Genomic DNA, 132,776 nt, shown 5'->3' with positions numbered 1-132,776 from the left:
GTGGGTGGGGGGGAGTAGGAAGAGAAGAAGTTTGGCTTTGGGGAGAATGATCCCCTTTTGGCCCAGGAGGAAGGATGTGGCGGCTTTGCAGCGTGGCGTTGCCCCACCAACAAAGCACAGCGTCCTCTCCCCTTCTCAAGACAAAGAACCAGCCACCCGTTTTGCTGATCTGTTCAATTGCTTCACAGGGATAACTTGAAAAGAGATCCAATTCTGAAAGCACTGATTTTGCCGGGGGGGGGCATCTTCAGGGTGGAACACCTGGGGTGATCTTGAATTCAGTGCCCCTGCATCTGCTGCCCTTCAGATATCTTGGACCGTAACCACTTTCCCCAGCGGGTGTTTGCTGTTCTCCTTGATTTGATCAATCTGGGCCTTTTCTGTCTGTCTCCTGGGTGCTTGGTGGAACATACCAAATTTAGAGGAAACAGCAATGAAGGATGACATCCCATCGAAGCAATAATGGGGGCATTCATCATAATGACCGGAAGGAGTCTGGTAGCATCTTTTCAGACGAAGAAATTTTATTAAAAAGCAGACACCTTGACTGATGCACTGTAACCCAACGTATCTGGGGAAGGCTGTATTATTAATACTAATTTTAATATAGTGCAATTAAAATGTTCTATTTCCTATACCATAATCGTATCAAAAACGTAATTTTTATTATTTAAACAGGCTTCTGATTTGGGAATCAAGAAGGGACAGAGAATAATAAAAGTTTTGGAAGCCCTTACGTTAACTCAGTCGTTCTCAGGACCCTGTGGATTCTTTGAGGGTTTTTTGATTCATGAATAGGGACACCATGGATTTAATAGTGGCCTGGGCCATATTCCCTTTGGCAACCAGCATGGCATGGGGGCATAGGGGCATAGCTGTACCTATATGTTTGGGGCTGGTTAGGCTCCATATTTTAATCAGAAGGAGAGATGGAAAAGCAGGAATATGGTCACCAACTTGAAAGAGGCTCTTGGTCTTTAACCCCTTCTCTTCTAGCAGGTAATCATAACACTATATTTGACTTTAATGTCTGCTACTAGAGCTTGCTCTTTTCCTCTGCCCTCCTCATCCCATTATCCTTTAATGTCGTATCAAGTTATACTTGCAGTCATGTGTGACCTTATTCTTACTGATTCTTTCTAAGTTATTCTGAGAGTCTTTTCAGCTGGAGAATGGGATGGAAATGCTTTAAATAACTTCTACACGCTTGTGAGGATAAAAGGCAGGGGAAGAAAAGAACTCAGTCTGCTGCTCTGGTCTCGGAGGAAGGGTGGGAGGTAACTGAAATAAATCCTGGAGAAATTTATTGGAAAACAAGTCTACTGAGGACTCTTTACCTTGGGGACCCAGTGCTACCTCAGGCTGGGGCCAGCTGCCCTTCAAGTCCCACTTGGGGAGATAATGGCAGAAAAGGTAGAACTCTGTCTACTTTTCTGAATATTCTCCAAACACGTAGCAACCTGCAAGGGACTTTGTAATCTGGGGCTTTGTGATACCTATAACAGATGGGACTTGGAAGTACTTCAGGTGGGAGACAGGAGAAATCCTAGTAAACTTTCTTGAAAAGCTGCTGGGGGTGGGGAGATAGACAGACAGACAGACAGACAGACAGATAATCACAAAGTGCTTGAAAACATACAAGCTCCGATTCCAGAAATGCAGTCTTTTCATTTCCATTGTATTAAAGCCGGAAAATTAAGAAAAATTAAGTAGTCCTCACTTAACAACCATTTGTTTAGTGGCCGTTCAAAGTTACAACGGTGCTGAGCAAAGAGACTTACAACCAGTACTCGCACTTACAACCGTCACAGCACCCCCACAGTCACCTGATCGCGATCCAGGCACTTGGCATCCAGCTCGCACTTACAACAGTTGCAGCATCCTGAGGTCACATGAGTGCCATTCGCGACCTTCCCAGCCAGCAAAATCAATGGGGAACTGCATGATTCGCTTAACGACCACGTGATTCACTTAGCAGCTGCCGTAATTCGCTTAATGACACTGCAAAAAAGATCGTAAAATTGGGTGCGACTTGCTTAACAACCACCCCACTTAGCAACAAATGTTCCAGTCCCTATTGTGGTCATTAAGCAAGGACTATCTGGACAAAGGTTGAGAACTCCAGCTGAAATAGAGGTGCTAAGTTTTCCCCATTTACCTTCTTCTGGCACATGTTCCTACACTGAATGGCTAGTCATGGAGCCCCAAGGGGGGACTCAATCCAGTTGATCTATGTTAAATGCGAGCCAAAAGACTGGAGTTTTCCTGCAAGGCTCCCCAAAAAAACTAACCATCGCCGTCAAGCCGTCTCTCCGCCCTTACAAGAACTGTGATTGCGAGATCTGTGGTTGGAGAGCAGGCGTGCACAGAGAGGGCGTTTGCACCGGTTGAAGCATTCTCTGCACAAGAACGCAGTTCTCCACGAGGGGCAGAGACTGGGGAGGTGGGAATGGGGGAAAGCGTGAGAGAGGTACAACAAGGTAAGGAAGCAGAAGCTGGAGGGCCAGGAGAGGTGGGAAGAAAATGATGTTCTTTGTTGCAGGCGCTGTTCTCCGAGAACGGGCGTAGGAGGCCCTTCTGGAAAACAGTGACAGCTTCAGCCGTCAGCTTGTCTCCGTGGCTGATCGGGGGAGACACAGCTTGCATCTTAAAAAGGCTCCAGACACCGCCTCTTGCCTCTCTGGGTCTTCACCTCCTTTTTCGCTCTTTCTCGAGCTGGATAGACCTTCTGTCCTCTAGGACAGGGTTCCTCAACCTTGGCAACTTTGAGACGGGTGGACTTCAACTCCCAGAATTCCCCAGCCAGCAAGGAGTTTCAGCTGGAGTTCTCAACCTTTGTCCAGATAGTCCTTGTTTAATGACCACAATAGGGACTGGAACATTTGTTGCTAAGTGGGGTGGTTGTTAAGCAAGTCGTGCCCAATTTTATGACCTTTTTTGCAGTGGTCATTAAGCGAATTACGGCAGCCGTTAAGCGAATCACAAGGCTGGCTGGAGAATTCTGGGAGTTGAAGTCCACCCGTTGCCAGGGTTGAAGAACCTTGCTCTAGGACTCCTGGATCCCAGATCTGGGCTGCAGGAATCTTGATGGCCACTAGATGTTAGTGGCGAGTCTTCTGTGCCTCTCGGTGTCTCTCCCACCAAACCCGGGAGCCGTCCTACCACCCCAATCATCCTCCGCATCAAAATCCAATTGAATTCGGCTCCCAGAAGGGTTCGAACTAGAAAAGGGCCGAAGGAGTGGAAGCACAGCACCCCCGGCCATGTGCAGAGAGCTTCCCTGCCTCTCCCGTGAAGCAGAAAGAGCATCTCTTGCTCCTAATCTCCAGATGTTCCCCAAAGTGCACCTAAGTGGGAGGCCAACCCCGTTCCTCCTTCCCAAGGCCATTTTGGGGAAATGGTTGAAATACGATCGAGGTTACTCCTCCTTCCACTCATTTCTTATCTCACCCTCCCTCCCTCCCTCCCTCCCTCCTTGATCGCCATGCCCGCCGCTTTCATATGGCCAAAACCCTGGCCCGTGATAAGGACGGTGCAATGTAGTAGAAAATGGCTTTAATTGAAAATAAGGGCACAACCAGCTGCAGTCAGGCGTTCCCTCTCAATTTTTCCAAAGGGCTCGAGGAGACCCCTCCTTAACCTCTCAATTATTCCAGAATCTGAACCCATTCTCTCTTCCGAATGAAAGTGCTCTTGAAGAGCTGCTGAAGCGAGGCATAGCAAAGCTGCTTTGTCTGGTTCCTTGGCGGGTCTTGAAAGCTCAATTAAATCATCATCATCATCATCATTATCACCCAAGGATAGTGGTTGGAGTAAGCTCCACGTTCCGCTCCAAAGTCTTAAAAAGGAGAAATCTAGCATAGCAGCGGGATTGGGGGGGATTTGGCTATTCACCACGTCTGAAGGACGGAAAGGTTTGGTTTTCGAGGTTCTTTAGAAGGATGAGCTGGTTAAAAAACTATTCAAAGATAACTGAACACAGCCCGTTGCTCCCGGCTGCTGTCTCTGCCGATGCGCCAAACGTAGAAAACAGCGTTGCCTTGCCGAAGTCTTTATAAAACAGTTGCTTAAAAGAAAAGTATGACCATGAAGCACGAATAAGCAAATGAAAATAGGTGTTTCAAAGCAGCAATTACCTGCTTGAATCCGGCCCACTGAAGGATGTCTGTACAGCAGTGTTTCTCAGCCTTAGCAACTTTAAGTGGAGTGGACTTCAACTCCCAGAATTCCCCAGCCAGCATGGCTGGCTGGGGAATTCTGGGAGTTGAAGTCCACACATCTTCAAGCTGCCAAGGTTGAAGAACGCTGCTGTAAATGCTCTTGGGAAACGTGAAGTTCAGAGCTCAAAATTCCCATTCTGCAGGAAGCCGAGGCTCCCTTCTTTCTCCCCGTCAAAGCGAAGGGCACATCGTTTATGCCAGCGGGAAGCGTTGGGGTGGGATGGACCCTAGGGTGCCAGTCCATGGCTTGAAGCAAGGCCTCTTCGAGGTGAGATTCGCCATTGCGTGGATTTCAGAGCATTTCAAAGAGGCGAGCGGCTGCAAAGAGGCACCACAAAGTAGGTCATTTCCACGGTTATAGGAAAAGAGCAGAACGGCAAAAGCGTCCTGCACCGGCCTTGCTGGTTTGACGGTGGGCAGCGCCGTGTTTTTTCCCTAGCCGGAGCCTTGGCAAAAATTTAAAAACTCTTTAAAAGGAAGGCGAGCCTTTGGGTTGCGACAGAGGAGAAGAAACGCTGATCGAGAAGAAAACCCTGAGTCTCTTTTGGCCCCGCGTGTAAGAACAGATTTAAAAGCTGAAGTTGAACATTACGGCGGGCCCTGCCTCCGTCACCCCCCCACCAATAGTCATCTCACAAGAATGCAATGATTTTTTTGGGGGGGGGTGAGGGAGATTTATCAGGCAGATGAGGAGGTGCGCACTTCTTTCCATCTTGGCCCAATTCCAAATCCTCCAGGAGTATCTTAAACCGCCTTCTACGGTGGGATCTTTTTTCACACGCGCCCCCCCCCAAAGGTCCTCCTAATAATTCAGTGTTGTGCAAAAAGTGAAGCTTGATAAGTGATGCATCAAAGCAGATTAGAGAGTTGAGCCTCAGAGGAGCAACTTGTCACACGCTCGGAGGGTCCGGAGGGGTGGCGGCGGCCGCTGTCCTGCAGTGCGTTCGGGGACGGGAGAAGCAAGAGATGGTTGTCTTTCCTTGGAGAAACTTCTGGGGTCTTCAGAAGGCTGCACGTTCATAGCACTGAAAGGTCGTTGCAGGATTTGGATCTTTGCTTGAAGAAGCGTCCGTTGCGGGGCACCAGGCTGGAGAGGAACCGCTTAGCTTTTTTAGTGATGCTTTCGCGACGGCCGACGGCTCCCTCCCGGCTCAAGGGATCCCCCTCGCGCCGACAGCGGCGCAGGCGGATCTGGCGCACGACCCCTTCGAACAGCTCCTCCGTGTTGTGATGCAAGGCTGCTGAGGTCTCAATGTGTTTGCAGTTCATCATCACCGCCAGGCTGCGGCCTTCTGGGGTGGGGGAAGGAGGAGGAGGAGGAGAAAGAAGAGGAGGAAGAGGAGGAGGAGGAGAAAGAAGGAAGAAGGAAGAAGGAGGAGGAGGGAAAGGAGGAGGAGGAGGAGAAAGAAGGAAAAAGGAAGAAGGAAGGAGAAGGAGAAGGAGAAGGAGGAGGAGGAGGAAGAAGGAAGAAGGAAGGAGGAGGAGGAGGAGGGGAGGAGGAGGAGGAGGAGAAAGAAGGAAAAAGGAAGAAGGAAGATGGAGAAGGAGAAGGAGGAGGAGGAGAAAGAAGGAAGAAAGAAGAAGGAAGATGGAGAAGGAGAAGGAGGAGGAAGAGGAGGAGGAGGAGAAAGAAGGAAAAAGGAAGAAGGAAGAAGGAGGAGGAGGAGAAAGGAGGAAGAAGGAAGAAGGAGGAGAAGGAGAAGGAGGAGGAAGGAGGGAGGAGGAGGAGGAGGAGGAGGAGGAGGAGGAGGAGGAAGCAATTTAGCAATCTGGGTTTTTGGCCTTTTTTTTTTTTTTGACCCCTCAAGATTGTAAATCGGTTTCTACCCCTGGTTTCTAAAAATGGTCTTTATTGGTTTAGTTCGTTATTGGATTTCTATCCATCTGCAATCTCACAGCTCCCGGAGGTGCCTAAGGTAGGCTAAGATCCATGATAAGATTCCAACAAAAATGGACAAAGTAAGAAGGCTATAACATGAACACACCGCATGGACCATCACAATAGCAAATAAACATGTAAAAGGTGCACAGTAGGTGAGCATCGCTGGAATGCTCTCCTGAAACTGTCAGTTTTTAGCTACCTTCTGAAGGCCATCAAAAAGAAGACTAGCTCAACTTCCACGGGGAAGCTATTTAAAAGCACGGTGCTGCTGTTGAGAACCAGCACCTTCTAATTTCAGCTCTGCTTCTTCCAGGGGGCCGTGTGGTTGATCTCCACAACCTTCCCCCCAAAGAGAGGTTAGAGACTGGCCGAGAGTTATCTAGGACTGCAGGACCCAGAGGTGGCCTCTTCAGGAAGGGGAGGTGACGGAGGTCTCCTTCAGGATTGTGGCAGTCCCTTCTCATGTAGAGAGATGTTAACTACCTCATGGATCCAGCAGTCCCTTCTCTACCTGCTCCTTGCAAGAGCCAGGATGGGCAGAGGGCCAAACTGCATGTGGCACAGGACACTCTGGACAGCACTCAATTTACTTCCTCGGACATCACAGGTCAAAAGGAGTCCCAGAGAACATAGCTAGTCACCACCAAAGACTCTGCCTGTGAGGAATCCAGATTTTGGCACATCAGAATCCAATCTGCTCTCCAGACTGAACACCACAGCCAGGCAGGATCTCTATAATGACTCTTCCCTAAACTGAAGTTGGCCACCCTAAACAAGGACTCAGGACAACAGCTCATACAGGCCACAAGGGAGAAGTCAACCACTTTGCTTCCCTTATCAGCCAGGGGTAGGCTCAACCATGACCATGCAATCAAGGGCAGTTGGATTTGTTTCTCATCTTCCTTCACTAGTGCTCCAGGCCTCGGTTCTAGTATGATTTCCTAGAGGGTCTCAGTACACAAGGTGCCAACCAGGAACAGACCCCTCCAGATACAGGGTACTTGGGACAATACCGCCCAGCATCCAGTTTGCTTCAGCGACTCACCAGGCATCGAACAGATTTGTCTGCCAGACAGCTGGGAAATTACCAAGAGAGGAGAATATCCGTAGCTCAGGGTTGGACTGTGGAGTCCTTGGTGTTCTCTGAGCTTGGTTGTTTGCTTGCAGACATTTTGTTACCTGGCTAAGTCGTCTGCAAGAAAACAACCAAGCTCAGAGAACACCAAGGACTCCATAGCTGGGAAGTTCCCCAAGCACTCTCTGGAAATCAGTGGGATCCATTGGAGATCACAGATGGCTCTCAGTTGCAACCAGTTAAGGTTTGATCTGATCATGGTGGTGGTGGTAGACTCCAGCCTTGGTGCAGGTCCTGAGCAGGTCATGGTGATGGAATCAGGGTGGTGGAAGGTCATGGTGGTGGAATCATGCTGGGGGAATTCTGAGCATGGTAGACTCCAGCCTTGGTGCAGGTCTTGTGGAGATGCCTGGAGCACAGTCCTGTGCTGTTATCTAGGAATGGTTTGAACCTGTTGGGCCTGAGGAAGTGGGCAGGGTCCTCATGACTATGATCTCAGCCACCTGCCCTTTAGACCCATATCCCTCCTGGTTGGCCAAGGCTGCCTGGGGGATGACATGTGGGTGGGTTCTAGCGGTGGTGAATTCATCCTTGAGAGAGAGTGTTGCCCCTTCGCCACTTAAGGAGGCACTGGTCTGCCCCTCCTCAAGAAGCCATCGCTGGATCCCATCATACTGGACCACTTTCAACCGTGTCCAACCTCCCTTAAAGTTCCCAAGGGTGAGAAACACTGCCCTAGGGCACAGTTCCTGCGTATCTCCATCAAGGTCATCTTTCTCTCCACCGTGGCAAACACAACAGGCACGAGGGTGCTGTAGTCCCATGCATGGCTGCCTCCGGACAACCTGCTCCCACCGTACAAACGTTGGGCAACTCACCTTCCCTGGAGACTTCCCGGGAACGGGCCAAGTCGCTCTTGTTCCCCACCAGGATAATGGGGGGATCGGTCCGAGGGCTTCCTGCCCGCAGGCGCAAGAGGGTTGGGGGCACCCTGGTGAAACTGCGCCGGTCAGTCACCGAGAACACCACCAGGAAGGCATCGCCCGTCTGGAGACAGGATTCTTGCATCCATTCTCCAGGATCTGCCTGCCAAGGAAAGCGGGGCGGGGAAAGAAAGCATTAAAGGCTGAGGAGGTGAGCTGTGGAGGGGGAACAGCCGAAAGCGGATCCTGATTCCTGCGGAGGATTTTTCTCGCTGGTGTCGCAGGGCGAAGGGAAGCCTTGAGCCGATGAATCATAACAGCTAAGGAATCGCAGCTTTCTAGTATCAGGCCGAGGTCTCCTCTTCCTGCATTTTACCAGGGTTTTATCCTTTTTATTGCTATTAGAATAGAGGCCCCTCCATGCGTATCCCCACCTCTGATTTTTCTCCATAAGAACGACCCTGCAGGGTAGGTTGGGCTGACCGGCCTCTGATGATCCAGGGTTGGGAGTGGACTTGAACCTTGATCCTAACCCAACACCTTACCCGCTATGCGACACTGCCTATCTGTCTGCCCGTTTGCACCTGTGGGCCTCAAAGGAGGGCAAAATAAGGGCCCCGACTCCAGGTCGACATGTAGTTCCTCTTTCTTGGGTTTGGGGTAGTGGAACATGGTCGTAGGATAGTTATTTTGGATCTCAGGTTTGGCGTTTTGAAAGCCTCCCTGCTATAATCTCTTACTATGGTGGAGTTGATCCAAGGAAGACCTTTATGGACAGACCCTCCTTTCATTAAAGGCATTGGCTTTCCTGAAACTATAGTGGTGGTGATGATGATGATGATGATCATCATCATAATTTTTTTTTGACTCCCTGCCTGGCTTTTGGGGCTTCCTGGTGGTCCTCCATCCAAATGCTCACTAGAGCTAACCCAGTTTACTTTCTGTCCAGACTGCTGCCACTTGCTGAGATTCTGGGCGGTTCCCTGCATCTGCGGGCCTATGCCTCCAAAAATATTTGAAATAAACTATTTTTGCCTATAAAAATATTTGAAACCAACATTTTCAACGGTAAGCACCCCGTTGAAAAAAACAAGGCATCCTTTCGAGTGGCTGAAACTTGGAGAGAAGACGATATTTCGAATGGAAAAATCTGTGCCCGTGGACGGCTCATGTAAGCAATTGTGGGGAAGCGAGTTCAAATCTTTAAAAAGCTGTTCCGTGCACTCGGAGTTTGGATACTTAGTCAAACGTGCCAGCTCTTTAACGACAGGAATGCAGATGGATAAAACAAGCCCTATTGTTATCTTATGACGATGCAATAAAATGTAACGTAGCCTGTAAGGATAGAAATCCTTCCCTTAAAAATGAAAATCAAACCATGAAATTTAAATTAAGCCAGCTTTGAAACACCGGGTCTCCACGATGGAACGATTAGGCGGATTTGGAAAGACACACTGACTTATTCGAGAAAGAATGAATGTGTTTGCAGAAAATGGGGACGAAATGGCCTCTGAAGATGCCCTAGTGCGGGAACGCGTTTTGCATATATTTGCATAACGCAGAATGCTGCCATTCTATCTGGAGGGAACCCTGGCGGCATTTGCATATCGATTTGCATATCTGTGCACTGTAGTACTCTATTAACACTCGTGGTTTCCAAGCAGATGTGCAATTTGCATAGGTTGATATGCAGCGTCTTCCTCCATTTAAGGGATCTTGTGAAATGATGTCATCTCTTTCTCTACAACTACATCTTTAAACTTAAAAGCCGCTCGGCGACATCATTTGGAGGGTTCAGTGTTGTCGGTCATCTCTGCGTTAATCTCAGATAACACCGGACCTTCGTGCACATCTGCATAATCGTGCCAAATCTGTAGCAAGATTCACTCCAAGTCTGCTGCTTATCCCTCAGATTCCTTTTCGGAATATTTACCCCAAACGTTAGTCATTCCCCACATTTCCCTTAACAACCGTTCAGTCTTCTTTGTTACCTTTTCCCTCTGCCGCGGAAACTAAACTCAGAGCTCGCGCTTGTGCAAATTTTAAACATTTGCTGCTTAAAGGTGCCTTCAATGAATAGGTGAAATATACTTCCTTGCTGCACCCCAGCTGAGAGTGGGCTAGAAATGAAAATGCAATTATGAACCCATAAGAAACCTCACGGAAGCATATTTACCCCAAACTCTCCGAAAAACTCACAAGGAAAAATTCACAGAATCGCTCAGGACTAGAAACTTGACTCACTCAATGCAGACTGCCAGAATCTCTGAATTCCTGATTTCTGGGCATGCAGTTTGAGATGGCATCGTTTGGAAATCAGAAATTCAGGCCAAGGAGGGTAACTTCAGGCATTGTTAACATCCTCCTGTATTGCACACAAATCTAGTTAGTGTGGAAGGTCAATCAGCTAAAGAAAAGAATTGTACTTTTATGCTTTGTTTTTTGGGGGGGGTTATATGGTGTGTTTTAATTAGGCCGATAATCTGATTTGCTCGGGGGCAATTAATGCAGAAATTTAGATCAGCCTTTCTTTAGCCGCGCAATTCCGGTCCAAATCCTCCCACTGTGGGTTAAGATGGGAAAAGAAACTCAAATTTGAATGTCGGCGTCGTCTTTACTCTGCTTAGCTGAAAAGACATTTGCACGTGAACGGGGCTGAAGGCAACAGGGTATTTATAGAGCGTTCAGGTTTACGGACCAGCAGCATCTTAGACGAAGCCTGTTTCCTGGCATGGATGAAACGTAGACATCTCCTAAAGAGGTGTTCCTACTTCTGCTTAAAGATAAATAAATAAAATGTTGAATTATACCGCACGATTTATTGGGCCGGAAGGTTTCAAATCAGTTATTGGACCCAACGAACCAAGCGTCTAATCTTCTGTTCAGAATTAAATGCCACTTGCTGCATTCACACATGAATTGTTGACCGAAAATGACATTTGGGTCCATGTCATGCATTAAATCAGTGTTTCTCAACCTTGGCAACTTTAAGAGGCGTGGACTTCAACTCCCAGAATTCCCCAGCCAGCATGGCTGGCTGGGGAATTCTGGGAGTTGAAGTCCACGCCTCTTAAAGTTGCCAAGGTTGAGAAACACTGCCTTAAATCACCAATGAACAAACTTTAGTCACTTTACACGTGGGCTGAATCAACCACAGATTATCAGGAAGATTATAATATCAAGAGTATAGGATTGTAAACTTTGATTGGGTTGGATCTTTCTCCTTTTAGATTGAATGGCATATTTTTCCTTCTCCTGGCTGATGAAAAGAGAAAGGGAGAGAGGAATTACCTGATCCCAGATGTCGTACAACGTAAGGGTGACTTCTTCGTCATCTACGTAGAACCTCCTTTCATAGGAATCTTCTGGTGGGAAAAAAAGAAAAGAGCCTCTGAGCAGAACAGTGGAATCGTAGGAAAAAATCCTGTTTCTACAGGGTCTTTTTAAAGATGGTGGGGGTCTTTGAAATGATTTGACAGATCAGTATTTTCTGGCCAGGTGGCCGGATTTCAGTTTCCCCACTGACGAGGGGTCTATTGTGTTCAGTGAGAAAAGAGAGATGCAGGAAGAAAAAAAACCATTGTTTTAAGTTGCAGAAGAAAGTGAGTGTTTGAGAATGCTGAAATTAATATTCTATCCTATACTATCAGGTTTTTAAGGGTCTTCAAAAGACCCCATATTTCTGGTGGCAGTTTTGGCAATGAAGGCACTTGGGGTGCTCCAGGAAACCCCGATTCACAGAAGAGATTCCGTTGCCGTCTCAGATTAACCTGGTTTGCAAAGCACAGTCAAGCCATGTTCTTCTGAGCTCTGGTTTCTTGGGACAAGCCAGAACGGAGGTCTGTTTGAGCGCTCCCACCTTTTTATGGGGAGCAAGAGGGATTAAAGGAGGCCTCCACTCTGTTCAGCCAGGTCAAGGCAGCAGATCTGCCGAAGGGTTAAACAAACTGCAAACGATTAGACTCAGCATTCATTCCGGGATCTTTTCTTGCATGTTTTATAGAGAAGCCAAGAACAAAACGAAACTGGGGTTCAGACTATCCGTGGTTTGAAAAAAGAGGTTAGAGTGATGTGCCAGGCACAATATTCCAGGAAGCAGCTGCGTCTATGGAAAGGATTGGGGCAGGATTAACGCTGAATTAAAATTAAATTAAAATTAATTCTCTGGTTATTCCTCATTTTATCCCCCTGCCTTTATCCCGCCTGAAACAAACTGCAGGATGCCTTCCTTACTGATTTCACTGCTGTGATTGCTGGGAGGAGGATGGTTAGATCCTGATTTACCAGAATGCAGAACCATTCCGAGATATTTATTATTTATTACAAGTACAAACCTTTCCAAAGTAGTCGGTGGTTAAGGGATATGCCAACCAGCTCCCTCGTTTGTGCTCAATTTAATTATAAGTATCTACTAGTCTGAAATATGTTCATTTTTCATTTTATCTAGCATCCTTGGGAGAAATTAGGTAAATTAAAGTATTTTTAGGAGCACTGCAAAACGGTCTAATTGTTACAGCAAGGCTTCACCCTTCACGCACAGCGGAACAATTTTGCTGTAATGGAAAAGGCACCCTGTGTCTACACAATTCTTTCCTCGATAATTTAAACATCTAGATCAGTGTTCCTCAACCTCAGCAACTTTAAGAAGGGTGGACTTCAACTCCCAGAATTCCCCAGCCAGCCATGCTGGCTGGGGAATTCTGGGAGTTGAAGTCCACCCTTCTTAAAGCTGCTGAGGTTGAGAAACACTGATCTAGATCCTTAACACCTCTACACCATTCCAAATCTGCAACTTTGCACTAACACGTTCAACCCCAAAGTCTGATGTGTATCTTGGGGCTGAGATGCGAGTTTTCTTCTTTTTCTTTGAAAGCAAGATTCCCATAATTTTCATGCAGTTCTTTAGCAGGTAGGAATTCAACAGGAGTTGTTTCCCCCTCCCTATCTCTGTGATGGGAAAAACAGCCTTACGGTGGAACTTTTTAAAGTTCTTTAGATGGACGGGGAGTGCCAGATGGAAAAACCATGATAGAACCTCTCCGTGATAGAATATGGATAAATATTTATTTTCTCATTAGGCCGCCAAGTACGAATAAGTGAAACAAAAATGTATTCTTGTTGTGTTTGCTGGATGTGCTTTGTTGACCTCTAATAAGCCACAAATAGATGGTTATCGCTTGCTTTGGTGATCCCACATCAATGGCACCGTAAACACCGTTCCGATCCTTCTGTTGAATAAATCTTTTGATCGGTCCAATGCTTTCAGCTGATCATAGATCAGTGCATTTTCCTATATCCCTGAGTGAATAAAAAGTTAAACCTTCTGACCTCTGTCAGAAGCTGGAAGTTTTCTTGCGAGGATCTGCGGGGAAATAAAACAGCAAATGGTTCATCAAACCTCAGGGGGTCGTCGTAATGATATTTACAGTGATCGTTGCTCTATCTCCCTGCACATTCATTCATACTTTTCATTACTTGCAAATGAGAAGAAAATGACCCCTTAAATAAAATTCAGAACACCTGCAATTTGCAGGCGTTCCAAATCTCTTCTTAAAAACGTCTTAAACTGAAATCAAACTGCGATGCGGCGCATCGTCTGTGCCACCGAGCTGTGCCAGGGGAACGGTCTATTGGTGCTCCCTGCTTGCACGTGCTTCGTTCTCCCCACCTGGCGAAGCGAAGAGCGAATCCAGGGTACATCCTGGGCAATTCTGGGCCTCCTTACCTGTATGGTCCTCCTCGTGCTGGGCAGCTCCTTTTAGGCCCCCGAAGATGGCAGCCAACGCCGTCTTGCCCACGCCGCTCTCGCCAAGCAACATGACTTTGTACGGGCCTCGGCCCCCCGCCGGACTCGCTCCGCCGTGGCTGCTCACCTCTGGGGAACTGGGGGGAGAGTCCAGCTCGTCCACCGCTGAGGCTCTCACCAGCTGGTGTTTGATGGGCAGGGGCATGCTGCCGCGCCGAGGTCCGGCCCCTGCCAACGCTGGGGGCAACGTCATGGCTGACCGGGAGCTGTAGGAACATGGGGAGGTGCTCAAGGGGGGAGACAGAGGGCAGGTTCATTGCGAAGGAGGCTTTCCGACAGGACCAGGGTTTAGGGAGGGCAGCCACACCGGCCCGATCTCATTTTTGTCTGGAAGCCGAGCGGAGCCAGGACTTGGATGGGAGACCACAAGGAAATCCCACAGCTGTAGGGAAGTCGAATGAACATCCGAAAAAAAGCAGTGCCAAAATATAGAAGTCACCAGATGGTTTCCTGTTCCTTTTGGCAATGGAAGACAGCTGGTAGAGGCTCAGGACAGGGAAGACATGGGTGGGGAAAGTCTACATTTGTGTCCTGATGGCTTTCCTGCAGCCCTCCAAACCCCTCGAATCAGGGCCCGGAATTGGAGCCGCAATTTCCCACCATTCTGAAACAGGAAATACTTCCAAGAGATGAAGATTAGGTCTGGGCTTACAGTGAACATACCTCCTTTGTTATAAAGGACAGTTCTTTATTTCAGAAAGCTGTCCTTCAGATTTATTCATTTCATTTTTTAAAAATTTTCTTGGTTTCGCTTTTGAAGTTTCTTTTGTAAAGCAAAGTTATAAACCTTGATTTTTTTTTTTCAGATTCGTCCTTTATTTTTTCCTAGAAAATACGGTCACTGCATCTAAGGGTGGATTTGAAAAATCCCACATCTGAGGGTGTCCCTGCGGACAGAAGTGTGGGTCACGAGCTCCCCGGGAAATGCTGCTGGGCGTTATTTTGTTCAACTGGCTTGCTTACGATTGCTCCGAAAAGCTAAGCTGTCATCTGAGACACGGAAGGAGGTGAGTCGTGTTATTCTCGGCTAGCAAGAAACCAGAAGGCGTCTGCCTTTTAAATAAAATCGACGGGTGGGAAAAGGTGCTACCAGACACTTTTGGATTATTTCCCATCTTTTGGAGGTATTTCACTCTTTCAGGGCAGCTTGTGAACTGGTAAAACTGTTAGACACACACACACACACACAAAACTTCTGAAAACAATAGAATAGCAGCCACAATAGTATGGAATATTAAAAAATAGTGGCCAAGTAGGTGGCTAGGCTCAAGCATCTTGAACAAGCATCTTGAAACAGTGGCTAGGTTCAAGCAACTTTCTAAACCGTGTCCTGATTTGCTTCAGTCGGGGCCTGAATGTCAGGTGAACTCCAGCCAATGTGGTCTGCAAGCAATCAGCAGACGATACGTGGTTTGCTTCACTGGCATTTGCTGAAGAAGTTCCATTGGGTGGCATCGATGGTAAACCATGGTTTGTAGATCCATAATTTACAAACGGTAAACGATGGCTTAGAAGCAGGAATCACAGGGCTGGAATCACCCAACCTGCTTAGCCAAAATCCAGCCAACCAGGGCGCATTTTATTTATTTAATTTATGGATCGATTCAACTTTGATGCCGCCCAAGTGCCACCGACAACTTGCTTCCTACGTGAAGTAGGAAAACAGCGTCTAATGACTGTCATAAACCATGGTTAGGCAAACTAGGAGGTGTGAGCCCAGTTAAGAACCATAAAACAATTTAAAAAGCCACTGAAATAAAAGTATTTTAAGACTCTCCTGAAATCAAAAAAAGAGGATGCCTCTTGGAAATTGGGAGGCCATTTCAGAGAAGGGATATATCATTTTATAAGGTTGTTTTATCGAAAGTATTCATGGGTCTAACCTGCCCTGCGTGACTCTGGACAAGATAAAAAAAAAAATCAATCAAATAAATATCTCATTGGTTATTTTAACTGACTAGCTACAACATCATACAAAATCAAAGTCTATAAAGTAAATGGGCGCCATTAATTGCACTGTGAAGTGTAGAGATTGTCTCTGTCCCAAGCCAGAATCAGAAAAAAAGATGATGGATTTTTTCCCCTTATATTCTATATATTTTGCAGCAAGTGCTAAGTTGCCTTGAGATCTTCAGACACCTTAGAGATGCAACAAACTCAGGAAAGTTCAGAGGTTGGGTTCACACAACCTCCTCAATTCCCTGGCTTCCGATACCTGGAATCGCTCCTTGACCAAATGGGTTGTGTTCATCCAGAGCACGATGCCACAGAAAAGTACAATAAATAAAAACTGAGTATGTTGTGTGAACCCAGCCTGTGAAGATTATCTATGGGAGAACTGGAGACATTTTAAGGACACCTTTTCCAGCCCCCGTATGACCCGTGGCTTGTCCGTGAGGTCTGGTTAACCACAGACGGCCTGTCTCCATCTTCCCTGCCTTTGCAGCAGTGCCCAACCGGGTCAGCAAAAACCCTGCATTTACAACAACATGCGAAGCTGGCTTACTCCTGACTGGTTTGGGTGGAAGTCTGAACCTCGCCCCACTTGCTGTGTTTAGGATCCAGGGCATGGCAGAATCCCACTAGAACGGGTTCCTTTGTTAACCGGAGTAAGAGGGCGTGTGTGTGAATGCAGTCGCTGTGGTTGATAGATACACCAGGGGAGATGAACCAGCCAGTATTGGATGTGTGCAAGAGACAGATTCTCTATATGGCACAACACATTTGCTGTCTTTTTTTAAAAAAAAAAGATCATGCCTGCATTCGCGCTTCTGAGCTAGACAGCAGGCAAAAAAGCATGCAATGTTTTGGCTCATTAATCCCGTTTCAGCGTCGCAAAGCCGCACAATTACACACACAGAGATGTCCAGGGTCATCTGCCTAGTTCATTCATTCATTCATTCATTCTGCACTGCTGGACAAAGGTATTTGTGGAAAATAGTTGGGTGGGGGGGAAAAAACCTGCATTACTTCGTCCGGGTGATCATGATCAGAAATGAGATAATATTTTCAGCCTCCCCCTTCCCCAAAACATGGCTGATTCTTGTAGGGTTTAAGGCAGAGAGAGCTGACTTATTATTTATGAAAAGGGTTTTCACACCTTTAATCTGATTAAAGCATTTAAAAAAAAAATCCAAAACACGATAAACACCAAACCCACAGATATTAGGAGGAATTATTGACTGGGAAGGGCCAACCTAAAATGGTGATGGTGAAAACACCCCACAGTGTCTGAGAATTGCAGTGGATGGCGATTCCTAGCCAGCCTTGCTTGATCTCAGAAAGCTAAGCAGGCTTGCATCTGGTTAGTACTTGGATGGGAGACCACCTGAAAACCCCAGGGCTGGAGGTGGAAATAGGAAAAGCACCCAGGAGGATGACAGACCACTTCTGCATCGTGGCAAGAAGATCATACGTCTCATCCATACGGTCACCAAGACACTAACTTGACTTGGGGAAAAGTTACCTTTTCTAATCTTTTATAGCTTGGCTCACTTTCTTGAGCTACCTGCTTTTGCTCTGCCCTTGAGACTTGCCGTGAGATTTACTCAGATATAAAGGAGGAAGGAGAACCTGAGGAAATAAAGATGCCTCCTTTTTTCCAGTCTTTTTTTCCTAACAGAATGCCCATCTCCTCTCCAGCTGCCAAAGCCAAGTCTTTCCCCACAGTGGGGAATGCTTCACCAGTTGAATTTTTGCCCGAGGCACATTTTTGGCAAGGCATAGGAGCCCGCCCAGAAACGGGCAGCAGGTGAACGCATTCGTAGAGGAAACCAAGGAGCACGAAGCGGGTACAACAAAAATTCCCAGCTTTGAAATTCTAAGCAGATTCGACAAAACGCACACACAATCGCCCCCCCCAACCACCACCATGCATTACACACACACACACACACACACACACACACACTAATAGTCAGTGAATGCATATAAAGTGCCTTTTTCTCGTTCCTTTCAGCATTTCCAGAAGCATCGTCTTGTGAAATAAGAGGAATACGTCCAGGACGGACACACCCACACAGAAGCACCGCTACCCCGCTAACATCGTTTCCACTTTGTGGGAGCTACACAGCCACACCGGCTTGCACACACGGAGCAGTGCAGGAGAGCCGATACCCAATGCGTGGTCCTTGCATTGTTTGCAAGGAAGCAGGACGCATCGCTGCTTCCACCGGGGCTCAACTTTAATCTGCCTCAAAACCAGCTGTTCCGACTCGCAGAACCGACCGATCTGCTCTGTTCCCATGAATCGGCGTGTCCGGGGTGATGCACGCCCGCCGATCTGCGTTCAGACACAATGCAAGTGCCGACCCATCTTTTGCATGGACGCTGGGTGTTGCACACCCACCCAATACCGAGACACGGAAAGACGACAACGTTTTCCAGGCTTTGGGTTTACACGCACAAGCAGAGCGAAAGCGTAAATAAATGCACGATCAAAACGCCCAATTCCGTGAGGATGTTGAACATCCCCGTGTGCAGAAGAGGCACGAAGCATCGCCATCCACGATGCTCAAAGGGTAAATCTTTGCAAAAATCTCCCACAATTTCTCCAGGACGCTGTCACCCAAATCTTTTGCCCGACCCCCCGGATGCCATCCACACAGCCATCTCTCGTACCTGCTTCCGGCAATTGCTTCTGAGAGACTCGCCGAGACATTCAGCGTGTGCCTCCCCTCAGACATCGCCACGAGCCCAGATGCGCACAAATTTGCCTACTTGTGGCTGTCACAGTTACGAGGGGTTTGACTCCGACAGAGACGGCAGCCTCTCTAACTACACACCAGGAGCAGCTTAAAAAAATTCAGCGAAGGCGAAACAGTGCCGGTACCGAAATGCGCTTCTACGGGGAGCCCCAAAGGCTTCAGGCGCCGTGAAGGCGCATGAAACGAGGATGGGTCGTCCTGGTGGAATCAATCGCCTGAAGTTGACGTCTGGCCCGTTGGCAAATCTTGCTGAATCCTTCCAGAGCTGGGAGTTTCCAGGGCTCCCTTTCGCTACGCTTTCTGCAGCTGGAAATGTGTGTGTGCATCGCAAAGGCGCACGATCTGCTGGCAGCCCCTGGCGTCGCTTCCTGCAAAATCCCAGCCGCTTCAGTCCGCGGCCACACGAAGTTTCCGAAAAAGAAGTGTCCGGCGCGACGGCTCCGTTGGCGTGGGGGTTTAAGTGCTCAGAAGAAGCCACCACCTTTCATGGCCGAGCGCCACCTGAACACTCTGTTTCGATTGCAAGGCTGAAGAACACTGCCCTCTTCCATGCATACTGCCTCTTCCATGTTTGTCACCCACGATCTGCCATGTTCTCCTCGTACCCACGCCGGCTGGCACATTGATGCCACATAAGGCAGCCGGCTCCTCTTTCCCCGTCTCCCCCCAAGGTCTCTGCTGGGGACATATTGTTGAACGAGAAAGCCCTACTACCCACCCAAAAGTGAACCGTTGGACCCTCTCTTTCTTTCCCCAACCCTCGCAAGAGATGGGGGGGGGGGTCCTCTCACCTTTGTCGCCACCTACCCCCACCCACCGTCTAGCAGAACAAGGGAAAATGGGGGACACGCTGCCCCACGCTTCGCCAGATCTGCTTCCAGCACTCTGTCCTTAAGGGATTGCCAGCCGCCCCCCTTCCTAAAAGATTTTCCTCTCTTCCCCCACCTCAGCAAAAGGGGGGGCCGAGACAAAACCAGAGGGATCCCACATGCCTGCAAATTGGGAAGCCGTTGAGGCTGCCTTGCCCACATGGTCTCCCCAAACCCACCTGTTTTCAGCACACCCTCCCCCGGATCTTGCACGCGGCTGTGAAATGCTGGAGGGGATCCAGGTGGTGCCCGCGGTTCCCTGCAGCCCTAACGGAAGGAAGGAGGGGAGGAAGGGAGGAAGGGAGGAAGGGAGGAAGGGAGGAAGGAAGGAAGGAAGGAAGGAAGGAAGGAAGGAAGGAAGGAAGGAAGGAAGGAAGGAAGGAAGGAAGGAAGGAAGGAAGGAAGGAAGGAATTAGCAAGAAGGATGTGTGGAAAAGGCAGGCAGGTAGACCCAGGCGAGGGGGTGTGTTTCTGGCGAGGCCCCAGCCTGGAGGGAGCCAGAGGGACTGGGAGTGATTGGCGGAGGGCTGGGAGGAGGGGGAAGAGGAAGGGAGCATCGCCAGATGGAAGGATGAATGAGTAGATGGCTAACGAGGGGAGGCATAAAGGGATTTCGAGAGCCCTCTGTGCAGCAGGTCGGCAATCAGCGAAATGGAGCATCTGCCCCAGGAAGGATCAATCAACGGATTAATTGGGGTGTGTGAGAAGGGGGTGGCGGGGGAGACAACAGGCCAGCAGAGGGGAAGAGAGGAGATCTTCCAGCGCGGGGCGGCGGGGGGGGGGGTGTCCCCAAGCTAAGCTGCAATTCAATTTGCTTGGTTCCAGCTTAGCAGCCGGTTGTGAATCTGGCCCTTGGGGCCTGTTAGCCCTGGGGTGCCGTGTGAACCCAGCCAATTCTGGCTGACAATACACCACAGTTAAAACATGGCTTCCTGGGGGGGTGGCCATCTGGCGAGGGATGTGGAAAGAGCCATAAAAAAGTCAGATTGGCAACGGTTTGTCTGGCCTTCCCTATCTGCTGGAGAGCTTGCACAATCGGTGGAAATAAAGTATTCCAAGGAGATAGAAAGCGCCCCATGAATGGAAATCCCTGGAGGCAACTCAAAAAAGTGAGCCAAGTTGCATCCCAGAAACCCAGTCTGGAAGATTTAATGTAAGAATCATGGAATACAGAAAAACACAATTGTGCTGTGACTGGAATTGCTTACCGTATTAGATTATGTTTGATTTAATTTGTGTCGAGTCTGTTGTGATCCCTACTGTTGTGGTTTCTATAAAGTCTGAACACAATCTGAGTGAGATCAGTGGGTACATACAGAGGAGCAAAGAAGATGGAGACCAGGATGAGAAACGGATGGATGGATCGATGGAAGGAGACAGAGACATTGCAGACCAGGTTTATCCAGGGTTTAAACCAGGTTTAAGCAGTATAATTTTCTGAAAAGCAAAAAGTGGGAGAAAAGAAGGGGTGGAAGAAAAGATGGATGGGCAGAAAGAGGGCTAAAATACAGTATTGAGGAAAGACTGGGAACGGATAGGGCTACTTTTACAACAAGAGTGCAAACGCACGATTGCTCAACTGACTGCCCAAACAGGGTGCCAGGAAGAAACTGTAAACTCAGGTTCTTTCACGGGGAACGAAGTGGCAGCGAGTCAACGCGTGCAGGGACTGCCTCCTTCATGGATACTTTTGCACAAGCCGGGATGGGCTGCCAGGAACGGCAGCAGCAGCATGTGCCGGAGAAATCCCTCTCTTTAAAGATGCTGATTTAGCGGCTCCATCTAATTAGGCAATGGGGGAGAATTATACCGTTAGTCATGGGTGGGAGGATGCTAATGAGGCATAATTAATGCCTGCCAGAAAGCGAGGAAGGCCCCCCCCAGCTCAGCCCGAGACACAGCAGATCAGGGTGAAGCGGGGCTGTGGATCACGCCGCAACGTGTGAACGGGGGCACCGACCCGGGTTTGCACCCTGCTTGGATTCCTTTTGTGCCCCTGGATTCGAGGGAGGGGAAAACAACCCCCTGGATGCGTTGCTTGGCTCTGCTGGAGAGATCTGGCCTCCCCTCCCACCCTGATCCTCCCTGGATCCACCCAGGGCTGGTCCCTGCCAGATTTCTGATCCCTGGGCAGGGCAACAGGCTGGATCTAGTCCAGGGGAGAGGCTGCATGTCTGTATCCGCAGGTTTAAGCCACCAGTGGATTAATCCGGAGTGGTTGTGTCTCTTTTCAAATGCCATCGCAGCCTTGCGGTTCTCATGGGTGAAACCCACGTGGACCAGGGCCTCCCGGAAAGGCTTTGGGGCAGTGTTTCTCAACCTTGGCGACTTTAAGATGGGTGGACTGCAACTCCCAGAATTCCCCAGCCAGCATGGCTGGCTGGGGAATTCTGGGAGTTGAAGTCCACCCATCTTAAAGTCGCCAAGGTTGAGAAACACTGCTTTGCGGTTTTAACTACAGGCATTTAGCTTTACTTCTCTCCGGCCCTCAAAATCAGGGTCTTTATTGATAGGGTGAATTTGTCCCCAATTAAATGACCGGGTTTCTGGTTTCAGCAGCAGCCATGACAATTAAAAGGGGGGGAAGCCCCTATCAATAAATGGGACTTCTGTCCGCTGTGAGTTAACGGGAACAGAGGCAAAATCCCATCTCACCCACAGGCATGACAGGATAGCGCATCTGGGGTAGTGGGTGATAAGAATTGAGAGGGTAACATAAGGTCATCCAGTCTGACCCCATGTCTGATGGTCTCCCCTTCATTGGCTCCTTCAGAACCAGGGCAGGTCTGCTCACAAGATGCTTCTGCTTTTGATACATACCCGGTCAAGAGAGGTCACTTTCCACAACCATGTTCCACTTCCAAATGGGGAAACTTCACCCAGGTGCCGTGTGGCCCCACCCACTTCAGACCAAAGCCCCCGCGCCCCCCACCATGATCAATCCTGGGTGCAGGTTCTGACCATTAAAGTATTAACCCCGGTGGCCTACGACTGTTCCCCAAAATAAAACAATGAATAATATTCACCGGGTTTTGATTCACCAAACCAGCGAACCTGTTTGCCGATGGGCAAGAAGGAAGGCTCGTCTCCCAACATCTCGAGAGGCAGCTCTTGATTAAACAAGGAATTAAAAAAAAAAGCAGACGAGAGGACAGGAAGATTTGCTTTACTATAACAGTTCCAAACGTCCTTTTTCAAAAAAGCTCTTAGCAAAATTGTAAAGGCAACAGAAGGTGAAATTACACACCAAACAGCCCTCGGTTAGTGGTCACAGCTCAAGAACAAAAAATACACAGTGCAAATATGTTACCCGCACTCCATTTCAGAGACAAAACGGCCCGACGATGTTGCCGCGGATTCAGTGATTTCTTAACTACCTCTGCCAGAAAGTATAGATAGCATATATAGATGAATTTACATGTTCACACACACACAGAGGAATAATTTGGCGCACTGCTGAGCAAAATCGAGAGACCCACTTGATCATAAATTCAGTTTTCAGACGCCCTCCTGGACACCTGAAGGTCTACTTTTCGAGGCAATTTCTCACCGCGATGAGCCAAAATCCGGAGCACCTCGAGAGATGCTCCACTCATCAGCTCCAATATCTTCTTCCAACTCAAGTTTCATGCATATCAATCCAGGAAGCCACCCTGAGCATTGATATCCACTTTGTTTCTTTCAAGTAAAACTTCTAGGTCAGTGTTTCTCAACCGTGGGCACTTGAAGACGTGTAGACTTCAACTCCCAGAATTCCCCAGCCAGCATTGCTGGCTGGGGAATTCTGGGAGTTGAAGTCCACACGTCTTCAAGTGGCCAAGGTTGAGCAGCACTGTTCTAGGTTGTGGATGCAAAAGGCACCCGTTTTGCTACTACGGGGAAGAAGCATTCTTCCCTCTGCTGTAAAAAATCAGCGAGGTTCATTTCAGCTCGGAGCGTATTTGGTTAAACCGGCTCCATCTCTTCCCCTTGGGAATAGTCATTGGAGCACTAATTTTTTCCAACCTGGTTGCTAATTCTGAGAGCTCAAACCCCCTTGGAGATCATCAGGTCTATGGCGTTGGAGGGACAGCCAAAAAGAATATGAATTTCTCAACCGAGAAACGCATCAGGAAGAAAACAGATTGCAATACTTCTGCCTATTCCGGTGAGAAGCAAAATGGCTCATTGATTCAGCAATGGCCTGCATCTTTCTCAAACATTTCTACCCACCTCGGAGAAATTAGAATGAACAACTTCCTTTTCAAGTTTATTTTGCAATGTTCCGCTTGATTTGCATTCTGTGGGCTTTGCAAAAACAGGTAAATAAATGACCGGGCAGAGATTCAACAAAGATTTTATGCCTTTCCTTTTTTTCCCCCCCTCTTGCCTAAAATATGATTAAAATCGAGGCACCGCTTTTTAAAAAAAAAATCAGACGGTATTCAGAAAGATGGAGCTGAATCTAGTCAGTGTTAGGGTAAACAAAGCTGAGATTTGTTTAAAAAAAATGCTGAATTTGTTAACGTGGATTTCAGTGGATTTAATCTAAGTCAAGATGCAAATGTAGGATATCTTTCTGCAACAGACCACTTCAACCCCATTTAGTCCTACAGGGGAATTTTTTTTTGCTTTTGGGAATTCTGAAATTGAAATCCAGATCCACCTGCTTGAAAAAAGCCAGTTGCCACTTCACTGGCGTGAAATAACCTCATTTAAGAACACTTTAAGAACTTGATTGAAGCCTTTTAACTTTGATTTAAGCCTTTCCTTTTCACAACAGCCTAAATCACATTTATTTCACTGTAGTCGGGTGTATATTTGCCTCCTGTTTGTCACTGTGAAGGAAATAATCAGCAATTACTACTACTAAATTTATAACTGATCTCCGCCCTTAAAAGATTCCTTTTATCCTTCATACAAAATGTTGCTTATTTACAACTGATTGGACATTCCATGTGCAAAATTTCTTTTTTTTTCTATTGGCTGTGCTTTTAAAAAATAATTTACTTACAAAAGATTTATCAACAGAAGATTCAAAGCATTTTCTACCTTCCTCCTTTCCCCAACACTGCAACGCTATAGATTTTTTAAAATCTAGGATTCACTCCCACTGAACGCAAACAGAACGATTTGTTAGGAAAAGATTGCACTGTAAAACGTGATCGCAAAAATAGTTCCAGTGGAATTACTAGATTTTCAGCTTTCCCCCTTTCCATAAATTCACAAAAATAAACATTTCGTTCCCACGTGAGATAGACAATTTGGAGGTCAATCACTGCTGCCACTGCCTTTAGGAAAAAGAAAATTATTGCCCTTTAGAGAAGCTGCCACGTCTCTAAAGGTTATTCTAGATGGTTGCACAGGTATCTTCGCTTCCTTCATTTTTAGTCAAGCAAATAACTGTAGTGTTTCTCCAAAGAACATTTTTCGTTTCCATCCCCTCCTCCTCATTTTCTAAGAACAATTTTTAAAATGTCAAGTGCATGTACTTTTATCGCTTTCAAGGCAAGCCCCCATCTCAGTGCCAAAACCTCTCTAAAGAATTGTGTAAGTTCTTGCTTGAGATCAAAAATTGCAATTTCAGAAGAGAATCATCCCTTCTAAAAATCAGGATTTAAGAGGCCAGAAAACAACTGCTCTGGTGAGCCAAAGAGATTTCTGCAATCCTCCGGACATCAGCAAGGGAAGCGGACTTCAAGGGCCAAATCAGACCATTCTGACGGTCAAATGCCAAGAAGAGGAAATCATTTTTAAAGATTTGTTTTTCTAAATGGCCAAGGATTTCTTTCATTTCTCACATGCCAAAAAAAAAAAAAGACTTGTGGAAGGAAGGGGATCTGCAGGAAAAAAAAGTATGCCTGACTCTCTGTCGTCTATCACTGGTTACACGTTTCATAAAGGCAATGTCCAGCAACATTTCTCAAGTCAGAAGGGGCTCATCGTCAGCATCCCAGCTTGTGGTGGCGTGAAGGCTCTGGAGTTGCGGGTCGGTGAGAGGAACGAGGAGCACATCATCTTCGTCATCAAGAGATGGAGACGTGTTCAGGGGGTCCTCCCCAGCTTCGGCAGAGCAGGTGGGCGTGGGGGAGAAGAGCCGAACTCGGAGGCTGTGCATCACCCCTGAAAACCGTGGAGCAGGACGTGGGACTTGAGCCTCCGGTGTGGATTCTGCAGGAGTTGGTGGGACCTTCTGCGGAAGAGGCAGGGGCTGGTCTTCTGGAAGATGGGAAGAAGCATCTTCATTCCCACAAGACGCCAGGTCATCAGGAGCAGAAGGCGAAGACGAGCCAGGGGTGGTCATGGCAGCCGCCGTGGAAGACGAGGCAGGGTTGGCTGGGCGAGGGAGGAGCCCCAACCGGCGCATTCGCCTCGTTAAACGTCGTAAGAAGCGGCTGTGATGAGAGCGACGGCCCCCACCAGCACCAGGACGGCTGGCGGGGTCCCGCCGCAACAAATGCAGCAGACCACGCAAATTTCCCAGGACCGAATTCTGAAACGAGAGGAAGGCAAATGTGAGCACAGATTCAAGTCAGATCTTCAGCTTCTCAAACGCCAAGTATACACGTCCCCACAGGTTGAGGGAGGCTGAAGTTGAGAATTCTCCATTGAACTAGTCCTATTTCTCCCTGGCAGAAACTTCAGAGGTGATGACTTTGGTTTGGTGTCCCTTATGGTTAAAAGAAACACTTTTAAAAGGGCCTATAGAAGACCATGAAAAGAAGGAGGATTTTATTCAGGTTTGGGGGCCTCATGAGAGGGACCCAAAATGTCTGATGACCTCTTAAGAACACCAGCAAGTGAAGAACGTCACAAAAATTGACCAATTGGCCCTCAAGAAGATGAATGCTTATTGGGAGTTGTGTTGTTACGCATCACTCAAGCATTCTTGTCTTCCGTTGCCCCACAAACCTCTTGAGATGTTGCTCCTCAATCTCCACCTTTTGGTCTTTCTTTCACTTAATTAAAGGGTCACTTTCCAGGCACTTTTCTGATTGGTCAAATCATATAGAAGCTTCCTGACCATGGCTCTGGAATCCCCACAGCCATTTTGTTTTTCAGAATAAGATACATCCTGCTCTTCAGACATAATTTCATGGAAGGACTTGACCCACAAAAAGATGTTAGAGCTTCTTTAGGAACCACAGGAAATGTGGATAGGAAATTAAGGAAGGAAGATGGGGAGGGAACCAACGCTTTTCTGAGATTGGTCTTGAGGAGAATAAGTAAGTGTAGAGTGTTGGAATTACTTACTTGACTCGGATGCTCAACTGGGAAGCCTTCTACTGGAGGAATAACACCACGAGCAATGAGCTGCCCATAAGATGGTGGAGCCTGGCGCTGAACAAATTGCGCTTCCATCCGTGACATGGGTGCTAAGACCCTAAAGGGGGAAGATTCAGAGAATTACAGACCTTGCCCCACTCTTTCCTAAGTAACCCTGACTCAGCATCATTTATCTTCCTGTTCTCCCAGCAAGTTTTTACCAACTGAGCATCCTTCAGTGGTGTGGACTTCAACTCCCAGAACTCCACAGCCAGCACAGCCATTGCTGAGGAGCATGTTCACCTTCCTGGAGAACAGCTGAGTTGGGGAGGGCTAGTCTCCTTAAAAGGAGATATTTTTCATTTCCCCAGTTTCTCTCATTATGAGGAGAAACCTTTATAGGCCCTGTGGTCCTTCCTTTCATTCCCACTGGTTTGGTATGTTCAAATTTCTATATCCTGAAGACTCTAGAGCAGTGTTTCTCAACCTCAGCAACTTTAAGCCGTGCGAACTTCAACTCCCAGAAATCCCCAGCCAGCTGGCTGGCTGAGGAATTCTGGGAGTTGAAGTCCACACGCTGCAAAGTTGCTGAAGTTGAGAAACACTGCTCTAGAGCACTGTTTCCCACCTCAGCAACTTTAAGAGGCATGGACTTCAACTCCCAGGATTCCCCAGTATGCTTGGGGGGATGAAGAATTCTGGGAGTTGAAGCCCACACATCTTAAAGTTACCAAAGTTGGGACACAGCCCTGGGGGTCAGCCATCATCCCCTGGGCACAGCTCCATTGGTTCAACTCCCTCCCCAATCAGTCCATTCAACTTGGGCCCGAGCTCTCAATCCTGGCCCCTCTAGCGCATCAACTCTATCCCCGCCCCCCTTCTCAGCCACCATGCCTCTAAAGTCCCCCCCACCCCGGTTCCTTCATTCCCCAACTGGCTTCTCACCCAAATTCATGGCTTCGGAGTGCATACAGACGGCACGTGCAGCCGAGCGCTATGACCAGAAGAAGACCGCACACCAGGCTGCCGATGACGGCTGCCGTCACCACCTTGCGCGGCAGGATGTAGGAGCAATCCGCCTCATCGGAAGTGTCGACGCAGTCCGCCTGCCCGTCGCACACCCAGCTCTCGTAGATGCAGCGCCCGTCACGGCAGCGGAAGTTGCCAGGTTGGCAGGTGTAGCAGTGGCGCTCGTCCGCAGCGTCGGCACAAAACGTCTGGTAGTTGCAGCGGTCGGCGGGCCCGTAGCAGATGGTGCCCCCGATGCCTCGTCCTCCGCAGGCGTATTGCCCTGGCGGGCAGCCGTGACAGCTGTCCTCATCGGCACCATTGGCGCAGTCCCAGTTTCCATCGCAGCGCTCAGCAGCGCTGTAGCACGTAGCCCCCTCCCCGCTTTCTCCACCGCAGGGGAAATCCCACGGCACGCAGAAACCTTGCACGTGGTATGTGGCGTTGAAGCCGCGGCCTTCTGTTCCTGGCGCCGCCTGGTAGGTGACCCAGGCCCGGCTGGAGGGGGAGTCCACAGACACGACCTTATTGTTGCTGGTGTAATCCAAGTTGCGCAGCAGGTGAGGGTGGGGCGGGGCCCCAGGAGCCCCATCGTACACCCGGAGGGAGTCCCCGATATCTAAGTTGAGGACTGTGAAACGAATGGTGAGGGGACGGCTGTCGTGGGCATCAAGGACCCACTGGCAATGCGCAGCTCCCAGGTATGAGTCTGAGCCAAAGGCCGGTGAGTAAATTACCCCGTAGAAGTTTTCCAAGGTGCGGTTACATGAGACAGCAGGCTGTGTTTTAGATTCTGAAGCAGAGAAAAATAAAAAAGAAAGAAAACAAAAATGAGGCCGTTTTATTATGTAGCAAGAGACCCAGGCAACAACCTCCTTCTGGGCCACCTTTGTCTAGAATTCCTCTCTAGAGGAGCTAGCAGGATCCTAAATTTTAGATACAGCTCGTCCTTGTTTAGCAACCACAACTGGGACCAGCAACTCGGCTGTTAAGCAAAGCAGTCGCTAAGTGAACCCCCAACTGTGTTTATGATCTTCCTTCAGCTTTCCTTTGCTTTACACACCAGTGATGGTTGAAAATGCGAGGATTGGTTGCAAGGTTACTTTTTCATCACTGTGTCATAACTGTGAATGGTCACTAAATGAGTCAGTCCCTAAAAAAGGACAACTTGTAATGGTTTATGTTTCACTCTGTAAGGCGTCTGGTCTGTGCTATATTCTTCATTTGTCATTGTCTCGATTCTGGCTTTTCTGAGCTTATTTTTTATTTATTTATTTATTTATTTATTTATTTAATAGACTTGTCCCCGCCCATCTCCCCACAACGGGGGACTCTGGGCGGCTTACAACAAATTTAAGGTTCTCTTGATTTTATGCACTTTTAGCAGCTCTTTTGGATTGTTATTACACTGATAGAATAAAGAATAAAAGTATTCTTTTCAAAGGATGCTTCTTGGAAGCCCAGAAGATATATTTTAAATCAAATCAAATCAAATCAAATCCAGGCACTGTAATAAGAAATGTGGACTTTAACTGGCAGATCTGTCCAAGTGCTGGACTGCTTAACTGGCAGGATCAATGTTGATCAGGAACTGCACGTATGCGATTGATAAACCAGCTCAAAAAATGGAGGTGAAGGGGAGAAATAATGTCAGAACAGCCACCGTGAGAAAATGAAAAGCTAATTGGTTGAGTGGATAACTTGGTGACTTATACAGAAAATTGGAAGGGCTGAGGAGGATAATGGCATGGAAGGAAAACTTCCCTTCCTATAATCTTGTCTCTGGGGCTCAGAGTTGGGGCCCCACAACCTGGTCCTACCTTTTTCATATTTCAGCTGAAATCCATTTCTTGCCCAAAACTTCCAGCTGTAAGTCACGGTCACGTTGCCTCCCTTTATTCGAAGGGGCTCTGGGATTTTATAACCGCAGATTTTCCTGGACGGCTGAGAGGGCGAGCGGATTATCAGCATCTCTGAGCCACAGGGAAGATAGAAGCGCTGGAACCTGGGGGAGAAGCGAAAAGACCAGAGACCCAAATCAGATTTGTCTTTCTATGGGGAAACCCAGGAGAGGCATTCATGAAGACACTGGGGGGCTGAGAAGGAATGTGTCTATTGGTACACTTGGCATGAAACCCTCCCCAGATAAGTCATTCTTTTGGATCTCATCAGAGAGACAATCTTCCCTGTGCAAAGTAGTCTTGGAGGAATATTAGGGCAAAGTCCAACTTTTGCAAGCCCTGGGTGTTCCACTGGTGACACAGGGACTTGAGGAACTGCCCAGTGGGGACAAGTTGAAGGAACTTGGGTTGCTCAGTACGGAGAAAAGAAGACTTAGAAGAGACATGATAGCCATGATCAAGTACCTACAGGGAAATCCAAGAAGTATTTTTCATGGTCAAAGAAAACAGAACCAGATATAATCTAGACTTGGTTGAAATATGAGGAGAAACAGTCTTCCTAATGGAGGTTGGGTTTTTCCATCTCTGAAGGTCTATTCAGAAAAGGCTGAATAGCCATCTCTCTTAGATGCCTACAAAGTTTTAGGCCAGTGTTTTTCAAACTTGGCAACTTTAAGAGGTGTGGACTTCAACTCCCAGAATTCCCCAGCCAGCCTGGGGGCTGGCTGGGGAATTCTGGGAGTTGAAGACCACACCTCTTAAAGTTGTCAAGTTTGAAAAACACTCCTTTAGATCCTGTAATGTCATTGTAGACTCCGTTAAAGCAAATTCATACGTTTGACTGAGAGTTTCCTGTTCTCATTTTAGAGTCTGCTGAGATTTTGGGAGGGGGGGGAGGGCTTAAAACTTTTCAGCAGGGCCTTGGGTACTACACTTATGAGCCATCAGGTTTTGGGGTAAGTGGGTAAGCTGTGTCTCGATACGGCTTTATATCTGCAACAGAAACCAGGGTCATTTTTTTTCAACAGTACATTCGCTCTTACCCAATGTAGATGACATCGTCAGGCCCACCCACGATCACCCAAGTACAGCTGCTGGAAGTCACCCCTCGGGACAGGGGGCTATGGATTTGGCCTTGCGATTCTCTCCGGACATCGGGGTAGCCTGGACAAACAGCTGCCGAGAGGGAGGAAGAAAGTCAGGACAACGATGGGCCCTCTGTGTGTTTCTAGCTCTTTGCCCACTCCCAGACTCTTCTCATTTTTCACACTTTTGTCCCAAGAGAACATGGTAGAGCAGTGTTGCTCAACCTCAGCGACTCTAAGATGAGCGGACTTCAACTCCCAGAATTCCCCAGCCAGCCATGCTGGCTGGGGAATTCTGGGAGTTGAAGTCCGCTCATCTTAGAGTTCCTAAGCTTGAGAAATGCTGGGATAGACAATTCATTTGGGGACAGGCATGAGCAAAAGAGCTTAGCATCAGGTCTAAATAATTACATCTTGGCATGATCTGGGTTCCTTTGATTAAACAATGTCTTCTATGGGGACCCTGGAAACGCACCTTCTCTGTGGCAGTGCCTGCCCTCTGGAATGGGGTTCCCCCAACATCTGGATGGCCCCCCTCTGCTGATGTTGAACAGCGATGAAGACCCGGCTCTCCACCCAGGCCTTTGGCGCGGGAGAACAAGACCCCGCGCGTCATGGCGCTTGCCAGCTTTTACCTTTAATAGATTTTATTGTAATTTTTTTGTTTGATCGATGCGAGCCTCCCAGGGTCGCTGAGAGGTGGCGTACAAGTTTAATAAATTATTTATTATTATGATGATTCCCTTGACATCCTTCCTGGGCCCCACTCCTTCTACGGTCTCACTCACCCGCACGCGAGGGGTTACTTTCAGCTGCCTGAATGATACCTAAGAAAAGAGAAAGCAAAATGAATTAAATTCTAGACCAGGCTGGCTGGGGAATTCTGGGAGTTGAAGTCCACGCAACATAAAATTGCTGAGGCTGAGAAACCCTAATCTAGCCTCATCTGATTTTCTCCTGCCTCCCACGTGGGCTCTTAGGAGCGTTGAGGTCAATCAACCCTCTTTCAAGGCAAGCTTGTGATCTGAGACCACAGCCCCACAATCTTCTTTCCGGTCCTGCCAAGACGGTCGGTCATTTCCTTCACCTCGGATTTCTTTCCAACTTCCCAGCCTAGCTTCCCATCATGAGACTTCTCGGGGGTCTCCCCCCCAAGTAGTTTCTGGTGGTTGGAAATCCGAGGGCTAGCCCTGCGTCGCTTTCCTGAAACCGGCTGGGGGGGGGGGGGTGTCACGTAAGTCGAATAAAGGGAAAATCTTCCAGTTTTGCCCGGCTCCTGTTAGTTCGACGGTCAGATCCCTCTACCGTTGCTATCAACCAAAGGATTCCCATCCTTCTTCAGGGTTAGTATTGCCAACTTCCCAGTCCAGCCTGTCCGTTCAGATTTTTTCGGTGACATTTAATGTCACGTTTCTCTTAGCGAAGGGCGTTGCACTGCTGGGGAAAAGCGCTCTGTCGGTGCAGAAGATCTGTAGCAGTGTTTCTCAACGTGGCCGCTTTAAGATGGGTGGACTACCACTCCCAGAATTCCCCAGCCAGCACGGCTGGCTGGGGAATTCTGGGAGTGGTAGTCCACCCATCTTAAAGCGGCCACGTTGAGAAACACTGATCCGAGGGCTGGAGTTAGGCCGGCGGAGCTGAAGCCTTGCCACGCTAACTCGCCACCCAAAACAAACAAAACCACCGGAAGCCGCTCGCTACGAAGGCGGCCGGCCCTTTTCCCAACCCCGCCTCCCGACCTTCGCTGCTCCAAGACCCGGGGAAGCGGAGGGGGGCTGTATTTTCCCTGCCACGCCGCCCCGATCGAGGGGGGCGGGCAAAGGAAGCCGAGTCGCCTGCCCGCCCCAGGCTGGGAAGCCTGGGAGCTGGAGTCCGGGGGAGGCCCCGATTCCGCGCTCACCCAGCAGCAGCCCCACCAGAACGACGCGGCGGGCGCCCCTCGCCCTCGCCCGCAGGGGCTGCTCGGCGCCCATCGCCCGCCCGGGAGGGTCGCTCTCCGCCGCCGCCGGCCTCCGAGGGTCGCTGCCGGGCAGGAGCGCGGCCGGAGCGCTTATCGCCCGCGCGGGGAGCGGGGCATCGGCCCGCGGGCCTCTTCGGGTCTTCCTCCGGACGGCCGGCCGCACGGCCGCTCACTCGCCCATCCCGCCCGCGATCGCCTCCGCCGCTGGGATTCCCCGGGCGCGACGGGGCCCGGCCGCGCGCCCCCGCCCCACTCGTCGGAAACTTTGTTTCCTTCTCGCGCTTCCGGGCTCGGCAACTTTGTCGCCGGGGAAGACACGTGACGCCGCCTCTTCCTCCCCGGCCCATCCCGCGCTGCGTTCACACGCTCCGGCGGAGACGCCTCCCCCGATCCGGCCACTGCGGCGGCGGCGGCGGCGGCTCCCCTCCGTCCAGCCGGGCTTCTGCCCCCGGGGAGGCTGCGCCCCCCACCCCCAGTGGCGCTGGGCCGGCTGGGGGTCCCGCGTCTCGTGGGAACGGTCGCGGGCTGCGCGGCTTGGGCTGGGAGAGGGGTGGTCGCTGCAGGCTCCCAAGGCGGGGGGCCCTGCAAAGCGGGGCAGCCGCGGGCGTGGAACCGGAGGGGCCCCGGCGCTGGGCACGGACAGGAATGGTCAGGATGGCAGTTTCCGATCTCGGCGCCCCGCCGAAGCCCTCGCCCTTTCCGCCCGTGCCCACCGCGGGAGGGAAGGGGGGCCTGGCCCCTTAAAAGAGTGGCCTCGGGATCCCCCCGACTGTAGGACTGAGTTTTGGGGCAGCGCCCGGCGCCACTTTCCGGCCCCCACGAAGTCCTGCAGTTGAGCTCCCCGAGGCTCGCTTTCAAGGGCGGCTATAAATAAATTGCTGTAAAAGAGGTTTTCCCGAACTTGGCGACTTTTAAGATGCGTGGACTGCAACTCCCAGAATTCCCCAGCCAGCCATTCCCCTGGCTAGGGAATTCCCCTGGCTAGGGAATTCTGGGAGTTGCAGTCCACGCATCTTAAAAGTCGCCAAGTTTGAAAATCGCTGCTGCAAAATGAGCTCGGCTTTCCTCCATCACCTGGCTGCCCCCTAGCGGCCGCCCGAGGCACTGCGGCGCAGAGCCCGGCGTCCTGAAATTTTCCCTCGGCGGACTGACGTCATCTCCTGCAATGTCCACGAAAACTGGTACGAGTTGATCAATAGGCTATTCGCGGTTCTGCGCTGTTTTATTGATTAGATGTGTTACAGCTCACGATCTGGCTGCCCTTAGCAGCTTGCAAGCTGAGCCAGCCCATTCAAACGTCCACAGTATTATAACATTAATAGTCACATAAAAATAAAACTTGAGCAATGCACCTATGCAGAAACTATATATATATGCAGAAATATATATATATATTATGCAAAAGTAACATTTCCCAGCAACTCTCCTTTCAAGGAGCATAGCTTGGACCTGGCCCACTCCATCTCACAACAATCCTGCAAGGTAGATTCTGTTGACTCAAATCCACATTCATGATCAACCATGGTTCCCATTTCTTGTTTACTCCCATCCACATTGATCATTCCTGGTTTTACTGCCTCTGTATGTTTCATTGCATCCCTCCACATACAAAGTTTTGTGAAAAATCCCAGGATCTTGCAGGAATGTCCAGAGGGGTCAAAAAAATCAAGATGGAGCCGCAACGATGCACGCATCCGTTTTACATATGTCACGACGTGTGTTAAAAAGGGGCGGAGCTTTAGCACTGCAGCGATGGCCGCCATGTTGACTTTTTTGACCCATCCACCCTGCGCAACTGCGCTTAGGTGTTGGGAGATCGTCTGGAACTCCAGTCAAAATGAAATCCGACCATGTGACACTCCTTTAAAAAGTGTTGAAAATTCAGTCTATGGCTGTGTTTGTGCAACACGCAGAAACCACCTCCAAGATGCCTTGGTTGGATCTACAATGCCTGGCTAGTGTAAAAATGGTTTGTAGCTCAGCATATGGGATCAAACCAGAAATGGGTTAATTCGGTGAGAATAATATTTCTCAACTTCAGCAACTTTAAGATGCGTGGACTTCAACTCCCAGAATTCCCCCAGCCAGCATGCTGGCTGGGGGAATTCTGGGAGTTGAAGTCCACGCATCTTAAAGTTGCTGAAGTTGAGAAACACAGGCTTAGAAGAGCCTTTGAGTTGTGATGGTTGCCAGATATCCATCCACAGGGAGAGGCGGAGCTCACACAAACAATGGGCGGAGCAACACCCAAACTGGCCGGGGCTCTCCTCTCTGTTTCTGATTTCAACTTTTTTTTTCATTTACATTTTTATTTATTTCTCCATTGTTACCTGCCTCAACCCCTGAGCTAACTAGGCTATTTTTTCTTGCTCTCTTCTCCGCCAGCAGGGCCATCCCTGGCTTGCTTGCTTGCTGGTGGAGGGCTTTTAAAATTTAGCCCGAGGGCCAGGTGTGGCTTGAAGGCCGCCAGTTGCAGACCCCTGTGGTACAGGAATGGGCTTCCATTCCCCGCAATCCGCTCCTGAGCATTTCAGGATAATTTAAAGGCATTCTTTTTGTGTTGAGTCAAGACTCTCTAAATTGCAAATTCCCTTTAGCACGCACCATCAGGAAGCTGTTCCAAACTGAGTTTCCAGGGGCTAATCCTTTGCTTTTTCCTACTCACAGTATTCTTCTCGACCCAGCTGGAGGGTTGAAGGAGGAGAATCAAGAGCAAGTAAACTTTAAAATCTTCCTCACCCTGAGAAAGATACTTCCGGAAATTCTAAGATTATCAAGTCTGTACAAAGCCACAAGACCTGGAGTTGTTTATCTGGAATCAGAAGTTTTTCTTCTTCCTTCTCCCCCCCCCCCCTTTTCATTCCAGGCATCTTGGTTTTTATTTTTTTCTTGCTCTCTGGCTCCAGACGTGGTTCCTGGCATTTACATTTTGCTGATTCCAGATTTTTTTAAGGTTTCCCACGTCCGCTTTCTCCATACCTCCTTCTCTTCTTTTCCTTTACTTTTTTTTGGGAGTGCATGGATTCCAGGAAGAATGTTCTAGGGATCACACAGATTTTTAGTTACCTGGGAAAAAGGAGATATTCGGGCGGTGGGGGAGCAGGGAAGGGGTGGCAGAGAAGTCTTGGGGGGATGGTGGTGGAATCATTCATTAAGTAATAATGAATTGGAGCTTTCCTTTCTGCTGCTGGGCCCTGAAATGCTCACCAGGAGGGGTCCTGTGGTTTTCAGAAGGAAGAGGGAAGCCCCTCTTAAGACAAAGCCATTGCCAGTTTCTGTCTGCGCCACTGTCGGGGAAGACGCCGAGTAAATAGGAGATGGAGGTTTCTAACTCAGCAAAATTGGACGGCTGAGTCAACTGTGCAACCCAGTATCCCCAGCTGGATGGCTGTGGGTGGGGGACAGGCAGGGATCAAAAAGGCAGCGATGGGGGGAGAGAGGACAGATGGGGGAAAAGAATCTGCTGAGAGGAAAAAAGACACCCTTCCTTTTAGAGAACAGCATCTGCTTTGGGCTTTAGAGTCTTTTGTAGAACTTTGATTTCCTTCCTATGCGACCCTTGTCTCAGCCTCTGAGAGCTCCAGTTTCTGAAACGGTGATTCAAGGTGGCGCAGATATCGGTCAATCAGGACAGCGTCAACTCAGAGGAAGTCTGCCACCAACTCTGGCATTGGGTGACTTTGGGCCAATGCCTCTCTCTTTCTGCCTTGTGCTACCTCGCAGGCTTGTGGTGGGGATAGCAATTGGCAGGGCCTGGAGTTAGGAGGAAAAGTGGGATAGAAATCTCCCTAGATAAGTCTCCCTAGATAAATAATAAGCAATGCATACACAGTGAGGAGCTTAAGGACTTAAGGAGGACTGCTAAATTGACAGCGAGATATACAGAAGGAGGACAGTAGAGAAGAAGAGTCTCAAAGACCAGCTCTGTGTCTTGAGGGACCTTCTGGACTCACTGCTCCTGCTGGAGGAGCAGGTGGGGGCTATGGCAGGGTGGGCCAATGATGGTCCTTCATGGGCCAGGAGGGCCTGGTGGCCGTGGCTCCCTTCCCATCTTCATACTTTTGGATTACGGTACCATGGTCTACATGGAGCTACTCGAAGACATCTCTGAAGCTATAGTGGGCCCAAAATGCCACAGCCTGGCTGCTAATGGACATAAGCCATTTTAGCAGATCCCCCAGCCTGTTTGTGTGAACCAGTTTCGACCAGATCAGAATTAAACCAGATTGGTCCATGGCCAGAACAAGAAACAGTTGGAACCTGTCCTCCCTGTCTTCCTCTGAGCGGTTTCAAGCCCATTACACAGCACACGTGGGAGCAGGAGGTACAAGGATTTGAACCATTTTCATTATAAATAGGGCTTGCATTTCATACACAGCAGCTGCAAGAATTCTTTCAGAATGGCTTCAGTTTCCACCCCCCCCCAATAAACCCACACATCAGTGTTGTCTAGCATTGATAATTGAAGCCTGACAATGTCACTGCACAGCTTGTCAGTTGTTTTCCAAGCCAAAACTCCTACTTTTGTTCCAGACAACCCCATGTGGCTTGGATATCCCAATCCGTTGGGATTGTCTGCTCTAAATTGATTGGACCAAACCAATGTGGTCACTGAGGGAGGGATGTTCATAAAAAAGAGGTGGGACTTGTGTCATTCCATCATGGTTACTATCTTGACATTTCTGACTCCCTTTGAGGTCGGTGGGAGCAACTATTGTGGCTGGTGGTTCTTTTAAGGATCTTTTTGAGATTGAAGTTGGAGCAGATTTTATCGGAGGCAGCTTCTTGATTATCGTTATATTGGTTTTGATATTTAACAGCGGACGTTCCTATGTTTTAGTACTGAAAACCACCTTAAGTCTAGGGAGATGGCGGCATGTGCATCACTGCAATAAATAAATAAAATACCCAGACAGGGAACGCGTTCTTTGCTGCCCTTGAATCAGAAAGAGCTCAGACGCACCTTTTTTAGGCTAGCAAATTTTATTAAAGGGTAGACGCTTTCGTGATCAGCTGCAGCTCACTTCATCGGATCACCGCAGCGTATGCCTTTTAATAAAATGTCCCGGGCTCCTTTTGATTTTTGGCTACTGTCAGCTAACGCAGCTCTCCTCCTACAGTGAGAATTCTCCGCCTTTGTTCACAGGGCGAAAGCAAGCTAATTCCTCTGGAATGTATTTCCTTCAGGTAGGGGAATTCTAAACCAACAAGGCTGTGTCGATCCCCTTTGCAAGAAGCTGGTTCTTGGCCTTCTCTTTTAACCACACCCATCTGGCACCACTTACCTTTAGCCTCACCTTTCTTTAAAAAGCAGCTATAACACTAGTCGTGCATACCCATCAGCTTTACGAGGTAGACCGGACCGGAAACACAATCAGATGAGCTAATTCTAGTTTATTGTAAAGCTACATTAACAGAATCTTGCAAATCTCACAGTCAGTTCTCCCGCCACCTCCTTTACAGCCTGAGAAACTAGGGAGGGTCCCTTCTGAGCCTCTTTCCTGACCCACTATGCAGCTGCGGGCTAAGCTGTCTCTTATCTGACCGTTCCCTTGGCAGCGTCTCTTCGCTCCGTCTCCCAAGGTCTTTCCCACATACCGTTACAATACCCATGGGTGCATCAATATATATATATATATATATATATCACTGTAGAGATGCAAACGAGCTGCTCCAGAGACTGGAGTAGAATATTTCCCAACCTGGAGAGGTGCAGACTTCAACTCCCAGAGTCCCCCAGCCAGCTGGGCCACTGCTGAGAACTCTGGGAATTGAAATCCAGACGTTGTCCAGTGGGGGCAGACTGTTCAAATGAAAGAGTGCCATAGAGAGAGAATCTCTATCGTTATTCAATTAAAGATGGAGATCTCCATCCAAGGCGATCGACTGAGGCCTCTTTCCTTCTTTTTGAACTTCTTCAACTTCAGCTTTTGAGGCTGATGTCTTCCTCGTCAAGAGTCCGTGTAAAATGCTCGATGTCATTCCTATAACATGGTAAACACGATTTTCCTACTGTGGATTTGTTAGTACTTGTTCCTTTTGAGTCATGGGCTAAAGGCCCTTCTGTGAACGGAGCATTCCTTTTTAAGCATTATTTGTGAGTGTGAAAGGTGTTGCCAAAGTGCAAAGAAAATGCAGTGGAGAAAACACTTCCTTTCCCAAACAAGAGTTGCACACACACGCATTTCACTAGAAAAGATTATTCTTTCTCATCCCCTTTTCGGTGCACGGAAAGGTGGGTGAACTAGTTACTCTTCATCTGCACCAAAGTCACCCGGCCTGGTTACTACCTTACTGCTATTTGCTCGTGCCAAAAAAACTGAGGCACTGAACTTCCACCTGCAGTTAACCAAAATTACCTGTTAATGCCCACCTCATCAGCAAGGTAGTTCCTAACACACTCAACTTTCTGGGAAGAGCCGTCTGCAGGTTGGTCGTAAAATGTTTGGGGTGGCTGCAAATTGGACGGTTTTGGTTTAGGGTTAGGAAGCAGATTGGTAGGAAGGCAAGCTCAGGTGTGAGGTTTTGTGAACCTCAAGGGAAGGGCTGTTGTCTTTTTCTGGAATGGCCAAGAAATGTAGTTCTTACAACTACCAGCCTGCAGTCAGAAAAAGAGGGACATTATTAAATATGTGGAGAGGAATCCTATTTATTGACCTGATTTCATACACACACAGAATCAGCATTAGGGTTCTGTTGAAGTTCAATCAAATGGATTTCCTTCAGGATCCTACCTGTTCTTTGATCTGGCTCCACCAACATTTTAGCTGTTGAGCTTTGGTTTAGCAACAAGCGTGACATCAGCCCTTTTATCACATCCCACAACTGTCCTTGCATTTAACCCCTTGGGCAACAGACTTGTCCCTCCCAACTGGGTCCACGCAACTATGTTCAACTCTGCATGTTCTGCTAACCCACCACTTCTCATACTTCTAGCCTCTGTGGAGTAGTATCCCAGCCTGGTCCTGTGGTAACAGTTGCTTGATGGCTCATCTGTGCCCCCCCAGTTAAAAACGGAGGGGAAAAAAGCTTAAAATTACCCTCCCAGTTCCTGAATGCTTCAATTCTTCCTCTTCTTCTTGTTGACCACCAACCCTGATGGGTGAATGACGACGAAATACGGCTTACAAGCTAAAATTCACAGCAGAGCAGGGGGTTGGGGGGGGGGAACCAGGGGGAAAATGTGCATTTATCTTCAGGTCTCAGTAGGCTTTGAGGTGTAAGTCTGCCAAGGCCAGCCAATTTACTTCCACGCAAATGCTGGTGTGGAGTTGAGGAAGGACTGTGACTTCCTTCCTTCCTTCCTTCCTTCCTTCCTTCCTTCCTTCCTTCCTTCCTTCCTTCCTTCCTCTTTCTTTCTTTCTTTCTTTCTCTCTCTCTCTCTCTCTTTCTCCCTTCCTCCCTCCCCTCCCCTTTCCTTTCCTTCCTTCCTTCTCTCTCTCTCTCTCTCCCTCCCTCCTTCCTTCTCCTCTTTCTTTCTTTCTTTCTTTCTTTCTTTCTTTCTTTCTTTCTTTCTTTCTTTCTTTCTTTCTCTCTCTCTCTCTCTCTCTCCCCCTCCCTCTCCCTCCCTCTCTCCTTCCTTCCTTCTCCTCCTCTTTCTTTCTTTCTTTCTTTCTTTCTTTCTTTCTTTCTTTCTTTCTTTCGTTCTTTCTTTCTTTTTCTTTCCCTCCCTCCCTCCCTCCCTCTCCCTGCCTCCTTCCTTCCTTCCTTCTCCTCTTTCTTTCTTTCTTTCTTTCTTTCTTTCTTTCTTTCTTTCTTTCTTTCTTTCTTTCTTTCTTTCTTTCTTTCTTTCTCTCTCTCTCTCCCTCCCTCCCTCCCTCCCTCCCTCCTTCCTTCCTTCCTTCTCCTCTTTCTTTCTTTCTTTCTTTCTTTCTTTCTTTCTTTCTTTCTTTCTTCTTTCTTCTTTCTTTCTTTCTTTCTTTCTTTCTTTCTTTCTTTCTTTCTTTCTTTCTTTCTCTCTCTCTCTCTCTCTCTCCCCCCTCCCCCTCCCTCCCTCCCTCCCTCCCTCCCTCCTTCCTTCCTTCCTTCCTTCCTTCCTTCCTTCCTTCCTTCCTTCCTTCCTTCCTTCCTCCCTCCCTCCCTCCCTCCCTCCCTCCCTCCCTCCTTCCTTCCTTCCTTCCTTCCTTCCTTCCTTCCTTCCTTCCTTCCTTCCTTCCTTCCTTCCTTCCTTCCTTCCTTCCTCTCCCGCTGGCTCGCCGACTCCTTCTTCTCCCTCCCTCCTTCCTTCCTCCCTTCCTCCCCTCCGGGCCGGCCTCGCCTTCCCTCCTCCTCCCCGCCGCCCTCCTCCTCCTCTCCTCCCCCCCTCCGAGGGGAGCCTCTCTGCCCGCCCTCTAATTGGAGCCAGAGCCCGGGGCGATCCCGTCTCCAGAACGGCCGCCTCAGCGATCCGGGCAAGGCGGGAGCGGCGGGGCCGGGAGGCGGCGCGGGCGGACCTTTTCCAGCGGCGCCAGCGGCAGCGGGCAGCGGGCAGCGGGCAACGGCAGCGGAGCGCCAGCGGCAGCGGCAGCGCCAGCCACGCCAGCGCCTCTCTCCCTCCGCGGGGCCAGGGCGAAGCCGACCGAAAGCACGATGCGGCCGCGGCCCGCGCTCCTCCGGCTGCTGCTCCTGCTCGCCTGGGCGCCGGGCGCGCTGCCCGCCGTGCCCACCCCGCCGTTCAGCCCCGAGGTGAGTGAGGGCAGCGCTTCGCTCTGCAAGCCCCCGTGCCTCGCTGGCTCCGGCTGCGCTCCTCCGCGCCCTCGCGGCCCCTTTCCTTCCCCGGCAGCCTTCGTAGCCCAACGGGCGGCTTTGCGTGGGGGGGGTGGGGGTGGGGGTGGGGGTGTCGTCTTTAAATCCGTTCGCTGCTGGCATTTCCTCTCCGTCCGTTTCGGTGCCCTCTGCACGCTCGCGCCCCTTCGTGCCTGCCCCTGCACGTCTCTCTCGGCCCCCGGCTCATTTTGGACCCCCTCCGAGCGCCCTCTCTCCCTCCCTGCCTCCCTCCGTCGCTCCTGACTTGGCCTCCCCCCGCCCGTTCCCTTAAGGCAGTCGGGCCCAAATTCTGCGTGCCTCTCCCCCCTCCCCATTTTCCGGCATCTTCTTTCTGCCAAGCTTCCCATCACCTTTCCTCCTCTTCTTCTCTCTGCATCTGCTCTGCTGGTTTCCTCCTCCCTTCTCCTTTTTTACTATCCTTTGTTCCTCCCCCTCCCTTTTCTTGGACGAGTTCTGCAGCTGGATGGAGCAGGGCGGTTTTCTAGGCCAAGGCGCGCGGGTTCCTCCTTCCATTGCCAGCCTCATCTGCACGGGGGCTCCAGCTTTGAATTCACATCTCCTTAATGTCTTTCCTTTCCTTTCCTTTCCTTTCCTTTCCTTTCCTTTCCTTTCCTTTCCTTTCCTTTCCTTTCCTTTCCTTTCCTTTCCTTTCCTTCCCTTCCCTTCCCTTCCCTTCCCTTCCCTTCCCTTCCCTTCCCTTCCCTTCCCTTTATATATTGTTTTTGAACAAATTATATTTGTTCCTTTGTGTTTGTGGGTTTAATTTATTCTACCAGGCTCTTAATGCAAAGGGCTCCCAGTCTTCCTCTTTGCTCCATCTCAGGTGATGCTCCGCACCGCCATCCATTCCTCCTTTGTGGCCTTGCCCCACTCCTGCACAGCGTGTGCTTGAGATTTGTGACAGGTTCCCCAACTAGCAGGGCCACTAAATGGGTCTGCCTAAGAATGATGGGAAGTGGAGTCCCACTCTCCTGGACTGCAGGAAAAGGCTAAGTGGGCTTTTTCCTTTCTTTTCTCTCCTTTCTCCAACACTCTGAGTACTTTTTCTTGTTCTTATTAATCCTGTCTTGGGATCTGTCTTGGTTTCATGGCCGTTGGAAAGGAAGATCCCATTTTGGGACGGCCACTCTGTGAGACGAAAGATGAAAGGTCCCTGGAGTCAGGCCTCTTTCAACCCCTTTTCCAACAGACACCTTCTGCTTCTTCTCCGTCTCCCATTTCTCCCCTCAGAGCACCTTTCTAGCCTACAACCGAGTGGACCCAAATGGTTTCTTTGAGTTCAGTTTAGCGGGTTGTGTGAACTAGTCATTGTGGTTTGTCAGCTTCAGTGGATGACAGAGAGAGGCAACCAGATTTTTTTTTATGTGGTGGGAAGGAGTTGGAATTGCTGGGATTGTTTTGCCTTTTTTCGGGGGGGTGGGGGGAATCTTTCCATTTAACAGTTTTAGAGTTTAAACCATAGGGGTCTGTCTGCTTGTTATATCCATGTATTTAATTTGATGATTTGTGCCTCAAAATACCGGCAAGCCGGGCTTCTGATGCGGAGTCAAAAGGGGTTCCCGTGAACAACGTATTCCTAAAACGCATCATAAAGCCCCCAAGTGAGCCCTGGATGGTGGCTTGGCATTATGTATGAATCTATCCATGGTGGCTTATTGAATAAACCAAGGTTAATGGATAAAGGCCGGGTATGAAGTCATCCTTTGTTGTCCTAACTGTAGGTTTTGAAATTTTTCTGCTTATATTGCTTCTCTGCGTTGTTTTTAATGCGCTGTTAGATGCCCCAAGTCTCATTTGCGAGATGGGCGGCTGTGTAAATTGTTCTAATAAGTAAATAAGTAAATAAATAATAAGTATCTTCACTGAGCTATAATGATTCCCTCCGTCCTTTTCTCTCTTCTGATCCTGTTCCTCTTGATTACACAACAGTTCCTTGAAAGACTAAAACCATCTTGGGTCCCTTCCCATTTATTGTTTTTGTTATTTTATTTTCTTTGGCTGTGGGCAGTAGGGAGCCTGCTATTGTTCACCATTTCTCTCTCCTACTTCTCTTTCTCTCTTTTTTTTTCTGCCCTGGTCCTGTCCCAAAATTTCATCTTTGGCTACCAGGGAAAGTTTTGCTGCAGGGATGAAGCAGCAGCTCAAAAGAGTTAGAAAGTGGCTGGGGCCTTTTTTCCTTTTTTTAGGGGTGGGGGTTGAAGGAAAGGCAGACCCCCCTGTTGGCAGGTCTTAGAGGAACAAAGACAGTTGAAGCTAACTGGGGGGGGGGGGCTTTGCGGAGATCAAAGGCGTGAAACTTGGTTGCCCCCTTCTTAGCGCTGGGAGGGCTTTAGAAGAAAGAACGGATGCCGGTTTAGAAATGCAGGGTGGGGGCCTGGAAGGAGGAATCCAGCCAGGAAAAGGGCAATTTTTTGTAGGGGTGTTGCCAGTGAATTTTACAACTGGGGAGGGGGAGAAGAAAAGGAGAGGACGGGAAGTGGTCCCAGCCTCGAGGAAGAGGCCGTGTCCAACGGAAAGGGGGCTCGGGGTTGTGACCTGGAGTCATTCCTCGAAGAATGACCACATGAGTCTGGGTTTCAGCGAATGCCAGGAATGAGAATTTGGGAGCGAAGAGACAAAGCAGGGCCTTGTCCAAGGCTCTTGGGAGAAGGTACAAACTCAGAGACGGTTGAGAATTTGCCCTGGAGAAGCTGAGTTGGCCCGAAACCAAGGGCTCGAGAGCTCCGCGCCCTGGCTGCTGTGTGGGCGAGGGGTTGTTTGCGTCTTGTTCCTTTCCCGAGGATATTTTGGGGATTTGGGGGATGACACACGGCAACCTTTTTTAGGGTTTGCGCCATCTCCGGCAAGAGCAGGGACCCGGGTGGGTGGCTGGGTGGGGGGCCAAGAGGCTTTTTTTATACCCGACGTTGGCGAAATGGCTGGAGCGGAAAACGGAAGGAGGATAAAAGGGATGAAATCACTAGCACCCCCCCAAGCCTTCAGACCCCTTGGCCTGTTTGAATTCTTCCTTTCCTCTTTCTCTTAGGGGGCACCAAAGGGATGGGGAGATTGCTCTGAAAATCTTTTTGCAATTTACAAGTCAATAGATGCCATCAAACGCAACAGGGCTTCCTTTGGAACGATGCTGCGCAGAATTGTTCCGTGCCAAATGTTAAGACGTTTCTGTTGATTTGGAAAATCTGCCTTTTATTTTTATGCCGGACCTGAAAACGGGAAGAGAAGGACCGTGCAGAGGTCCGTTTCTCCTAAGAACAAAAGATACCTCTGCTTTTAGTAAATCCCATGTACTTATGGCTTACTATCTTCAATATCTTAAAAAAATAAGTTGACCTTTTGATAAGTTGACCTTTTGTCTAGCAAAACAAACCCTGCCTATCTACTTAGAAGTAACACCCCCCGCCCCCCAATCTAGACCTGGCCAAAAATAAGCTGATGGGCTTGTTTAAAATTCAGATAATGACAAATAAATCTCGTAAATATGTGGTGTCAGAAAAGCCAGAAATCCGAGAGTTTTGCCAGTGGCCTTTAGCCATGGAAGGAATCTAACAAGAATTGGCCAGGATTAGACCAAAAGCTTATCTCATCTAGCGCCTGGCTCCCTTGCAGAGCCATGGAAGGACAGAAAGGCTGCATTTGCTTTGAAATTCAGAAGTGTACAGGCCTGGAAGCTGGAGGCTCTATTTATTGCACGCTTTTGTAACTTGGCACCACCCACGCATGCTAGAAATGCTGCTGGCTAGGAATTCTTGGCGCTGGACTCCAGTGCATTTCCCAGTGCCAATCAGGGAACCCGGGGAGCCGCTGATTCATCTGGATGAGATCTGTTTTTGTACGTAGGACCCTCTTTTAATCGGATTACCAGATCTCAGGTGCAGTTTCCAAGTGACCATGAGTTGGCAGGAGAGAGAGACAGACAGCCGATGGTAACTCTGTGCCGCCATCTAGCCATCATTTGGAACTTTGCAGTCTGAGATGCCTTAGTTTTAAGGACTTCACACAATAGCCACAACTGCATCGTGTTGTGAAGTCAGTGTAAATTGCACCAAGTTTAAAGGAAAGCACAATTCCCCCCTGCCCCCTGAAGGTGCTGCCAGTCAGGGCTGTAAGGTGGTCCTTGAACTGAAAGGCCGGGAGAGCGAGAGAGAGAGAAAAAAATGCTCTTTTCTGCATTAATCAGAACCTCCATCAGCAGTGGCAGTGTACCTTTGAGGCAGGGAGAAAAAAGCAGCATCTCGCTGCCCAGGTGGGCGAGCGGAAGGCTTTTTGACAGTGAAATGTGCAGATCCCAGGGTCGTGAGAGATTAATTTTTATCCTCTGCAGTTCCTTCTCCCTCTGCCTTTTAATCCACTGCTGTTTACTTCCTGGATTCCAGCCTCTGAATAACAGCCCCTTTGCATCACCTGACATTACGCAAGGGGAGGCTGATTGTCAGCCAGAAGGAGAGACTTAGACTCAGAGCTACGGCCATCCAATCCAGAATGCAGCGTTGTTGTTGTTTTTTGCAGTTTCTAGCTTCTCCTTTGTATTTCTTCAGCCTCCTTGGACTGTCCCAACAAAAGCTGTCGCAGGCCCCCCCAGTTCTGACCTCTGGCCCCCAGGCTGGTGGAGGAGCTTTGCCCTGGCCCCTCCCTGGAGTTACCAGGTCCGTAAAGGGTTGCCAAGAATGTGAATCACTGTTGAGGTTAAGAAAAGGGGGAAAACGAGAGGTGACTTGGCGGGGATGATGCATTATCAGGGATGGAGAATCACCGGAGTGCGTGGAAGGGAGCAGTTTCGAGACCCAGGTGGAGGTGGAAGTGAGTCTGCAAAGAGCTGGCTAGATCAGACAGTGGATTAATGTCAGGCTGAACATCAAAAGAGGACAGAATAAGATCTGTCTGTCTGTCTTGGAGTGGTGGCGTCTAGCTGGCCTTGCCTGAGCTTGGAGGTTAAGCACGGGCAGACCTGATGGGTATTTGGGTGGGAGACCACCCAGAGATCCTTGGGTGGAGGCTACTGTGAATTCAAGAAGAAACATCCTGGGAAAATGCTTCTGGGTGATTGCAAGAAACCGACATGGAGGTCCCCACAAAGTCATGAGGAGTTAAGCTCCCATTGAAGGACACTTGGCATTTTATTTATTTATTTATTTGTCATATTTATATAGCCGCCCGTCTCACACAAAGTGACTCTGGGCTATGCATATGTGGAGGGGATGGGATGGGGCGGTGTGTCTGTTGAAGGCTCTGAGCGGCGTGATCAGTTGCTTCCTTATTCGTAGCCTGTGATCTACGAAAGCTCACGTGGGGAGAGAGATTCTTGCTGATCCTCCAAACGTTTGCGTAACAGGGCAGGAAGCAGGGTTTGAGTTGTCCCTTCCAGACCCTGCCACGCTCATGTTGCGTCCATAACTCGGTGGTGGGATTCACCCATCTTCTGGGGTCGCGCAGCTGGCTGGACCACAAGCTGAGCAGGCGGGCTGCGTCTGCCCAAACGTGCCAAGCGGCAGCAAGCCATTTCGTTGACCGAGTGAGGTTGGAGATGTCTCTTCCACCACGTCTTCCGTCGCTCCACCTTGCCATAGGTTCTGGCCACTTCCCACATCTCTTTGCTTCTTTCCCAGCCGGGCATCGTTTGGGAAGGAAAAGCAAAACAAAAAAGACAGATGTTTTGCAGGATCCTTGCTTAGCTTAGGGTGTTTTTAGAACCCTGTCACTCTTTGACTTGCATCTCATGGAGTTATTTGAACCCGACTCTGATCCACAGGGCTGCCACAAGAGGTCAGCAGCATTGGGCAGCTGGTGAGGTCCCCTGACATCAAGGGGGGCCATCCGCCAACTTTACTGACCCTCCTCCTTAGTAAAATGATCCGTGCACAATTCAGCGTCAACCGTGGGGACAGGCAGAACCTCTTGCTGGTGGATGGTGGCAACTCATAGCTGACCTTGACTGATCTCTAAAGCACCTCGTTAGCTCTTGGATGGGAGACCACTAGGAGACCTCAGGGGCGTAGGCTAGACTGGGAAGTTGATGAAACATCTTAGAAGATGGCAGGGACAAACCACCTTCCTTCTGGTGCCAAGAAAACAACAGGGACTTGTCCATGAAGTCCACCAGAAATTGATTCTGTGCCATCAAGTCAATGCTGACTCTTAGCGAGCACATAAACAGATTTTATCCATGACGGTCTGCCCCTAACCTGGTCTTTCAAGTCTTCTTCCAATGGTGCCCTGATTGCCACTGTAACTGAGTCCTTACCCCTTGCTGCTGGTCCTCTCCTTCCCTTTCCTTCCACCTTTCCAAGCCTTCTCCAGAGAGTTGGGTCTTTCAATAATGCAGTGTCTCTCAACCTTGGTAGCTTGAAGATGGGTGGACTTCAACTCCCAGAATTCCCCAGCCAGCCTGGCTGGCTGGGGAATTCTGGGAGTTGAAATCCACCCATCTTCAAGCTACCAAGGTTGAGAGACACTGCCATAATGTGACCTCCATTGATTTTATATGGTGGCTTGCTGGCATATTTGAGAATGAAATACAGGGTAATTCCTATTCCTGACCAAGAATGAGTTGTCTGCTAAAGAAGCTCATGATCGTGGATGGGTGTGCATGTGGAAAAACAGTGGAGACCGGTTTGTTGATGACAGGGGCACCATGATTGGGAACCCCAAAAGCAACTCCTTGAGTCAGATGGCCTGTAACTGGAATGAATGACTTCCCAAAAAAAGAAATAAATAAACTTCTTCATACAAGCATGACTGTAACTCTCCGTCACTGAGATATTACCGGTCTTTTGCTGCTACGTTTCTGTGTGAAGTTTTCTATAATTGTGGTTGTTATTTTAAGGGCAATCAAATCAGTTTCAGGCCCTAGACCCTGAAGAAATAGGATCCAGATTTGAACAAGACCAAAACCTGTGCAGAAATGGGTGAGGGGTGGGAGTGGGAGAGAAGGATTTAAATAATTTCAATTCTTTTTAGAAGTTCCTCATCAGAGTAAACGAATTTGGGAGCAATCACTGGTTAGATGAAAGAGGGATTAAGATGTGGCATTGTTCGTAGACAGACAGACTTTTTAATCTGGCACTTTAACTACACCAAACTGGTTTTCATTCTTATATTGCTTTGCAATGTTCAGTTTTGATATCCTTGGGGGTGTCTGGAACCTAGTCAAAATCTACCATTTGGTTGATTGATCGATGGGGTCCTTGGGTTTGAGTTTCTATTTTTCACGTTCCTATTTTGATTCTCTCACCAGGCCTGGCTGCAACAATATGGGTATTTGCCCCCGGGCGACCTTCGCACGCACACCCAGCGGTCTCCCCAGTCAGTCTCTGCTGCCATCGCTGCCATGCAGCGTTTCTACGGACTTCGGGTGACGGGCACGGCCGACCCCGAGACTTTGAAGTGAGTGACCTTGCTCTTCTCTCGTGCGCCGACCCCTGCATCTTTCCCCACCTCCTTTTCTTAAAACGAGCAGTAACGCTTGCATCGGTTGAACCCGGTGCCTCTGTAGCAGGTTTTCCTTCAGAGGGGGCACGGCTTTTGTTCTTTAAACTCTGAAAAAAACCGTGAATAGGGATATTGTTACTGACTGCTTGCCCGGGGATGGTGGAGGGGGGAACCCCGACACGTTGCATGACTCGGTTGACGTGGCTCCAAGTTGGACCGAAGTCAGAATAACTATTGCTCTGTTGTTGAATGCAAATTCTTTTCCTTGGTGCCTTGAGTGCAGAGAGAAAAACCTATCTGGAGTTGTCAAGAGGGGGGCTCTCCTTTATTGGAACTGGCAACGAAGGCCACTGGCTTTAAGTCGGGTGGCCAAGCGTGAGTTTGGATGGTCTGCTTTTGTGGTGGGTGGGAGACCCAAGAGAGAGAAGAAGAGCGATGCTGGTTTGGAGGGGTGTGAGCAACGGAGAGCAACAGATCCACGGGGGCTTAAATCTGATCGGGAGAAATGTCCTTTTTGGAAAGCGGGACGTGCCCAGAGACTTCAGAAATCAACTGCTCTGTGAGGCTTCCCACAAGCCTGGCAGCGAGGAGAAGACATTATGAAACCGCCTCAAATGATGTAACTTGGGGAAAGAACAAGCCTGTGGTCGTGCGTCGATCGTGAGAAGCCTGATTCCAAGTCCCAGCCTTGGCGAGTGGGCAGCGTGGCTACCGGGCATCCTGTGCTAGGGTGGCCTTTGGAGAGCCTACAAAGCAATGAGTGTCTGATGAGGTTAGGGTTGACCAGTGGGACTCCGTACCACGAGGGCTTGGCAAGGGGGCAAAGGAAGGGGAATTTTAAATAAATCTGGGAGCAGCTGCAGACAGGAGATGATGGCGTTCTCTCAGGGCGTGGGGCGGGCAGAAGGGGTGACCGTCTCTGTGAGTTTTGGACCTAACTGGAAGTTAATCAGTCCCTTTTGGCACATTGCTGGCTGCCGTCTGACCGGTGGCCGTTTTGGTCATCCAACAGAAAAAGAAATATCCCCGATGAAGACGAAGGATTTTCTTTTTAACTGTTTGATGATGCAGGTTTTTGAATCACGCAGAATTCTTCCTTAGCGTCAGGTCATGTTTCTCAACGTTGGCAACTTTAAGCGGTCTGGACTTCAACTCCCAGAATGCCCCAGCCAGCCATGCTGGCTGGGGAATTCTGGGAGTTGAAGTCCAGACCGCTTAAAGTTGCCAACGTTGAGAAACACTGGGTTAGGTATTGAAAACAACCCTTCTGCCAGGAAAATATACACCCTTATAATGTATACCGCTTTTTCTTTAGAAATGTTGTAGCTTTATACCTGGTAGTTTGGAAAGGCTTCCTTGGCGACTTTACCCTGTGGTTATGCGTGTGTTTAGAAATGGTTAGGTCATTATTTATTTGTGGTTCTATTTGTGTACATGGTACTTTAGGTGGAATGAGTGGTGTCGGCCTTTTGCAGGCCTTACGGTTTAGACGTGCAAACAGACAACAGGTCACCGAAGAATAGAAAAGTTGGCGCGTTTCTTACATTTCAGGCCACTCGACCCCAGGTGTTTCAGGGTCCGAGAAAGGCATTTCCGCGGGTTGCAGAGACAAATCCTGCAAATTAGAATTAGGAGATGCGGAAACGAGAACTAAGCTACGGGAATTCGTGAAGGGGGGGGCGTATAGGAGCAATGGGATTGATCCAGTCTAAATGATGCGTTTTCTCCATTGCAAGGATATGCAGTTTTCTTGGGAACAATATGGAAGAGATTTGCTGTTGTTTTCTCCCGTTTTTTTGTTTAAGCTTTCCAGTCTTCTCTCCCTGGTGGTCTCCCATCCTAACCAGGTTTACTCTGCTTCGCCTTTTCGAGAGCTGTCACCGAGGGCCAGGGGCTGCTTCGCAGGCAGAGTACAGATCTGTAAATTTGTGCTGGAGAAATTACTTTGTGGGGGCGCAGGTTGGGTTTGATGGATGTCAACCCAGATGGGATCAACTCACAGCCCCTGAGCATCTGGAAGCAAAAACCTGAAAGATATCCTTGATGGAAACTAACATGGGGATCTGTCCATCTCAGACCAGAAAGGAAGAGCCTCGAGTGAGGAGGAGAATCGGGTGGGGGGGGGTCAAGTTAAAAGCCCCTCATTCAAACACATCTTCCCAGGGAAAACCAAGGACTGGCTCAGCCCCATGATCTCAAATTAGACAACCATTCTCTTTTTCTGTGTAAACTAAAACTCTCAGCTTTGCTGTAACCAAGGGATGCTGATAAGCCAGAGTGGCTTAAGCAGGGAAAGTAACTTCCCCCAAAAAAGGCATTCTGCTTGTGCCTCTTTGTTCTTTCCGATTCCTATTGTCTTTGTAGTCCTGCCCCCATGACCTCGTAGGTATACCTTAATGACCTCACTAAGCTTGTGATGCGTTATCGGTAATCAAACACTTGCTGTTGTATTGAAGCATTGGCACGTTCTAATTTTCACAGATCTATATAGAAAAGAGACTGTAACTTCATCCTTCTATAGTAGTGTTCCTCAACCTTAGCAACTTTAAGATGTGCGGACTTCAACTCCCAGAATTCCCCAGCTGGGGAATTCTGGGAGTTGAAGTCCACACATCTTAAAGTTGTTAAGGTTGAGGAACACCCCTTTATAGACCCATCTGTGTCTCCAGTGCTGTCAATCAACCAATGTGTGCTTCCCTGTAACTGTGTCCTGGTCTCCGCTTCAAACCTACCCTCCCAAAATCCTACCCACTTTCTGTTAGACCACTGTTGGCTTAGGGAAGGACAAACTTGTGCAGCAAAAACTGGGTTTCATTGTGCCCTCCGAGACATACTTCCCACTTCTTGATTTAGGGAGAAGCCTCAAGTAACTCCTGTTAAGCCTTCTGGTGAGCTAAGAATCAATGAGAAAAGCCATCTCTGAGTTAAGGGACCTGGTGACTCCATAGGCACCTCCATGGAGCTTTCTTGGCACCAATATGGAAGTGGTTTTCCAGGACATTTTTTTTCCAGCTTCCCTAGAAGCTAGCCTACATTCTGGTCTCCCATCCAAACTCCAATCGGGTCTGGCCCTACTTAGCTTTGCCAGCTCAGCCAAGGTGGGCTAGGTACTACCACCCGATATGTTCTGTCCGTTCCCCCCCCCTTCTGAATGGGATGGGACCGCCACAATTGGTGCCTCTTCCCCACCTCAAAAGGGGGAATTAGGTGACTTTTCAGCAGTTGTGATCTGAAAGACCCACAAAAGAGCAATTCAGGGGTGGAGGGAACCAACGATCCTCTCCCTGCAAACTTCTAAGCAGGGGTGTTTTTCTGCCCCTTACACGTGTCTCCCTTCTTCCAGGGCTATGAAGAGGCCTCGCTGTGGCGTCCCGGATAAATTTGGAGCGGAAATCAAAGCCAATGTGAGGCGTAGGCGCTACGCAATCCAGGGACTGAAGTGGCAGCATTTTGATCTTAGTTTCTGGTGAGATGGGAATGCAGATGGAGGGAGAAAAAGTCCAGCTTGGAAAGGGCTTTTGTAGGGAAAAAAAAAAAAAAAATCTGTGGGGAGTGGAAGGAAGCAGAATGCAAAATAATAAAAAAAGGAACTTCTTTTTATATACCTCTGAGTATGAAGTCTGGGAACTTTTGCTGTTGTTATTCTTGTTAAATTCCGGATAAATTGGGGGAAGTGGCGAGGAGAGAAAGAAACCAGAGAACAGGGCAGGGAATGAGAATTAATTTGAAACCTCATCCCTTAATAGACTTCAACCCACCCCTACCCCCAACACCAGGGTCACATTTAACATATTTTGGCACAAACACAAGGACCAGAGGCCTTAAAAAAGGAAAGAAAACATCAGAGTCTTGCAAACAACCCGCTAGATCTTTCTGTTACAAGGCCAGGTTGTCAGGCTACCTGGAAGGTTTCTTGTATCGGCCTCACTAAGTTTTGGAGATTTGGAAAGTGACTATCACAGCTATTGCAATAAGGCAGAAAGTCAATAATAAGGTGAGTGGCTGGGAATGGAGGGAGAGCTTGAGCAATCGTGGAGAGGGGAGAAATTGAGGGTGGGGGGGGGCGAGTGAGGTTGGTTAATCTATCAGACATACCACAGCAGCTTTCCTAACCTTCAGTTGTGGTGCAACGCCCCACCGCAGAAACATGGATTTCTACAGTGAGCAGGGGGTTAGACCAGTTGATCTCCAAACCCTCTTCCACTCTTCCTTTCTATGAATCTATGGGTGTGCTAGGTGGCGATTCTGGGAGCTGAAGTCCCAGCACATCTAGAGAACATCAGGCTGGAGGAAGCGATGCTGTGGGCTACCAAGGGTCTTAGCGGTAGACAGGCTGCCCCTTCGCTAAACAAACTAAGAGGTTGGGTGGAGCAAACCCAGTTGACAGATCCTGCTTAGAGACGCAAGACAGTGGGGTGGACTCAACTAATGTTCTGGGACCTCATCTTTTGCCTCCATCGCAGCATCCAGAACTACACACCCAAGGTCGGCGAACAAGCCACCTTTGCTGCTATCCGACGTGCCTTCCGTGTCTGGCAGTCGGTGACGCCGTTGCGCTTCCGTGAGGTGCCTTACTCGGCCGTGCGTGAGGGCCGCGAACCGCAGGCGGACATCATGATCTTCTTTGCGGACGGCTTCCATGGGGACAGCACGCCCTTCGATGGTGAAGGCGGCTTCCTGGCCCACGCCTACTTCCCTGGGCCCCACATTGGAGGGGACACTCACTTTGATGCGGCCGAGCCCTGGACATCTCGCAATGATGACCTCAGTGGTGAGGGCTGATTTGGGGAGCAGGCTCGATGGGGGATGTTGAGGGGTGGGATGGAGACAGTGACCCTTGGAGGAACCTGGAAGCCAAAGATATTGCACAAATGAATCATGGAGAGTGATGCATCCATGGGTAATCCCCTCTCTGCTACTCACTCGCTCGGGACCCAGCAGAACGCTGCTTCTCTTTTCCACTTCCCCAGACTTCCTTGATCACGTTCTCAATTTCCTTTTTCCCCACCCTTCATGAGCACTCTTGGCAGTACCCATAGAAGAGGCTCCATCTTCCACATCCCCGATGTTTTGTTGAATGACGTAGTCTTGACTCTGTTGTGAAGAAATATCTCTCTTCTGCTTCCCTGATCCGTGGTCCCTTCTGCGTTTCTCCAGGTTAAGGGGAGTTGCAACAGCTGAAGGATGAGGTATGGTTTTCATCAGCATCCTCTGAAATGACTTAATTTCCTGCCCTCTGTCTTGCAGGAAATGACATTTTCCTCGTCGCTGTCCATGAGCTGGGTCATGCGCTGGGGTTGGAGCATTCAAATGACCCTTCTGCCATCATGGCCCCTTTCTACCAGTGGATGGACACGGAGAACTTTGAATTGCCAGAAGATGACCGGCGGGGCATACAGCAGCTCTATGGTATGAGTTGCGCAATCCCACTGTGATCGCCTGATTCCTTAATCAGCTTCACTTTTTGCTTTTCTCTTCCTCTGACATCTTCAACAGTTGCATGTATGGAGACCACTAAACCTGGTCCAGGTGGGAAGCAGATGTTTCTCTCATGCTACCAATGGCAGTCTTTCCGAGAAGACGGTGGCCATGCTTGCTGGTCTACTTCCACCATTCATGATGAAGACCTTTTTTTCCCCTTGCTTTGCTCAGAGCTACTTTTATTACCTGACACTGGGGTGGCAAGATGCTCTGTTAGAATTATGGGTACCTTACCTGTCGGCAGGTGTGAAGAAAAAAAAATCACATGGTTGGTCAGGCATCTATTTACATAGATATATAGATTCATACATACACACCCATCATGGCATTCCTTTTTGAGGTAAGAAATGCTATGCAGAGCTTAGAAAAGGAGTAAAGAAATCAAAGAAAGCAAAGGTATGAGATAAGAAGGAAAAGGAAAGAACTTAAACTAGTTTGCCCCCAAACCCTTCACTAGATCCCTCCATAGCTTTTTCTTCCTGCTTCCCCGTACACCAATTCAAACATTGCCTTCTGTTCTTGGAAATGTTGCCTGTTGATTAGAGAATGTCCTCGAACGATGAGGTTTTGTTTTAATCCTTTCTGATGGGAGGATTAGAGGGAGCTTCGATGATTCGTAGCTGTGTTCCTCAACTTCTAGAGCAGTGTTCCTCACTCCAGAACCTGGCCTGATGCGTTGGACGCAACTCCCATCTTTCTCAGCTGGTGGTCCAGTGGTCTGGCTGGTTGGGGAGCTGGGAGATTGCAGGCCAACCCTGTGGAGGTCCACAAGCTAGAGAAGTCTCCCAACACATCAGCCGTGTCAGATTTTGGAGTTAAGATTAAGTTTAAGACCAACTTTTTCCTTCCTTCTTTCCAGGATCTGAAATTGGCCACCCCAGCAAGCCTCCACCGATCCCTCGCACTACTCCGAAGCCACGAAACCCTCACAAGCCCCCCAAGAACCCGACCTATGGCCCCAACATCTGCGACGGACGGTTTGACACCATTGCTGTACTCCGAGGCGAGATGTTCGTCTTTAAGGTGAGGTGTTTGGACGGATTGAGGATCGCAAAGCAGAGAGGAGGGGTGTTGGGTGGGTGGGAGAGGCATCCCTTTGCTTTGGGGCCCGCTCTGCATTGCGCAACGTCCTGCAGAATTCTGTAACCTGAATTCTGCGTTGGGAAAAAAATAGATTCTGCCAGCAGTCTAGCACATATTTCCATGAGATTAACCACAGTTGGATTGCTGCGTACCCCACGTTTCTCTTACTTATGAGAAAAGGTTTCTGTCCAACCCCATCTGGAGTATAAGTTTTCCTATACGTTTTATGTGAAAGACTGGAAATTTAAAGTAAGCCACCTATCCCTGATCTATGCCATCTGTATCTTATGATTTTGGATACGAAGGAGCATAGAGTTGAATTTGCCAAGGACATTGAAAAACTGCTGCTGAAGTTTCATTTAATTGTGTGTAGTTTGATTGATTAAATGAAACAGTTGGACACAGTTGGATATAGACGTAAAATTTGCCATTTTCCAGGATAAATGGTTTTGGCGCGTGCGGAATAACCGGGTGATGGACGGGTACCCTCTCCCTATTGGCCAGTTCTGGGTCGGTCTTCCCTCAACGATCAACACGGCGTATGAGAGGAAAGATGGAAAATTTGTCTTTTTCAAAGGTTAGTGGGTTATGTTTTGTGTCTGAAGGGCACGATGTCTGACCAAGAAGGGCCACCTGGATTATCTGGAATGTGAAGAAACAATTTAAAATCCTTTTCCCCGCTCCAAATGGTCTCCTGGTTTTGGCAAACTGAGCTGTTGAAATAATGTTGAGACACAATTGCCTAAAGTCCGTGACTCTATGTGAACTGCCCATCAACTGTAGATCATCTGTCAGTCCGTCGGCTTGACTCCAGGCCAAATTAACAGGGAGGCCAAGTTGAATTTGTGGTTTGGCGATGCGTTTAGCTGAAGTGAGTGAGTGCTTCCCAAGCTGATGTTCTCCTGATGTCTCTGGACAACTCATCTCAAACCTCCAGCCCCTGCAGCTGGTGGGTGCCCTGGCTGAGGATGATGGGAATTGTAATCCAGGACATCTGGAGAAGACTTCTTTGGGGAACACAAAGTTGGAATAATGTTGGGATCCGGACGGTTGAGGGATCAGTTGAAGGCCCTTTGCTCTTTAACCTGACGAGTCTTTGCCCCATGGCGTGGTTGGTGTGGCTCAGATTTTAATCTGTGTGGCTCTACCCGGATTCTCTATAAATCCAAAGGAAACGCAGGAGGCCTAGACGAGGCCAATTCTTGCTCCCAAGTGGTTTGAAATAAGCAAATGAATATTCTAGCCGTTAACCATTCTGTTTGCACCAGAACTACCCTGAAGCCACCAATGACATAAAACCCGGCCGTGGTGGACCTTATTCATTTTGGAGTCTGATGTTAAGTGAATCGGAGGGTCAACTGCTTTTGGTGTTTCTAAAGAAGAGCAGAGATCGTTAGCGTTGCTGGTTGCCTTCTTCTTGCAGGAGACAAGCATTGGGTTTTCAACGAAGCCAACCTGGAACCCGGATACCCCAAACATATCAAGGAATTAGGAAGGAGGCTTCCCACGGATCGGATCGACGCTGTACTTTTCTGGATGCCGAGCGGAAAAACGTACTTCTTCCGGGGAAATAAGTGAGTTGGAAAACTATCATCCCCACCTCTATCTGGCTGGATAAGGAGTACCTCAGTAATGGTAGCTGGTTTCCATCTTCAGAGTCTCCCTTGAGTCAAGCTTGACATCCGTGTTGCCATCTGGGATTTTCTGTTGGTCTCCCATCTGATGTTCCCCGCCCCCAAGGGGTGTTCAAAACTCTGCCTGTTCAGCTCTGTACTGGTTCTTTCTAGCTCTGTCCAATACATGCGGTGACCACCCTCCACCTCCAGCCATTCATTATGGTTGGGGTAACGGGACAGAAAATTCAGTGGGTAGGAGGTAATGGAGTTGCTATTGCTTTTTCATGGTGAAATGGGCTTTTGGCCAAGAAGAATATGGGGAAATGCAGAGTAAGCTTTGGATTTTGAAACCTATGAGAGCAAGAATGTTTTGTTTCCAGCCTATGATAATTGGAAAGCTTTCTGGAACCCTATCCTAAAGCAACTTATTTTCCAGTTGGTTGGAAAACTAACTCATCCTTCTTTGGAGATGCTAGGATTTCAGTTTGACATTTCCAAGTCTATCTTGATAACTAAAAAGACTAAAATTGTTTTCTTTTTAAACAATGACACCTATGATTGAAAGGATAAGGTCTTGAGAGTCTGATTTAGGGGAGGGGGACAAGCTGATGGGTCTGTGTGATAAATTGGATCCTGGCCAACATTTCTGGAATCTTAATAGAAACAAAAGTTGAGTGGCCAGTTTGCTACAAGTAATTTGGTTTGGTTATGGTGGCATGATCAACATTATATTGCCAACATGATACTTCTTTGAGATGAACAAAGACCTGTCCTGTTTCTCCAGTGGTGATAAGCTAGACAGATGTTTGCCGGAGGTTCAGAATCCTAGCATGAAATCCAGATTTCCCATCTAAATGCTGCTGATAGACATATCTCCTCTGTGAATTCACGTAGTCCTTTCTAAAGACTATCTTAGTGGTCCACACATCATCTCACAGCATCCCAAGATTTAATTATTGCCATTGCAGTCTTCTCGATGGTTTTTATGGAGCGCGTGGTTACAGTGGAGGCCAAATTCAATTTCTTGTGGGTCTCTTCCTCTCTGCATTGGACCCTGATGTTCTCTTTTCATGATGCAGATATTATCGCTTCAACGAGGAGAGCCGATCAGTTGATGCGGACTACCCCAAGAACATTGATGTCTGGGAAGGAATTCCTGAATCACCCCGTGGTGCATTTATGGGCAGCGATGAGGGTAAGATACAGGGAAGACAGAAAGGGGTGGAGAAGATTTAGATCATATAAAAGAAACTGCTTTTCTACCATCAATTGCATTCCCACTATCTATTACACTTTTTTGCAGAACGGCACCCTACTATTAAAACTAAAAATTCCCATCAGCCATCTAAGGTGGGTGGTAATAGCACCTGTAGTCCAACACAACATGGCTGACTGGGGAAGGTCAATCGGTGCTTTTCACACCAGGTTGCTGTCTTTTGCACAGCTGAGTGATCTAGAGCAGTGTTTCCCAACCTCAACAATTTTTAAGATGCTTGGACTTCAACCCCCTGTTGAAGTTCAAGCATCTTGAGGTTGATGAGATTGAGAAACACTGATCTAGAGTCATAGGAGGCTCTGAAGGTAAGGTAAATTGTTCTGATACCTGGGATCACTGAACACAAGAAGCACTTTAGTCTACCATCAAGAATCTCTTCGACAACCCTGTAGGTTTGACTGAAAGGGAATGTCTAGCCCAAAGTTTCCCAGTGAGCCTCATGGCCAAGTCAAGATTTTAATCCAGGACATTCTGTTTCACCTCCAATACTAGCTAACCTCATAATTGCAGAAGGTGTTTCTTGCCCACCTCTCCTGTCAGGATGCTGGGTAATTTTGGACCCACGTGCAGAAATGCCTTAAGGCAATGACATACTTTTTCATAGAACCCTTGAGTTAGAAGGTCTCCTAGTCCAAATCCCTGGTCCGTGAAGTTCCACCGCAGCACCTCTGGCAGATGACCATTCAGCCTCTGTTTGAAGACCTCCATCACTTCATGTGGCAAGCTGTTCTGCTGGCTGACAGCTTGTACAGTCAGGAAGTTCTTTCTGATGTCTAGCCTGAACCTTTTTCCTGATACTTTTAATTCCCTGGGTCTGCTCCCCTTTTCTCCAGCAACAGAGAATTAGTTGTTTCCTCTTTCAAGCCAAGGGCTGACTTGGTTTCAAACTGGGGTGATGGGGTGGGGGAGGGCCCACTCCAGAAGTGGGCAGAGCCAGGACGAAAGTTGAAATTGATTTAGCCAATTCCAGTGAATGCAATTAAATTGGATTAAGTTTTACATTTGAATGGTCTTAAATTAAAGCAATGAAATCCAGCGAATAGGATGACTGCCTGTCATTTCCCTCCTTCTAAGGTGATCAAAATAACATTCTGCCCACATCTTTGAAGATGCAAACTTTAAGAGCTGCAAACTCACAGCAAATTCCCCTCCATTCCACGTTTACTGATAGGAAGACAGATGAGTGGTTAAGAGTCATTTCCGCCATGACGAAAAGCTTCTGGTGTCTCTCAACGTGGAGTTAGTGTGTCCCTGCATAAAACAATTCACTGTCAATTAGTAATGATTATTCATACATGGGCTGACTTATGATTAGATTAATCATCTTCCTTTTTTGGAGGAAGAAACCCTTACTCTTTCTAACCCAAATTTGGAAGTTTTGCTAAAGCGCCATCAGAATTTCTTAAAATATGCATTGAAAAACCAGTCTCAATTTTTTGTTCACTAAATATATCCTGCAGATTTCTAACATGAAATGAAAATGAGGCGTCCAAAGGCTTGATAGAAACCCTTTAGCGTTCAGAAAAATTGGTAGGAATCAACCAGGGCGATTCTTAAGTTTAATTGAACTCCCATTGAAAAATCAGTCTCTAGGTTCAGCCCAGTAAAGATCAGTTTTGTATAAAACATTTTTCCAAACATTTCCCAGATAATACCAAATTTGGAACTGTTATTTTACCCACAGAGCGTAAGATTGCTGTCAATTTTTTTTTTTTTTTAAAGTTCTGTTTATTTAACCCCCATGATACTCCTTCTGGCATCGCAAATCGAGTCTGAAGTGATCCTTTGAAGAAATGTTTAATGAAAGTCTAAAATGGGTGTCGTGTTTCTCATTTAACTTTCCACCCCATTCTTACTCTCCCATGTCTCCTTTCCCGGCTTCTCGTTTTTCCCTCAATAGCTTTCACCTACTTTTACAAGGGAGACCGCTACTGGAAGTTTAATAACGAGAAGCTGAAGGTGGAACCGGGATACCCCAAGTCGGTGCTCCGAGACTGGATGGGGTGTAGCTCCGATGACCGGCGCGAGGGAGAAGAAGTGATCATCATCGAGGTGGACAATGCTGAGGAAGGGGGGCTGAACGCAGCCGCGGTGGTCGTTCCTGTCCTGTTGCTCCTCACCATCTGCGCCTTGGGGGTAGCCATTCTCATCTTCAAGCGTTACGGCACGCCCAAGCGGTTGCTCTATTGCCAGCGTTCTCTGCTGGACAAGGTGTGACCTGTATTTTACCTGGCTTGGGAGTATAGGTCTCACCTGCCTCCCCCCCCGTCTGCCACAATTTGGCTCCGGTCCCCTAGTTGTCACCTTGGGTCATCCTGTCCTGGCACCCTCTGTCCCCTGCTTCTGCCTCCTTTTTCCGTCAGACCTCTGGCTCGTCCTGCCTGCTGGCCGCCAGCCATGTTCTCTCTCTAAAAGGTTTCCTTCACCAGGGCTGGTCCTCCGCCTTCGTTTGCTTTCTCCTACCTCCCCTCCTGTCTTTCCCTTCTGCGTTTGTTCCCTTTCCACTGTGTTTCCGTTGTCCGTTCTCACCCCACTGGGCAGTGGGTGTGCTGAGCACACTCCTTAAAGTAATTCGATGAGGCATAAAGTAGAGGATCACACTCTACAGGGGTGATGGCGATGCCAGCCTTGTTGCCACCCTCTTGCAAGGGGGCATCCTTTGACCTCGTAGAGAAAAGAGACACTTATTCCGACCTACGGCGAATACTTTAGGCTCTCGTGATCATCCCAGGGACCTTCGATCTAAAATATTGGTCACCAGATCTCTCTCGCCACCCTCGCCATCTCTCGCCGGTCCTTCCTTCCAAGAACAAATAGAATTGACTGGTGGAGAAACATCTCCTCTGCGTTGCTCAACCAAACAGCAATGAGTAGGGGAATTGCAGGTTTTGGCCTGTTAGTGGGTGAAGCGTTACAGACCACAAAGGGAAACTGCCCCTTCCAGGGGAGAGACCACGGATTCCAAAGGGGACACTCCCATTCCATTGGGCAAGGCTTGAAAAGTGGGGAGGAGCCATGGCTGACCAGTCCAAGGACTTATGGAAGACTACCCAATCGGAAATAGCAGGGAGGGAAGTGGGTGGGTTGCAAGGGGCAGAGGGTCTGGCCCAAACACCCTCTTTTCTTGGGGGTGGGGAGGAATCTAGTCAGGTGGGGAGGGGGTAAAGCAGAGCTTTGCCCGCGATGTAATGGAGTGGAACATTGGTACCTTGACCGTAATGGGAAACGGGGCATGTTTGAGAGAGAGAGGGAGAATGATTGTGCGGGTTGGAGGAGATGTTTGTCTAGAACAGCTGTCCCCATCTTGGTGCCTTCCAGATGTTGAGATCAAGGGTGGCCAGGGGGGTCCAAAAAGTCAAGATGGGGCCACCGTGACGGCTATCTTGACTTTTTTTACTCCTCCCATGGACACCCCAGGTTAGGACTAAACTCTCAGTACTTGGCCAAGAGTTTTGGGCACGGAGCCCAAATATACCTGTACACCTATATACCTGTAGGGCACCTGGCTGGAGGCCGAGGAGGTCAGCCAAGTTCAAATGTTGGCAGTGCCACTTCTGGAAGTGTTTACTTCTTCATCTGACGATACTTGCATGACGTTTACAGTTGTCACTTAAAATCCATTCCGGATTCTGCAAAAAGGATAGAAAGCGGTGTTTCGCAAAGAGGGGGAAGAGGAGAATTGCACCAGAGAACTGCCTCAAACTGCCTTATCATCGTGTGTCTTGATTTTTTTTTATGTAATTTTAATTATTATACAGAAATGCCTTTTTTTTTTTTTTAAGCAAGGAGTTAAAAATAGCGCATTAATGGGGTGTGGGAAATAGAATAGGCATAGGAGGAGAATTTCAAAATCCTGCAGGCCGGGAATTGGGTGCCTTACCACCTCTCCTTTCCTGTTCAGAACATTTTTAACTGGGGCAGGGGGGTAGGTTATATAAGTATTTTCAAATGGTCTCCAAACGGAATTAAACTGTGTTTAACGATAGAATTGTTTGCGGGTGGGGTATAATATTGTTTATTGTTCTACTTTATTATTGTTATTATTATTTTGTTATTAATAATAAACACCCATTCTTTAGAAGGGAAATATATGTCAAATTGCTACAGCCTGTAATGTAGGCTGTTTAATCCTGTTATTCCTTTTAATGTTAGCAATAATAATAATAAAAAAACAACAACACCATTTCTGGGTGGAAATGGACTCAAAACGCTGGGAGTTTTAAAAGATTTATTTTGATTTTGCCCCTGCACAAGTTGTTCGTAACTGTTTTGTTATTAAAAAGAAGACCAAAGATTTTTCTTTTCTCTTTTTCTTTTTCTTTTTTTAAGAAAAATAATAAATGCTGGAATTTCCCCTCTTTTTTTAAAGTAGTATAAAGTGTGATTTATTTTTTCTTTTGGGGGAAAGTAGTAAATCAGCAATCTGGTGAACTTGGATCCCTTTCTGGAATGTTGTTCCTTCTTATTTGTCTAAAATGTTGAAAATGCAAGGATAGAAATTAATTCAACATGTTTGGTTTGTTAATAAGACGGTTCGCAAGAAGTTAGTCCTTCTGAATTCAAAGAAAATTACTCCCAAGTAGTTTTTGATGAAAGATTGCAGGCTAAAGATTTATTAAAATTTTGCGCAAGATTCAAAGTATTTTAGCATAGCCTCTGCCCCCCCCCGCCATCCAAGAGAGACAATACAGCTGTCAAGTGCCCTGTTAATGTGGCCACGCTGAGAATGATGGGAGTTGTAGTCCAGCATATCCAGAGGGCATCATGCGTAGGGCTAGGGACATGTCTTCAATTAATTAGAAGCTGCAATTTGTGGGTTAAAGTTTGGATAGAGCCCAATGCGACTCTCAAGAATAGAATCTTTCCATTTCATGCGACTGAATCCTGCTTTAATTCAGGGCGGGTTACCGAGTTTAAGTGAGGGTGAGTGGGTAGGGGCGGGGTGGTTATGGATTTGCGTGAATTCCACAAAAAACCCCATGATCTGATCATTTAACCCTGCCAAAATACGTTGAATATGAATATTCTTGGCACAGACTAGATCCAAAGTCGAGAGGGAGGCATTGGAAATAACAAAAGTTATGAAGGGACAAAGTTTTTCTCATTCCCGGTTTTCTCCCCATTCAGAATTTAAAAGCTTGATCCCATTCTAGCAAACTGACTGGCTTTTTTTTTTTTCCTGAAAATGAGATGGTACTCCTGTTGGTTAATTGCTATCCTACTTTATCCTATTGTGTAATGTTTATTTTGAAATAATCTTTCCTGGTATTTTGCTTTGCAAACTGACATGACAGTTCCGGGAAATTTGGTGTGTGTGTGTTTGTGTGCGTGAGCGTGCCTGGTAGGGGAAGGGAGGTTGATTGCTGAAGAAGTCAGCTCTGCTGGCTTGGCACTCTGCACATGGCCAGGACGCTGCGTTCTTGAGCTTCCATGGGTTCAGGAGCTGAATTGCAGAGCATCCTTAGAATTTACATTTCGGAAAGGAGCTGAAATGTTGGTTGTGCCCGAACCTGCAAACTGTAAGGGTGGGAGGACATCAATGATCAACCTCCCGTGTCTCTTGAAGGCAGGTTTTGCTTCTGCCCCCTTTCATTTTTAAAACAAGCAAATCCAAAAAAACGAAGTGATGCGAAGACATTGTGAAGCGGTCACTTGGCGCGTTTTGGATTGAAAAGTGCCAGGCGATGGGGAAGAAAATAAAAGAAAGGGTTAAATCAAATGACTCTTGTTTTTTTTTTAAAGGTGCTCCTTCACAGAAGGCCATATATATAAATTTAAAAAAAAAATCAAATCTCCAGAGATGGATGCATGACACACAACCTCTGTATCCTGTCTCTGTTGATGCAACCGCAATGTCGCCCTCAATTCAACTGAGTCAGGGATAATCTAGTGGAGGGACGCTTTCAAGATGAGCGAGGCTCTGGAGCTAAACTGGGGTGAAATTTGGAGAGGGGGGAAACTGCTGGCTGGCCCTTGAGTGTTGAGCCTCAACAGGGGGTCCTGTTCTACGGGGAGGTGTGACTTTGCCCCTCCCCAGCCTGGCCCTCCCAGCGGGTCTCGTGCGCTTGGCGGAAGGCTCCAGGGCTGATCTCATCCTGTGTTTGCGGTTGCCACATCTGGAAGCAATTACAGAAGTGGGGTGGGAGGAAAAAAAGATGTGTTCAAAACACAGATGGAATTAGCAAGGCGGGGATGACCGGGGGGAAGGGGGGCGCAGAGGGGCAAAGAGATTAACAGCTGTTTCCTAGCTCCCCCCAAGATCCTATGGGGCTGGGGAGCCATGTAGAGCATCCTTCCTCCCCCCCCCGCCCCAAATCACTGGATGGAAATAACAGCGGAGCAACAGCGACATCTCTTTCGGGCCCTCAGCTCCGATGAGCCACTAACCCAAATTTGGCATCCGAGTTCCTGTATTCGAAAGCTAAACAACGCCCATCTAGGCTCCAGATGTTAAGCGGTGGAGACACCAAGGGCATTGCAAAGATGGGGGTGGGGGGGACTTGGCCAGCAGGGCCTTCCAAGCGGGTTCAACAATGAAGCCCATCATGCTGAGCTGCAGCGTGGATGGAATAAACCAGGAAACCTGGCGGGATCCCTTGCAGGAAAAGTCTTGCTTAGCCAAAAACCTCCTGTTTAGGTGACTGGGGCAGAAATGGCGCGTTCTGTACCAACCTCACAGTATTTGATTAAGTTAAATTGAACTGCGGGCCCGTGACCTCTGTGGAAAAGCATACGGGCATGAGCCGAAAAGAAGAACTTATCCTTTTTCGCGAGAAGTATAATTTTCGAGAGAAGAGAAAGCTAGAACGGAAAACGTCATCTGCACCAAAGGGGGGGGGGAGAGGAATAAAGAGATCCTTTATGATTAGGAAGAATGCATGGTCCTTTCCTTCCCCCCGCCACTTTTTCCTTCATAGGGTCCTGTGACTTGAGCTCCGGCAAGCAGAGGTTCCCACGGGGCCGGAGGGAGCTCAGGCTGTTTTCTGCAGAGTCCAAAATTCCTCTCCATCTGGCTGCCGCGAACATCTGGTTTTCGGCCAGGATGGGATCCCCCCTCCCTCCCTCCATTTCCAAAATCTGTTCTCCTTGGCCAGCTCGTGGGGCCAGAACGCATCTCTTTCCTGGCAAAGTCTCTGCTCTCTGGCCTCTCCCGTGCTCTTAGCTTTCATCCACACGAGGCCAACTTTTTTCAACTTCCATGGACACCTCGATTCTCCGTGTGGGGAGGAGGCACCGCCTGCCACGAGGGACGCTGGGGGGAAGGCATTTTGCTGACTTTTCATCGCAGATATCCTGGCCCACAACTCATCCTCGCAGCCGGGACCAAGGTTGGAACGCGAGGGCTGATTCCAGGGCACAAATTCAAAATAATAATAAAACAGATCTCTCGCTTTCATTCTGGAGTGCTGGAAAGTTACACTGCAGGATGCCTGAAGGCTAAAATCGTTTAACAAATATAGCCTTGTATAAAAAAACTCTGCCAAAGAGTTTTTGTCAATCTTTTTTGCGAGTGCAGAGTAAATTGGGCTAAGTGTATACGTGTAAAAAAAAAGGGGGCTGCGTTCGTGGATGATTTTCACCCAGAAATCCAGATGTATTGAATTAAACCCAACGCATATGAAGGAGGTCTGCTGCGTGTAGCCCGTTCATGCTTTTCTTCTCCCCCTGATGAAGCAGGCAAGCAGATCTAGACTGAATTATTCCACGCAAATCTGGGATCAGGCAGATTATGTGCAAATAAACCAAGCTTGTAAATCTTTCCTTTTTTTTTTAAGAGCTGATAATTTCAGCCTCTTGGGGCGAAATACGACCCAGTCCCTGTTGGACGTAACAATCAGTTTTGGTTCACTTGTGAGTTCAAGGAGGTTGAGTCATCATCTCTGGACCTTCTGAAATGACTCCGAGAGCCTCCTTTGAAACTGCTTCCTATAATTGGTCTTCAGACCTCAGCCTGACTCTAGGGCATCGTGGCCTAAAGCTGGGCCTCTATACTGTTCACATACATTGTGACTGAATAAACCAGGATTGCTTGCTTAATGTGGCCTACCAACGAAGGGATGACCCAAGTTGACCCTTGGTCCATCAACCTGTGAGTTATGCAGGTCCAGAACGTGCAGGTAGTGATGGAGACCTTTAGCAATGGAAACTGAACAGGCCATACAGTTCTCTTGAGCTTTTTGGAACACCCGATTCCCCTACATTCAAGCTGTGGCTGATCAGCAAGGGGCTCTGCGATTTCTGTGAAATGCCCCCTCTTTTGTCCTTCTCTGACTTTGACAGCTAGGGTTCTAGCAACCTCCTCCAACATCAAGCCCCAGAATTCCCAGCCAGCAAAGCTCAAAGGAATTGAAGCCCCAACCCACAGAGGAAAATAAAGAAATCTGACTATCAGAGTCTTCTGAATGCTTCCACGGTTCCTGACTCTGGAATAAAGGGGCTGATTTCCCCCGATGTAAACAAGAGCAAGGCTCTCTGCAAGATAAGACTCTCCTGAATCTTGTGTGACATGGCAATTGTGTTGAAACTAAGCAGGCCCTTAGCTAATGCGTCTCTTTGCAATGAGCCACGCAGATAACATGCCACTGCAGGCCCTCCAAACCTTGGCTTGTAAACAAAGAGGTCGCCGCGAGCAGAAATCAGTTACTGCCCAGTCCTCTCCTTATAAAATGTATATTTATCTTTTTTTTTAAGCTTGAGATTACAGAAAAAAGAGCCATTATTTCGGGACCTGCTGGAGTAAGGCTCCTTTAGGTTGGAGTCTGTTGCGCCGTTTCTCCTCTTCATCTTGTTCCTGCTTCCTCATCTTTGCTTCCCACTTCTTCATTCCATGATCGAGTTCTGCAGAGAGCTCAGTTATACGCCTCTGAAGGGGAAAAAGATACAGAAGGGAAGGTAGAGGGCCTGGAAGATGTCTTTCACGCCCCCTTAACCTTCACAGGGGATTGCAGACACACAGCCAAGCATTCATTTCCGAGGGTAATTCTACATGCGACTTCGAAACTAACCCCCTGCATCCCATATTCCAAATATTTAGGAGTGCAGACACTGATTCTTCGGGGAGGTGTATATTTCTAGCTATAACCTAAAGGCAGAAAAACTCACACATCCTTGTGTTTTTTTCCCCTAAGGAGTTTTTCTCCCATAAGGAGTTGAGGGAGAATTCTCCACATACTCAGAACTGCATCACAAATATATGGTACTCGGAGCTGTATCTGCCCTTAGAAAAATTTGTTAGACTTACCTGATCCCCCTCGCCCCCCCCCCCAACTCAGGACAGAAATGAACACTAGCTTTCCATCTGCTTGTTTTCATGACATGACACACAGATAAGAAGAGACGCAGGTTCGCACCATCCTGAAAGCAGGTGGATTCCCAAGCTGCTAGAAACTGCTTACCACAATCTGTCTGTTTTTTTCCTGTCGACGGAGTTGGCCTGACATGAGAGGGGCGGGCCTGCCATCTGTAGAGGGGGTGAAAGGCACAGCATTACTGAAGACACAGGTCAACATTCTCAGGGCTCAGTCACTGGCCCTTGATGGGAGATGTGAAGCTTGCTTAATGCAGAACCATTCTCTGGCTGCGTAACTACCCCTTTTCCTGAGATCACAAGGGCGGTTCTAGCTACAGCTGAAGTTTGCAGCCTGACCCAAGATTTGGTCCAGGGATGAATTAAGGTAAGCAAGGAAATGGAGGCAGAAGACGAACAGGTAATTCCCCAGAATGTAAATATTTAGAAGGAATTAGGAAAATAAAGGTAGAGCTTTCAACAGTGACCTGATACAACGGCAGAACCAAAGTTATGAAACAGCCTGTTATAGCTGAACTCAGAATCCCAATATTCTGCAAAGGTTATAATTTGTTCTGCTATGTTGGGAATGATTCTCTTGCACTCCTTTCTTTATTTACCATTCTAATTTTCTGGCTGGATGCTCCTTCCTTTCTCGCTCATCTCCCCTTCCATTTTAGAGTACTCCTAACTCCTAACCAATCCTAAGGGACTTGGGGTAGTATACAGCACCCACAAAAAGAAAAGCCAAAACATAATAAATAGGTGAATTGGAACAATATCAATCGCCCGTCTGTCCCCCCCCATCCTCAAAAAGCATTGATAAAAGCCAAATAAAACCCAAATAGTCAGCAGGGACTGAAAGCGCATTGAAATAGGTCTGTTTTTTAAAAATTACAGAATCTTACATACCGTAAAAGTCAAATCTAAAGAAACAGATAGAGAAGAAAGAGGAAAAAAGAAGAAAAAGGTGCAAGAAATAAAGGAAAGAAACTAAGGTTATGAAATATGATGACTTCCAGCCTTCTCTTCCACAGATAATTACAACCTTACAATCCTCCCTCCCTCTCAGATGCTGAAATAAATCCGTTTTAAGCTGTTTCTGGGACTGCGGCAAGATGGGGCTGCATGTACTTCTGGGGGGGGGAGAGTATTTCACAAGGTGGGGGCTATTACCCAGAAGTCACGGCACCCACACCATGCAGACCTCTGGAGGGGAGGAAACTTTTAGCGTATCCTCTCACGATAACCAGACTGGGAGAGGCAAATTCATTCCTACAGGACACTCTCTGATGTATCCTGGTGCCAGGCCATTTAGAGCTTTAAAGATGACGACCTGCACTTTAAATCGGGCCTGGAAGTCTGCAGGCAACCAACGGCACACCTTTAATACAGCTGGAATTCTACACTGGTCGGATTCCCCTGTCAACCATCTCGCCACATGGTTGTCCTTTGATGATTATTTTTCTCCCCAAAGAATTATTTGTCTGGCTTGAAAAGGGGGTTGGTTTTATTCTGCTTTTATCTTGCCAGTTGATTTGAGGGACTCTGGCATGAAAGCAGTCTATGACAGATAATGTACCCCCCGCCTCTCTTTCTTTTTTCTTTTTACCAGCAAAGGACCAGTCGGGTAAGTCAGTTGTAAGCCCATGATCTGATGGATTTGCGGGGAGACCATTCCTGGAAAAAGAGCACAAAGTCATTTGTACAGTTTTCAGAAATTAAATAGATCACCCAGAGAGGAAAAGGATTATATTGTTTACTCTGAGTCTGCCTCTGCTGATAATGCAAATGATGCTTTTTTTGGCGTTCCTGCTCAGTTCTAATCCCCTCAACGGCTCCCTGCTTCTAATGTAATGCTTTAAATATCAAAGCACAAAATATTCCTCCCTGGGATCCCCTCACCTTTCCCTCCATTTATAGCACTCACTTCAGTCTCCATTCACTTCCGGCATGCTTCGTGGTACTGTGGTGGAAGCTCCGAGCCAGTTTCGCAAGCTGGGGTCCTACATGGGGAGAAACCAAGCAGAAAAGGCCGGGCTGAACCAGACGTGTGGCGTTCTTGGCCTAGCCACCTGTTCAAACCATTTCACAATTATATGATCATCTCAGCTAGTAGGAGTTTTCTTAAGTGTAACCATGATAATGTGTATAAAGCTTTGGCGACTCAAAACTACATGTATCTGTAGGCAATACATATAATAGTTTAATTGTCTGCCTTCCTTTTCATACACTCTCAGACTGAGAGGTATTCAGTAGATGTTATATTACGTCATGGACTCATTTCCCAAGGTTCTGGATGTCTTCCGCCCCACTTGGGGGGCGGGGGGGATTTCTTGATTTACACACAATGTACATCCTGTGTGGTATTTTTACTTATATTGACCACCAGGAGTCAATACACAACGACTTTCATTCTATTTGGACCTCGTCAGGTGTACGTAGCTATTGCGGCTACATATACCTGGTAAGTTTCAAATAGAATGAAACCAGTCGTGTACTGCCTCCTGGTGGTCGGTGTAAGTATTAGCTGAGACGGTCTCCAGCCTACTGAGTAGAGAGACATGCCAGAGGCAAAATGTGGGCTGAAATTTGACAGATCACTTTGCAGTAATGGGCAACGAGGGAAGGACTGTTACTAAAAAGAGCAGAGGAAATTAGTTTGGGCTTGGCTTCCCAGAAGCCTCCTGTTTCATATTCTGACCCTTCAGCCACTCACCAAAGAGGTTAAAATCAGCATGGATTCCTACCAATTTCTTCATCAGCCAACCCCCCCCCCCAATAAATTGTGCTGCTCAATACAGCCATCATGGGGGCTATAAAGCAGTTTGCACACTTCTGCACTGGGTTTATTTCCTAAAGATTAAAACAACCCAGCAAGGAGATAAACAAACAAACCCACAAACAAAAACTGCAATCTGGGCCTGACAGCAGGCCATACTCAAGGTTCCTTGAACAATCAAAATCAGGAGAGTAATTTTCATAGGCTAGGTCCACATAAGAAGAGACTAAACCTGACTCTAGACAAATAAATCATATTATTAATGCAATGTTTTGTCCTTTCTTTCAGATCCTAGGAAAAGGGCTGAGCGCTCTCAGCCTACAGAACCAGAAACAACCCAAACCTACTGGTGAGTATTGTAAATTTATTTACTAAATCAGATAGCTGTCTAGGACCAATTAATCTCTCAGCAGGATACCATAATGAATTATATCTTCGTTCACAAAGCCAAAAGGGGAAAAAGTCACAATTAAGAGCGATGAAAAAACAGGCACCGAATTGCTGGAATACCCTGCGACCTCCTCTATGATGGACGAATCGAGCTTGATGGCTGGTGGGTTGCACCAACGCCTCCGTGCAATGTGCCTTCCGAAAGGCTCTGAAGACACGGCTCCATCGACCTGCCGGCGGTCCGGTTATGGTTCTGAGCCTGCTAGATGCTGTATGGACCGACGCGTGACTTGCACTTGACTATTTATTATGTTCTTAGGTTTTAATCTGGTTGTCATCTGGTTTCAAAGGGATTATTTTTATTGATTTTTCTATTTTGTTCATTGGTTTTGTGGTTTGGTTGTTTAATTACATGAACCGCAAATGTGAGATGCATGGCCATACAAATCGGATGGATGGATGGATGGATGGATGGATGGATGGATGGACAGATAAATAAATTTCCCCAGTGGGATCTGGAAGGAAAATTTAGACCAACAGAAGGAAAGGAGAATTTGAATTCAGCCTTCCTCAACCGGGTGCCTTCCAGATGTGCGGGAACGCTGGCTGGGAACTGGGGTGGGGTGTGGGGAGGGCGATTCTAGCTTTACAATGTACATAATAATAGTAATAGTAATAGTAATAATAATAATAATAGTTTATTTAACTTATATTCCGCCACACTCCCAACGACTCTGGGCGGCTCACAATAATCAAATAAATCACAATAAAATCAATAAAACATACAAAATAAAGATAAAAAGTAGTACATCCATTCAGAAGGGAGCCTCACTGAATTCCGTGGAATTGACCCCAAAAAAGTAGACCTAGGAAGTTACGCCCAGGATTGCGCAATCAATCTCTCTGCACGTGTTACTGCGTACACGCCCACACAAGCACCCAGACGCTCGTTCCCGCGGCCAAGAGGTCCATACCCAGCCTCGGGGTCACGCGAACTGCCATTCAGGCGACCGAGTTGCGCAGCGCTCGCTCACCGCTGCTGTGAGGGCCGCGCGGCGTCGGGAGCCGCCATTTTGGATCGTCCAACCGGAAGCACCGCCTCATCCGGTCACCGGTTGGCTGGGAACTCTGGGAGACGCCATTTTGTACGGATCGCTGCAGAGCGTTAGGATGTTTCGCAGGAAGGGGCAAAACAGCTGACAAAGGCAAAGCTTCCTGGCGTCAGCTGGAGCTACGCATTGTCGGCCGCCGCTGGACGGCGTTTGGGAACTAACTTGGGTTATGTTGTCCGGCTATTGAAAGTATCAATACATCTATGGGGGCAGCCATTTTTGGCCCAGGCATCAGAGGCCCGGATGTGAGTCCCGGAAGCTAAGCTAGACTCCATTTTGCAAACGGAAACGGAGGTCCTATTCCTTCGCTTCCATCTTGGATGAGGCAACCCTCTTCGCCCGCCCTGCTCGCATAAACAATAATGATCACTATTGAAATCTAATTTCCTGGTATTTCTCTGAGGAAAATATCACACTTACCGGAAAGGCCTCGTGTAGGTTCAAGTGCTATACTCGTGCCGTTTCAGGTCGCTGTGGCAGCCATTTTTCCTAGGGGCGGAAAGGGCGTTTCGGCCATTTTCGAAACGGTCGGCGATTCGCTGGCGCCATCTTGGATGCTGGTTGCTAAGGAAGCCGTTGCCCTTGGCGACGACGTAAACAGTCGCCGGGCGAGGGAGTCGGGGTTCCACCTGGAGGGATGGCGGTGGGAGGCCCCTTCGTGAGCCCATATCGATGCAACTGACAGAGGAGTAAATTAATGGGTTTCTGTTAAGCAGCGTTCCCCAACCTGGGGCTCTGAACTTCCTCCCCCGTCGGGTCTAGACAGCGCTAGCTGGGAATGATGGGAGTTGTGGTGGAACCTTTGCCCAGAGCATCAGATGGGGGAAGGCTGGTGTCAGTAGGCCTGTGCAGCCCTCACCTCCTTCACTTTCTTCTTTTTTTTTCAAGAAGAGGGTCTTTTCCTCTGGAATATATATGTGTGTGTGTGTGTGTGTGTATGTGTATGTATGTATGTATGTGTCTGTCTGTCTGTCTGTCTGTCTGTCTGTCTGTCTGTCTGTCTGTCTATCTATCTATCTATCTATCTATCTATCTATCTATCTATCTATCTATCTATCTATCTATCTATCTATCTCAGTGTTTCTCAACCTTGGCAGCTTGAAGATGTGTGGACTTCAACTCCCAGAATTCCCCAGCCAGGCACGGCTGGCTGGGGAATTCTGGGAGTTGAAGTCCACACATCTTCAAGTTGCCAAGGTTGAGAAACACTGATATATATGTACCCGCACACACACACACACACCCAGACAGATCAGTTCAAAATAATACTTTGGAGCAGAGCTGCAGCACCAAGAGCTTTAAAAATCAGCTCTTTTTGACAACCAGGGGCGTGTTGGAGGGTGAAAATCCAAACCCTGTAGCCAAGTAAAGTGGCAGAAAAGGGTATGTAAGCTGCTGAATTTTGCAGAATTCTTTATTGCACAAAAGAGTTCACGAAACTCAAATGAAAATGAAATAATAGAAATGAAGAGTTCATCATGACTGAACATTGCTCAGCGCAACACATTGATTTGTGTACAACTGGCTAAAATAAAAGTTTCAGAACTACTTTCGATTTCTGTCTTATATTTATCCTTTCTTTCTTTTTCTTCTTTTAAGGTTGATTTGTGCCGAGAACTCTCAATTCCACCGAACAAAGAAGAAACGGGAAGGGTTTTCTGCTCAAAACACGTTTCTCAGTCTGGGCTACCTCTGGGGCCGAGCCTTTGGATCTGGAAGTTGTTGTGTGATAGGAAGCACAAATCTATGATTTGCAGAAGCCCCTTCTTCTCTAGAGCTTGGTGTAACCTGGAGGCTTTGTATAAGCATGGATGCAGAAAGCAGATACAGGAAACAACAGTTCGGGTGGGGGGGAGTGCACAATGCCCTCTTTCAGGAAGTCTTTTCTCAGGCGTGGCTGTGAGGAAATTTGCAGGAACTGGCAGTCCCTTATCTTCCATAGTGATGAGGTAGGCTCCCCCTGCCCCCACCTGGCACCAGACGGACCTTGGACTCAATGGCTCACCCTCCCGTACCCCCCCTCACTCCGCCCCCAGCCACCCTGCTTAGTTCCTCAAGTTAAAAGTGCTGTCCTGACAACTTCTAATTCTTTATTCCTAAGCTGGTGTGGGGACAGGCAGGCAGATCAGAAGGGGGATCTAAGTCCAGAACTGGTGAGTGCTTCTCAGTTCATCTCTTACGCATCCTCTCCATCCTTGTCTCTTTCTGTCCCTGGGTTAGAATCTTGATTTCCAGCCATCAGACGTCTGCCCAGCTCCTGATTAAAGCAGAAACCCAGGTTCTGCCTCCCTTCAGTTGCTTGGGCTCCGTTCACTAGAGTCCCTTCCCTCTGGGCAGAATATGTAAGGCAGAGCTTTTAGCTCAGATTTTTTTAGAATATCCAGATGTGACTTTTTGTAGCCTTTCTGAGGTACAGGAGGCGTGCCGGCAATCTGAACGCCAAACCTGTCTGTGGTTGCCCATTTGCTTATTCTTGCAGATAAAATATCAATTTTATTTAGAGTTCTTCCTCCCTGCCTCTAGCAAAGAAACTCAAGAGAAACTCCTGAATTCCAGTGCTTGGGAAGCAAAAGAAATCTGTCTTCCAACCTTTCCCTCTCCTTTGTATCTGTCTCCTGGTAGAGACTGGATTTACATTGCACTAAGTCAGATTGTGGTATGTTTGGTTCTTGGCTTAGCAACTTGTATGAACTGGCCAATTGTGATTTATTTAGTAAACCACGTTTAAACAAACTATGTGTGCATCCAGTCTTGGTGAATTTCACTTCAGGAGAGACAAACCAAGCTGAGTTTACATCTCCCTGACAAGCCAGCTTTGCTTCAGCCTTCCCTTCTCCCTAAAGTTTGCTTTTGTATCAGCCCTCCTCAGTTTGGTACGTGATGGATTGTAGCTGTATTGACTAGGGCTAATGGGAGTGATTGCACATCTGGAGGGCTCCAGGTTGGGGAAGCTAATAATATGTTATCTGAATCACTTTCAGAGGAGAAAAATATATTTTGGGGTGCAGGGGACGCTTCTTCCAGCCTTGGTGGTAACCAAACTGCTTTCTCCTTGCCCAGCCATGACCAAGTCCGGCCAGTATGTGGTGGCGGCCACCCAAGATGACCATCCTGCCAAGACAGCAGCTAACGGGACCTTGCCCTCTTCCAGCTCATCTTCCGAGGAGGCCATCCAGTTGAAGAAGGAGATCTCACTGCTCAACGGCGTCTGTTTGATTGTGGGCAACATGATCGGCTCGGGCATCTTCGTCTCTCCCAAGGGCGTCCTGGCCTACAGCGGGTCTTATGGGCTGTCCCTCATTGTCTGGTCTGTGGGGGGCCTCTTCTCCGTTTTTGGGGCTCTCTGCTATGCTGAGCTGGGCACCACCATCAAAAAATCAGGGGCCAGCTATGCCTATATCTTGGAGGCCTTTGGGGAGCTGCCTGCTTTCATCCGCCTGTGGACTTCTCTTCTCATAATTGAACCCACCAGCCAAGCAATCATCGCCATCACCTTTGCCAACTACTTGGTGCAACCTTTCTTCCCATCCTGTGAGGGGCCCTATTTGGCGGGCCGTCTCCTGGCTGCTGTCTGCATCTGTGAGTGCAATCAGCGAGGGGAGGCTACGGTACCCGAAAAAGGGGTTGGTTGAGGTCAGGATTATAACGTGTTGCCATCCTCCAGTGGTCCCTGGGATTTCTGCAGCCCTTATTGAGAAGGCTTCTTAGCTTCCGAAGCATGGGGGGGGGGGGGCAGGCATCTCAAGGCAATGCTTCATGCTAAGTGGGTATTTTGATAGATCTTTGCTATGCCCACGCTTGATTCAAGCAGGGCGAAGGGCAGATTGTTTCTCAGTATCTAATCTATCTCTCTGCTCTTATCTTGCCGTGACCTTCCTTCCCGTTCTGCGCAACTCTCCCCTTCCTTGGTTGAGATTTTGCATCACCGGGTTGTTAGGGTTCCAACTTTGTCCAAAGACACAGGCTGGCTCCTCTTTGGAACTGGAACCTCCCGGGGTCCTCTCTTACACCATTTTCCACCTTTCCTGTATTTTGGGTGGGTGGGGTAGAATCATAGTTATCCTGCCTCTCAAGAATATGAAGAATGTTTTCTCAGATAGGTCCTGCTTTCAGCTAGAATTTCCCCTTATCCTGATCTTATTCTCCTGGTGGACCTGTGAGTCAGGCATCTGTGACCATCATCTTCTCTTTGCTCCTCTGCTTTTATCAGCCCTGGATTTTGGGATGGTTAAATCAGACAGAGCTCTTCCTTTGAAAGTTTGAAGCTGTAGAGACGTGACTGAAAGGATTTCTGCTCGAACTGTCGTTGCAATCCAGCTGAAGGAGAGGAACACAACTTTTTCTGGGTCAAGGGCACTGCAGGGGCCATGCTCTGAAAAGTAATATGTGGGGCTAGGAGAGCAACAACATTTTCTTTTGTTTCATTTCAGGGCAGTTAAAATTAAATCTAGTTAATGTGATTACTCGCCAGTTATATATTTAGTAATCTCCTTGCTGCCAAAATTACAATTTTTGAAAGTTGAAGGAGCCTGCACTCAAAGATCTGGGGACTAGGATTTGCACCCCTGTGCTAAAGGAAAAGGAGACACTTCTGCACATGTTTCACCTTGCTCCCTTGGTCCACTGCAACTTTCTAGACCCCTTTCTCCTGTGCCAGAGCTCTAAGGAGGATCCTGAGTTGCTCCCCCATTATGGCAGAAGAAAGCAGCAAGAGGCAAGCCACATTCAGACCTGTCCATACATGAAACCTGCCTGGATGTCTCTGCATGAGGCTCTGATGTGACCAGGAGGGATGTCGCTTCATCTGTGTGGAGAAAAAGACTTTCTCTCCATGTTCTGAGAATCTGAAGGATCCCGAAAGCGTATGCCTTTGGATAAAGTTGTTAGTTGGAAAAGATGCTCCCAGCTGCCTCCTGATTTTTTTTTTTGCTACCCTAGACTAACAGGGCTTTCCTCCTCCATGCTCAGAGACACCCTTTCTGTATTGGGCATTCTGACTCAGGGTCTGGTGATCTCCGGCTCTTTTCTGCCACTCATTCTCCTCTCCCTTTAACCAGCGGGTAATTCTGGGTTGTTTTCAGGAAGTGAGTGACTTCAGCTGATGGCAGGCAGCATGCTGAATCGGCAAGTGCTGTCTGGAAGCGGCTGGTGAGAAGTGCAGCGTCAGGCTCCCCCGAAACCACGCGGTTGCAACACAGGAATGTGCCGGCTGGAACGTCGTGGGCTTGGGGGTTAGGCAGAAAAATTGCTTGCGGTGGGAGGGAGAAGAGCGGACGCTTTGGGTTGGGGGTGGGATGATAGCAAAGGGTGTGTGGGTGAAGGCTAGAGTGGAGGCTAACCAGAATAAATGTTTCTGTCTCTTCTAAAGCAGTTAGCCCTGAAAAGCAGACTAATCCCTTTATCCCCATTTCAGAGATACCAAAATGGAGGCTGAGTTAGAGAAGGTTTCTGAAAGCTGCCGAGTGGGAACTAAAGATCCCTTCTCCTCATCTGAGGCAACCCTTAGATCATGCCTTGAACATGTCTCCACACTGACCCCTGGAGCCGTTTTACTTAGGACTCTTGATAAAGCTTGTCTGAAACTGAAGAGGAAAGCAGAAGGTCCTCTGTCCATGGCCAGAGACATCTGTGGTGCCCAGGTGGCAACCCCCACCCACACAATGCATTTCTATCCAGAAGTAGGATATGCCTCTATAGGGGTTTGTTGGGGCAGCCCAGAAAAGAGAAGGCTGTCCCCGTGACAGATGTTTGGAGACCAGAGAGTTTGTTCGTGCATTGAGGTTGGAGTATGTGGCTGGGTATTACGTAGGGTCAGAGGTTGGCACCAGAGAGAATGGGATTATTTGAAAACTTGGCAGGGCTCTCTCTGCCATCTCCCACATGAGAGTAGGTGGTGCCATCAGGAAATGAATCCTCATATTGGTGGTTTCTCAGATTTGGGCAAGTTCCAAAGACCAATAACAAGGAGGAATTTATTGCCTCGTTTATAAAGAAGCAAAGTGTTGATTAAGAGGTATCCCCAATCCCCCCATTTGCTCTGCAGTAAGAAGGTGGTGACTTGGGCTTGAAATGGAGCTTGTAGCTTGGAAGATGCTCCTCAGCTCTTCCAGCTCCTGGGGGTTTGGGTGTCTGGCCACCAGCCGAATCTCCCACAGCCTCTTGAGGCACAACAACTTGTTCCTGGAATAAAGATCAAGGTTAGAAGGGCAGAATATAAAAAGCAATAGGAGCTGGATAAACAAGTAACTTCTGTTCCTCCTCTTTGAACTTTGGGTGGGATCCAGGAAGACCTATCTTCCTCTGCCTTGATTTAACTTCTCGGTGTTCACTGGCACCAGTTGCCTGGCACTTGGTGTCTTGCTAATGGGGTGGACAACTCGCACTGGGGATTCTGGGAGCTGGGCATCAGGTTCGGAAAACTAGCAGATACGTCAGCCAACCTCTGTGCGGTTCTTTCCATCCAGATGTCATTTTGTCCTTCGTTGTTTTGGGGAAGGGGCTGTTGGTTTCATCTTGCAGCCAACCAGGGAAGGGAAATGATTAAACAGAATCGTGTGTTGTCCCTAATGCTGAAGATTGACCTGCAAGGGAGCTGGCCAGCTGCTCCTGCTAGAGCATTGTTTCTCAATCTTGGCAACTTTTAGACCCATGGACTACAACTCCCAGAATTCCCCAGCCAGCATGCTGGCTGGGGAATTCTGGGAGTTGAAGTCCACGTGTCTTAAAGTCGAAGTTGAGAAACGCCGTGCTAGAGGCTTGAATAGATGGGGAAAAGAGGGGCTGTTTTTTTCCAACAGCTTATAGCCCTCTGGGCCTTCCAGATTTAGGGGAGAAACCTTGCTCCCAAGCTTCCTTAGTTGCAAATCTCTAGGGCTGATTTCCTCCCTAGGCTTGGGAACAGGAGGCAAAATGCTGCATTCCTTTTTCCCCTCTAACATATCTAAAGTTTACAGCCTGGATTGCAACATTAGTTTTGTTGGCCGGAAAGGATGGGATCTGTAGTCCAAGGCATCGAGAAGGCTCCAAGCATGGATAAGTGCTGCATGCGTGGGGGGGGGGGTTGAAGGAGGAATCTCTTAGCTTTGTGTCTTATCAGCCAACCTACCAGTTATTTCTCCCAATTCATTCACCCCTCCCAGCTGCCTAGTTAACTAATTCAGGCCACCCAGCTCCCTGTCTTTGCCCAGCGATTGCTTCATAACTCAGCATGACTAAGAAACAGGACCTAGGGAAGAAATCCAAGATAAAAGGCCAGGACTCTGTGGACAGGATGAAGCCCAGTAGCTTCCATTAATGTTTAATGGGACCAAAGCAAACACTTCATGGGCTCAGATTCAGGAGCTGCTTTGAGGGAAGAAGACTGCAGGCTCTTGAGCATACAAGGAGCAGCTGCGAGATTTAGATTCCATCCATAGTAATAGCTGAAAAATATATACCTTTTCCCCAGGACGGTGAACGATGGTAAAAAGCATCATCTCGTAATAGGGGAGAGATCCAGGTGGACAATGGGAATGGCCTTTGAAGAGCGATGTGGAGAGGGGGTATGCTGGTGTCATAGACGCGCTTTATCTTTCCCCTGTTGGGAGTCGCTGAGAAAACGAAGAGTGCTATAGAAAGGTTCCAGAAATAGCCTTCTTCGCTTTTTTAAAACCCACTGTTGTACACAAACACAGGATCTTAAAGGGTCTTTAGGTTTTAGAATTGAAGAGGAGGCAAATTCAGCTGATTTCTTACTCGGGCATGTACGTACATGGCTCGGATGGGGGAAGACTGTTATGCCCCACTGTTGTAAGTGATTCTGCTTTTCTTTTCTGTTCCTCTTGATTTCAGGCTTACTGACTTTTGTGAACTGTGCCTATGTGAAGTGGGGAACCCGAGTACAAGATTTGTCCACCTATGCCAAGGTGATAGCCCTCATTGCTGTGATCATTGCAGGCATCATCTGCATTGGACAAGGTACTAAAACTCTGGCTGTGGTGTTTCTATTTCTCTTGCCCCTCTGGGTGTTGCATGTGCAATACTACTTTTTTTTTTTTTTTACTTTTTACTACTTCTACAAAAAAAAACCCCAACCTCTCAGGTACCTCCACCCTGGGTGATCAGAGTGAGTCCACATCAGAGGTGAGATTTGATCCAAGGTCAAACCAAGTTTTCCAATCTGCTTTCTTTTTCTGACGACCTCTTGGAGCTAATTCACGCCTGAATGTTCTCAATGGACCCCTCTAACCTTCAAAGGATGACTTGCATGTAGTGAATGGGCATCATGGGCATCACACCCCAGACAGGATTTTAGGATCCCCTTAAATTTCCTCAAACCTCACCCCTGTTGGGGAGGCATTAAAGGACTCGGTATGCATTTGGGTGAACCCTTATCTTCCCTTGCAGGACAATCTGAGAACTTTGCTGACGCTTTTGAAGGATCTGCCTGGGACGTGGGCAGCATCGCACTGGCTCTCTACTCGGCGTTGTTCTCCTACTCTGGATGGGACACCCTTAACTTTGTCACGGAAGAAATTAAGAACCCTGAAAGGTCAGCATTCAAACAACGCTCCTGAGTGTCAGGGAAAATATGGGTTCCGTCCCAGGCTGTGAGATCACTGTGGTTTGGCATGCTCCGTGGACTGGAATCCAGCTGCTTGCACCTTTTGGATAATGCCCGAGATATCCCTCCGGAGAAGCAACATTGCTTCCCCACCCCTTTTTCCTAGAATGACCTTAGAATTTATGTTCACCTCCCAAAGAGGGAACTGGGGGAGGAAACTGGACCTGATTAGCTGCTGGCCCCTCCTTGTTCTTCAGACTTTGTCTCCACTCAATAAATTCCTTGCTGGAGATTAAGTTCTTTGTTGGCTGGAGGAGCACTCTTTTTCTGTGCGCTAGAAAGCACAGGGTCTAGCCTATTAAAATTAATGGGCTGTGGTTGTGGGCATTATTATTTATTTATTCGTTCAATGCACACGGGTGTCAGCACACCAGGTGATCTCAAAAGTCCCCTGGGTAGAGGGAAATACCCACCTTTGTTCTTTCCTCCTATTTAATTAAAATCCCTGGGGGTTTATTTTGGAGGGGCTGAGGTGGGGAGGGAGTGCCATCTATTGGGGAAAATCAGGCATTACAGCACAGCTCTCATCAAGATGGGAGAAATTTAGAACTGAACTGAACTGAACTGAACTGAACTGAACTGAACTGAACTGAACTGAACTGAACAGAACAGAACAGAACAGAACAGAACAGAACAGAACAGAACAGAACAACCTTGGTGACTTGAAGGCAGGTGGACTTCAACCATAGGCGGCTGGGGAATTCTGGGAGTTGGTCCACCTGTCTTCAAGTTGCCAAGGTTGAGAAACACTGGAATAGAATACACTGTCATGGGGCTAATATCGATTTTGCCGAGAGGGCAAGAGCAGGAAGAAATCATGCAATTTTCAAAGAGCTACCTTGAACCCCGATGAATTATCTTGCAAGACTATAAAGTCTGATTATGAAATGGAATGAAGCGTGAGCTTTATTGAGGGTGGAAATGCTCTCTCAACCCAGTGTTGGGATTTTCTCCCTATTCTTTTCTGAAATGAAATGAAAGCCAGGAGAACTCATTGCAATGGGAAGCGAAGCCTGGAGAACAAAGGGTTCTGTGAGCTTAGCCAAGAAACGTAGCTTCTTAAGCCACCTCTCCTAGGCTGGACCCCTCCGAAGGGGGTGGCGGCCAGTTCACAGAATGTGGGAATAGTGATGGCAGAGGCACCAACTGTGAGAAGGTGGCATGCATAGCTTTTCTTTGTGCCTCTCCTTAGGAATCTGCCGCTCTCCATTGGAATATCTATGCCTATCGTCACGGTGATCTATATCATGACGAATGTGGCATACTACACAGTGCTGAGCAAGGTGGAGATCCTGTCGAGCGATGCTGTGGCAGTGGTTAGTAAGCACATCCCTCCCCATTTCAGGGGCAGATCAGTGGGATCCAGCAGCTGATTGCCCCCAAAGCTTCTTTGTCCCTAAAATGGCTTCGTTCAAAAAAAAAAAATCAGGGGAGAAAAACACTTTCTAAGAAAGGTTACTTCAATTAGGGAATTCTGGCAATTAATTCATCATGGGGCTCTTCTCACGCATCAGAAATGGTTTTGCTGACTTCTCCACAATAGCAGTGGAGGGAAGTGAATGAATGTTCAGACGATGCTGGACTAGAATGACTGCTGGTTTTTGGCTGCATGTAACGGTATGTGGGAAAGACCTTGGGAGACTGGGCCAAGAGACGCCGCCAAGGGAACGGTCAGATAAAAGACAGCTTAGCCCGCAGCTGCATAGCAGATGGGGCAAGAGGCTCAGAAGGGACCCTCCCTAGTTTCTCAGGCTGTAAAGGAGATGGCGGGAGAATTGTACTTTCAGATTTGCAAGATTCTGTCAAGGTAGCTTTTCAATAAAGTAGAATTAGGTCATCTGGTTGTGATTCCTATCAGGTTTACCGTGCAAGGCCGACATCAATCTTGGAAGTCGGAAAGTACAATTTTCTCTCCCCCTGCCGTCTCCTTTACTCCCTGAGAAACTAGGGAGGGTCTCTTCTGAGTCTCTTGCCCTGCCCACTATCCAGCTGCGGGCTAAGCTATCTCTTATCTGACCATTCCCTTGGCAGCGTCTCTTGGCCCAGTTTCCCAAGGTCTTTCTCACGTACCATTACACCACATCAGCTGTGGTTTATGGGAACTGGAGTCTGATAACAGCTGTGGAAAATTCTCACTTCCTACTGGAGGCTGGACCATCTCATACCATATATGAATGGTATTGTATTTCAGTTTCCCCAAGTTGGTGAAGGTGGGCATTGTAGGGGAACATATATGGAGCGTACCAGATTGAATAAGACCTTTCTGTTGCTTTGGGAATGATGTTGATCCTAGGGACCCCCTAGCATAAGGTAAGTGCCAGCAGCTGATATGAGATTCTCTTCTTTTCTAGACTTTTGGTGACCAAGTTTTTGGAATGATGAAGTGGAGCATCCCGCTTGCTGTGGCTTTATCCTGCTTTGGAGGCCTTAATGCCTCTATCTTAGCTGCTTCCAGGTAAACGTTTGTGGTATATCAGGTACATGTTCTCCCTGCTCTCAGGACTCTTCCAAGACTAATTTTTTAAAGTTTTGCTTTAAAGGACCAGTTGAATGAGAATAATCCTCCGGAAATAAAAAAGTTCCCTAATACAAAAACTCCTTAGTAACTTTCCATAGTTATTTCACAGAAGTCTTCTTGTATGAAACTGAAGTGTTAACCTAACTGGAGTTTGAACACTTTAGAAATCACTGTCTGCATGAGCAAAATATGCTGAATTCGGTTCCTAATTTTCTCACATCCTTATTTTCAGGGTGGTACAAAACAGAGCTCAGTTATAAACTCAGTAAAGAATTACATCTCTGTTCCCCTTTGTGGCAACAAAGCTTGTGGTGGGGTATCCCCTTTTGAGATGAATCCTTTCCAGCTCCTTAATATGTGATGATGTTAAGGTGACAAATATAAATAAAGAATCAAAGATAATGCCTTTCTACAGAAGGTTCAAATTATTCCAAGTAATGCAAATACATGTCCAGAAGATTGTTTTCGAAGCAGTGGCACCCTAGTTAAACTATCCTCTGAGTATGTGGTGGTTGTGCTTTATCAAGGTATTTCCGAAATGATGCACAACTTCAGGCTCAGAATTAATAATTATGATAGAAAGGATGAAGGATGGGAGAAGAAAGAAGAAACAAGATTGGAGCAGCAGTTTGTTCTTTGGCCAGTGGATGGAACTAGGTTGATCTCAGTTTGTAACAGGCCTTTTTTTCCGGATGGGAAGTGATACCTGCTCCTTAATAGAAGGGCTAGATTGTCCTAGGGATCTTGGGTTCTCTGGCCAATGGATGTGATCAGGAATCATCTGCCTTAGTCCCGAGACTGGGACGTCCATGCAGAGAGGGCCAAAAAAGTTAAGATGATGGCTACAACTGTATGATCAAATCCCCAATTCCTTTTTGCACACTGATTAATCGATTATGTGCCACCAAGTTGTTTTTGACTCCTAGTGACCTCATAGGTACTGTAGATTTTCTCCATGACGATCTATCCCTAACCTGGTCTTTCAAGTCTTCTTCCAACAGGACCCCCATCGCCACTGTAACTGAGTCCATCTACCTTGCTGGTGGCCGTCCTCTTCTTCTCTTTCCTTCCACCTTTCCCAGCATTAGAGCCTTTTCCAGAGAGCTGGGTCTTCGCAAAATGTGTCCAAGGGGTGGGGTCTTGATTGTGCAGTTGCAGCCATCATTTTTACTTTTTTTTTAGTCCCCATGGATGTCCATGTAGGACAACTGATTTTGGGACACCTGGAGCTTATTGTGAGCTGTATATTTCAGTTCAGCCAGATCAGATGGGTGTTTGAGTGGCATGTCAGGAGCAGTTACCAGGGAGTGAGCCAGGGCATGAACTATACTTAATTTGATGCAATTTAATCTACCCCTGCATCTGATTAAAATGAAATTCAATTAATTTAGTAGAGTTGATAGGGTTAGTCCATGTGTATTTAATAATATTCTTTTGTCACAGTAGAGATTACAACGCAGTGGCAATTGAGGGGGAGCGCTCTGGGGCTGCAGAAGAGTTGTGGTCCCCACCTTCTTCTGAATTGGCCTTGAATGCAAGATGGGCTAATTTTCCTTCATTTCAATAAGACGCTCACTTGTTCTCTCCCAACAGGCTGTTTTTCGTTGGCTCCCGGGAGGGGCACCTGCCAGATGCTATCTGCATGATCCACGTGGAGCGGTTCACCCCAGTGCCAGCCCTGCTTTTTAATGTAAGTCCTAGGGCACTGTGTGAGTTTGCGTGCATGGATCCAGTTGGCCCGGTGGAGGGAGAGGAGTCAGCCTCAAATCTCCTCTGTCCCTTTTCCTAGTAACCTTGAGTGGTTTGCCCAGAAGAAGAAACAACCTTCCCTAACTGGTGAATCCTACATGAGATGGACTCCAGCTCCCATCACCTTCAGTGGGCTAGTGGGATCCAGCTGAGGAGGGGTGATAATAGGCACTCTAAAAATCAATTGTGTTGTCTTAACTTCATTCCTTCCTTCTGGAATGCATGATGTCTACCCATAAGTATTTTTCCCCAGCCATGGACAACTGCCCAGTATTAAAACAGGGGGGTGGGAAGAGTTAAACCTTCCTTCTTCAGGGCGTTGAGCTCTCTTTGAAAGCGCAGTCCTGACTTTCAAATGTCCATATTGAGCAAAAGGTGGGGAGACTTTCTCCATCCCAGCTGAAAGAGATCCTGTGCCTCCCAGTCTGGCACATAGCTGCATAATGGCCTGAAAAGAGGAGAGTGCACAGGAAGACACAGATGTGCAGCTGTTATCTTCTTACTTCTTTTAGCCACCTGATGGTTCATTCCTCCATGCCTCCTCCTTGCGCAGTCCTACTTCTCTTCAGTTTCCCCAACACCTGAGTGGTGGGTTTGCAGGGTGAGATGGTTGGAGTGAATTCAAGAGCATAGATAACAGTGATGGGCTGAGCCTGAGGCCTCCAGATGTCTAATGTTGCCCTCAACTAGCCAGCTAATTCCTGCACCAGCTGGAAGAGTAGGTGTGAACTGTCAGCTAGTGGCTAATTGAGAAACCACAGTTCAGCTCCAGGAAGGAAGACTGAGATCAAAGGTAATGAGTCATTATCTAAAATGATCCTACTCACCAATCTTGGAAATGCCTGTGGTGTCTTGGGAGCAATGTGGGAAGAATTGGTGTCATGAACTCTGTTCCTTGGATTTTTTTTGGAGGCACGTCTTACATCTTCTAAGTAATGTGGGTGGACAGTAAGCAGCTGGAAAGCCAAAATATTATTCTACTAATCATGATGAACTTTGCTTCATTCCTCTGTTTGTCACAGGGAGCCATGGCTCTGATTTATCTTTGTGTGGAGGATATCTTCCAACTCATTAACTACTACAGCTTCAGCTACTGGTTCTTTGTGGGCCTGTCAATCGCAGGGCAACTCTACCTTCGCTGGAAGGAGCCATCCAGGGAACGTCCGCTCAAGGTAGGGGGAACCTGCAACTGTAGTTGTGTAATATTTAAAATATCTATTGCCACAGTCCACTGTTAAACCGACCAAGCTAATTATATAATACTGGTGAACTATCCTTGATTAGATTATTTTCCATTAGCGCTGGGTCCTGGACAGAAGTGTCTGTGGGGGTGGGATGGGATCAAAAAGGAATGAAGCAGACATGATTTCATGATGCAAGTCCTGGCCTTTAGTAGCTTTTTTAATTTTTAAAAATTTTATTGGTGAAATATAACAAGCAAACAACAATCAGTACAACAAAATAAATGTGCGATTGTTTAGTTAACCCCCCTTACATATCTTATGGCAATTAAAATAAATTAAATATACAAGAAGAAAAAGAAAGTGGTAAAAAAAGAAAAAAATAAGATGCATGTGGTATCAGTATAAAATTCATTAAGTCCTTAAACTTATTATGAACTGTAGATCATACAGGGCTAAATTGCCCCATCTTCAGAATATAGACATTTTGAAATGGATAACAAACACATATCTTGAATCCATTCCTTAACATCTGGAAGATCAGTTTCTTTTTATCGAGGTAAAATTATCCCCTTTGATCAGCCCCAGGCTCGATAAAGCCAAGTTCTTCATAAAATGACATTCCATATTTTAGGAATTTAATTTAGCATCACATTTATATCTTTAACTGTTATATTCTCCCCAGAATTGCGTTTACATGTTGTAACTTGCAACCAAAATGGAGTCATGGCTGGACAAGACCAAATCATATGAGTGCAAAAGCCCTCAAATTACTTACAATGCCAACCCAAAAGAATCTGACTCCCAACTTTTAAAAAATATTCTTTGGGGAATCCAGTAAACAGAAAAAGAATATTTTTTATGAATTAGCTTCACTCTTAAATCTCAAGAAGTATATTTCACATTCTTTAAAACAGACTAGATATTCCAATTCCTCATTCCACATTTCAGATATAGAACGAACGCTTTCATCCTGTTTTTTATGTCTATATAAAATTGAATTGTTGGTTTCTTCATCACTACTCCCTTTTGGATTGATAGGTGTGATTGCAAAAGGTGCAGGACTTACCTTGCAACATCACATCCACCATCTTGCCTTTGTTAACCCCTCGCAGGTCCTGCTGGCATGGGGCTTCATTTCAGGAATTCTCTGCAAGCAGTAGGAGAACAGACCTTTGGCAAAGGGTATCTTGCTACAGGATGACAGAGAATGGGATGGGGAGAGAGAAACTGTTGATTGACATTTGCTGCTGCATTTAATCATTCCCGGTGTTAGTTTTGAGTGGTTCCTTTGTAAGGGGGGCCCTCATAGAAGAAGAAAAAAACTCTACTATTTAAGAACATAAGAAGCGTCTTGCTGGATTGAACCATCTTGTCCTGTATTTTTTGCAATAATTATGGAGTTATCAGGAGATTGGCCAAAAATGGGTAATGGCTCTCTATCCACTGGGCCATGAGCTCTTTCCTCATGTAGCATCAGTACACCCATTATGTCCCATTCTTAGCATCCCTCATGATGGGCGTAGATGTTCAGAGCAAGGGTGCCTACTCCTGTTCTTTCCCATTTAAAGGACTGTGGTCAGTGTTACACGTGGAAGGATCTAACCTATCTCAGACTAACTGGGTTTAATAGCCAGGGATAGAAGACTTGGGTGTGTTGGATTCTATGTTCAAAGTAGACTCCAAGAAATGTATCTTGCAAAGCTATTAGAGGATTAGAAACTAAGCCCCATGACCTCTGTAAGAGCTTAGATTTATTGTGTTGGGTTGGGGGACCTGTACTCAGTAGATCAGTGTTTCCCAACCTTGGGAACTTTAAGACGTGTGGACTTTAAGACATGCTGGCTGGGGAATTATGGGAGTTGAAGTCCACACTTCTTAAAGTTCCTAAGGCTGAGAAACACTGCAGTAGGTCAAAAGCTGAAGGTCTTGGCATCTTTTCACCTCGATTTGGGGATGGCTTGGTGGGGAGCCATTGAAGTCTTAGAAGGGGGCTTCTGGAATTGTAAGAAGATGGGAGCAGAAATGGATCTTTTTACTGGGCGGAGAAAGCACAATGCATTTGGACAGGGAAGGGGGTCACTGCTCCATTCCTTGGAAATCCAGTTTAAAATGATTAGATGGGTTACAACTACAAGATTCTCCAGTAATGAAGGAAATTCAATACATGTCTTTCTCCCTTTCTCAATGTACTAGCATTCAGGACAGGATGTGTACATTGTTTTAACTGCATGAACCTGGTGGGATATGCTGTTCAAGAAAACTAGAATAAGTGAGGAATTTGCAGAAACTGGCTGTTTAGACTATTAACAATCATAGTCTGGTATAGTACAGCTTTTTTTCCTGTACTGCTTCATGGGTAAGGTGTTGAGACCAATTGCTGCACAAGTTGAAAGCCGGCTGGGTGACTTTGGGCCAGTCCCTCTCTCTCTCAGCCCAACTACCTCACAAGTTTGTTGTTGTGGGGAAAATAGGAGGAGGAAGGAGTATGAGGTATGTTCACCGCCTTGAGTTATTTATAAAAATAATAAAGGCAGGATTAAAAAAAAAATCTAAAAAAAAAGTTTAGTTTCCCAGTCTGATATTTTTGGCAGTGTCTCTTTTCCAGGGTTGTGTTAGATTTATCTCTGCAGCTGTCGACATGTATCTTAATAAATTATGATCTTTCTTGTGTATATGTTCTGGAACCATCGCTAATAGAAATATTTGAGGTTTCCATTCCTTTCCTTCCGCTTCTGATCTTCCTTAAACCCCAGGCTACAAGGAACAGACAGACAGCTCTTGTCAGAGACTTGAATTGACCTGTTGCAGAGTCAGGGCTATGCAGAGTTGAGTCCAAAATTAGGTCTGAGAGCTTAGCGTGATGCATGGAGCTCAGTGAGCTGCAGCAACGGGGGACGCAACCAATCCCTATTTCTGTATCCTTTAGTTGAGCATCATCTTCCCCATCATTTTTTGCCTGTGTACCATCTTCCTGGTGGCTGTACCGCTCTACACCGACCCCATCAATTCGGCCATCGGCATTGCCATAGCGGTGTCTGGGCTCCCTGTCTACTTCCTGGTGGTGCAAGTCCCAGAGCATAAGAGACCACACTGCCTACGCCGAGCGACAGGTGAGTGAATCACAGCTTCCACTTCTGTGATTTCCTATCTCTCTCTTCAGGAGGGCCCCAACAGAGCACCTAAAAGACTAGCAGGGGCAGAAGCTGGGAAATGAGAACAAACAGGATTTGTTTTGTCCCCTTTCCCTGACTGCCAAATACTCAAAGAACCTTTGTGTAAGTTGGAAGAATTCAAGACGATTCCACAAATTAAGTAACAGGGAAGGCCAAGGAAAGCGTCGGTGGATGAGACCTTCAAAGAGAGAGCTTAAAACCCAAAAGGCTGTCATGGATGGACATAGTGTAAACAAATATGGTTTGCAAGGAGAACAGCATGGACAGTCTAGCGGGTGGTGTTGGTGTAAACTTTTTATTTTCTTCACCTCACAGTATCTTCCTGCTTTTGTGTGCTCTGCCTCATGTTCCTTGCTCCAAAAGGAACAATGTGATGTGTGTGTATCTAGGTATTCCTGAACATACGGTGCACGATCCTTACCAAAGTCAAATTCATTCAGTTTTAACTTTGCCCTTCAAAGGGTATAATTTTAAAAATGATTTTTTTCAAGAATGTAACAGGCTACTTAGCAAAACTCGGGTGTTTCTTAGAACTGGTTTCCTGTTAGATCCTTGATGGCTTTCCTCCCGTGATCTCTCCTCTGTATCCCTTTCTTAGATGAATCTATCTTCACCACCATCACCTGCCCCCGAGCATCCCTGACTGACTGATCTTGTTTTCCTTCCCAGCCTGCGTGACCCGGCTGACCCAGTTAGTGTCCCTGTCTGTCCTGACGGAGATGGATCCTCATTCTGAAGTCAAGTCTCAGTGATGCAGAGATGACCGCTGAGAGAGGCCAGCTTCTCCCCTCACCCCTTGCAATGGACTCTTTCTGAGACCTCTAATTTATTGTTTGATACTTTGTAGGGAGAAACTGCTGCAGGGATTTTTGTGGTGGCTTTTATGGGGCAGAGTGGACCTGCCCTTGGTAGCCAGCCCAGTAAATGTTCAGTGCTCCACAGATTTTTTTTGATTATTTAAAAGCATCTGTGATGGTCTTTGGTATTCAGTGTTTCAGTAATTTTTGCCACACCTCTCCAATACAGTATAACTTTGGCTTCCTTTGCAATCTTTTTTTTAAAACTACAGTCCACAGTTAAGCCATCCAATGTCTTCCAGAGCTTCAAATCTTGCCATTTACGGAAGTTGTGATGCAAAACATCTGGAGGGCATAAGTTATGTAGTCTCCTCTTATTAAACTTCCTTCTCCTAATTACTGCTAAGATATATTCACATACACCCTCCTGTTTTTTTGTTCCTGAATATATGTGGCTGCTGGAGATTATTTTTTTAGGGAATAAAAATACATGGTGTCTAAAAAAGAAGAATGCCCTCCCTGAGTGGGCCAAGGACCTAACGGGGCCGAGATCCTGTGTTCAAGAAGCCTAGAAAGAAGATCTCAAAGTTGTCGTGTCTCTCAACCCCATGAACTTTTCAGAGAGTTGGTAGCTGGGGGTTACAGCACTATGTACAGATACTTCTGTAAGACTCTTGGCTTGCAAAAACGGGCAGGAATTGTGAAAAACAGTGAGCTAAAAAAGGCAATTTCTGGGTGGGGATGAAAGCCATTTCACCTCAAGTCAAGCAAACACTGTCAGGCAAAACAGAGAGAACATCTTTTATTACTGGTGGATGGAAATATGAGACAAGCGGGACAGGGAATTGGAGAAGAACATCTCTGCCTGGAGTAGATTCCCATGGCATTCAGCCTAATGTGTCTTCCCATGGTTTCTTTTTCGGCGGTGGCTTGTTAAGGGTGAGCTGCTGATGGTTCAAAGGGTTCTGGGAAAAGGTCTGGCGCAGTGGCCCTGCGAGCAGACGAGGAAACAAAAATAAGAATTGGATTCCCCCTCCCCCCCAAGGCAAGCAATCCACCTTTCTTCCCCAACTTCAAACCCCGAAGCATTAAAAACTGAAAATAATGTAGCAGAAATAAAGGGATTGCCTGGATCAGGCCAAAGGCCTATATAACGCAGTAGTCTGATTTGCACAGTGATGTGCCAAAGGCTTTGGAAGATGACTCCCACACTTTCGTCACCCTGGTTCTCCTGCAGTTGCCAGATGGGGCATGCTGCCCCCAAACTAGGCCGGATCAATTTAGCTAAGCTGGGCAACAGTTACTGATGGGCACCACAAAGGTGCCTAATGCCACATCCGAACCCTCTAGATTGGTGGCCATCCTCATATCTTGCAGCAATGATTTGAAAAATATTACATGAAGACGTACCTCCTGGTTATCCAGAAAGACTTACTGGCTCACATTATACTCTAGTATCATTCCCCCCACCCACCAAAAAACAGTATTTTCCCACTCCAGGCACTATGCTCTAAATTTTTCCAATCGTTTTTTCCTAAGCCTTTAAAATATCATTTCCTCTCATTAGGAAGGTGCAATAGCTTTCCTCTTACTTTGGCTGCTGAAGTTTGCACGTTTTCCTTTCCTGCTTTGTTTTTGAAGACATGTTAAGGGAATAAATGGTCCAAACACCAAACCCACGTGCTTAACTTATTCCCACTGTGAAATATAGGGGTGGGCAAAGTTGCAAGACCAGAATGTCCATCATCCCTGCCAACAGTTCTGCTGGCTAGGGCTGATGGGAGTTGTAGTACAGCAGAGAGTGAGAGCTTGCCCACCCAAAACACAACACATTTGATGGCACCAAGTGCAGGGACTCACCTGCAGCTGCTAAATCCAGGTGGTTTTTGATGCGGTCCTCTCGCTCTTGTAACCTTCTTCTTGCCTGCATGTCCTGCCATCCTAGATGAGAGTAGAGCCCAAGGTAGCTAAACATGCAGGACCTTAGGAGGGACATAACCCCAGCCCTCCCGTTCCACCCTTCAGCCTCTTCTCGCAACTCACCTTTCTTGATACTCTCTATTAATCCTCTCTGGGAACGTATTGCTGCAGGGCTGTGTACCTTCTGATTAGGGATGCGGAAAAAGGTGCGAAGGGCAGGCAAGCGTAACAGTGATACTTGCACCATCGAGAACAGGTTGGAGGTCAGCCAGTAGGTGAAGATGGCCTGCAGACCAGGCAAGAGGGGTCAAATATCAAAAGACCTCTTGATGCCCTGGTGTATGGTGGCGCAGTTCAGAAAGCATGCATTAGACCTGTCCCAGTGGGCTAACAAAGGAACAGCTGCTTTGGGGGCACAATACGTAACCCAAACAGCAGATGTGTCAAAAGAAAAATGGAATGTTGGCGCTCCTTTGTGAACAAATTGAGAAGTTCCATCCCCAGCAAATGAGAAACTCATCCTGCAGAGTCCTTGGGGTTCTCTGAGCTTGGTGGTTTTCTTGCAAACGTTTCGTTAACCGGGTAGGTAACGTCTTCAGTGCTAGCACTGAAGACGTTACCTAGCCGGGTAACGAAACGTTTGCAAGAAAACCACCAAGCTCAGAAAACCCCAAGGACTCCACAGTTCAACCCTAAGCTACACATATTTGCTTCTATTGAAACTCATCCTGTAGCATACAGAGGTAAGGGAAGTAAAGGGTTTCTCCGTGACAGACAAATACAAATAAACCGACATGCAGAAAACATGCACGCTTCAAGCGGTGCCAAGGCGGAGCCCGCGTGTCTCGCCCGCAACCGATCTGTGGCATTTTGTACACCATACAGAGGAACGAGCGCCTCCCTCTCACCGTTGGGAAGTTGATTGTGATCGGCAGCAAGAGGACAGGAATCACTCGGAGAACTGTTTTCATCACGTGGAAGTTTGGATTTGAGACTCCTGTTTCTGCCCCAAACTGCAGAGAAGACCGATGACGTTACTACCTGGGCACTGCTTGATCTTCTACAAATCCCCCTTTTCACACCTGTCCCCTGGATTCCCCTTCAAGGGGATCGTTCTGAAATTTGGGCTGGCCCTGTTACAGAACAAGCGGGTTAAAGTTTTGGTAGGCTCCTACCAATTTCTTTCTGGGATCCAGCATCAGGGGATTTGGTGGCCAACTGGAGACAAAATCAATGGATGCCTTGAGTTCCCCCTCACTTTGCCCAAATCTTACCTCCAGAACAGCCCACATGGTGACAGTTGTCATCAGGGGTAGTACGTAGTAAGAATCAGCGGATGTGAGATCTGTGAACCACCACAGTCCCCCTGTCTCCATGCTGGGTACAGGAAACTCAGCCATTTTGCGTAGGGCAAAGAAGAATGAGATGAAAATGGGTGTCTGAGACAGAGATGAGAGAGGTCAAGCTGGTAAACAATGTCGATAACATGAATTCTAAGCATATTAAGGGATGCAGGTCAGGTGGGACACTGGAAACTGACCTGGACCAAGGGTGCAATGAATCCTCGTTTAGGATTAATATTATGGGCTTTCTGATACTGGTTCAATTCCGTGTAAGCCTTTACAACTGGGAGATTAAAGGAGAAATATTTGGAGGATGAGCGACACTGAAAAAATACTGCTAATTCCCTTCTGTCAAGCGTTTCTGCAAATATCCTGACCTCTGGAGGAGCATCACACTCAGCCTTTAGGGCTTTGCTGACAGCACCCCAGCCCTTTCATGCCTCATCTTGCCCTGCCTTTTAATCCTTGATTAAATCCCAACATTTGTTGGATTCTCAGGTTTTAACCGCCCTCTGAACTTACACTCTTTATGATTCCCCGACTTCCTGGCGTCAGCGATTCTGGTATTCATCTCATTCATTTGGGGAAAATGGTTATTGAGTAGGACTGCCTCCCGCTGGCTCTTTACAATGAGTGGGAAGACCAAACAACGGGCCAGTACTGTTCCTAAAAAAGTTGAGAAGACCCTTGTTACTTGCAAGGGAACCAGAAGGTCCTTATTATCCACAATGCAATTCCTGACCTGGCTGACCAAAGTTCCCTAGCTGGTACCTTCTAGGTATGCAGAGAGTATCCACATCAGGATGGGGAAGTCTGTGACTGGCCATGGGAAGCAGGCAGGGTAAGGAGCTCATTTCCCAAAAAGGAAATGTATTTTACACTCAAGATCATATCCCACCGACATGGATGCTTGTGAGAATGCCTTTCCAGGTAGTCCTTGTTTAGTGACAATTGGGACTACTGTATGTGAAGCGGTCACTAAATGGGAAATCACGTGACTGTGACTGTGCTTTTGGGCTCAAAACTAACAAGACTAATCAGTTTCACACCTTCTGCTTTCGTTTGCCTCCTAACCACGCCCAGGCCCTTTGGAATACTCAGTTTGGTGCTGGGATAATCAAAAAGAAGGAAATTAACATTTGTATTTACATTCATTGCAGAGGAAGGGATTACAAGAGACTAAGCAGGCGCACAATGGGGAATACACATTGAAAGGAATGCGTGGGTGCTGGCAGCTGTAAACGTGCTACGCCAACAGCCTGGTGTATTCCCCATTGTGTGCCTGCTTACTCTCTTATAATCCCTTCCTCTCCAATGTTTCCACTTTGCAAAGGGGAAAAAGAAGAAAAACAACAGGCCAGGCATGTAGTGACTGTAATGGCAATCATGTAACTCAGTGATGGTGCAAAGGTCATAAATGCGGGCACTGGTTGTAAAGGTTTTTTTTCCCCCCAGCAGTGTGATAACTTTGAACGGTTGCTGAATGAGGCAGTCAGTCAGTAAGTGAGGACTACCTGTATTTGGAAGGCAGTTTTGGAACAGCCCATCACTTTTGGATTTGTTTACCAACATAGTACATTGCTTTATACCAAGTCAAATGCTGTTTGATGGTTGATTGTTCTGACTTAGTTTCCTCTCTTTACAGCCTCCAACTTAGACTGTGGTCCCTTGACTCCACTCTAAAACTTGCCAGCAAATTGTTATTTTTAATGTGATAGAAGGCAAGAGAAAAACATTTAAGTCCACGATCAGTGACCTGAAATACTGACTTATTTAATTAGGTCTGATTCAATAAAGCAAACATACTTTTTATCTTAATCCTCCCTAGTTTGTTCCTGGTCCTGCAGGGTGAAAGATTTTCCCTATAACTTCCAAATGTATATTTTTAAAAGGGATTCTCCAGTGACTGAAGAGGGATCCCACTCCCATCCAAATGCTTTTCTCTATCAGTGTAAGGACGTCTTTCTGTTCCTGTCCCCTTACAATTCCAGCAATCCTCTTTACCTGCCACAATGGCTCCCCACCAAGGCAGCCCCAAGTCCAAGTGAAAAGATTCCAGGATCTTCATGATTAGGCCCACTGGGCTGTAGCTTCCTAGACCTAGTTCAGCCAAAGTCGGTTCTTGCACAAGATGGCCAAGTTCCTCTAAGGGGAGGACGTTCTCTACAGGTGGGGTTGATGCAGCTTGAGCAACCTGAAAGAGGCAAATAGAAACAAACGTTAATATAGGTGGCGTGGAATTCCAAACTCCCAAGTGGTACGTCTCCTTGACCTTGCATAGTCCCAAACTTTACAGACGTTTCCCCTTACCTGTGTGCCTGTAACAGCTGCAGTGCTTTGACACCGGATTGTGGGCCTTAAAAGGATAACGCAACCATTCTGAGAATGCCGGCCAGAAGCTAGCTGAGCTTTGGCCTGTGACCATCTCAGAGGGGTGGAAGTCCTGTGAACCTGGAAAGGAAATTACGAAAAAGAACAGACTTACACAGATAGGCATCGGGTTACAACAGCAATTGGGACAGGGGTTGCTGTGGTTACGCAATATGGTTGTAAACTGTGATCTCACCTGGCTGCATTGCTTAGCGACAGCTATCCCGCAGTCCTGGTTGCTGTTGTAACCCCAGGACTGCGTGGGTCGCTAAGCGGGAAGAGGCAGGAGCCCCAGGTAAGAAGAGGGGTGCGTGTGTGCTGCGGGCTGGCATGAGGGAGTGTGGGCAGGCTGGTGGGTGCCGCAGGCGGGAAGGTGGGTGCTGTGCGCAGCGCATGCTATAGAGTGTGAGCAGGCAACGGGGTGCTATGGGTCTCAGTGGGGTGCTCTCTAGTGGGGCTCCTTGGGAGAAAAACTGGCCGGAGCAACTTGCAACCTTTCCTGACGGCTTCCCCATTGACTTTGCTTGTGGGAAGCCAGCAGGGGAGGTTGCAAATGGCAATCATGTGACTGCAGCTTGCTGCGACCTACTCGTGAACCAGACACTTGAGCAGGAAGGCTGCAACTCTGTGCACTGGTCGTAAGTCCCCCTTATTCAGTGCCATCGCAATTCTGAATGGCGCTGAACAAGTGGTCGTAACTCGAGAATTACCTGCAATGTCACATAATTGCAATGTCAGTGAAGCCGATAGGTTTATCCGGAGTGCCCCCGCTGGGCGAACTTCTCCACCCGGGCACCCACCTGCCGGCAGACGCCCCCCGCCGAGATCCACGCCCGCCGGAGCGCCGCGAAAGCCGCCATGGTCTCCGGCGTGACCGCCGCGGCGGACCGGCCGTCTCCGGAAGCGCCGCGACGCTCTTCCGAGGCCGCCGCCGCCCTCTTGGTTACGGGCACGTGGCCCTTCGTCTCCGGGGAGAGGCGGCCTCTCGGCCAAGGGCCCCTTTCCTCGCGAGGAGTTCCTCCCTAGGAGCGCGGAGGGGGCTGCCGACCCGGCCGTGAAGGGAGAAAAAATGAAATGACGAGTCGGAGACTCGAACGCCCCCTGGGAAAAGGGTAGAGGTCAACGAGTCAGTCCCCCACTGTGGCCATGTTTGTCACGGGCATTTTGATTCTTTTGCCCTGCGTGCGGCCATGTTTGTCGCGGTCGAGGCGATACGGAAGAGGAAGCGCGGCCACATTTCTCGCGGGCAGTGATGCTTCTGCCGCCACTATAGCTTCGGGCAATTCCTCCCAGCCTTCCTCTAACCCTTTCCGGATGTTCCTACAAAACGGCCACATCGAGGGAACCGCCACCTTTGGATCCTCCGCTCGTGAATGCCCCAAAGAACCGCGGTCGACGGCCTCTGCCGTCCGTCTCTGAAGAAGAAAACGAGACCTGCTGGCGGGGCTTAAAGAAAGCCACTCCCTTCGCTAAAGGGAGCACGCGAGGCTCTCGCGCCGGCCAGAGTGTCCTCGTTCCGATTGGCTGGCCACTCGGTTCCTCATTCCGATTGGCTGGCAGGCGTTCGCCAATCAGAAGGACCCTCCCGGGTAGCAACAACGGGGAGAAAGCATTTTGGCGGGCAGCTGCCTGAGGAGGATCGTCGGAGAGTCCGGTTAGTCTTTGCTGGGTCTGATGAAGGGAGCTGAGGAAACCTCCTGCCTTTTAACACAATTAGTTAGCCAGGACAGGTGTTGCCAGACTCCTCCTGCTTTTTTGCTTGAGGAAAGGTGATTGTGCGGAGAAAGGATGTTACGGGGGGGGGGAGTAGTAGTGGAAGATTTTCGCCCCGCTTCCGGTAGGAAAAGACCAAAAAAAAAAACAAAAAACCCCGCCTCGAAAGGCTGCTGAGGGAAGGAGGAGAAGCGGCAGGCGCCTGCCTCTTGGACTTCAAGAGAGCAGTTTGTGGGGAACTCGGACAGGCTAGATCCCGAGGCTTGAAATCCTGAATGCGTGCTGGCTGGGGAATTCTGGGAGTTGAAGTCCCCATGTCTTAAGTTGCCCAGTTTGAGAGACATTGCGCTAGAGGGTATGACTGGGGGAGGAGGAATATGATAGCAGTCTTCAAGGATCAGAGTTTGTCAGGTAAAAGACGGGTACGGCCCGAACCAGTGGGTTAAAGCTACAGTAGAAGGAGGTAGGTACAGGCTAGATTTCCTGACAGTACAGGCTGTCCGGGGAACAGATTGCCACATGGTATGGTGAGTTTTTGCTGGAGGTCTTTAAACAGGCTGGATGTTCGCCTGTTAGAGATGATCTAATCATTAGGCGATGCATGAGGAGGGAAATTGCAGAGCCAGACTGTTCTACTTGTCAGGTATGCCGGGTCCTCCTCTCCTCATACTCCACGGGAGGGATCCTCTGTGCAGGGTAATCGGTGGGGTCCAAGGTGCCCTATTACTTTCTCCATTTGGGCTGTGTGGATGCCCCTCAAGTAGGAGAATGGCCACTGGCACTGACCAATAATGCGGGGGGCACTGGGGCGGGGGGGATGGGATGCGGGAGGATAACATTCACTGACATTGACCACCAATGCAGGGGGGGTGGGGAGATAACATTCAGTGACATTAACAACCCCCCCATTGGTTTTTAGTGACAGTGAATATCATCCCCCCCCCCCGCATTGGTGGTCAGTGACAGTGAATGTTAACCCCCAGCACCTGTGTGCAATGACACCTGTGCTGGGGGTTGTGAATATATCCATTGACACCAATGCTGGGATTTTTTATTGTGTTCCTTGACACCTGTGCTAGGGGTTATTACTGTGTGCACTGACATCAATGCTGGGGGTTACTATTGTGTGTAGTGACACCTGTGTTTTGATTCCCTAGGAAACAATTATGTCAAGAAAAAGAAAAATTGACTCTGAGTGCAGGATATTTAAAGAACAGTGGACTTACGATTACTTTTTCATGCAGTACAAGGAAAGAGCTGTTTGTCTGATATGCCAGGATTTAGTGTCTGTGTTCAAGGAATACAATTTGCGTCGACACTACGTAACTCAACATAAAGACAAATATGATTGTTTGGTCGGACAAGTGAGAAAAGACAAAATATTAAAACTGAAAAATGGATTGATAACTCAGCCAAATACTTTTCTGAAGCAGAAGCAGCTAAATATTTCATCACTGCGAGCAAGTTTTCAAGTTGCCAAGCTAATAGCGTGCACTGGCAGACCATTTGTAGAGGGAGAATTTGTAAAATAATGCCTTCTTTCTATTGCCAAAGAGATGTGTCCAGAGAAGACTGATTTATTTAGTACAGTGAGTCTTTCAGGACCTACAATTACACGAAGGATTGAAGGAATGGGGGACAGTTTGCATCAGCATTTGCAAAACTCCTCAAAAAAACTTTGCTATTTTTCATTGGCCCTCAACGAAACCAATGATGTTGTTCATGATTCTGCACAACTTCTAATTTTCATTCGTGGGACAAGTGATTCTTTCGAGGTCACAGAGGAGCTTGCGGCACTGAAAAGCATCAAAGGATCAACAACAGGAGAGGATATCTATGAAAAGGTTCGCGAAACTATGAATGATTTGGAGCTGGACTGGGCTAAACTAGCCAGTGTGACAACTGATGGTGCTCCTAGCATGGTGGGGTCTACGAAAGGAGTGGTTGCACACATTAAACAAGAGATGGACAAACACAACCATTCGCGTCCACTAGCCATACACTGCCTCATCCACCAACAAGCGCTGTGTTGCAAATCTCTGAAGTGGGACTCTGTCATGAAAGTTGTGGTGTCTTGTGTTAACTTCATTAGAGCTCATGCACTAAACCACAGAGAGTTTCAGGAGTTTCTGTCTGAGCTGAATGTTGCCTATGAAGATATTCTGGACCACACAGAAGTCCGTTGGCTGAGTTGAGGGAGAGTTTTGAAACATTTTTATGACTTACTTCCTCAGGTTTCTGCTTTTCTCCTTTCAAAAAACAAAGAAGTACCAGAGCTCAAAGATGCAGAATGGAAATGGCACCTTGCCTTTCTAACAGATGTAACAGAGCTACTCAACAGTTTCAGTTTGCAACTTCAAGGAAAGGGGAAGCTCATCTGTGATATGCATTCACATGTGAAAGCATTTCAAGTAAAATTGGACCTCCTCATTAAACAAGTGAAGGAGGAAAACTTCTGCCATCTCCCCACAACTCAAAACTTGTTGGCTGAAAAACCAGCGGTTGCATTCCCAAACAAAACGTGTGGATTCACTGGAATTGTTGCAAAGGGGATTTCAAATTAGATTTAAAGAGCTCCCTCTCCATGAACAGGACATACAGCTTTTCTGGAACCCATTTTCTGTTGACGTTGAAATTGTTGATCCAATTTACCAAATGGAACTGGCCGAGCTATAGAATTGTGACTCTCTGAAAGACGCATTCAAGTCAAGCAGCCTTACTACTTTCTATGCATCTCTCCCCTCTGAGACATATCTTAATCTCAGGAACCATGCACTCAAAATGGCAACTATCTTTGGAAGCACCTATGTCTGTGAACAGACTTTTTCCCAAATGAAACATCTGAAATCTCCAACCAGATCTAGACTAACTGATGCACACTTGCATCACTTGTTACGACTGGCAGTGACCATCTCATTAGCCAAAAGCAGGCCCACACTTCCCATTGAAATACTAATATGTTTATGTTGGTTAAAATTGTTCTTTATATTAATTATTGTATTGTTTTTTTCCTGTTTTTTTTTTGTACTACAAATATGTGCAGTGTGCATAGGAATTTGTTCATGTTTTTTCAAACTATAGTCCGGCCCCCCAACATTCTGAGGGACCATGAACTGGCCTCCTGTTTAAAAAGTTTGAGGATCCCTGATCTAATGGATTGTACACTGAGCAAGGAGTTGGAGTAGTTGACCTCTAAGGTCTTTTCCAGCCCTAGGATTCTCAGAAAGAGTTGCACTAAAACAAGTCTCCCTAAAGAGACTTAGACTCCCAATTTAGACTTACCTCCCTAAAGGGAAGAGCTTTTATTTGGAGTGAGGTAGGAGCATTCTTTTATTTTTTTGTTGTGATTGTGCTGGTGTTGAGGCCGCGAGGAACCGGATGGAGAGGAATAGGCTCCAAGTCAAACCTAGCAACTGAGTGGCTTTTAACACCCTTCCCTCCCCTGCATTGTTTGTTAACTCTTTGATTATTAACTCTGGATGGGGTACCGCTTCCCCAGACCAAGTTAGTGCGCAACTTGAGGGTCCTCAAGGCCAGAAAGGCCTTTGCACTAATCTGTCTTGTGTGCCAGTTGTGTGGTTCCTGGTTCAAGAGCCTCTGTTCATGATCACTCATGCCTTAGTTATTTCCCGGTTGGGCTATTGCAATGTATTCTATATGAGGCTGCCCTTGAAAGCATTTGGAAGCTGCAGCTGGTCCAGAATGTGGCAGTGTGTGCAGTTTTGGGACCATCACATTATGCCCACATAACACCAGTGCTATATGAACTTCACTGGCTTCTAGGAGGTTTCTGGGTGCAGTTATTACCTTAAAACCCTACATGACATGCGGCCAGGAGACTTGAGAGATAGGCTTTTTCCGTTGCACCAGATCTGGTAAGGTGGCCATGCTCCAGGTCCCGTCTGTGAAACCATGTCATGGAACCTAGAAAGTGGGCCTTCTCTATCTTGGTATCTGCCCTGTGAAGCAGCCTGCCCACACAGCTGGGATGGCTTTGACCCTGTTGGCCTTTTGCAAGGCCTTTAAAACCTAACTCTTCCATTAGACTTAGGAACGGGATAGTAATTGGAGCCTGGTCTTTGTATTTTCTGCATTATTTGAGAAATTGATTATTTTTACCTGCCATCTTTGTTGTTTGCTCTACTGTTTTATCTGTATTTCTTGTTTTATGCTTTGCTCAGAGGGGCAGCCATATACATTTGTGGAATAAATAAATAACCTCCCTACAATCCACCAGTAGTGCCAATGTGGGATTTCTGGGTATTGTAGACCAACCATCTGGTGAGCCCTGATACATGAACACTTATTCCTTTTAGGGTGGGTTGATGGTGACCTATGTGATAGAAGTTACATGCTGTTCTAATTTCATGCTCCTGAAACACTTTTTCTTTTTGCAAAATATTATAAATTTAATTTGAAAGGACTTGTTAATTCAAAGCATAGTTTTATGTAATAAATTTACAGAGAGACACATTTACACATATGCTGTCAGAGCAAGTGGAAAACAAAATTAATAGTTTAGGGCAAAAGGATAAGGGAAGTAGAACGTTTTTGCCTTGAATAGAATTCAGTGGTATTCATCCTATTTGTCTCTTTTGTGGTGATGACTTGCCAGGATGCTGTAAAGGTTTATGGGGAAAGGTTTGGTGGAGTGACCCTGTGAATGGAAGAGAACACAAAAATAAAAATTCAGTTTATTTTCAAAGTAAAACCCACCTTGTACACACGCACAAAAAGCAGAGCTGCAAAAAGAGAGCTCTGCAATCAAAGCTGAAAACAAGTGCATACAAAGAGATTGCTTGGATCTGACCAAAGACCTATTAGGCTCAGCAGCCTGAATCTCATATTTACAAGCTAGATGCTTTGAAAGGCCATAGGTAGGCTTTTCTCACTGCACTTCTACAGCTGGGATTTAGGGACGTACTGCCTCCAGACTAGGCTGGACCAGCTTAAGTTGATGGATACCTTCTCTTTCACAAATGTGTCTAATTCCATTTCAAAATCTTCTAAATTGGTGGCCATCAAACTTGAGAATGAGTTCCACAGATTTATAATGTGAAGAAATGCTGTCTCCTCACTAGCTCTAAAAGGAAAACAAAATCTATTTCTATCAGCACAACTATCATGTTCTAAATTCTCCTAGCACTGTTTTATTTTTAGTAAAATATTGTAGTCTTGCCCAGTAGGGTGTTTAGATCTCTGCTGTTCTGACTGCCCAGTTCTGCACTTTTTCCTCCATACTTCGTTTTAAGAGACATTGAGAATGAATCCATGTAAACTCAAAACCTCTTGCTTCCTTTCCCTTAATGAATTTACTCTAACTGAAATACCATGGTGGGGAAACTAGTTCTCTGGATGCTGCTGAACTATAACTCCCAGCATCCTACACCAGGAACTAGGATAAGAGAAGCTTCTAGAATATGTAGTTCAATAATATTCTGGAGGATCAGAGCTCCCCTTTCTGAAATACAAAGTATGAACATTTGTGATCATGGATGGCAGCAAATAAGGACTGAGTGAAAGAGGCTTACCTTTACGTGTTGAATCCAGTTGTTTTTTAATGTACTGCTCTCGCTGCTCTAACTGATGAGCGATCTGGATATCCTTCCATCCTAGTAGAGATTAGGGCAGGAGGCAGCTAATCCTGTATGACGATATGAACCTGGCCAACCCATTCCTGCCTTCAGCTATCTTCTCTCAACTCACCTTTCTTGATGCTCTTCAGAAAATCTTCCTGGGGAGCTAAGCGCTCAGGACTGTGTACCACCCTCTCAGGGATGTGGAAAAAAGTACGAACGGCGGGCAAACGGAACAGTAATACTTGCATAATCGAGAACATGTTGGATGTCAGCCAGTAGGTAAAGATGGCCTGTATGGGAGGAAGATAACATCGAACATCAGATGACTTGATGGGTTCTTGGTTTGCTTCACTCCCCCATGCACTGATGCTGTTACCTAGCCTGGTACAGAAATGTCTGCAGGAGAACAGCCAAGCTCGTGGAACACCAAGAACCCAACAGTTCAACACTGAGCTACATATATTCTTTACTACTGGAATTAGGAGACAGCTCCCTGCACCACTGTGAAAAAACAGAGAAATGAGACAGGAGATGCAGTCCTACCCTGTATGAACTAGAGACCTAACTGATGATACCCAGCTGTACGCCTCTGCCCCTGGTGAGCTGAGTGATGCCGTGACTGCCCTTTCTCGGTGCCTGAAGGCTGTGGGGGCCTGGATGGGGAACAGCAGGTGTCAGCTGAACCCTGGCAAGACTGAGTGGCTTTGGGTTTTAGGGGCTTCTTTGTCTGGGGATTTACAATGTTTGGTGCTAGATGGGGTGCTCTGCCCCAAACGGACCCAGTGTGCAATTTGGGTTTTTCTGTTCAAAGAGCAGGTGGCAGTTGTCGCCAGGAGGGTTTTGCACAGCTTCATTTGTGTGCCAGAAGTGCCCATTCCTGGATCAGGAGGCTCTACTCTCAGTCACTCATGCCCTAGTCACCTCCCGAATAGACTACTGTAATGCGCTGTACATGGGGTTATCCTTGAAGAGTATCCAGAAGCTTCAGCTGGTACAAAATGCAGCAATGCGGGCAGTGATGTGAACTCCAATATCTGCACATGTTACACCTCTGCCACACAAGTTGAGCTGGTTGCCAGTTTGCTTCTGGATCCAATGCAAGGTGTTGGTTATCACCTTTAAAGCCCTACATGGCATGGGGCCAGGCTCCCTAAGGGACCGCCTCTCCCCAGTTACATCTGCCTCTACCATCAGGTCCGGCAGGAGAGGCATGTTATGGGTCCTGTGGGCTAGAGACTGTCATCGGGTGAGTCCTAGGAAGAAAACCTTTTCTGTCATAGCCCTCGCCCTGTAGAACATCATTCCCCGAGGTGAGGTTGGCCTTAACCCTCCCAGCCTGGAAGGCCCGTAAAATGTGGTTTTGCCAACTAGTTTGGGGATCCCATGGTAGAGTGGAGCCCGTTAGATAGTTGTAGGACTGTTAATGGAATCCACTTTCTGTATGTTTTCCCACCGTTTTGTTTCTTATTTGTTTTTATCTTGTTATTTTAATTTACACTGGTTGTTTTAATGGTTTTTTATATACTCTTGATTATTACTGTGTATGCTGCCCAGAGTCACTCTGTGAGATGAGCAGCTATACCAATGTGATTAAATAAATAAATACGTTGGTAGAACAGAAAGGTCACTCAGGGGAGACACACAAGGGTGGAAAGCTTCAAACAGTGCCAAATTTGAGGCTACGAGACTAAAGCCCCCCTCTTACCGTTGGAAAGGAAATGATGAAAGGAAGGAAGAGCACTGGCATCACTCGGAAAACCTTTTTCATTAGGTCGAGGTTTGGGTTTGGGGCTGCTGTTTGCATCCCGGTCTGTAAAGAAGATAAGTGTTATCCACTGGCCATTGCTTGATTTGCTACTTTTTCTGCTTCACACGTCTGTCCCCAGTCCTTATTTCACACCAAGAGGATGATTCTGCTATTTGAACTAGCATGACAGGAGACAAGTGGGCTAAAGATCCAGGTAGGGCCAGGCTTCAGATAAATGGAGATTCACTCAGTCCCCAGCCAAGATCTGGGTAGATTTCTATATATCCTAGCCAGTAAGTCCACCCCACAAGTGCTTTTTCATGCCTGCCAATTTCTTTGCTTCAAAATCATGGTGGGTGGAAGAAGGGATCTGTGGAAATTGGTAAGTGGAAGCAAAATCTGTGGATAACTAGAGTTCGCTCTCACATTGTCTTACCTCCAAAATAATCCACATGGTGACAGTTACCGTCAGGGGTAGTACGTAGTAAGGATCAGGGGCTGTGAGATTCATGAACCACCAAAGTCCCCCTGTCTCCAGGCTGGGCACAGGAAACTCAGCCATTTTGCGTAGGGCAAAGAAGAATGAGAGGAAAATGGGTGCCTGGGACAGAGAAGGGAGAGGTCAAGCTGGTAAACAATGTTGATAATAGGAATTCCAAGCATGGCATAGAAGCTGACCTGGACAAAGGGCGTGATAAATCCTCGCAAGGGGTTAACGTTATGGGTTTTCTGATAGTGCTCCAGATCTGCAACGGCCTTCATAACTGGGAGAGAAGGAGAGAGGAAAAGTAGCGCTAAAATATGACTAAACCTGTCTGCCAGATGTTCCTTATGAACACCACTGCTGTCCTGTCCTGGACTACAGCTCCTATTCCCCTCAACCACAGTAGTGTATTTTAAAGGCTTTATTCCACTTTGGCACCATTTAAGAAAGACTGCCTCTCCAGCTCCTTTGTTCTTCCCCAGCCTTACCCCGTCCTACGGCTGCTATTGCAATCCTTGGCTAATTTCAAAGCTTTATTAATCCCACTAAGTTTTGATCCCACTTTAAACTTACACTGCTGGTGGTTGCCGGTCTTCCTGGCCTCGCTGACTTTAGTAGACAACACAGTCATTTGGGGCATATGGTTGCTTAACGCAATCGAGTCTTGCTGGTTCTTCACCATGAGTGGGAAAACCAGACAGCGTACGAGTACTGTCCCTGAGAGACGGGCAGGACAGAAGAGTTGTATTACTTTGCAGCACAATTACAAGGTCACTGGAATCCACAAAGAAGTCCAGGCACTCAGAGTTCCCTAGCTGGCCCCTTGTAGGTATGCAGAAAGTATAATTCCACAGCTGGACGGGGGAGGCTGGGATGGGCCACAGGAAGAGCACAGGGTAGGCGGTCATTCCCCCAAAAATGAAAATGCATTTTAAAGTCTTTTAAACTCAAGACTTTACCCCACTGATTTAGACGCTTGTGAGAATGGAAGAAATATTTGCAGTATCCCGAAGGCAGTTCTGGAGGTGTCTACCAAGTTTGGCTTTGTTTACCAGCTGGCTGTGATTTGGCTTCTGTTCCCAGCTACGAGGGTTTCTCAGCACAACATATCACCTTATACCAGGAGTGATCTTAAATATTAACTGCCTTTAAATAAACTACTTCTGTTCAATTAAGCTTAGTGTTTATCCTAATGCTGCCCAGAGTATTTTGTTCTGGTCCCTGAGGGATGAAAAGTTTCCCCCCCGCCCCTTTACTTCCAATCTGGCCTTTAAAACTGGATTTGTCAGTGACTGAACAGGTCTCTGCTTCCCAATCTGAATGCATAATTTCCACTGGTGAAAAGACGTCTTTCTGTTCCCGTCGCCTTACAATTCCAGCAATCCTCTTTACCTGCCACGATGGCTCCCCACCAAGGCAGCCCCAAGTCCAAGTGAAAAGATTCCAGGGTCTTCAGGACTAGGCCCACTGGGCTGTAGCTTTCCAGACCTAGTTCAGCAAAAGTTGGTTCTTGCACAAGGTGGCCAAGTTCCTCTAAGGGGAGGACGTTCTCTACAGGTGGGGTTGATGCAGCTTGAGCAACCTAAAGGGGAGAGGCAGAAATGGACGTAGACAGGTCTCCTGTGGAAACGTCACTCTCCCCGGTGAAAAGTCTCCCGGATGACGTTTCGTTTTCATCACTCCAAACTCCGCAAGCGCCTTGGCCCCACCTGTATGCCCGCAACGGCTGCAGTGCTCTGACACCGGACTGTGGGCCTCCAAGGAGGGAGAGGAAGACTCTTCAGCTGAGGAACCAAAGCGGCTTTGCCCTGCGACCATCTCAGAGGAACTGATGTTCTGGGAACCTGGGAAGGAAGTTGCAACAAGCAGCAGCTTTATCCAGTCACTTCACAATAAGCCCGGAATTGCAATGCCAAGGAAGCCGATCGGTTTATCCGGAGCGCCCCCGCAGGGCGAGGTTCTCCGCCCCGCCAAGCAGCGGCAGCCGGGGGGGGGGCTTAAGCAGGCCAAACGCTGAGGGTCCCCTCGCGGTAACGCTGACTAAGCACAACCCGCAGAGGGAAAAACGGCCAAGATCCTCCCAGCCCCATGGCTCTGGCGGCCGTTCAAGCCCGGCGGGACCCCCGGGCCGCCCACCCACCCGGGGGCCGCGGGCTTAACCGGGCCCTGGGGTCAGCCGCGCGGGTCGAGGAGCGCAGCCGGGCGGGGGGCGCGCCGGACCGCCTCTCCCATGGCGCGGCCGCCGGAGGGCCCGGGCACCCACCTGCCGGCAGACGCCCCCCGCCGAGATCCACGCCCGCCGGAGCGCCGCGAAAGCCGCCATGGTCTCCGGCGTGACCGCCGCGGCTGACCGGCCGTCTCCGGAAGCGCCGCGACGCTCTTCCGAGGCCGCCGCCGCCCTCTTGGTTACGGGCACGTGGCCCTTCGTCTCCGGGGAAAGGCGGCCTCTCGGCCAAGGGCCCCTTTCCTCGCGAGGAGTTCCTCCCTAGGAGCGCGGAGGGGGCTGCCGACCCGGCCGTGAAGGGAGATAAAATGAAATGACCAGTCGGAGACTCGAACGCCCCCTGGGAAAAGGGTAGAGGTCAACGAGTCAGTCCCCACTGTGGCCATGTTTGTCACGGGCATTTTGATTCTTTTGCCCTGCGTGCGGCCATGTTTGTCGCGGTCGAGACATTACGGAAGAGGAAGCGCGGCCACATTTCTCGCGGGCAGTGATGCTTCCGCCGCCACGATAGGTTCGGGCAATTCCTCCCAGCCTTCCTCTAGCTCAGTATTTTTCAACCTTGGCCACTTTAAGACGTGCGGACTTCAACTCCCAGAATTCCTAAGCCGTCATGCTGGCTGGCGACTTCTGGGAGTTGAAGTCCACCCATCTTAAAGGGGCTAAGCTTGGAAAACACTGCAAGTCCAGCTCTTTCTGTTCCATTCTACCATCTGGCCACTGTGTGGAGCATCTGTCGGCGTCACTTCCCTGGAATTAGTGCTGAACTGAAAAAAAAAGAAAAAAAAGTTAATTTAGGGGTGTAACTCAGTTCAGTAGGAGGCTCACAGAAGCAGCTGGATCTGGAAATAGCAGGAGGGGAAGCAGACGCTCCGTGGACCAGCTTTGTAGGAGAGCCGTGTTAGTCTATATATAGCAGCCAAAAATCAGAAGGAAGCTGGTCGCATCTTTTCTAATTAACTTGCTTCATCCAATCATTTCTTCCATGTCACAGAAACCTCTCCTGGGCTCTATCCACAGCTTAAAAAGAATTGATCCTCATTGTTATCTCTTATATCCTTTTCACCTCCCATTTCCCCCTATGGCTTCAACAGCACCAAGCATAACTCTTGCCCCCAGTGTTTCTCAACCTCGGGAACTTTAAGATGGGTGGACTTCAACTCCCAGAATTCCCCAGCCAGCAAGGCTGGCTGGGGAATTCTGGGAGTTGAAGTCCACCCATCTTAAAGTTCCCGAGGTTGAGAAACACTGCTTGCCCACTAAATCAGATGTTGCTGGTTTGAAACCCAGCATTAATTTATTTCATTATTACATTTTCTTCCTAAGCTTCCTCCTCCTCCTTTTGCTTTACTGCATTTTTGAGAAAAAGTGCAGTTTCAGCCTTTTCCCGGTCCCCTAAAATGGACCTGCGGTGTTCTATCTTGCCTCCGATGCTTGCAAACATCAATACGGAGCCTTGCATGGAGGCAATTCAGAAAGAAGGAGTTGGGTGCGGCTCTACTGCAGTTTCCCTTCTAAATCAAAGAAGCAGCCAGTGCCCCTGAAAGTTGCTTAACGAGAGAAAACAAGTGAAATTACATCTAAAGAAGCTGGAGGTGGTTTTGGTAAGGGAGAAACTTGACTTGAGGAATAATGAGAAGTTTGCTCTGGAAGGCTCTTCAATCCCCAGATGTCACTGGACTTGCAAATGGTGATTGTGGCAAGGAGCACTTTTGTACACAGAACAACTAGTATATCAATTGTGACCCAGGCCAAATTTAGTGACAGGTACCGCACTTCGATTGCAGCTTGTTTTGGGTTGGAGACAAATCTGTAGCTTGTGGATTTCCATCCCATCGGTGACTTACAAGTTTTCTCTCCTTTCTCAAGACGAACTTTGTTCTGTCTGTTCGAGCAGAAGAGTTTCCAAAATTTTATTTTGTGGATCCACAATTTTCTGCCACGTGGAGGACCCTAATCCCTTCAGGATAGGGGACATTCCCTGGCCAGGGGCCTAAAGCAGCTTTGCATGGTGGGCACTGTAGTTCAGAAGCAGTAGAATGGAGAAGACAACAATGAAATTTACACAGGGTTAATGTGATTCCTTTCCAATTAATATTTCACACCCAGTGGGAAAAAAGAAACATGAAACAAAAATACAAATATTAAAAAAGAACCCTAGTAATTGCCAGGTGAGAACAGTATGAGATTTCTTTCTAGAAGGTTTCAGTCTCTTCAAAATTAATACTGATTGTGATTTATTTTGTATCTTTTTCTTTCTGTTATAAATTCATAGCTCCCTAAAGATGTACTCCCATCTATTCTGTGAAAAACAAACCAATGAAATACAGGTAGTCCTTGCTTACTGGCTGCCTTGTTTAGTGACTGAAGTTACAATGGTGTAAAAAAACAGCTTTGAGACCAGTCCTTGCATTTATGAACATTGCAGTGTCCCATGGTCATGGGATCGCCATTTGTGTGCTTCACAACTGGTTCCGACAAGCACAGTTAATGGAGAACACACAAGTAAAATTGCAAGTCTCAGTCACGTGATGTCTTGTTTAACGACCATGGTGGTTTGCTTAACGACCGAATGGGAAGTGATGTCGTAAGCCCGGTGCTGTCATGTGATTTTCCGCTTAGCAACTGCAATGCTTAGTGACGGACTTGCCAGCAATTGTTGTTGCTAAGCAAGGATTACCTGTAATTGCCTTGAATACAACCATTATTGGTTGAATTAGGAGACAAACAAAGACCAGGGATGGACGGATCTGAGCTCTTTGGAAGATATGCAGGTATGGAAATAGTAAGGAGCATTGATTCTGTTGCCAAGCATGGAACAATTCTTCACAGCCATGTAAAAGTGACAGTGCTTTTACTGGGAGAAAACAATAGCGGTATAACATTTATTTCCCCCATCCACTCTAGGTGATTTGTGTCTAGGCACAAGGATGAGGCTGCAAACATTGCTGTCCTAATTTATGGTTAAGAGAGGTATTGGCAGATTTCTCTGACCGGTTCCCGGCCTTTCCACTGAAAACATCCACCGATCCTTCTTAAAAGTGCAGTAAGTTTTGATGCCACGTTTAGCCATCTGTCAAAATTTGCTCTGGTTCTGTGCAAGGGTTTTGGGTGGGTGCGCTCAGAGGGAGCTCAAGCATCAGCTGTCATCAGGATACAAGAGTCATAAATGTGAGATGGGCGGCTATAGAAATCTAATAAATGAATGAATGAATGAATGAATAAATAAATAAATAAATAAATAAAATCAAGTTAGTTCTGTGGCTCGGGTGGGCTAAACGCATATTCAAAAGCAGCCTGAGGGAGCATTGTACACTTAAGCAGAAAGAGGCCGACTCTCTACCAATTCACAGTGTTCCCCCACTCCGTAGCAATGCTGGTCAGCTGCTGTTCAGGCCGATCCTGGTTCTTGGCTCAGTGGTTTGGCATCTGTAGGGGACAGTCCAGGTTGGGAAAAAAAAGATGAACTTTCCCACTGCTCAAAGCTGATTAGCCAGGAAACAGAATGCCTGGGAACTGGAGGAGGGAGGATATACGTACCTACATCAGTGTGAAGTGGCCTATCAACCTATCATGAGGTAGACCAGTTCAAGAAATACACTCCATGAAAGACTAAAATTATTTTGATTTTAAGATAAGCTATAGTAACAGAAACTTGCAAGTCTGATTATACTTTACCTCCTCCTCCTCTTATACTCTTGTGAATTAGGAGGATGTCTGCCTGGGACATTTTTGCATACCTTCTTCATGATTTGGGCTTAAGCCATGTTTTCTTCCTCATTGCTTTGGCAATGATCTCCCCTCTCTCCATCAAGGTCTTCCTCTTTATCCTCTACACGGCCAATAGGGCCAAGCTGTTTCCAACCCCAATGAGTCATCTGACTGTGATGCCAACTGAATGGCTGATAAAATACTTCTGTATCCCCCCACCTCAAAACTGCTGGAGTTTATTGCTTGCTTAAAGGGGGGAAAACACTACTTCAACACCGAAAAAGCTAAAGATGGTTTTAAACTGCCTCAGGTGTGGGTGGGGGATGAGATGAAGGCTACATCATGAGGCCAGAATAGAAAAAAGAGGATGCCACATTTTTGTGTTTAGATGCAAGTGGAGAAAATAATCTCCTTTTTTCAATGAGATTTTTAGCCCATTTCTCCTTCAGTCCAGAGCAAACTTCTCACCCTGTACAAATCACCAATTTCTGTGGAAGCAAGAACACAAACTGAGCTACTTCTTGGATACAGGTAGTCCTCGCTTAATGACCACAATAAGGCCTGGAAAATTTGTTGTTAAGCAGGGTGGTTGATAAGCAAGTAGCGGCAGATTTTACAATCTTTCTTGCAGCAGTCATTAAGCAAATCACTGTGGCCGTTAAGTGAATCACACAGTCATTAAGCGATTCATGCAGCTCCCCATTGAATTTGCTTGCTGGAAGCCGGCTGGGAAGGTCACAAATGGTGATCACGTGACCCTGGGAGACTGCAACTGTTGTAAATGTGAGCTGATTGCCAAGTGCTGAGATTGCGATCACATGATTATGGGGGTGCTGCAATGGTTATAAGTGTGAGGACCGGTTGTAAGTCCCTTTGTTCAGCACTGTTGTAACTTTGAACTGTCCCTAAATGAATGGTTGTTAAGTGAGGATTACCTGTAGTTTGATTTGATTTGATTTATTATAGTTTTGTCGTGTCTTATTTTATTTTATTATTTGAGACCAACATACAAGCAGGGAAATTATTTATAGGGTTTTGGCCTGATGATGTGACAGACACATCTGGAATTGTCTTCACTTTATTTAATGATTACTCTATGCTCCCCGGGGTGAACTTCATCTCCAAACCCTCATGAATGACTGCACGTGTATATGAACTGTCATACTCAATGTCTGCTTTGGAAACACTCAATTTGGTAAGCAGGAGATGGATATTCTCATTCTCTTTCAAAGCTGTGCGGTTGACATCGATATTTTCTGTTGGGGCATTATGATTCTTCAGCTAATGAACATCAGTCGTACTTGGGTTGAACCCTTGTATTATGCAGGTAATGGTCATCTGTGGTTTGCCAGGGCGCCTGGTATTGAAGATAGAACATTCTGGGGCAACCTTTGTGAACTGTATGAGGGAAAGAAAGGCAATACTTAAACCAAAATAGCAAAAGCAATTAGGTTCAGACCTCACATATAACCAGACATTATTGTATATGTTACAACACAGAGTGCTAGGGTCGAAGACACTGGCAGTGAAATTGTTGGTGGTGGTCCTTGCTCCTGGCTAGTTCATGTGCTCTCCTCTTAGTTTCGGTTCAGTCATTTGTTACTATTGTGAAATCTCTTGCCTTAACGTTTCACCTTGCATAATGCGGGTGAAATAATGACTATTCCTTCCAGCTAATGTGCCTGGCTAACGCTGAATTTCTTGGTGGCGCTCAATGTATATCTGCTAGCATCATCTTGGAGGGGTCAGTAGATAGGTCTAGGACCAGGAGTTTTCTCCCTTGTCGGTTAATTGCTCTTTGGAGTAGAAGGCAGAAATAACACCAATAGTACTACTCGTTGATGATGTCTGATGCAATCACAATCACAAAACCTTATGCTTTTTAATAAACCTCATTAGCCTGAAAAGGTGCCACCAGACTCCTTCTGACTTCTGATGTAATTCTGGAAGTCGCGTCATTTGCGTCCTGATATATGTATTGTCTTTGGTTCCCCCCTCTGTGGATGCCTACACTAGGATGAGGTGCACGCTAAGATAGCCTGCAAGAGCAGGTCCCTGCTTCTAGAAAAGAACAATGAATGAATACTGATGAGTCATGAGAGCGTTTTCTCTGGTGGGTGGCCTTTACTCAGCATTCTGTCTGGAGTAAATTCTAAGCATGAGTTGAGGAAGGGGGTTAATTATGTTTCGGGTAAGCTGTGCTGCAAGGAGTTCTATCATGCTAAGGTGCTGGAGGGGGAAAGCTAAATGAAAAATATGTTTACTTTGTCAGTAGAACTAATTAGTAGACTGCAAGTCCTTTAGAAAAGGTATTTTTGTAATGCGTTGGGGTGGGTACAAGTCCCTCCCTTCCCATCGTTTCGGTGGCCGTGCTACGCTGTGGAGCATCCTGCTGGTAGAGATCAAGCTGGCTCTTTCCTTGGTGTTTCAGAAGCTATTCAAACTCAGAGTTGTTTTGGAGAGTCTTCCCCTGATTTTATCATGCCATCTTGAACTTCTAATTTTTATTATCGTCCTGCCTGTGTTGGGTTGGTGTGGTTTTTATGGTCCTTGTTGTGAAGTGTGGGCTGTGGATGTTTTAGCTGTGTTTTTTTCTTAATATTTTAGCATGCTGGCTGGGGAATTCTGGGAGTTGAAGTCCACACATTTTCAAGTGGCCAAGGTTGAGAAACATTGCATTAGATAAATATATGTGGTTAAGATTGGCCGATGGTGTAATTCTCAACAACATTTTTGGAGGCATCTCCTTTCAACTTACGGATGTTTAAACAGGGTCTTGAGATGGGGAAAAAGACATCGTGGGAATGTTCTCATCAGGAAGAGGTCAACTATGGTAGATTCTGAAAGTGGGTAGAGGTGGAGCTTGGGTGGAAAAGATGAAGTAAGGGTTATGATGTCATAGTCCAAGCTCTCCCCTACATCCTTATATGTAATATTGTGACACAAATATGAAATCGATAAGAGTTTGCACTGCAATGTTGTGTTTCACCCACCCCTTCTCTGTACAGGTGCCCTTGAGAGCTGGCTTTCTTTTGTCTTATATTTATGAGTAGCAGAGACAATCAGATGGTTTCCCACTCTTGTCTTTGGTATAAAAAAGCACTAAAGTAGACCCTTCCTTATGTAGGGCCTCAACCTCTTGAGATCTTATGTGAGAACACACATTTCTTGTGAGATCTGGCTATCTTTCATGATTTCAGCCATGATTAATTTTGAAATGTTAATTTAAAACCTTTCTTTAAAGATCTGGAGGTCAGTGGATGTCTTCTTATCACTTATGGACATTGTGTTGCTGACCTCTGCTAAATAAAGATTAAAATGCTATTGAAAAAGCTATAATCTTGTCTTCCTTCTCACTTTAATTGACTCTAGGCGTATTTATGCTATAAAACTCTTTCAGAGGTTCCCTCCCCCCCCTTTGTACCATTTGTGTGTGTTTGGACCACGGCCAAGGATGCTAAGAGATAATTTAGACTTCTGTTTATTTTTTGGGTGGAGGGGACAGGAGTGGGAAATTGGGCCATCAGCCCCAGGGTGGGGAGGAGTACTTTTCCACCTTATCTATCACCTTGGCAATTTATTTTGTGACGGAAACAGCCTCGGTCAAATTTTTTGCAGTGCAGAGGAACTTTTCAACTGCTTTCATTTTTAAAAAAATACTTTTTATTAGAGTCTTACAATACTAAAAGATAATCTGAAATCAGAAAAAGAGAAGAAAAGAAAGAAAAGAAATACAAAGTGCAAAAAAAAAAGGAAAAAAAAGAAAAGCGATAGAAAAAAAGAGTATTTAAAGAAGTGACTCCCAATCTTCCTTGCAACAAGTACAAGAAAATTCATAATTCCTCACCCCCATGAAATTAGATATGTGGTTCACTTCTTCCCATAACCCCTTCCTCCCTTTTCCATTCACAAATCCCAAAATCATTGTCATTTCTGTCCAAATGTCTGCAAAAAGTCCATAAAGGGTTTCCAGAATTTTATAAAAGTATTTCTTATTTTAGTCCTGATCAAAGAAGTCAACTTTATATTCCTTTCTTTTGCTTCTAACAATATTAATTTTCAATTCATCAAGTTGCTGTCATAGGAACTTTTCATCTGCTTTCCTATTTGCGGAGGAGAAAATGCCAGATTTTCCTCAAGACTAGTTCATGTCCAGATTGAAATTACACCCTATGTTATTCATGGTGCAGATTAACCTGGGCATCTCTTCAGTTCTCAGCGATGGGACTGGAATGACTGTCTTGGATATTTTCTGTTTGGCAGAACTGAAGCCATCACTTTCTGGAGATTAAAAAAAACGACGACAACCGACAAGATTACAAACTCCCCCACTTTTCATTCTTTAAATAGATATATCAAAGGTTTATCTTCATGATGATGGTTTACAACGTTTTAGCTTAGTTTTCTATGTTTAAAACAAATCAAACCAACTTCCTTAACCAATCCAGGCTCTGCCTTGCCTTGTAACGTCACATCTCTGCCATATTATGGATCTCCTCCCATCATAGACAAGGATGTATCCTTGTTTCCTTGACCTGTATTGTGGCCTCAAAGTATGAAAAGTGGGGGGAGAAGGTAAAATCTAAATGGGGATAATGCTCCAGTTCTTCTTTTATAAAGGATAACATTAAGTGCTCATGTATGCACCACATTGGTTCAATAGCTTCCTTTCCTCCACCTGGCAGTGATCACAGGACTACCCAACCTCACATGGTCACCCATCTATCTTCTGGTGAGGTCATCACTGCTAGAGTGAAGAAGATGGAGGAAAGGATGCCAAACACATTGCTGTGGAGTATATAAGCCTATTTTGAAGTACCAAAAGAACAGGAACAACAAGGAAGGTTGGGTGACTTTCTCTCCTTCCTGAATTGTCTCTGGAATTTGAATACGCCTTCAAAAGGGTAGGAAAAAAATATGTCCCCTTCACCAGGCATAACAGCTTTCAAAACAAAACCCTGATTTTGCTTGGTATGAACTTCAGGTATATTTGGATGCAGGTGAATTAATGAATGTGGCATGCAGCCTTTGGAGATCAGAATGGGATGTGTGTGTGTGAGTCTGTGTGTGTGTGTGTGTGTGTGTCCGCACATGCAAAGGTATATGACAGATCAAGTGTTTTTAATACAAAGGTTCTGGAAGGTGAAGTGAATCAAAACCCAATATTTTTCACAGAGATTCATTATCAATCAATTGAGGCAGAAGAATGGTTGCCCCATTGTTTCTCTAAGAAGAAATATGCAATCTGTATTAGTCAGCTTGAGGCATTTTTGTGAAATGTAGATGATTAATACTCGTAATTAATGTAATGAACAAACATAGTTAGATCTTAGGGTATAGAATCCAAGAACAAAGAAGTAACCACGAAACGAGAAAGTTTGCAGAATGAACTGCGTGACGTGGGGAAAATTTCTCTTGAGCTCTTCCCCCCTGTACAGTGATTTTGGGTGACACTGGCCATATCCTAGTTTGGTTGAGTGTCTCAAGGAAGCTGGTTAAAGATAGGTCCTCATGAGAAGACAGGTCTGGGTTCAATGCAGAAAGCGATCAGTTCAGTTAATTCTTAGTACAAAAGCATGTGTCAGGGTACAATTGAGTCCTCAAGAAGAGCTGGTGGATATAAATCCTATACCGGACCTTTGCATTCTGCTGTCTCTGCACTTAAACAGGTCATGGCTCTTTCTGAAGTCTAAGTTTGGGGTCTGGTTGAAAAACTGCAGAAACTATGGAAGAATTTGAATTGGAGCTTTCAGATAATGGGAGGGTGATATTCACAGAACCCAGAAGGAAGAAAGAAGGAAGATGCGGAGGTCTTCGCTGATGAAGGATAACCTGGGGTTCATCACAGGCTGGATTCTTATCCAAGGCTTCCAGGATTCTGCCAGGCCATGCTGATCATCCCTAAGGATTTCTGTTTTTAACCAATATGTAGATCATCAGTGGGATTCAAGCCTGAAATAAGATATAGCAGCTGATCTGGGGTTCTGGGAAAGGTAGAACAGGAAGATCTTTGGGGTGATGAGTTTTCTTTATGTGGCACATAGGGAATCAGGAGCTACATGGGTGCAGTGGAAAAGCCATGCTTAGCTTTTAATGAACTAGGATGCGCTCCACCACATTTAACTTCTAGGTTGTGGACATTAAAGGACCTCTAATCCTTTAACCTCTAGGTTGTGGACATTTTTGCCTTAAACTTTATTATAAAAGCAGGAAGTGCAGTGGACAAATGTTTATTTGGAGCCCCATACTTCCAGAAATGATCCATCCATTCATCTAACCATCTAACTATCCATCCATCCATCCATCCATCCATCCATCCATCCATCCATCCATCGATCCATCCATCCATCCATCCATCCATCCATCCATCCATCCATCCATCCACCCATCCATCCATCCATCCATCCATCCATCCATCCATCCATCCACCCATCCACCCATCCATCCACCCATCCATCCATCCATCCATCCATCCATCCATCCATCCATCCATCCATCCATCCACCCATCCACCCATCCACCCATCCACCCATCCACCCATCCATCCATCCATCCATCCATCCATCCATCCATCCATCCATCCATCCATCCATCCATCCACCCATCCATCCATCCATCCATCCATCCATCCATCCATCCATCCATCCATCCATCCACCCATCCATCCATCCATCCATCCATCGCAAAAGAAAAGAAGCAGTACAATTTACTTGGATATTCTGAATGAAAATGCAATGGATCTCAGCACGGTGGGAAAAACTCTGGCCACTTCATCAGTGTTTTTGCTGAGATTGCCAAGATCCAGATGCATGTAATTGCTGTAATCTTGAAAGAAAGATAAACATGAGAATTGTGGAAGGGCTATATTTCAAGAAGAGACATTTTGGGATACAAAGCTGTCCTGCTCCATTTTGGGTGCTGAATGGAATGCACCATGTAACATAACTACAGTCTAAAATGTGTAGCTATGTAGGTAAGTATGTGTAACTATGCAATCTGTAGACTAATTACAACCTCCAAAGACACAGGTTTTAAACACCTTGGTTTCAGTGGAGACTAGGAAGAACAAAGTTAAATATAGATCTGCATGCTTGTTTAAGGATAAAGAAGAATCTCGATATACTTTTACAAATCACAGCATAGTTTGAGGAACTACAGCCTTCAAGGATGACTAGTTTAGTAGAATAGATCTTTACTAAATAGTTTAAACAAAAGCTGTAAACGTCCCTTGCTGTGTTATCTCAAGCACCTTGAGATATGTTGGTAAGCCTCATTCATCTCGTTGTCCTCACTGCTTTCTAGTTTTCTTGAAAGCGCAGAAACCGCCGTAGAACCAAGAACATTGAAAATGGGGAATGAAGATGAATTTGGTGGGCTACTTATCTTCCAGTCTGCTAACTTGGGCAGATGTCTTAATTCATGTCTCATGGGACAGCTTGGACTATAACATAAGACCTATGGGGCCCAGGCTGAAATATTGGGGGAAGAGAAGGAACTGTAGCCTCCACTTTACCTGAATCAACATTAACTTTCAAACACGTCCCCAAATGATATGGATTCTTCTTCTCCCTCCTCCTCATCTTCTTCTCATTATTTTAGTCAATTTATATGGCCGTCCATTTCACCACAGTGTCTCCGGTGTGTGTGTGTGTGAATCCGTTTATGTTCTTGTTGATATGGAAGACAAGAACGTGGCTGTTTCTTCTCTCTCAAATGGAAGCTGCTGAAAATACAAATGGTAGAAGTGTTTTGCAGGCTCTAGTTGTGCGATGGTCTAAAAGGAGTTTACAGATTGATACCTGTTACTTCCTCTACCCAAAATCTTAAACAGAGATAATCTAGCTTTTCATTTTTCTAGTTCCTGCAGGGAATTAGCGGCTTAAGTTCTTAAGGTGTTCTGGGAAAATTGCTTGTTGAATACCCTCCATTCACTTTAAATTACAACATGCTTTGGGGCTGCTTGCTCACTTCCTAAAACAACTCTTCTGCACACAGAGAATCCATCACAATACTTGGTTTAATTGGGAGGAGAAGCAGAGAGAGAGAGAGACAGAGAAGAAAAGTTTATTTATTTTTATTTATATTTCAAATTTGGACACCACCCCTCTCATGAGGAGGTTCAAGGAAGAAATGGAGGAAGACCAGTGTGGATGGCAGATAAAAATCATTATTTGCAACACAACCATCCATGCTATGGGGTGTCCAATAATTTCAGCCTCTGTTGAAATTCTGAAATCATAGATTAATGTTTGTTGTGGGAAGGGTGACTAAGAGACAGTTTTGATTAAAGGATGTCCCTCAAGTCACAAAGAGCATGGAACAACTGAATGACTGAGCAAGAAAAGAGCCATGGGGAAAATAAAGAGTGAGAAAGGGAATAGGTATTGAATCTGGAAGGCCAGGAGATGTGATGCTACAACTTTCTGAAGGCAGACATGCTCCCCAATTCTAATTCTTACTTTTCTATTCCTGCACCAGAAAGGGCAAGGTGATGGTTGTCCCTGTTTTTCCCAAATGTGCAATTTGTCCTACAGAAACCCTGCTGGTTCTACACATGGATAATTATTTTGTTTTAAATGTGGCTGAATGCTGAGCCATTAAGTAATTTGCTTTAACATGAATATGTACTTTGATTTGTTTTTTATTGTTCTATGCTTTTGTGGATTTTTTTTTTGGCACGATCAGGGATGGGAGTGACAGCATCTACTGAATGGGTCAGAGAAATGAAGCTGAGCCCCAGAAATCTCTCACTCCACAGGAAAAGGGGCCAATGGGGAAAACGAAAGGGATTTGATAAATCATGGAGATGAAGGAGGAGGAAGAAGAGGCTGGATTGCAATTTGGAATCCAGTAGGAAGACCCCTGACACTTCCTCATATTTGTAAAAGTTGAACAGCACGTGCATATGGACAGCAGAGGAATTTTTTATTTTTCAGTTTAGGTTTGTAAGGAAGAAAAGTTTAATGAGGGTAATCATGAACTGATTCCCCTCCAGAAGAAACAAAATTGAATTCTCCCCCCCGCCGTACTTCCCTTCTTTTTCTTGTCAGAAAAGAAGAGTCATGTTCCCCGTCATCTTTCTTTCATGAGGGCCAAAAACGGGCTTCAAAGCATTGGAAAGAACGTTTGCAAGTTAATTGTGACTCTCATTACAAGGTTGAGTTGGGAGGATGAATATATCGACTTCAGAAGTAAGTTATGGAGACTGAAGATCTTCTGCCTCTGTAAAACATCTGGATGGAAAGTATTGAGGATGGAACCGGTTTGTAGACAATAAAGATGATGTAGTTTGAAAATATTGTCATCTAAGAACCAACATGGATGGGGGTCTCTGCATTTAAAGCCCAACCAGCTGAAGTTGTGTATAAAAGAATTGGAACTCTCTTTGGGCTTTCTATGTAAGATTTTTCAAAATCCGGGAAACATGAACACGGCCGCTTACAAAGCAAACCTGTGTTTTTCATCTGTTGCTTTCCCCCTGAGGCATCTGTCTTGATATTAATTTGTACCACTGCACTGCTTTATTTAAAAGGCAATTAATCATCTTCTACAACTCACATCTAGATCTGAATGCTGATAAGCTTGCAGAGTTAAGCACAATCCGAAATTCACAGAGAACACCATGATGTGGCCTATTTAATTATACATTTCACTTATTTTAACAAATGAACTCTTAGTTTATTTCTATTTACCAGAAGAACCTGAGAGGTCCTGACAGATTGCACCCTGAATTTTCAAATTTATTTATTGTATACAAGTTATTTGTTGTATAGGAGACACTGACCGGATGCTTCTTGTTCTGAAGAGTGAACAAATAAGTACAGTGGAACCTCGAGTTACAAATTTAATCCGCTCCGTGACTCTGGTTGCAACTCGAATTGGTCGCAACACGAGGCAAATTTTCCCATAAGGTTCAATGTAATTACCGTTAATCTGTTCCGGCGTCCATGGACCACGTTTCAGGGGCGGAAAATGGCCACGGACCACGTGGCAGGGCAGAAAAACGGCTGCGGACCATGTGGAACAGGTGGAAAAATGGCCGCGGACCACGTGGAACGGGCGGAAAAATGGCCGCAGACCATGTGGCACGGGCGGAAAAATGGCCGCGGACCACGTGGAACGGGCGGAAAAATGGCCGTGGACCACGTGGAATGGGCGGAAAATGGCCTTGGATCCGGTTCGTAAGTCGAGGCGAGTTCGCAAGTCGAGGTAAATTTTTGGGGCCGGAGCTGGTCATATCTCGAAAAATTTGTAAGTAGGGGCATTCGTAACTAGAGGTACCACTGTAGTTTATTTGTCAGGAACAATACATGTTAAAAAGCACTAAGTAAAAAAAGAATGTCACAATCCTGTTAGTTTTTGTGATAATGCGTATATCATGTTCATTTTTTTTTTTTAAAGGTGGCTATCTAATGGCATGGCTGGATATATTTAAACAAGGGTCAATTTCATGCCTGAAAACTTAATTACATTCCATGAAAATATCTTTTTAAAGAAATTAGGTGACTTTCTGCACCATCACAAAAGAAGAAAAAGTGAGAAAGCATAGAATATCTTCAGTGGGTATCAAACTTTATCTTGGCAATTCAGTAAAAATTTCCCATGGAAACAAGATGGGTCTATTTTCCAACTAGATCAGCGATCCTCAAACATTTTGGTCTCAGGACCCCGTAACATTCTTAAAAATGATTGAAGACCCCAAAGAGCTTTGGTTAATATGGGTTATATCAATCGATGTGTACTGTATGAGGAATTAAAAGCATAAGAAAGAAACAAAGACATTTCTTAAGGTATACGTATGTACTTTATACCATCTACATGGTGGGAGGAACAGGCATGAGATGGTTATCACAGAAGCGAATTCAATCCCCAATTTACAAATGTAAAGTTGAATATTTGATTGAAGCCCCAAAGTGCACAAATTAATATTCCAGCTTTCCCGAGTCAGACGTTTTGGCCTTTCAAATTTAGTTCACCAAAATATGCTTAGGGGAAGAATATGTGGCAGGTCGTAACATGGAAACAATGAGGGAAATTCTAAGGGAAAACAGTAAATGAGACTTTGTTGGTACAATTAATAATCTTTTCTGGGTATTCAGGGATTTATTAAAATGGTCAGAAACACACACGTAACTTTGGTTCTGTGATCACAGGCCTGGAAATGTCTTCTTCTGGTTGGACCTTTCGATCAACAGTGGACCAAAAATATGGGTCCTTGGACACCTAGATTCTCTACCTTATTTTCTGCCAGTTGGATCCATCACTCAGTTGTGCCTGATTTTACAACCTTTTTTGCCGTGGTCGTTAAGTGAATCTTAGTGAATTCTTAACCTGGGAAGGTTACAAATGGTGATTGCATGACCCTGGGATGGTGTAACTGTTGTAAACACATGCTGGTTGCCAAGTGCCCGAATTTTGATCATGTGACCACGGGGATGCTGCAATGGTCATAAGTGTGAGGGCCAGTTGTAAGTCCCTTTTTTCCAGTGCCATCATAACTTCGAATGGTCGTTAAATGAATGGTTGTAAGTTGAGACTACCTATCCCCAATTCTGATTTCATTATGGATTTCAAGCTGTCCACCAGAAGTTTCTTGTCACTTAAGGGAAGTGATAGAAGTCCTACCTCTATTTACTTTAGCATCCCTGAGGATCCCATTTTCTCTGCTTTTTCTTTTCTTCTTTTCTAGCCAAATCTTAGCAGCCAAATTAATGTCTTTATTCCTCCTGGTGAACTCCTGCCACTTTGCACCTGATTTTAATTCTTTTATTTCTTAACTCCACTGTTACCAAGCTGCACAAATCGGTGAACGTTGAGAATATAACTCACTGCAGAGGACATGACATATTAAGACACACTCTGTTCCTGCAAGTTTTTGGTGCATAATAATAAACAGGAAGACCTAGGACATGGGGAGGAACAAAAAAAAATCAGGGTATGTGTCCCTGGCCTTAATAAATGTTTCCTCTCACATTTCTCTATGTATTGTTGTCAGAGAAAATTGCCAGTGAAAAATAAGAAGAGTACACCTGCTAACACTTCCATTACCCATTTAAAAAGTGATCTCTGAGCTGGAAGGTTCAAGAGAGCCTAAAATTATTGGATGTCCAGTTCCGCATTAAAAATACTGATTTGCTTGTCCTGGCCAACCTTGTTTTCCACTGCTTCTTCCTTGTTCTTTTCTCATTCCCTCTTCAAGTCCCAATTAAAATAAATTTTTAATGCATTTTCTGGGTGGAGGATTGTTTTAGGAAGCAAGGGTGCAGTTTCAATGTCATGGTGTAATTCAGACTGAACCAAGAGCATTCAATGCAAGCATATTTCCCAGAGTAGATTAAGGAAGCCATTCATTACATGCAGAGACTAGAAAAATGAAAAGCTTGGGTATAATTTTTAAAAACGTTGCATATATGAGAACACGTAACTTTCAAGATACATTCATTAGGAAGATATATACAGGTAGTTTTCACATAATGATGGCAATTGGGACCGGAATTTTTGTTGCTGTGACACAGTTGTAGACGGCTTAGTTGTTGCTTAGTGACGGCAGTTCTAGCACTTCCCAGTTGCCATCCTTAAGTGAATCACTGTGGGTTGTTAAATGAGAATATTACATGGTCATCATTTGTGACCCTCTGCTGGCTTCCCCATTGACTTTGCTTGTAGGAAGCCGCCAAAGAAGGTCACAAATGGTGATCACGTGACCTCAGGAATGCTGCGATGGCTGTAAGGTTCCGTTGTAACTGCCACTTGTTCAGTGCTGTCATAAGTTTGAACGGTTGCTGAACAAGTGGTCGTTAAATGAGGACCACCTGTAAGCATGTTTTGCATCAGTGGCATCAGCTGCAATGGTCATAGCCTTCAAAATGGCAAGCATGACTGAATGATCAAAGTCTTCCTCCTTTCTAAGGTATGTCAGATGCACCACGTGCATATAAAAGGGGAGGGGCTCAATCGCCCACCATTTTGAAACCCGTCACTGTTGCTGTGGACACCCTGTTTTGCATCATGGCATAATTAGATCCTAGAAACTATTTCTCCATTTGCTCCTGCTTGTGTTTCCAGTGGCTTCTCTTTGAATTCAATATATTCAAAAAACAGAATGCAAAATAAGTGTGAGAAGCTGCCTGGACAAGAGATTAAGCTGAAACTAATATATATATATTTTAAAGTATAGCTGACAACCTCAAAAAAACAATTCCCCTTTGTATTAATTGCATGTCATGCTTCCCTCAAGGTGAAAAAGTGTGATTTTCTGGTACAGCCAGTCAGGGATCCTGTATAAAGCAAAGATCCTGTCCCCGGCATGTTTTTTAAGGCTTCATTTAAATAGTCCGATTGATACCTGTAAATTGAGAAGTGCCTTTCCTTCTGGGAGAACAACCTTGCCTCCTTCTCACAGCCTATGCACAAGGCAGATGGAGAACAGTAGTACAGAGCTTGAAGCAGCCAAAACAACTTATATATGTGATTTTTTTTCAGCTAAGCAGACAAGGGGCTCGTTCATGAAAAGGGCTTCTCATGGGCAAGCTTTTATCCCGTGTTTTATAGGTTTCCAGGGGGGAAAATTACTTATTTATTTAATTTATATGCCACCCAACTTGTGCAACTCAGGCCAGTTTACAAAATGTTAAAAACCCCACGTTTAAAACAAGATTAATTATTTATAGATTTTATCCATGGTTGGAGGAGACAACAAATTTTTTCTCTTTTATTATTGTGTGCTGCCCAGAGTCACCCACTGGGGGAGATGGGCGGCATACAAGTTTGATAATAAATAAAAAATAAATAAAATTAAATAAGAGAACAACACACACACACACACACACACACACAAAGAACATAATGGCAGAGATAACAAACCCAGATGGGAATGAAGGAAAAGAGAAAAAAAGGGGCCTCAGTCATGCTTGCCTTGGGTAAAGAGGCAAGTCTTCAGGGCCCTTTGAGACACCAGTAGGGTAGGAGCAGTTTGAATCTCAGAGGCAACCTCGTTCCAGAGGGCAGGCACTGCTACAGAGAAGGCGCATTTCCGGGGTCCTGAAAGATGCCATTGTTTAACTGAAGGAACCCGGAGCACGCCAACCCTGCCATGTTGGACCAGCTGGGCAGACTCTATGGGAAAGAGGAGGTCCCTCAAGTAACTTGGCCCTATGCCATGTAGGGCTTTATAAGTAATGGCCAGCACTTTGGATCACACCCAGAAGCAAGTTGGCAACCAGTGCAGCTCAGAAAGTGGAGGTTTTACATGGGCATACTGAAGGATGCCCATCACTGCCCATGCTGCTGCATTCTGGACCAGTTGACACTTCTGGGTGGTCTTCAAGGGCAGCCCCATGTAGACCACACCGCAGTAGTCAAGCCATGAGGTGACCAGGACATGAGTGACTATCTGAAGGGCTTTATTTCATAGAGTCAGAGTTGGATGGTACCCATTGCCCAAATCCTGCCTTCTTTTCCCCATTCTCCTCCTCTTACTGGTAGTTAAAGGAGGAGAGACGTTACAATTCTGCAGAGGAAGGAAACAGAATCGAAGAGGTGGATGGAGAGTGTAGGAGTGAATGAGAATGTGGGAGAAAGATGCTTCTAGTGGCTGCAGAACCTATCTAGAAGGGAGTTGAAGAACTCCGTCAGCTGACGTGAATGACTAGTAGGAAAAGTGTTGGGGTAGGAACTGGTTTGCAGCAAAGACAGCAATTTTTACTAAAGGACCCTCTCACTTCTTGGTGACCTGAGAATTATGAGAATGCTCCACCAGAGGAGGACATACCCTGTAATGATTCAAGGCATAAGGGACATCCTTGTGCTGATCCCAAAACAACCCTCTCCCATTAGATCAGGATGTGCCCTGTAGGGAATTACAGTTCACAAACACATCAATTATTTCTTTAATATAGATCTCTCCCCTCGAGGGCCTTAACATGATTTGCAATTACACCATCGCAAATTAAGTGTGTTTTGAAAGAAGGGTTGTTGACTTTAATAAGGAGAACAATGGTGTGGTTTGTAGAGTAAATCCTATCCAGAAGGTGATATGGTACAGTGTTATTATTTGCCCAAATATCTTGCCTGAGGGAAAACTTGAAAAGGTACATCTGCCTATGATGCACTAGTTGTTCTGAAGACATTGTTGACTTACTGATTTTACTAGAGTCTCCTGGCCATTATTCCATCAGCTATAAGATGGACTGCCTCAGTGTAAAATCCTATCATCCTACAGTTGGACAGGGCCATGGTGTTCCACTCATAGTTAGTGGCTCTCAATCTGTCCAGAAATCTAGCTGTAATGAGAAGAATTGGCAAACCGCATCAATCATCTTGTTTACATTCCGTCGAGGAACAGCATGTACTGTAGTTGATTAAGTTTTGGAAAGTCCATTTTATCAGGAAATCAGTAAATCCCAGCAGCACTTGGTTTTGCTATGAATGTTGTAATTAATGACCGAGAATTTGATGTCAATTTCTGATACCCCAAATCATTCAGTTTGCTTTTACTCAGCTACCCTGTATTCCACAATTCTGCTAGGGCACAGAAAGTCCCCCCCCCTCCAAAAACAAGCAAAGAATAATTCAAATCCATTTGCTACCTGAGTGCAAAGGCCTTCCACAGGATCCGCTGCTTTCACCAGAATAATGGAAGCAGTATCACCATTGTGATATAAATTTCACCCCTTTAGGACAGGCGGGTGATATCATAACATGCATACTGTTGGAATATTTTTTTCTTTCATGTTTACAATAAGGAAAGATAGTAATGTTGGTTCCTGTCAGTAGCTGGTTCCTGTCAGAATAAACAAGAGAATATATCATGTAGCAAATTCTATGTAAAGGAAGACATCTATCTCATGTATAGAAAAACACATATACAGCATAGGAGAGATAAAATGCCCATTGTTTAGCTCTAGATAGAGACATCTGCTTAATCATAAATAAGGAGGTTTGTTGTAACTTTAACATAAGGAAACATCTGTTTTAACAGAATATGAAGGGAAGATGTTCATGTTAGGAGGAAGAAGTTCATGCTGATAGAACAGAAGTTATTGTAATAAGCTGACACATTTCATTCTATTAATAATGATTGGCTAAATTTTAAACTAAAAGATTTATAAAAAGGATGGAGAAGCAATCCCCTTTTGTAGTCACTCACCCAAAGACAACTTTGGGTGAATAAACATTCTTTGACCTCCATTGATCGCCTGGTTTGCTTTAATGCTGGGTTGGGACACAAACAGAGAAAAATACTGGACTCCAAATATGTAGAAAATCTGAGGTAGCTTATTCTCCCCAGACCCTTAAGCATTCAGGGTCTTAAGGTAACAACTGTATCCTACTAATCCTATGGCTGTTGAAAGTTGAAATCCATTTTTAAAAAGCATGGCTGACAACTTCAGAAATATGACCACTGCTTGTATTAATTCCATTTTTAGCATCCCTCAATGCCAAAAAATCTGGCTGTGAGAAGGCTGCTATGGACAATCAGGGAACACGTATAAAGCAAAATCTGGCTCTGGGAAGGTTGGTATAGATGATCAGGGAACCTGGGTAAAGCAAAGACCCTGACTGCACATCATTTGTTTGTCTCTCAATCAAATATTCAGGCTTAGCACTGTACATTATCTTGTCAGGATTTTCTTTCTCATGGGAAAGGATTCATCCCGTTATCTTTACAACAATAACAAATAATATTTTGGCTACAGAGATCATGTGAAAAACACCTGTTATTGTGTGTTGTGTATTGTGCTATTTACTGCCACCTATTGGCATGTGTCTGCTAGTTACCCAGTGGGGGTGGCATGGAGCTATAATATAATGAGAGGAAAATGTTCAGCCTCTAAGTGTGTCTCAGTGTGTCTCAGTGTGTGTGTGTGTATAGCTTTAGTTCAGTATAGCACCATGTAATCATTTTTATGGACTATGTAGTTGTAACAAAGTACCAAGTAGTGTACCTCTTCTCTGAGAGTTTGCAGCTAGAGATTTTGTTAAGCTTGTGTTGCTAATAAGTCTTGGATGCTACATTATATGAGAAGATGTGTTTTTCTTTATATTTTGTATGATATTTGCATTTTATGGAATTTTGCATTTTTATCAATAAACACCAGTTAGTATATATTTTCTGACTGGATTTCTTTGGGAAACAAGAAATGGACATTGCATTGTGAATAGCTGCAATGCTGATGTGTATATTTTTCCTGGGTAACTTTTCCTGGAGTTTTTGCTGTGCTCTGCACAAACAGGAGTGTTTGTGATTTGCACTCTGCTCGACATATCTTTGCATTTGCTTCCATGATACTAATCCTGCTCTTGTTCTCTCTAAGCTCCTCATGGTATATGTGGTGATTCTGTAGAGTTCATGTATCCTTACCAATCAAAATCTGCATGTATGAACATGTATTCTATGAATGCTTAAAAACACAGGTCCATGTTGCAAAGTGGACTTCCGAAACTGCTTTCCCAAGAGGAGTAGTCAATAAATTTAATTTATTATTATTATGATGGCTGGTCGCACAGTCAGCCAGATGTTTAGACTGGATTTGGCACTTTTGTCCACCTATTGAGTCCTTCCCAAGGACCTGGGATAGGCAGATGTGTTTGATGATGTTAAAGGTATCATCGCAGGATAGAAACTGTTCCAAGTATGTATATCATCATCACCATCTCCATCATCATCTTATCTCTGTGGAGCTGGATATTATCTAATGACATCTATTAATGTTCTGACAACTGCTATTAAAAAGGTCTCCCATTCTCTGACAACATATATATATACATACATACATGCATACATACATATACATATATACACACACACACATACGCCAATTGGATGTTATTTATTTATTCAATTTATATGGCTTCCTATATCATTGGAAGTTGCTCACAGCAACTCTGGGTTATAGAAATGCAATACAAAACTAAAAACCTGTAGGAGCAGGGATCAGTTTGGGAGATGGAGAAGTAAAAAGAATTTCTCTAAATGTGTCAGGAAAATCTCTGCAAAATTAAATGTGACTCTTTTAAAGCCAAGGACATGATGGTTAGGAGTTCTTGCACACAACAGTAAAAATCTACAACAGATCTTCTTTGTCATACCTTTCTTTTTTCTTTTGCCCTCCAGATGGGATTCAGGACTCAAGTGACCACATCTGCTGTATATGGACCCTGGAACAAATATTCCATCCTAATTTGAGTTCTGGTGGATGATGGAAGATCTACCACTTCGTTTCCTGGCCTGTTTGGATTCTGGTGGATGATGGAAGATCTACCACTTCAAATCCAGTTCGATCCAATCCAATCTTTATGACTATCATAGACCAGCAGAAGGACGGTGGGGTACAGTCAATTAAAAAGCATAGAAGAAAAAACAGAGTCTAAAAAAAGAAAAAAAAAAAGGAAAAACCAGAAGATATTAAAGCAGAAAGTGTATATAAAAGTCTATAAGAATGTAAAAGAAGGGGTAGGAGCATTAGATGGGTGTAGGGGAACATAAAATGTTAGTAAGGGGGAGATTATATTGATCAAATTACAGAGCACTCTAATATGGTGAACTAGGTGCTAATTTAGTTTATTGTCATAGCTCATCATCTGATGAATTTGGAGCAAAATTGGCAACATTGTGTGTTCTAGCAGTGTTGGTATCTGAAAGCAGCAGGAAGGTGTAGAATTGTCCTGTGTGCCCTGGGTATTTATGCAGTAATGGGAGGCTAGTATGAATGTCTCTGTAGAGATGGGGCTAGTATGAATGTCTCTTTAATACAGGCACTGGAGAAGCACATGCTTCTATGTGTCCAGAGCAGTGTTTCTTAACCGTGGCAACTTGAAGATGTGTGGACTTCAACTTCCAGAATTCCCCAGCCAGCCATGGCTGGCTGGGGAATTCTGGGAGTTGAAGTCCATACATCTTCAAGCTGCCAAGTTGAGAAACACTGGTCCAGAGTCACAGGGGCATTGTCTCTCCGGGTGAGAAATCTTTTGGTATTGGCCTTCAAGGACAGCTGAGGGGAGGGCATGACGTGCCAGAGTAAAGGCCCTCCAGTGTTTAGGACTTCAAGTTTAGTTAGGTATGCCATAGAGGAGGCAGAGTACCTGTTGGATTCACGCCACTTCATTTCCTGACCTGACACCTTTTTCTTTGGTAAGAAAGGCCACTGACCAATTCTGAAAAAGACTGGACTTCTGCTAATACAAAGAAGGGTACTCCATATAGAGAAAGCTTGTTCTTCACATGTAACTTCCTAAAAATGTCTTTTTGAGTTTCCCAGGTTCTTCTGGAAACTTTGGCTAAATTAGCACATCTGAGCCACATTAAGGCATTCTCCTTAGTTTATTCTCCCACATCTACATTCCTCTAAATTAAACACAAGATGCAAGTTGGGGAAAATTGTTAATTGCAGTGGAGGGAACCTGTGTTGACAGGTGGTGCCATATAATTCAAAGCTCGCAAATTTAATGAAAGACGTATCTTGATTTTTTTGGCTATGTAAATAATGAGCTTTATTTTGCTGCAACTGCATTCTTATTGTCACTCAACTCTAGACATGACTTGCAAAAGAGAGATAATGTTGGTGGCAGAAATTTATATCATGCTGAGCCCTCAAGGGACAAGAAATAAGTGAAAAATATATGTTTTCTCAAGTGGCATTTTGCAATCTTCTATTATCAATAATATTTCTGATGAGTAACACACCCACAGTTTGGGTTCTCAGAGACATTCCTGTATAATTCTCTAGACTGCATACCTAAAACATCAACAGAGAAACAGCCACTTTATAAGAAATGCACCTAATATTCTCTTATTACAAATATTTCATCCCAACTTACCTAATTACACACAGACTCTATCTGTGTCATTCACTGAGAAAATGGCTGATGGCAAATTAGAACATTTCATGGTGTTTCTACTAACTCTTTCAGCTATGCCTAACCTTGTGAAAGGTTCTGCTAAGCCAGCTTCTTCCTTCCCTATGTGGAACTCTAGAGATGTAATAAAAATTCCTTTCCCATATTCTTCTGGAAAGTACATAAGCATCATTTCTTGTTATGGATCTTCACACTGGATTCTACAATGCATTCTAGCATCTTCTTCTTTCTCCTGGATTCCTTAACTCTGAATCTACTACTATGGACTCCCCAGAAGGATTCTTCAGATGAGTTCTCCATGCCTTCTTTTCTTTTTTCTCTGGCATATGTCAAAAGACCACCTCTCTTTTACATCTCAACTTCATTCTGACCTCCTGCAGGTTCCCCATTCATCTGCTTTCCAATGCATTGGTTAGGGCTCGAGATGTTGTGTTTCTTTCATTTGCCTAACCTATTCAGCAGATGCTCTCAGACGTCCCTTCACAGTTTGCAACAATCATAGTTCTACTTTGCTCTTTCTGAAACCCAACCCATTACCCCTCTTTGTGTGTCCTGTTTGTAGAATACCCCCCATTCTTTATCTTTATCTGACCATTGCCTTGGTAGCAACTCTTCCTCCTGTCCTTCAAAGCCATTCCCTTTGCCGTCTACACATGGTAACCTTTCACACTAGCAAATTACCTATTCAGTATTACTTATTGAACACACTTTAGCGTTCTCTCTTTGGCCCCTTTTAATATCCTGCCCTCCATGATACTGGAAGTCTTTTTCCAGAGGGAACTTGCCCTTTTGATCAGAAGGAACCCAAGACTCTAGGTCATAGGTTCCTCTGATGTCCTTTCTATGGCAACTTGTATCCCATGCTTATAACTCTACTTGTAGGAATCATGGAACACTGTAAGCGTACTTTCAGATGCATTTAAATGTTGACACATTAGGGCCCTGGGTTGTGAACAAAGAAAAACAAAACAATACAAATCAAGGCTACATTGCTATCTTGCACATAGAACTTCACGTCCCTTCCTTGGATTCTCAATAAATGGAGTTCAGAACCATTTGGAAACAAATTTCAATTCCCATTTCTATCTCAGGGGCTTTAAGGAGACTTTTTCATTCCATTCCAAGCAAACGTGAACTAACACGTTACCAGAATGCCTTTCACTTGTGTTTGAAAAAAGAACCAGAGAGAAATTCTGTGGCATAAAGGCACAACTCATTGCATGCTGCAGATCAGATGAAGACAGTTTCATAGTTCATATTTTGAAGCATCATAACAAATAGAAAGAATAAAAAAAAAGAAAAGAAAATGACTTTATGGACTTGTTTGTTTAGTAATACGTCTGCATCTTTTCTGATTCACTTTAGGGCATAGGTGGCTGGGAATCGCAAACATTTCATCTTCAGCTTAGTAGTTATACTATGAATGTCTTTCTCTTCCTTCTGTGCATCATCTGCCTGTGCTGAAGTTTGCCATGGACAAATTAAAAGAGGGGGTGGTGGCTATTAACCCCTCCATTTAGGATTAAGATTATGAAAGGAGTACTGAGGATTTTCTTGAGGCTATGTGTTCCCTCCCATACAGTTTAGGTAGAACCCTGGAGCTGTTTTAGGAAATTCACTCCCATGTTCTTTGGGAAGACTATATAAACCATCATTGCTCCTGATAGGTCTTCACACTGGATTCCACAATGCAGTCTAACACCCTCTTTCTCCTTTGGGGATTTCTTGTCTCTGGACACAGCTTACCACTGAAATCTCAGAAAGATCCTCCAGGTGAGTCCTCTCTTTTCATCTTTCCTTGGTGGAATTCACATGACCATTAGCTTTGTTAGTTCCTCTTACTAAATTTAACTCTGGCCCTACAGTTTCCCTGCTGAACTCTTTTCCCAAGGAAGTTAGGAAAAGACAACTTTAATCCTCTTTTATAAAAAG

At 46.4% G+C, this 132,776-nt stretch overlaps 7 protein-coding genes across 10 annotated transcripts; 2 read left to right on the top strand and 5 right to left on the bottom strand.

Moving 5' to 3' along the window:
* Positions 1 to 4,355: 4,355 nt before the first annotated feature.
* On the bottom strand, positions 4,356 to 14,099 carry REM2 (RRAD and GEM like GTPase 2). The gene is made up of 4 exons (XM_088142192.1): positions 13,826 to 14,099; positions 11,392 to 11,465; positions 8,056 to 8,263; positions 4,356 to 5,512 (listed from the first exon to the last, which is right to left on the bottom strand). The coding sequence occupies exons 1-4, from the start codon at positions 14,097 to 14,099 to the stop codon at positions 5,238 to 5,240; spliced, it is 831 nt and encodes a 276-aa protein (XP_087998318.1). The 3' UTR covers positions 4,356 to 5,237.
* A 9,842-nt stretch (positions 14,100 to 23,941) lies between these two features.
* Positions 23,942 to 33,516, bottom strand: LRP10 (LDL receptor related protein 10). The gene is made up of 7 exons (XM_088142203.1): positions 32,621 to 33,516; positions 31,509 to 31,547; positions 30,679 to 30,811; positions 29,555 to 29,739; positions 27,672 to 28,527; positions 26,715 to 26,844; positions 23,942 to 25,953 (listed from the first exon to the last, which is right to left on the bottom strand). The coding sequence occupies exons 1-7, from the start codon at positions 32,691 to 32,693 to the stop codon at positions 25,384 to 25,386; spliced, it is 1,986 nt and encodes a 661-aa protein (XP_087998329.1). The 5' UTR covers positions 32,694 to 33,516; the 3' UTR covers positions 23,942 to 25,383.
* Positions 33,517 to 40,965: 7,449 nt separating this feature from the next.
* On the top strand, positions 40,966 to 62,674 carry MMP14 (matrix metallopeptidase 14). Its single transcript, XM_088142199.1, has 10 exons — positions 40,966 to 41,344; positions 48,657 to 48,805; positions 52,194 to 52,316; positions 53,314 to 53,621; positions 54,098 to 54,259; positions 55,191 to 55,354; positions 55,853 to 55,991; positions 56,838 to 56,988; positions 58,110 to 58,225; positions 60,207 to 62,674. Exons 1-10 carry the CDS (start codon positions 41,249 to 41,251, stop codon positions 60,521 to 60,523), a joined length of 1,725 nt encoding a protein of 574 aa, XP_087998325.1. The 5' UTR covers positions 40,966 to 41,248; the 3' UTR covers positions 60,524 to 62,674.
* A 4,288-nt stretch (positions 62,675 to 66,962) lies between these two features.
* On the bottom strand, positions 66,963 to 71,903 carry MRPL52 (mitochondrial ribosomal protein L52). Of its 4 annotated transcripts, none has more exons than XM_088142201.1 (5): positions 71,799 to 71,903; positions 69,523 to 69,598; positions 69,205 to 69,272; positions 67,702 to 67,766; positions 66,963 to 67,169 (listed from the first exon to the last, which is right to left on the bottom strand). In XM_088142201.1, the coding sequence occupies exons 1-5, from the start codon at positions 71,866 to 71,868 to the stop codon at positions 67,023 to 67,025; spliced, it is 426 nt and encodes a 141-aa protein (XP_087998327.1). In that variant the 5' UTR covers positions 71,869 to 71,903; the 3' UTR covers positions 66,963 to 67,022. The 4 variants fall into 4 exon arrangements, with proteins under 4 accessions (XP_087998327.1, XP_087998328.1, XP_007436448.1 ...); XM_088142202.1 differs by having other exon boundaries at positions 69,175 to 69,272; positions 71,739 to 71,870; XM_007436386.3 differs by having other exon boundaries at positions 71,739 to 71,870.
* A 1,978-nt stretch (positions 71,904 to 73,881) lies between these two features.
* On the top strand, positions 73,882 to 90,295 carry SLC7A7 (solute carrier family 7 member 7). Its single transcript, XM_007436385.4, has 10 exons — positions 73,882 to 74,029; positions 74,937 to 75,455; positions 79,707 to 79,832; positions 80,262 to 80,406; positions 81,671 to 81,794; positions 82,830 to 82,933; positions 84,590 to 84,686; positions 85,768 to 85,917; positions 88,856 to 89,039; positions 89,772 to 90,295. Exons 2-10 carry the CDS (start codon positions 74,939 to 74,941, stop codon positions 89,852 to 89,854), a joined length of 1,530 nt encoding a protein of 509 aa, XP_007436447.1. The 5' UTR covers positions 73,882 to 74,029; positions 74,937 to 74,938; the 3' UTR covers positions 89,855 to 90,295.
* Positions 90,296 to 90,686: 391 nt separating this feature from the next.
* OXA1L (OXA1L mitochondrial inner membrane insertase) lies at positions 90,687 to 96,619 on the bottom strand. Its single transcript, XM_007436382.4, has 10 exons — positions 96,333 to 96,619; positions 95,473 to 95,613; positions 95,167 to 95,356; positions 93,685 to 93,828; positions 93,360 to 93,445; positions 93,094 to 93,258; positions 92,728 to 92,832; positions 91,943 to 92,105; positions 91,760 to 91,840; positions 90,687 to 90,890 (listed from the first exon to the last, which is right to left on the bottom strand). Exons 1-10 carry the CDS (start codon positions 96,390 to 96,392, stop codon positions 90,787 to 90,789), a joined length of 1,239 nt encoding a protein of 412 aa, XP_007436444.2. The 5' UTR covers positions 96,393 to 96,619; the 3' UTR covers positions 90,687 to 90,786.
* A 5,064-nt stretch (positions 96,620 to 101,683) lies between these two features.
* Positions 101,684 to 107,594, bottom strand: LOC103063363 (OXA1L mitochondrial inner membrane insertase). The gene is made up of 10 exons (XM_007436383.4): positions 107,319 to 107,594; positions 106,765 to 106,899; positions 106,448 to 106,637; positions 105,629 to 105,772; positions 105,250 to 105,335; positions 105,008 to 105,172; positions 104,530 to 104,634; positions 102,952 to 103,114; positions 102,777 to 102,857; positions 101,684 to 101,902 (listed from the first exon to the last, which is right to left on the bottom strand). The coding sequence occupies exons 1-10, from the start codon at positions 107,376 to 107,378 to the stop codon at positions 101,823 to 101,825; spliced, it is 1,209 nt and encodes a 402-aa protein (XP_007436445.2). The 5' UTR covers positions 107,379 to 107,594; the 3' UTR covers positions 101,684 to 101,822.
* Between the last annotated feature and the right edge of the window lie 25,182 nt (positions 107,595 to 132,776).

Source organism: Python bivittatus, unplaced genomic scaffold, assembly GCF_059951505.1.
Source record: "Python bivittatus isolate LINGU-HERP-01145 unplaced genomic scaffold, Pbiv_v1 ctg000370_np1212, whole genome shotgun sequence".
NCBI lineage: Eukaryota > Metazoa > Chordata > Lepidosauria > Squamata > Pythonidae > Python > Python bivittatus.
Note: the sequence above shows the minus strand (reverse complement) of the source record. Positions and strands in the feature narration are given on the sequence as shown.

What these genes read in the sequence shown, in the direction of transcription:
- LRP10 (XM_088142203.1), bottom strand. Translation starts at nt 32,693, where the DNA reads ATGGGCGCCGAGCAGCCCCTGCGGGCGAGGGCGAGGGGCGCCCGCCGC. An exon ending in TCTGGTGGGGCTGCTGCTGG is followed by an intron (nt 31,548 to 32,620) that starts GTGAGCGCGGAA and finishes CTCTTTTCTTAG; the next exon opens with GTATCATTCAGGCAGCTGAA. An exon ending in AAGTAACCCCTCGCGTGCGG is followed by an intron (nt 30,812 to 31,508) that starts GTGAGTGAGACC and finishes CCCTCTCGGCAG; the next exon opens with CTGTTTGTCCAGGCTACCCC.
- MRPL52 (XM_088142200.1), bottom strand. Translation starts at nt 71,868, where the DNA reads ATGAGGCGGTGCTTCCGGTTGGACGATCCAAAATGGCGGCTCCCGACG. An exon ending in GCGCGGCCCTCACAGCAGCG is followed by an intron (nt 69,599 to 71,798) that starts GTGAGCGAGCGC and finishes CTCCCCATGTAG; the next exon opens with GACCCCAGCTTGCGAAACTG. An exon ending in AAAAAAACAGACAGATTGTG is followed by an intron (nt 67,170 to 67,701) that starts GTAAGCAGTTTC and finishes TTTCCCCTTCAG; the next exon opens with AGGCGTATAACTGAGCTCTC.
- REM2 (XM_088142192.1), bottom strand. Translation starts at nt 14,099, where the DNA reads ATGACGTTGCCCCCAGCGTTGGCAGGGGCCGGACCTCGGCGCGGCAGC. An exon ending in GCACGAGGAGGACCATACAG is followed by an intron (nt 11,466 to 13,825) that starts GTAAGGAGGCCC and finishes TTTTCCCACCAG; the next exon opens with AAGATTCCTATGAAAGGAGG. An exon ending in TGTACGACATCTGGGATCAG is followed by an intron (nt 8,264 to 11,391) that starts GTAATTCCTCTC and finishes TTTCCTTGGCAG; the next exon opens with GCAGATCCTGGAGAATGGAT.
- OXA1L (XM_007436382.4), bottom strand. Translation starts at nt 96,392, where the DNA reads ATGGCGGCTTTCGCGGCGCTCCGGCGGGCGTGGATCTCGGCGGGGGGC. An exon ending in CGGGGGGCGTCTGCCGGCAG is followed by an intron (nt 95,614 to 96,332) that starts GTGGGTGCCCGG and finishes TTTCCTTTCCAG; the next exon opens with GTTCACAGGACTTCCACCCC. An exon ending in GTGGGGAGCCATTGTGGCAG is followed by an intron (nt 93,829 to 95,166) that starts GTAAAGAGGATT and finishes CAACTTTTTTAG; the next exon opens with GAACAGTACTGGCCCGTTGT.
- SLC7A7 (XM_007436385.4), top strand. Translation starts at nt 74,939, where the DNA reads ATGACCAAGTCCGGCCAGTATGTGGTGGCGGCCACCCAAGATGACCAT. An exon ending in CCTGGCTGCTGTCTGCATCT is followed by an intron (nt 75,456 to 79,706) that starts GTGAGTGCAATC and finishes TCTTGATTTCAG; the next exon opens with GCTTACTGACTTTTGTGAAC. An exon ending in CTGCCTACGCCGAGCGACAG is followed by an intron (nt 89,040 to 89,771) that starts GTGAGTGAATCA and finishes TTTCCTTCCCAG; the next exon opens with CCTGCGTGACCCGGCTGACC.
- LOC103063363 (XM_007436383.4), bottom strand. Translation starts at nt 107,378, where the DNA reads ATGGCGGCTTTCGCGGCGCTCCGGCGGGCGTGGATCTCGGCGGGGGGC. An exon ending in GTGGGGAGCCATCGTGGCAG is followed by an intron (nt 105,773 to 106,447) that starts GTAAAGAGGATT and finishes CCCGTCTCTCAG; the next exon opens with GGACAGTACTCGTACGCTGT. An exon ending in TCATCATTTCCTTTCCAACG is followed by an intron (nt 103,115 to 104,529) that starts GTAAGAGGGGGG and finishes CCTCCCATACAG; the next exon opens with GCCATCTTTACCTACTGGCT.
- MMP14 (XM_088142199.1), top strand. Translation starts at nt 41,249, where the DNA reads ATGCGGCCGCGGCCCGCGCTCCTCCGGCTGCTGCTCCTGCTCGCCTGG. An exon ending in TCGCAATGATGACCTCAGTG is followed by an intron (nt 53,622 to 54,097) that starts GTGAGGGCTGAT and finishes TCTGTCTTGCAG; the next exon opens with GAAATGACATTTTCCTCGTC. An exon ending in AAAATTTGTCTTTTTCAAAG is followed by an intron (nt 55,992 to 56,837) that starts GTTAGTGGGTTA and finishes TTCTTCTTGCAG; the next exon opens with GAGACAAGCATTGGGTTTTC.